The sequence below is a fragment of the Dioscorea cayenensis genome, chromosome 14 (genome assembly GCF_009730915.1).
Source record: "Dioscorea cayenensis subsp. rotundata cultivar TDr96_F1 chromosome 14, TDr96_F1_v2_PseudoChromosome.rev07_lg8_w22 25.fasta, whole genome shotgun sequence".
Classification (NCBI taxonomy): Eukaryota; Viridiplantae; Streptophyta; class Magnoliopsida; order Dioscoreales; family Dioscoreaceae; genus Dioscorea; species Dioscorea cayenensis.
The window spans coordinates 21,174,053-21,315,646 of NC_052484.1; the positions used below are offsets into that span (position 1 = coordinate 21,174,053).

The following is a 141,594-nucleotide window of genomic DNA, read 5'->3' on the forward strand; positions in this document are numbered from 1 at the left end:
CACTACTACGCCTCATTGAGACCCACATCAACAGCCTTCCTCTGATCTCGCCGGCTACTCACCGAGTTCCAAACTCCTTCATTGCTAGCTCAGTCTTGGGCGATGTTCAATACTCTTGTCATTCCTTTTTGGATAAAGTGGATAAACCACATGCATTAAAAAAACATCAAAAGATACAACAACATTTCCACTAACTGTGGAAACAAAATACAAACTAAAAGAGGAACAAAGGGTCTCCTCCTGACCCAAGCCAACAACAACTACTCCCGACTAAAACCCTGAGCCACCTCAATCGCGGACTCCTCCTCCACCCCACCAGGACGAGGTCCAGAGAACTCTAAGCTGCGCCTGATCGAGGAAATGGAATCGTCCAACTTCGCTCTCAAGCCCTCAGGAGCTGCAGAGAACCAAGATAAAATCATACAATCAGTCTTCACCATAACAGAGTGAGGATGCGCACATTTATCAGAGAAAATGTAATCATTTCTTGTCAACCAAATAGACCACACAAAGGCTTTCACTGCTCCATCCCCGACCACTCGGGTCGCCGGGAGTAAAGCAGCCCTCCAGTCACCCCACAAAAGAGACATAGAGGCGGGAAGAGCCGGTAGCTGAAGAGACCTACTGAAGTGAGCCCACACCTCCTGGGAGAACCGACATCGCAAAAAGAGGTGATCAACTGACTCCACCTCAGAGTGACATAGAACACATGTGGCAGTCGGAAGTCTATTACAACGGCGTTTAGCCAAGTTTTCCAGCGATAGAACCTTATTCTTCCATGCTAACCAGTTAAAAATGTTGACCTTCCTCGGGCAGGGTCCTTTCCAAAAAAAGTTTGCAATCGAACAGGATCAACTTAATCACCCGAAGATCCTCCGCCCCCACCGTAAGAACCAAGAGGTCGTCCGCATAATGTAGATTACATATACAACCAAAATCACCCAATGGCACCCCAATCAAAACATGAGACTTAATCGCGTTGTCAAACATAGCACACAACACATCTGAAACCAAAACAAAGAGAAGAGGAGATAGGGGATCACCCTGGCGCAAACCTCTTTGATATCTAACATACCCCATGGGAGACCCGTTGATTAAAATCGATGCTTTGGACGAGTTGAGCAGCGAGCGAATCCAACCTAACCATCTGGATCCGAACCCCCTAGCCTCCAAGAGCTCCAGCAAGAAATCCCAATCCACCGAGTCGAAGGCCTTAGCGAAATCCACCTTGAGGATGTGACCAGACAGTCTTCTTTTGTGGATACTGAAAATGGCCTCCTCCGCCGTCGCGATATTGTCCAATATACACCTCCCCTTTAGAAAAGCAGATTGAGCATGATCTACCAAAGAGTCCATAACAGTACTGAGCCTTGAAGCCAACACCTTGGATATGATCGTCAGAGAAGAGTTAATTAGGCTAATGGGTCTATAATCTGCCTGAGAAACCGGACTCGAGACCTTCGGGATGAGAGCAATACACGCCCAATTAATTCTTTCTAGGTTAGCCTTCCCAAGGAAGAAGTCCTCACATAAATGCCACAACTCCAATTTAACAATCTCCCAATACTTTTTAAAAAAATGCATCGGGAAACCATCCGGTCCAGGTGCTTTGTCGCTCCCAAGGTCAAAGACCGCACTTTTAACTTCCTCTAGTGAAAAGGGGCATTCAAGAAAAGATAGGTCAACTGAAGATTTGTTCTGCAAAAGATCACGAAGGTCAACTTTGAAGCGAAAGGATCGTTTTTGTCCAAACAGCTCCCTGAACCGACGTTCGAAAACTTTTCCAATGTCTCTAGAGGAATTAAAGGTGTCATTACCCTCAATGATGGAAGGGATAAAATTGCCATTTCTCCTTCCATTAGCTACCGAATGAAAATATTTTGTGTTATCATCACCTTCCTTCAACCATTGTAATCGAGATCGCTGCTTCCAGTACAACTCCTCTTGCCTACGAATAATGGCTAAGTTCTCAGTCAGCTCACACTCTCGATGAGATTCAGCCCCGTAAAGACCCCTAGTTTCTTTGATAATATCAAGCAATTCGAGATCATGCAGAAGCGACATTTTCTTAAGCTTAATGGAACCGAAGCTCTCCTTCGCCCATCTTCGGAGCTGATCCCTAAGCCAAGCTAATTTTTTAGCCAGGACAAAGGCCCCACAACCCTGTGGCTTATACCCATCCCACCACAGTGCCACCAAGTTCGAGAAACCTTCAACCGTGGTCCAGGCCAGCTCAAAACGGAAATGCCTAGGATTGACACAATGCATACCAACCTCCAGTCGAATAGGAACATGATCCGAACCAACCCTCGGGAGGCATTTCTGAATTAGCCTAGGGAAGCGGCCAGCCCACTCACTATTCACAAGAAATCGATCCAACTTGACCCAAATCGGGTCCGACTGCCCGTTTGTCCAAGTAAACCTTCTTCCCATCATTGGAGGTTCGAGGAGACGTGACTCTTACAAGAAGGAGTTAGCGTCCCGGATGTCAGCAAGATTTGGTCTCCCGCCAAACTTGTCATCCAAGGAGAAAGTAGCATTGAAATCACCACAAATCACCCAGGGTACCCCCGGGTCACCACAACAACGCTTAATTTCCCCCCAAAACTCACCCTTACGATGCTGTGCTACTGGTCCATAAACCGAGGTGCACCTCCAAGAGAAGTTGTCCTTCTTGGAACAAAAATCAACAGATAAACAAAATTCCCCCCTCATAGCGACAGTTCCTTTGAGCTGAACATTGTTCCAACCAACAATTATGCCACCGGACGTCCCAACAGAGGGGAGGAAGGCGAATTGATCCAGCCGCGGGCCCCCAATTTCCTTCCACATGACCCCCGAAATAGCATCCAATTTCGACTCTTGTAAACAGCATACGTCCGCAAAATGAAGATTCAAGAAATCCTTAACTAGAAATCGTTTCGCGGGCCTACCCAGGCCCCTAACATTCCAAGTAATTATATTCATTAACAACAGACTTAACCCTCGCGGACCTCAGAGGAGGTCTTCGCCTTCTCCAACTTGGAGACAACACCCGCACACGAGCGTGATTTCTCGACATTACGAATATAATCAATACAAGCATTCATGTGAAGATCAGAACCATCAAAAGTAACACCACATGCTTTACAGTAACTAGCAATTTGCACATTGGACCAATCAGAAATAAGAAGGGGCTGCGAAAGCGTACCTTCAGGAGGCTCCTCCCTCTGTTGTTTCTTCTTGGTCGATCTTGGGGGCTTCGCCAAGTAATCCGCCTCCTCATTCCATCTGGATGATGGCTTCTTTTGTCTCTCACTCTTCCTGATACCAATGGGTGCATCAGCTGATAGAGAAGAACCACTTTCCTTCAAACATGGCAACAGCTCCTTTAACGATTTTTCAAACTCCGAAATAGAGTCATCGGAAACATATTCCTCATCGAGCTCATCTGAGTCGGAAACATGAGTTGCACTAGGGTCCAACCCCATATCTGTCTCCTTTTCCATCAGAATCGGCGCTAGAACCCAAAAGTTTGCCATGAATTGCCAATGGAAACCCTCCGGAGGGACAGAAGATGGTCTAGTATTTCCATTCCTCACATCTATTCCATCGGGCAATAATTCTGTCAGCCCCGGGGGCTAAGTGCCTCAGTCCCATTGCTTACCAAACCAGCCCCATCATGATCCAAATACTCACAGTGCACATTACCCGGCCCAGAAAAAGGCCCAGCAGCCCCAGTCTCATTCACCTTATCATCATCCATTATGTGAGGCCCAAGAGCTAGCTCACCAGCAACAATCCCGGGCCCAAGAGACATGTCCGCTTGAAGCCCAGTATCAACCTTACCCTGTCCCAAATCACCCACAAGAATTGGGTCAAACTCAAGCCCGTACCCCTGACCCACACGGATTGGGCTGGCAACTTCTCTCAGCCCAGCCTCCACATCTAACGGGTCAACAAAGTCCATCAGCTTACCACAGCCTCTCACCCCAGTCAAAAAATCTTCAGATCGCTTCTCCATGTGACACATGTCCAAATAATCCTCGGATCCCCCGAAAAAAGCATTCCCATAATTGGCCGCAACCTCGGACGCCAGCTTCCGCTTCTCGAGGCCCCTACCTCCTGTCAACGACCCACCCTGCTTCCGGACCATCCATTTGTCGACACCGTGCCTCATCGAGCCCTTCAAAGACGTCTCAGTCATCGACTCGTCACTTCTCTTCTTCTCCGTACCTTCACTCCTCCGACCATCGGTCCCTCCCCTCAGTTCGCTTCGACCCATCGGACCCCGAACCAGCAGCTTCGGCCGGTTCAAGCCACCGACGCCGTGGGAGCGAGGCTCCACCACAGACTTGCCATGTTGCTTGAAACCTCCAGGAACATCGACATGGGAGCTAAGCTCCACCAACGTCGGTCCCCCAACCATCTCAAGCCGCATCTCAGCCTCACCCTGCAAGGTTGTTCGAGAACCATTCCTCTTATGAGTAGGCTGGGGCTCCTCCCCAGAGTCGCCAGAGCGCACAACAACTTCATGGTGGGAGCTACGCTCAACCAACCCCACAGAGGCCTTCCTGACCGGCATCACCGCTGGCCGTTTCCCTTTCTCCACCGGATTGATCTCAATATTGTTCCGCTGCAATGTTAAATCCGACTCTCTCGCTGCACTCCGATCGGGGAGGACAAAACGGCCAAGTTCCTGCTTATACATCGGCTGGATCCCATTATCTTCAGTCAGGATCACTAAGTAACGGCGCATCCCAAGGCTGAGATCGAGCTCCGTAGGAAAGGACATGCCCCTCCTCCTACGAATCAAAGCCGAAACAAAACGTTTGTTAGATTTGAATTCCTGAGACAACGAAACCAACTCGCCAACCGTCTTCAAAACCTCTAGAATCACACTCCAGCACCACCCATGCATGGGGAGGTTCCAAATACGAACCCAGACACCATCACCAGACGCTCTCTCCACTGCCCCTAGTTCCGCCGACCACGGAGCAAATTTTGCGGAGCAAGCCCCATCCTTGGTCGAGAACTTCGCCACATCCAACTTACAAACTTCCTTCACCTCCGCGCGGCTCGACAACGGAGCTAAGTATGTATTATCATTCACAGGTGTAAGTGGTCCGGCGAGGGAGCGGTTGATGACCGAGGGAAGCACCTCAGCAAGTGCCGAATCTGACACATAACCAGAAAGAATGGTCACCACAAACAATGAAGACAACTCCTCCCTAACCGCAGCGATCTCCGGCGTCAAAGAGAGAGAGAGACTTGACCGCACAGGCAACTGTAAACGGGGCCCCTGGTGTGAAGATGCAACTACAGCCGGGGGCGCCACTTCCTTCTGATTAGCAGGCTCCAACGTACTCTTAGTTCGGACATGAACCCTTTTCCTTTTCGGACTCCGACGGACCTCCAATTTACATCTCGCCGCAACATGCCCAACCCCCGCGCAGCGAAGACACACCACTTGATGACGACATTCCGACGTCTTGTGCGTCACTCGGAAGCACCGTCCACAGGCCTGTTCACCTGGGGATCTAGATCGCTTAGCACCAGATAATAACCTCGCTTTCTCCTGTGGCTCTCCCTTCACTTGTTTCGGGAGTCCCTGCTCCTCCGAAGATGAACTAACAGCTTCTGAGTACGTCATTTCTTTCTTGGCGAGCTTACCTTCCCCGCGCGCTGAAGAATCTTGCGTCTTCTCCGACGATGCTCCACCGCTCCACAACTCCCCTAAGAGACTCATCTCTCTATTTGTATATTGACTCCTCTTGTCATTCCTCACTCACTCCACCTTAATATATTTATTTATTTATTTTGGTTGTGAGATTTGTGTATATTTTAATTGGAATTATTTTAAATTTTGGATTTTGAGAAATAAATAAATTAATGTCCTATCTATTGCAGGCATAAGTCAAATATCCAAATTTCACTTTAAACAGAGATTTGGCTCAAGTAACAGATATTTCAATAAATGGTTTAGAAACTAAATCTTTGGTATATATACCAAAAAGTTTATTGAAATAGATATATTCCTTATAAGGCTCGTGGTTTTCAAGAAACCAGTGTATCAAAAATAAAAATAAAAATAAAAAAATCCAGATTCTAAATGCCGGGGGTCCCAATCATCTTAATTTGCTTAAAATTGTAATAACCAACCATCATTCTAAATGTGAAGTTATGTTTCATATTGATGTAGGCTTTCTTATTTCGTTATTGGGCTTGCAATGGGCCATAAAATCAATTGCCTTACTTTGTGATTGTCATGTTATGAATGATTTAATATATATATAGAGAGAGAGCGAGAGGTGATAGTTTCACATCGATTAAATATTAACAATTATCCATGCACCTGAATACATAATCCAATCAAACCCATCTAAAATGCAAAAAAAGACAGTGTCCATAATCTCTTGAGAAATTCTCGTGGGTGTGACTGATGAATGATGATGATAGTCAACTTTATTCTTAATTTTCCTTGGCAATGAAGCCTCTCTGCACACTAGCTAAACCAAACAATTTATAATTAGCAAAGATGGAGACATATAATATTATTCTGTATGTATTCAAAGTCTTCAGGCATCTCCTGAGGTTTGTTCCACCAACTCTTTTACCACTTTTTCTTCTCCTCTTTAATATAACTCCTTTGATTAATCACCGTCTCCACACAGAAAATGAAAGCTTAGAGGTCATGCCTTACGTACGTAGCAACAAATCAAGTTCATTGTTCTTGTTTTCATATATATATATATATATATCTATATATACATATATAATATTTATTCTTCATTTGACTTGACAGAACCAAATGTTGGGAAAAGAGAGAAAACAATGACTACTCATGCCGTGAAGAATTTATATATATATATATATATATAAATTGTGTGTGTGTGTGTGAGAGAGAGATCACCATATATTATTCATCAGTCCAAAAAAAAAAACCCAAAGGTTTTTGGGTTAATTGGTATTGGGTTTCTTGCGTAGGACATTCATTTCGGAGAACACCCGAGATTGAACCTCATGTACTACGTAAGGTGAGGGCACGTGGGTCGATGTTGAGCCTTGATCCCCACACGTGCACGTCTCTGAATTCTGGTGCTTGTCGCCTTTCTCAAAAAAAAAGAAAAAAAAAAAATTTAAATCATCAGTCAAATCAAATGGGGAGGCCAATCAAAGATCAACAAGAAGAGGATAATTCTAAAAAATTTGGTTGAACCTTCAACCAATTAGTCATATAAATATTCTTTTTTTAACTTATAGAATTCAATGTATATTGAGAATAGACCTTAACTTGTAGTGCAAGTGTATATATATGAATATTTGCTTATCCAGGTTGTAGTCACCGGTTTGATTTATGTATTATCATATATCTTCAACCAACCTCTTAAACAACTAAAAAACAGACTCAACTTCAAACATGTGACCGGTACTGAATGTTTGTCATGTCTTCATTAATTAATTTATAAACTCTTTTATAGTTTGATTGAATATCACATCACTAGCTAGACCAGTGGCTATGTACAATACACTGAGAAGAAGTTGATGATGAAGGTGGTGTTCTCTCCAGTCTCCACTCATGAATGGAGTAGTACTAAAACATATCAATCATCAATACTGGCCAAAATGACATGAGTTTAAATATATATATATAAGAATTAAGCCAAGTTATAGAGTAAGTTCCAAGTGTCTTGAAGGAAACCTGGCTATTATTGGACACATGCATGATGCATTCTATATATATATATATATTTGTGAAGAAGCTATATATAGCTATTCTTTTAATATTGTTATATAAGATGCACACACACACATATATATATATAAACTAAAGTTCTTGTCCCTTATATATGATGAATATGCATATTTTGGAATATATATATATAATCGGTGGATGAGGATGGACTACGTCAATATCCGTTTGGGACCCCATGAAAGAGAGAGAGAAGACATGAACGTCCGTGCATTGGCAATAATATGTACGAGATAGGGAGAGAGAAAGGGAGGGGTGTGTGAATGAGCTTAGTCCTTTCAACTCATATAAATCCCACGCATCTAAAAACACAAAAGCATTATTTTCATAGTTTTGGATGTTACTATCCACAAAAATAAATAAATAAAATAATAAAGTTGAAACATTTTATCTGATGCTTTGTTTTGCTACAATTATGGCGTGTCTCTTCTCTGGATGCTATGGCTCTCTGAATGACAACCAAGCTCAATGCCCATGTGCTATCACATGACTCTTCATCTACTACTACTAATAAGCCCGGCCCTTCTCTCTTTCTCTATATATAAATATAAATATATATATATATACACATCTCTCTCATGGTATAACTCTTATCAACCAGCAGTTTGAATGTCTTGTCAACTAGTATGAACACTAGTTAACATGACAATGATGCACCCTGTTAGTGCAACCGCACTAGTTATTGACATGATTTGACACCTAGACCAAGTGATGTGGCAACCAAGGTGACAAAGCATAATTGATGATGCTAAAGACGTGGTGACGTAGCAAGGAGACTTGGAGTCTGAGGAAAAACATCTTGAAGATCTTGATGGAGTATTTTTGAGTAAGTCTCAACACTGGAGTCCCAAATATCTCGAAGAACACTGGTGGCTATCTTAAAGATCTTGGTGGAGTTATTTTTTTAAAGATCGATTACATTTGAAGACAAGATCGTTTCAAGACCATATTTAGGGTGATTTGATTGAATACTAAATATGGTGGAGCTTTAATTAAGGAAAGATCTATTCATGGTGTGAATGAAGATTAATTGAAGAATCCTTGATGAGAATCATCAAGTCTATTAACCAAGAAGATTTGAGGACCAAACTTAGGTGAATCAAGATCAAGTTTGGAGAATCTTTGAAGACCAAATTTAGGAGAATTTGGCAAGTTTCATGGAAGACGCACAAGGACGCGTCGCCCTGCGAGGGGACTGCGTGATGAGGAACCGAGGAGGTAGGCTAGTTCTTAGCAGTCGGGATCGGGAGATTTGGGTCGCATCGACTCGGACTAAGCATGACCGGGAGGTTGATGGGTCTTGAGGTCGTCCACGAACGTAACTGGAACTCGCTCAGTCGTCAGTCGAGGGCCATGTTGCAACTTATGTTACAACGGGAGTTGCAATGACTAATTTTTAGCGTGTTTTTAAATTAGTAGCCGTGAGATTCTAAAAGAGGTATGTGCTTATATTTGGGACGTTGAGGCATCTATATAAGTTACCTTGCTCGTAGATTGTAAGGTGTGACTCTTGAGTGACTCTTTGAGGAGAGTGTGTGAGCACCAAACAATCTAGAGAGGTAGTGAGCTTTTATTGTTGAGAGTGTGAGTGACAGTGTTTGTACTCATCTATTTTTTTACCTCTTTTAGTGGATTGTTTATCTCCGGGCTTGGCCCCCGACGTAGGCGAGTGGGACCCTGAACCGGGTTACCAACGTTGTGTGTCTCCTTGTGTTTGTTTGTGTGATTTTTCTTTATTGATTTGTGTGAGACTTCTATGAGTGCTTAAGTGCTACTTAATACCCACAAACCACACCGGAGGAACTAACACACCCATTACATTGCATTGCATTGTATATATGCCTTCCACAGTTCCACTACTATTCTTATTTTAGATAGCAACTTCTTGTTTATCTCTTATATATCTTCTAATCCACTGGTTTAGTTAAAAACGTAGTTGCCTTTATATATCTTCATTAATTAGTTTTAATTTTTTTTTTACTCTTGAGTACACTTAGATATAAATAAATAGCCTCATATATCTATATATATATATATTGTCTAAACTCCAGTTTCTTGTTACTATAAATAAATCCATTAATTAATCCAAACATTGTACTAGCTAGTCCTCACATTTTTCTTCCCTATACTATAGTCTATATATGTATATTGATCATATTATATTAACTCATGATTTGCTGATATATGTATATGAGATGAATTTTCAATATTACTACTTGTTTTTTAACAGCATATATATATATATATATATAGGTCCACACACAACTGAAAAGCATCCTTGAGATGAAGAATCTCAGTAATATATAGTTCAGGCACAAGAGACAAGCATTGAATGCATGAAGAACCCCACAAAATTAGAAAATTAATGCTCTCATGCATGGCATCCACCAAAACTGGTCTTCCAATTACTCCAATGATTCCCTCCATTTGGCAACTTTTTGCATGCATGAAGATGCCAGCCATACAGCCTCTATGTTTGTTACAATATATCAAGTTAATTTACTCAATATTACTCCTACTTAAACCATAATTTTTTAATAAATAAATCTCACTATATAGTACCGTACTCATGTCATAATTAATGCTCTTGCCCTAACACATCATGTAAAAATTAACAGATCTTTTTTTTTCACGAGTTTAACTATTATATAATATATATATATATATAAACATCATATGAAAAGATTGAATGATATATATTTCAAGTGAGTATATATATATATATATATATGAATCTTCTTCTAAACTTGGAGTCCTAATTAAGTAATTTACACAAGTTAATTACATTGTCTATTGACGTCATTTGTCATTATACCTGCTATTTTTTTATAGTTTTCATATGACTTTATTTTATTTTATGTTATTTTTTGTGCTGTAGCTACTTGTCCCCATAATTACTTACTTTGTGAATAATGTAAAACTTATACTTTTTTCTGTTTAGTTTTAACTTTTAAATATAAATGATAGTAGTATATGTATATGTTCCACGTACAAGGATGCACATGCACCAGTGTCGGCAGTTGTGATACTACCAACAACACAGCATGCACCTCTACATCCACTACAGCTATTTATCCAACAATTTAATTATTTAAATAATAACCAATATTATTTATGTGTATTTATTGAGCACAATTGCTTGCATGTTGTTGCTATTAAATGAGAGATGAAATTAATCAATTCCATGACAACATACTCAAGTACAATTCTCCTGGAAAAGCATGTGTTTATTATTTCCTACCAAATAATGAACCAATCCTTATATTTGTTATCAAATATCAACTCAATAAAAATAACAAAATACATAAATAATTAAAGGAATAAACAATTGTAGCATATATATATGATCCACGGTTTTCTCTTTCTAACCACATATTTTGTAAGAATGCCAACTAATTACGAGTAAAATTAAAGATAATTGTATATATAATTGACTTATTATCACTATATACAGTGTTTATCAGATATGATCAGTTATTATAATTTTTGTTTTTTTAAATACTTTGATAAAATATATTTTAATAGCATGTGAAATTGTGAATGTAGAATAAATTTAAGATTTAATAAAAGAATAGTGAAGGGTAATTATATATGCGGTGAAGATTCAAATATATGTGAACTCAAGAGATAGAGTTTGATGTACCATCAAAAATAGATGATTTTTTATTAATGATTATTTCTTTAAAGTCATTTTTATTTCGTTGTTTTTTTACTAAATTTTGGTGTTGGTGTACTAATCACTCCGGATGGATGACAGTGGTTTTTGGTGTTGTTTTCTTATTTGTTGGTGTTGCTTCACATTCCCGTGACTTCTTTTTTTGTGGTAATATATTCATTTTTTATAATTTAAAAAATAAAAATAAAAAAGGAAATTAAAAAGAAAAAGAAGTAGAGCGAGTGCGCAAGGGAGAGGAGTTGCCGCGTGGGGACACAATTAAAAAGTAGAGAGCTAGCTAATAAATTAGTGTGGATGAGAGATTAGATTAGACATGAAATGGGTTCTTAATTAAATCCAGAGATTATGACTAAGCCACGTTCAATAATTCCGTAGCTAAATCAGAGCTGTTGTCTTAATTAATATCCTTTTAAAGGCCCCATCTCATTCCATCCCCATCAACCAACCTCTCCTTCCTTTTTGGTTTGGTGAGGTGTCACACGTGTGACGTGAGAAAGAGAGAGAGAGAGAATTAATTATATATGATAAACCTATGTAATCCTCATATATATATATATATATATATATAATTAGTCAAAGATTAGTATATATCCTTATTTCCTAAGTAATAAATAACTTAAACACCTTTTTGAAAAAGAGTGAATAAATCACTCGATTTATTGAAGGAAAAGATAAAAAGACTGAAATAGTTAAGTCCTCTCACCGGGAAATGATGAGCAGTACTGACTAAAAAACAGGGAAATAGAAAGTAAATAAAGAGTCTAGCGGTGGGAAGATATCGTCCCCAGCATCTCGAGCCTGTCTAGAAATGTAGAAGGAGAACTACTCCCAGGGTTGCATTGTGGTCGAGCCGCTAGTAGGATTAGAGGTTCTAGCCTATAGAGTTGAGTGGTGACTTGATTTTTCGCGATGCTTCGTTTGAGATTTTTGTTGAAACCTATCGGCATTGTAGAGGCAAGAGAGAGCGTATTAGCGAGTTGTATAAATAATATTGAGATCGCGAAGATGCGATCAGAATGAAATATCGCGATTGTTTCTTTCGAGCCAAACGTTCCACAATATTGCACGGGAAGTGAGATCCCAGAGGATTCGGTGTTGAGGGGCTAAGGATGGTATCCAATTGGTCCACAGTAAGGGAATTAGTGGTAATTAGTTTATTTTATCAAAATTAATGGTAATTATTAATTAGAGTAAAACTTTTAATGTGTTAAAATAGTATATATTCAAGTATGTACGTATTTGTAAAAGCGAGAGAGACAGAGAAAGAGAAATTTATGTTGAATAATAATTTATGTATGTAGATATAATAAAGTAAAAAAGGAATAAAAAATAAATAAAGAAAGAAAGTAGAGTTTATATTTAATTAAAAATTAAATGTTTGAATGGATTGGATCCAGTGAGTTGTCTCTATAGAAACAGACTAGAGAAATTGATTGTTGACTTTCATGTTAGATTGGAGTTCTTGGTGGTTTCCTATGAAGCTTCATTCTCTCTCTCTCTCTCTCATAACATATTCTTAGCCAACCCTTCTCCTTTTAGTTTTAAACTGCCTTGCCTTGCCTTGCTCGTGTGGGACCTACCCTCTCCACTACTACTTAACACTTGTAACCCTTCTTAACACCCAATTTAATTATTATGTTATATATATTTACATCCATGATGATGAAGGTGATTGTTAATGTTTACATACATTGTATCTTAGATTTAATAAAAATAATTTTAAATAGCTTAAATCAGATAATTAAATAGAGAGAGCCGATAAATGAAGAGGAGTATTTGAACTTAATTTGAATTAAGAAGTAGCTAAGAATGAGAAGGACACGTGCGATGCATTCAAAGAAAGAACAGACTAGGCTTACTAATGTGGGGTCCAAAACAGCTGCTTTTGGACTTTGGACCCAAAATGTGACAATGAAGTTGCACAATGACCCAAAACGAGAGAAAGAGATACAGAGAGTGAGACGTGGAAACATGCCTCTCATTCAAAGAAAGAATTTCTCTTTATCAATATCATCCAAGTGACCACATCATGATGTTTTTTATTCTTTCTCTTGAATTGGAAAGCTCTAAACCCCCTATAACACTATAAAGCCTTTACTTAAAAAGAACTTTTTTCTTTTTTCCTTTTTTAATTATATATAGCACATATATATTTAATGTATGACTTAGAGTCAGGGAGGAATCAAGAATGGATTGTGACAAACGAGCAAACACTTCGTCGGCAGAGTATAAACAAGTTTAGGAGATGGGATTATATTCAAGCTTATTGACTTTTTCTTCTTTGTTTTCCTAGAATATAGAGTAGCCAAAAATGTCAAGCAAAAAAAAAAAAGAAAAAGTTTTCTAATTAGACTTCATCAACAACTTTAGACTTGTGTGATGGATTCTATGTCATGATCGAACTTTCTTTCTGTGGCAAGAGTAGAATATATTTTTTTAGTATTTAAAAAAATAAAATGAGTTTTTATTAAATTGAAATTCAAGCTGTTAGTTAGAGTTAGTGATGTTTGTTATTCTTATTTATTAGAGGTTGGTGGAAATGTCATTGTTTTTTCTTTAATCTTTTGAATATTTTGTTAAATAAAAAGCCATATAAGTTTTAGTAACAAAACTCAAATTTATCTATATTTTTATTTAATTATTATAATTATTTTCCACCTTTTAGTTTTATGCATTTCAATTACAAAAAAAAAAATAATAATAACGACAACAAAAAGCCTTGCTTTGACTAGGTAAAAAGAAGCCAAGCGTCAAGCAAGGCAAGAGGACACCAATGATGTTGAAGAGACAACATTGACAAACAAATTTTTTATTATTATTATCACTTTCGCCATCATATATGCCAGCCTTATTTCCCCTTGTTTTTAAATCATATTTACACACACATATTAGTATTAAATGAATATACCTAAAAAAAATCCTTCCAAATTTCACTTATTCACATATTGTCAATCCAAATTTAGATACTTCTAAGAAGCCATTTTCTTTTTTGATAATGAACTTTTCTATCTTTCTGTCATAAAAGTTATAAAAATAAGTAACGTTGACAGAAATGATTCTCAGTTTTTTAAGCGGAAATACATAATATTAAACAGAAAAAATCAAATATTAAATAAAATGATATTATATATTAAGTAAAAATTTATATGGTTACACAAAAATGTGTAATGTTAAACGAAAATTGTACATTTTAAGATGGAAGTATATGTTGTAAGATTGAATAAACTGACAGAATAAGTTGCATTAACTAAAAGTAACTGTCAGAAAAAAAAAGTAAAGACTATTTGGCAAATTCAAATGTCAGAGGGTCTATATGAGATGTTTTAAAATTTTCAAATACTTATAATTTATTTTATTATTACTATTATTATTATTTGATATAGTGAACAAACCTTTAATCCTGTAACTTTTCATTAAAAAACGAAAATATTTATCATTATTTTATTATGAAGGTGGTAATAATATTTTTTTATAATTCTTTTTATGTGATTTATATATTTTATTAAAAATAGTCAAATTAAAAAAATTAAATAAAATAACTTTTAGACCATTCCTTAGTGTTGTATTTCCATATTCAGTGGTAATCTCTGTATTTGTTTTATCTTAATATATGTAATTTATTTATTTATAAAAAATAAATGTTAAAAAAATAAAATAATATAATTACTAAAAAAAAAAATGTTTCTGTATGATTCTTTGCCAGGTAGGTTGGTATTCAAGATATTTATTTCATAGTTCTTTCACTCACACACACATATGTATGTATACTATATATATATATATATATATATATTGTGGTAAACTATCACCACAGAATCAATTGTATGTTCAATTGAATATTCTTCAAATATGTGAACCACCTACCCGAAGAAAGAATCTCAACAAGGAACATCACACATAGATTTTAGACGCCTACCAAAAGATTAGGGAACAAAAAAAGAAGATTATGATAAGCATATGTAATTAAAGTCTATTAGACTAATAATCCGAAAAAGTCATTCTAGTTGTACCCATGGATCTCTAGGAATGAATCAGCTACAAATGAGGAAAATTAAAAAAGAAAAATAATAATTAAATGAATAAAATAAAAAAAGGGTTACTACTTGCTAGCCAGGTATGGTACTATGTTGTGTGTTGATGTGAAATGTGCGTAAGAAAATGGTTGTTAGTACTGGATTTGAAAAAAAGATAAACAAAATTATTACATAAAAGGGTGCGCATTCCTCTCAATTGCATTGCGTATCTGGTTTCACTGGGACCTCCACTGCCATTAATTGTTTTCTTACTCTAAAAATTTTATATATATAACAAAGAAGTTTAAAAGAATGAGCCAGATGTATGCTTCTTATACACTCTTTTATAACATTTTTATTTGTGCTTATGTTATTTTATTTTTTCTTTTTTTCTTTTTACCTAAAGATGTCTTTGTCTCACCAACATGACTTGATGTTTTTATTGCCCTTTTTCTTAAACTCAAGAAATAAAATTATGATTTTATTAAGAAATTATAGATAGTAGTCCTCTTTTATTATTGGCATGACGTAAGATAGCTGTTTTTTTTTACTGGCCCTAGCAAAATGAACGCATTTTTATAAATTTTTAATTAAAAAATAAAATTAAGACATCACAAAAGGCTGAAATATGAGAAATATGATATATGTGAAAAAAATAAAAATTATATTATCATTCTATAATAAAAACGTTAGTAGTTTTACTTCTTTCGTGTTGTCAAAATCATATTTTTAAAATAAAAATTTTAAATATGGAACACCCTCATATGATCATATAATATTATTTTTATAATAATAATAATAATAAAACTTTGCATAATTTGAATGCTATAGAAATATGTGCTATTAAATAAGAAAAACTATATGGTCCACACAAAATTCACTTTTGGCGTATATATTATTCAAGAATGCAAAGCCAAGGTTTTATTGACATTATTATAAATATATAAATACTGAAACCATTAGAAACATAATTGTAACTTGTAAGCATGGGACATTGTGACTAGGTATACGTATACCAAACTTCCTTAAAAACTTTAGATTAATTAGATGTTGCCATTTGCCCCGTTTAACGGTATTGATTTGCAAGCAAGAACCCTTGACCTTCCTTTCTTTTGAAGGTGGTTCTCATGCATGAACCCTCTCCTCTCCTCTTTACACCCAACATATATACCAATCAAACTTTTATATACTGTTTTTCTAATTCAACAACCATTAATACACTTATAACTCTCTTAAACTTTATAATTCACATGCTTAATTAACTTCAAATAATAACATTTAAATTATCAAATTTCATGATTTTTTTGAGATAGGGTCACAAACACCAATTCTCATGAGCGTACACGGATAGGAGAATTTCTACAATGTCCTCACCTTTCCAAACGAGGGATATAGGGTACCATTGAGTTTTTTTTTTTTCTCAAAACTTTTTTAAATTTAAAAATAATAATCTTAATTTGAAAGAAACTTTTTTTTCCTTCTCAAAATATATATATATATATATATATGTATTGGTGAGAAATATAGTAATTCGAAAAATCCGCACAAACAGGAGAAAGGGGAAAAAAAAAGTGACCAGGGAATTGGACCCCCACGACCGACCCGAAGGGAAAAGGACCACCTCGCCCACCACAACCAAAGCGTCCTATTGGTCCAGGTGTCAAAGGGGGACTCGTTCTGCCGCCAGTGCTGTCAGGTGTTTCCTCAGGCCGGGGTCTTATCCTCATCCCTGTGGCAAGCGTCCATGCCGTCCGTACAACTATTGTTGCCAGATTCACCGGGTCACATTGGCTCAGGCTTACCAGTAATTTTACCAGTTACTTACCACTTTCCACCGCTACTACCACTATCTCTTGTTTTTCTCCACGAGATGATAAATTGAAAAATAGCGAGAAATTGAAACCCCAAAGTGATAAATATCTCGAGATCCTTGGATTTAAAAAGCGCCCCAAAGTCCTATCCCTTCCCACAACTCGATCTCCTCAATTCCTACCTCAAACCCTTTTTCCTCTTCCTCTTCCTCTTGCTGCTCATCATATAGATCACTACCACTACTACTAGTACAACAACAGCGAGAACAAGAAACGTTGTTATACAATTGTATATATATATATATATATTATCCTGAATCTGTTGCCCTTTGAGATATATATATATATATATATCATTAGGACAGTAGCACTATCAACTGTTGTTGGATTTCAGAGAGAGAGAGAGAGAGAGAGAGAGAGAGAGAGAGAGAGAGTTTTCAATTCAATGGAAGAACAAGCACAAGCACAAACTTTAATAGAGCGTCAGGATGCATCAAGGTTCAGAAGGGTTTGTGTCTTCTGTGGCAGTAGCCCTGGCAAGAAGAATACCTACCAACTTGCTGCCATTCAACTTGGTCATGAACTGGTTTGTATTATATTATATGCTTCTTATTAGTAATATGATGAAGACCATGTTCTATAACTTGAATTCATATATAGATCATTATTCTTACTATTTTCAGGTAGAGAGAAACATAGATTTAGTGTATGGAGGTGGCAGCGTTGGCCTCATGGGACTTGTCTCTCAGGCTGTCTATGACGGTGGACGCCATGTCCTTGGGTTAGTTTATTACACCTCTTAATTTCTCTCTCTCTCTCTCTCTCTGTAACTCTACTAATTATAATGACATTTTTTTTTTCTTCTTGTTTTTTAATTTGGGTGTTTTGCTCTGCAGAGTTATCCCCAAGACATTGATGCCAAGAGAGGTATATCTTCAAATTTTACTTATACAAATAATCTCTCTCTGAGTAAATAATATTATTAAAAAAGGTTAAACGTAGGTAGACAAATGTAGTAAAGTGTGACAAATTATTATTCCTTATTTTAATAATGATTTTATATGGAATTTCAGATAACAGGGGAAACAGTGGGAGAGGTACGAGCCGTTTCAGGGATGCACCAGAGAAAGGCGGAGATGGCGCGCCAAGCTGATGCCTTCATAGCATTGCCAGGTGAGCATACACACTAACCGGTACTAGTATTAGTACTAGTACCAATACTAATATTAGTACCAGTACCAGTAATAGTTAGTAATGGACTAATAGTAATAGTGCTAGTACGCTTGTATCACATTCACAATCACAACACAACACAACACAACACGCTTATTAGTACACTAGCCTTTTGGAAGGCATTATCATCATCTCATCTCTTCTATAGATTCTATACACCAAAGTCACATCCAATGACCCCATCTTTGTCTTCCTTTTATAGCTATATATATATATATATATATTTTATATATATTACAACTAATTATTGTTAACTGATCACTTCAGGTGGTTACGGGACGCTAGAGGAACTCCTTGAGGTTATCACCTGGGCACAACTTGGGATCCATGAGAAACCGGTAAATGCTAATTAAAGTTATCCTTTCTTAATAATGAATGATTTTGATCAGACAAGATAGATTATTATTATGATTATTAATTGAAGCTGGTCAAACTACTTTTCGAGTTGAGTAGGTGGGTTTGTTGAACGTTGATGGCTACTACAACTCATTGCTGTCATTCATTGACAAGGCTGTTGATGAGGGATTCATCACCCCCGCCGCCCGCCACATCATCATCTCCGCTCAGACTGCCCATGAACTCTTGTCCAAGCTCGAGGTACATATATATATATATATATTTACACACATACTAATAACTGTATAATTAATCTATGTACGTTTTCTTTATATATATATATATGTTTGAATACTTTGAGGGCTTATCTTTTGAGGTCATGTGTGACAGGAATACGTGCCTAGACACGACGGAGTGGCGCCCAAGTTGAGCTGGGAAATGGAGCAACTTGGCCACTCTCCAAAGTCCGACATCGCTCGTTGACTACCAACCTCCTCCTCTGTATATATATTTGACCAAAACCTAGTTTTTAGGCTTTAATTGTTAATCTACGTTGGCAAAACAAATCAAATGTTATCTAATTTTCTCCCTTTGCTGATCTTTTCACCTAATTTTCCCTTTTGCAAATATGGGTTCCTTGTTGACTATTCCTCTTGTTTCTTTCTTTCTTGGATGTGGTTTGACTGATAATTTCACATGAGTTGATTAAAAATATATATATATATATATAATCAAGCCTATCTAAAACAAATAGAGATCTTAATAATGAGCTTTTAAACAAAGCTTACATAATAATAATAATAATAATAATAATAATAATAATAATAATAATGGACCACTTGCAATGAGCACAATTCATGGAAAGAGAGATGTGTGAGATGTGGTTAATAATAGACGTCTCAGAAAGATTGGGAGATGGAGTAGACGTGTATTAAATCAAAACCATACAAGAGTGACACGTGGAGAGAGGGAGTGGTAGGTTGATGGGAGGAGAAGACAAGAGATAAGAGGAGAAGTTTAGTCTTAGGGGGGGACCTCTCCTCACGTGCAAAGAATTTTAAGGGCCTAATCATAAAAAAACGTAAATATTTGTTGAAGAAAAGTATTATGATTGGTATGTTGTCTTTCCACACTTCATTTTCACATTCTGTGACCACAGTAGAGATCTTACACTTGCCACAATCATAAGGGAGGAGGAACCCCTCTGTCTCTCTCTCTGTCTCTCTCATTCTTTAGTATATTAAAATTCTTTTAGATAAATTTTATTACAAATAAGCACAGTTTTGATTTTATCATGGGATATATGCCTTCTATCAAGAAAATGGAAGCATATCTCGAATCATAGAGACATGATTTCCATGTTGCTTTGTGTGTGTTTTAAATATCTTTGTTTCTCCTATTAAAAGAGATGCCAAAATTATTACGGTGTTTTCACTAAAGATATTCAATAATACAATCAGCATCATGGTTGCAATATATATATATATATATATATATAAAAAAAGGAAGAAATCATATTTTGAGGGATGAAAGGTGAGGAAAATATATTCAAAGATTAGTATTAACAATGGAAAGAAAAAAATACATAAATGTGGCAAGAGTTGGCGAAGGAATCAGAGGAAAATGAACAAGTCGACAGAAGGAGGAAAGTTTTTCCAAGTCAATCGCAGCAACAACATATAACAATTTAATTGCTGTAAAAAAAAAAAAACAAAAACAAAAAAAGGATTCTCAAGAAGCACATAACAGAGCCCAAACAAGACAAAGAAATAAAATAGACACGTGAACGGTAGGCCAATTGCTAACAGGCTAACAGCACTGTGAATCAGCAGCAACTTCAGGGACATCATGTGAAAGAACAGAGCAGTCCTCTTTCTAAATTGGTTCTTGGTACTAACAACGCACTATATAAAAAGTTAATGGCATAAACAAATAGTGTCCATATCTGGTTACTATTCTCAGAGCAGTTGATCAAGGCAAATATTTTTAAAAAACTTGGGTGCAAGTAACAACAGGTAAAAGTAGACACGACAACGAAGAAAAGCACAATAAATCAATGTAGTATTTTAAATGTGATGGAAGCTGGAGGAGGAGAAAGTTAAACAAAAAAATAAATAAAGTAAAAGGGAAGAAATAAATACTTCCCTCAAGGAGTCAACTCAATGATACCATACTGCCCACTCGTGAACCTTTATGAAACTTGGGTGGTCACTACTGACATAAAAGGGGCATCCTCATCACCATATAGCCTAAAAGAAGACCTACGAGAGAGTTCCATTACAAGGTATGGCTAATAATTCTTTATTCTTCATCCTTGAAACAAAGCCTCTCTAGACTGTTTGTGTCCCCTTACTTTCCCTAATGACCAATTGCAGAGTTCTTCATGGAACTCCAGCATGTTGGATTTCCTTTATTCTGTCCTTATAATGCCAAGAAGAAGGCTTCTTTAAAGCATTCAGAAAGCCACATGTGACAGCTTGTGTGTATTTATCAGAGCATGCAGAAAAAAATAAAAATAAATAAACACTTGCAAAAGCCTGCAGCACTCCCTTGTTTAAAAGAGCATCTCTTGATCACTCACCCATGAATTCAGGCAAATTAAACAAGCATGGATGGCGCTGATAAACCTTAATATGTAGTTGGTTTAAATCTGCTGGTTTTAGATCAGAAACACAATAGACAGAAGGATGCTCAAGCAAACACCAACAACAATGATAAGAATAATGACAAACAATGTGACTGATGAATAATCAAACTTAAAATGACGGCTTTTGCTGACCATAGATGTTCTAGCCCTTATCCATAAAAGCACAGAGTCGATAACTAGAGCTGTGTGCATATGGATTCCCAAAAAAAAATCATGTGGGTAAAAACTTACATAAAATAAAATAAAATAAAACAAGATGTCGAAATAGTTCTGACAATTCAGTTGATTCAATCAAAGACAATAGGCAGGTCATAATATCAATCACGAGAGTCTATTCTAATCTCACAGTCCATATGCCTTCACCTTGATCGGATAATATACCAATACCATGAAACAGGATAACCTAGGAATCTAAAATCTAAGGTGCTATGAACATAAAGTTGGTATTAAGGGAGAAAAGGAGGCATTGGAGGAAACAGAAGAGGTTTTGGCATGCCTAGCCATGTGATTCATTATACACACTTGAGCATCTATTTTGCCTCTGCGTCCTTAATTCAGAAATGGGCCATCTAACTGGAGGAGAAATTCTGTTAACAAGACACAAAGATGGAGACCATCCAAAGGACCTCAAAAACCTAAAAAGCCAAAAACAAGAGGGATGGGATCGCCCAAACTTTTGCCTTGTTGTCTTCCAAAAGCAACACAGCAGAAAAGATACATTGATGGCAAAGTTGAAAGACTAGTTGGCCACCATTCAAATGAAAGGGCGTAAAAAGAGGAATAGGGCTTGGTGTTCGATGCTCAACATCCATTGGTTTGAGCACCATGAACAAACAGTAGACTGTTATCAGCCATGAAGAAGTTCCTGGAAGTAGTACAGCTTTTGAGGCAAACCGCGAACAGTGAAAATAAAGAGTGAGTTTGTCGTTGACACTGAAAGTTGGTAAGAGTACTAGATTGTACTCGTTAAAACAGCCTGAAATGTAAGTATGTAACAATAGAGAATTTAAAGGATCTAAAGTCCAAACCCAAAAAGCAACAGTGTGTGGGTTATTAAATGATGATAAATGATAACAATTCTCATGAAAAAAGAAAGGTATTGTTAAAAATGGCTAAACCTGAAAAAGATAAAAGGCAGACTACACTAGAGAAAATAACATGTGTTCTAGTGGCATGGGTGCATGACCAAAAGATTGATTATAATAGATGACAGATCATGCAGTACTCTGCCTCCCATTGTTTGCTCAACAATTTGTTTTCATGGGTGTACTTATTTCTTCCTTTAACAAAGATATGAATGCTTTCAAAACTGGTCCAAGTTTTAAAAAAATAAATAAATTAAATTATGAAACTATGAAACTATTTCCTTCAGTATTCTAGCAATTTTGAAAGTTCTCACAGCAGAAAATGTGTTGGCATCACTGACCTATAACTATTCTCAAATTGAATTCCATTAGTGTTATAAATCAATGGTTCATCCTCCCAAGTGCCTTTGTAAGGGCCAACTGGTAAAACATGGTCCAGGCAAAGGATTTTAGCAAGAAGTAAAGAAAGAATTGAAGAAAAGGTGACCATAGAAAAAGAACTCAAACTTATTCAGAAAGAAGAGTCCAAAGACATTCATCAAGAGAGAAAATGAGAAGAAACCTCCACATTCACAACCCTTTTAATTAGCAGCATTATCTGTCTCCTAAATCTAGGTCACCAAAAGAAAGCAATCAGTTTGTAATTAAGAAGAAATATGATGGTTATCAGTTGAAATCCATAAGACACTAGGTCCTCAAAGAGGGATCTTTGAGGACAAAAAAACACCCAACTATAGTCACTTTAGATTTTTTTATTTCATCCAACTTTCTTTCCATTTTCAATTAATTTTCTCTTTTCTCTATTCTCTATTTCATATCAGGTTTTCTAACAACATAGATCACCTTGCACAACCATCACCTTGCACCATTGTGTCTGTTTCCATAACACAAACATTCATTGGGACATACCACATATAACCTTGCATCAGATTAGGCTTACAACAGCCTTATCAAAACACGAACTAAGTGGAAAATAGATGAAATTGCTATTAGACACCAAGATGACTATTATGTATGTTTATATCATACATAATCATCCATCAGGGTATTCATAATCATCCAAACTAGAAAATAGTTGAAACAGCTAATAGATACTCTTATGAAGAGAAAGCAAAGTGGAAAGCACAGGAATCATGCATGGGTGTTGTTATATTGAACCAGTTTTAAAGGCATTACATATTTCACAAAGAACTGAGATGAAAGATGAGGTCTCTACAACTTGACCATAACACAAAAAGATGGAACACAAATATAGGGTTCCAAAAGAATTACCAGAAAGCAAAAGGGAACTGCAACTTTCTTGAAATGGTACAAAGAATAGAAACAAGTTCCATCTGATTATTGCCAGATCAAGAACACAGAAGTTACTATACAGCTTGAAGTGAAAAATACACTCTGGTAGCTAGTTGACAAGAATTAATGTCATTTCATATGCTCAATCAATCAGAGAGAGAAGCCAATAAATGTCGAGGTCATGAATGAGAAACACAGGACAAGTTTCAATACAAAAATAAAAGAAAAACCTCACAGTTTTACTGACCATGTTTCTACTTGCCAATGTGGTCCTCTCTTTAGTTTCCTGCTTTCTTCATTCAAGACTGCACAATTAACATATATGTCAAGACATGAGATGCTTAAAGTACTACAAGGAAATGAAGGCTTTATACTAAACAAGTGAACCAATAGATATATGCACTGGTAAGTTGCATTCTTATGGATCACGCACATATAACATCAGTTTAACTGCATTTCTCCATCACAGACATGTTGGCCCATTATCTGATTCTGGGGTAAATTTTTCATGTGGTCACTGTGTTATGCCTGATTTCCATTTTGGTCATTGTGTTTCAATTTGTTTCTTTTTGGTCATTAGATATTAATTTGTTTTCACCTGGTGGTCACTTGGGATTTTCCATTCCAAATTTAGATGACGTGGCGGCCGGAAATGCCACGTCACTCTTTTTATATTTTATCTCATCCTCTAGGAGAGGGATCGACGATCAAAATATAAAAAGAGTGACGTGGCATTTCCGCCGCACGTCATCTAAATTTGCCGGAAAAATCGCAAGTGACCACCCGAAAACAAATTAATATCTAATGACCAAAAAGAAACAAATTGAAACATAATGACCAAAATGGAAATCAGCCATAACACAGTGACCACATGAAAAATTTACCCTCTGATTCTGATGGCACATTGATAAGAACAAAGACGAATGAAGGATTCCCAGCATCATAAGCTTACCTTGAGTAGCAATGCTAATGGGTAGTTGTGAACTAAATCCCATGGTTGCTCAAGGCCATGAATTTGCATTGCTCATTCATGGCAAGCAATTGTGCTTCTTTCTGATCAAGTAGAGCATAAAGTCTAACATTTTCCTCCATAAGCTTCTGCACTTCAGCCTCCTTTTGAGCCTTCTCATTCTCCAAGTGAGTAGTCTTGGTGATTAATCTGTATAACGCAAAACTATAATCCGTTAACTTACAACCTCTTGCGAACAGGGACTAATCTAATTCAAGTAAAAACAGCCTACTGATATACCAGTACAATGATAATGTTCAAGAAAGATCAAATCCATTGGAAACAAATTATTTGGTTAACAGCCACGTGAATGTTAGATTAACATCCTTACTGCATCCTTCACCCAAGCAATATCATATTTATGCATGTATGTATAAGTGTGTATATATAACCATGAGCAATACTGTTTATTTCATTGCTAAATGGTGTCCAAGTAGTAAAACTTTGGGTGATATGCGATAGGTGATTACAAACAAACGCAACAGCAAAATAGAAATTATGTCATCAAACAGAATTTGGCCTATTGCATATGATGATAACTTAGTAGACAAAGAAAGATTTTGAATACTTATAACATATTATGAATGCTTAAAGGGCAGTTAGAACTAAAAAAGCTAAAAATATATAAAAAAAAATGAAGCACTGCAATGAGGAAATACTTGTCAAAAAGCTTCTCCAGTGATTGGAATTGTTTCTCTGAGGAAATAAGAGTTTCCCTGACACTGATGAGACTGCTAACATAAGATCTCAATGCTTCAAAATCCTGCTTAACACGACACAGCTCCTGTTCATTTTCTGCAGCTCTCTGTCTTTGTCTGGATGTTTCTTGTACCATATCTTCAACTTTTTGCCTCATCTCATTCAAAATACCATTTGTGCCCAAAGCAAACTTCTCCATCTCTTCAACCTTGGCTGACATACTCTCAATTTGGCGGGTCTTCTTTTTTATTTCCTCCATACCTAAATTAACTTTCTCTTTCTCAAAAGCAGCTTCAGTTTCTGCCATAATGGCCCGTTTCACAAGAGACTCCATAACATCAGTCACCATTCGAGCAGAAGTTAGGATTTCACCAATATATGATCCATCATTGGAATCAAAAGATTGACTCTTCCGATCACCTCTCAGCAGTGTTTCATCATCCAAACTTTCAAATGAAGAGAGGTCAAAATCTTTAGACCAATCAGATATTGGGATGCCATTTCTGTCAACATACCCCACCCCTTCTTGATGCTTTATCCCACATGAAGTATGGGCCAAATGTGGAACAGCCATAATTCTAGCTTTTGATTTCAAGTAAGTCAGTAATGTAGACGTCGTGTTAACCCTACGCCAAAGAAGTGCCAACTCTTCCTTTGAGTCATTCTCAGAACATTGGATGCTAGTCTTTACCTCCATAAATCTTTCTTGTAATGTTTCAACTTGAGATTGATGGCGCTCTAACTCTTGCTTCCAGTTTATGCTTGTCTGACTAAGCTGACAATTAAGGTCTAGCAGGTCACCATTCTCAACTTCATTCTCCATGACCACCTCCTATCTAGCACTGGTGATGAGAGTTCCTAACCTATAAAAACAAAGATTACAGAGTAAATGCTGAATTAGAAACAAAGGGGAAACCCATCCATTATTAAAAATTTAAACTTTTTGTATATATGCAGTGAGGTAAACCACAACCACATTTGTAAAAGACCAAACAACTAAAATTACACACAAATCAGAAAAGTCTAGTGGTTTTCTATGTTTCTCCAAATATCCATAATTGCGTCCTTCTAAAGATTTGTGAATTGTAAAACCAAATCTTCACAAATCTTGAGCAAGCCTCAACAGGCTTAACACCAAGATCAGCACAAAAAAAGAAATGATTTTCCTTTCTGCCCCCAATGAAAAGTTGCAGTGAAATCGGGTAGATCTACTAAAAAATCAATAAGCATAAGACAAGAAATAAAGATATCAACGATTGATCAATGCCATAAAAGGTAGTAAAGACCAGCATCGCCCTCAATCCAAACCAAAGAATCGCAAAACCTCCACCTCTCGATCGATCCCGTCAGGGAAGAAATGACAAAATCAAGAACGAATTGGATTGAGAAAACAAAACCCTAGGAAAAGAATCGAAATTGGAGACGGATCATGCGAAGGAGGGATTAGATAGGAGTAGAGACGATTACCTCCTAAAATCGGGAGAGATGGGGCTGGAGCTGGCCCTCGGAATGGCCTTTTTCTCTCGCCTTCTCGTTGGCTTTCTGTGTCTTCCTCCTCTTTTAGGTTGGTGATTCTTCTTTCCTTTTCTTGGAATTTTTCCTTATTACCCCCTTACTAAGTTCAAAATTATTTATTTTTCTCCCTCAGAAATATTTATAACCTCTTCTTTTGAGTTTCGGTTCTATACCCTGCTAATATGTATGTAATGTGCCTTGTTTGAGCATTATTACTCCACAAATAAACCAATATATATATATATATATATACATATATGCACCCATGAAATTTAAGTTGGGCGATTGAGAAGGTTAATTCTCAAGCTAGCTAGTTTGTAAATATTACATTGGTAATATTAGTTTCAAACTATGTAACATAACTACATTTCAATTTGGTTATGTACATGGATCATGGATGTACCACCATGCATATATAATATACATATCCGGCCCGTCGTCCAGTAATATTTGTCTTCGACCTAATACGCTTTAACAACAATTCAACAGGCTTGTATTGAAGTAATTATATCTACAGCCAGCATGGACGAGATCAACTCCCACAACATTATAATTTATAAAGAAACAAATTGAGCTTAATCCAGTCTCACTTGCAGAATTTACCCCAACTAAAAGGAGCTTCAAGGTATATATATATATATTCTTTTTAAGGCGTAAACTTGGATAAATCGCATTCGACAATCCAATCAAGCCAAAAAAGATAACCCAGCAATACAGCTAACAGAGAAAAAATGGCAAAAATAAAAAATAGTACACTGGCAATATAATTGTTTTTTGATCCAAAAAAAAGCACACCATAAGAACACCAAAAATGAGAGACCCTGGACACATACAAACTTCCTCCTCCCTCGTAATGCACTCCTCTGTCACTTCTCTTTAGTGATGTTGAGACCTCGTTTGCCCTTTGGAATAATAGACAGGAAAGTTAGACTACCAACCAACATTAAGAGTTTTTCAATGATGAATGAAGAATTTAGAAACATGAAAACTCATCACATAATTTTTTTTTATTTCATTTCTCCTCAATCCAAATGGAGCCAGATGTGGCAAAAACTTAGATGCATGGAAACAAAAATCATAAATCTAACAACAGTTGCATTGGACAATTCTTATTCCATATCTGGGATACTAATGGATCTTAATATTAAATTTTTAAGATATAAATTATATTATTTTAATTAAAGAAAGGTAAAGCAATACCAGCAAATTATGGGGCAACCAGAAGTCCATCAAGATTTCATTCCATTTGTGACAGTTCTCTTGTGAGACTTATGATGGTGGTTGGAATTTAATGATAGGTCAACCATAGCCTGAGAATCTTGCTCCTCAATTGGCTTGGGTCTCTTGAGACTTCTGCAACTTCTTTTGTAGATTAATTCCATTAGCGAGAAAATATTCCAGAAAATGATAATGCATTTCCAGTGATGAGGATAGTTCCTCGAACACTAAAACATAAATGATGATTTTCATCAAGGCAGAGATGTAATATGCTACTAGAGTCAAATTGGAATATGATGAACAAAGAAATAGATTAGTCAGCAAACCTGTCAGTTTCAGAAATGTCTTCTGTGCCATATCTGGATAGCCAGTGAATGCAGCCAGTATTTGAAGGTATTAAAGATCCATTAACATGGAGTATATCTACATCCAAACTATAAGGAGAAACAGAAATAAGCTCAGGGGACACCCTTTACTGTAATTCCCAAAATTAATTAAATATATTTGCAGATGTACTTATGGACAGACTATAATAAAACCATACAGACAAAATATGCATCCCATACAGAAAGTCCACAATGAACTTAAAATATTAAACCTAACATCAAATGTCCATTCACTGACATTTTACTTATATAACAAGGATGATAGAGATTAGCTGCTCAAAATCTCAAACAGTACCACTTACCTATCATATACCCGGTTACTATCCTTTCAATAATTTCATAAATAGTTTAGGTCTAGGCTGTGAACAGGTAGGCAATATCAGCAATTTCATCTAGGCTAAGCAAAAAAACCAAATTTACATTGCTGCAACTTGTTTCATCAGAAAAGAGTACGATTTAATATGACAAATATGACAGTTTAATGCATTCGTTGGATCTAAAAGGCACTAGTATTTGAAACTCAATCGAGTCAATACCAATATTTTTGTCTTGTAAATACTGTCAACTTGATATCATAGATGTGTGCATATGCACGAAGCAAAAATATGCATTCAATGGACCAATGGTATATTACAATCAAGATAAGCAAGTCTATCTTTTCTTTAGCACCAAAAATGCATTTCAATTTTCGCATACCAAGCCATGTTCTAAGATATTAATAATTTGAACCAATACAAAAAATAAAATAAAATAAAATAAAATAAAATAATCGATTTAAAACCTTAACAAAGGGAAGCTTGCAGTATATGAGAAGTAAATGATACAAGAACATGAGATATTACCTCTTAACCAAAAAACGTATGAAGCTTCCAGTTTTGATTACATGTCGTTTATGTGCTGAACTTGCAAAAACCTCAACACCATGTTTCTGTGCAAAAATCATGGACAACAGGAAAAAAACTATTTATTAAACCACCCAGTTTATAGTTAATCTAATTCAAGAGAACACGATTCTAAACTATTTATTTAAGCACCCAGTTTATAGTAAATCTAATTCAAGAGAAAAAAGAAGTTCTTACGATTCTAAACTTAAATTCTTCACGAATGTCTTCCGACATGATTGTGGCTGAAGAAAAACCAAGTATGATTACATGAATGCATTCTTTCCCCAGCTTAACTACCTTTCCCTCTGCAATAATAGCTTGATGTTTAATCAGTGAAAATAAACACACAAACCAAGTTCTACTGAGTATTGCACTTTCATTCATTTTAAGAATGTGTTCTTAAGTAAAACAATAATTAACATAAAACCAACAAGATTTCATGAAAGTGTATTTTCAGCGAAACAAAAAAATGTTGTCAAAATCTTCAATAAGAATAAGACATTATGGAAAATAAACTTTTTTATTTATTTCAACTAATATCAAAACATACATCAAGCCTTTAAAAAAGAAAAATCATAAAGTGAACTTATCACACACTATATGTATATATGGATATATCTTTGGTTAGTTCCCATTCACAAAGTGATCAGGAACATGTGTGGCTACATTTGCAGCAGCTGCAAGCATCCCATCTTTCCATCTTTAGCATGGCTAACTTTTGAATGGATAAAAAAGAAAAAAGAGTATTGCATCCAAAGTTTTAAAGAACAAAAGGAAGTCAAATTGCGAGTTTTGTTCTTATGATTTTCTAAGGAGCTGCTGATTATCTGCACTAGTGTATGTATACATCACATTGGATACTGTATCAATTTCACAACCAGGTGGGCAGTAGCCAAAAATGACATGAACAGCTAAGGAAGAAGTGGAATGATGAAAATTACTTACGCCATCAAGTTCAAAAGATGTAGAGTCAATTGCTGAGACAATGAGCCACAACATAGATACAATAAGTACTTTTCTCGGTAAAATTATGAAGACATAACACTTTACACAAAAAAGGGAGGGAGAGGTTTTTTTTTTTTAGGGCTTCTTGAGGAGATGGGACCACAATTATGGAAAATTTGATAAACCTGCAACCAGATCTATCCTTTTTACATTCTTGATGTTTTCTGCATCCTTAGTAAATCATAACTTCACAAAATCTACAGAAAAAAATGTGCACAGAATATTCCTGCTACACTATGGTTTATAAGAAAAGTTCTATGCATCAAAACAGTAGAGATTGAGAGAATTACAGCTGGTAGTTACCCAATAACTCATTCACTTTCGGTTGAAAGAGTAATAAATTGGCTTTCAGTTTCACACCAAAAAGTGGATGCAGCCCCGGAAGAATTTTCGCATCTTTACTTTCAAATTTGATTTCATAGGCCAATATCACACCGTCAAAGTTTTCATCATATCTGTAAAAGGATATCAATATCATTTTAAACAATCAAGTAAACTATGAGATCTTCATAATAAAAATTTTCAAACAAGACCATTGTGGAATCATTAAATAAACATACAAACAAGGAGATTTATAAGCAATAGAAGCAATATTCAGTTGGTAAGACACCCATCTTCTAAACAAGAATTGACAATTAAAACCCACAACTGGTGGCAAAAATATATTAGTTATGAACTTGAACAAATTTCTGTATTTATATTTCTAAAAGACAAACATCTATGTGTACCCTGAAACTAAGAGTCACACAATATGCCATGTCCTAGCTCTGGTTATGTGAGTTTTCTAGACATTCAATATTTAGCTGCGCCAAACATTATATATATATATATATATGTGTGTGTGTGTGTGTGTGTCAAAGTCCATAGCGAGATACTCAAAAATGATAATGCAAAATGTTAAGATATTAAAATCTTAAAAACATGATAAGGCACATAAATACATAATAAATTATCACTTCACATGCAAATATCTAAATATCTAAAAGTTTAAGATAGTATTTAGCACACATAATTATGATGTTATATGTATGTGAGCCATGTAAAGTGCATAATCAATTACCACATCACATATGAATATCTACATCTCTAAATGTTTGAGAAAGTTTATAGCATGCATAATGAGGACGATATATACAAACATGTTCAGTCTATCAGTCAGAATACATATAAAGCTGCTTCTAAGCACTGCCAGCAAATAAACTCTCCAACTCAAGTACTACATGTTCCTGGCTTGTCTCACTCAATACACAGAGTTTATTATGAACTTAACAGCAGGAAGCCACCTAAAATAATATGCCACTTCAAAGATCGCCGAACATATTTTGTTTCATGAATCAACAGCAACCTACGTCAACCAATACCACCTCAAATACATTTCAAACACCTTCAACACTCCATACATAGCAAGCAAATATCTCTTCATGAAACCCACTACACACTAAGCAGAACTACTCCAATATGACACACCATTTACAATATGCCACTATATATTAATCAGAAAAAAAAAAAAAAAATATTACAAAAGTCTTACAAATTACATGATCGAAACTGCGCACATCATACAACAAAATATCGTAGAAACAAATGATAAATTCATCAGCCGAGCTACAAGCATAATTGATGCATGATACCATGATCAAATTAGTAAACAAAAGAAACACAAGGGATCAATTAGAAACCCAAGGAAAAGGGATAAGAAAGATTACATACTTGAAGAGCAGGGAGCTAAGCTGACGGAGAAGGGCATCCTTGACCTTATTGGCGTTGGAAGGGTGAACGTACACAGTGAGATTGGCGTCAGCCACAGTCAAGCCTTCCATGCTAACAGAGTGAAGCTCTGAACCAGTTCAGCAAAAAGGGTTTAGGTTTACATTCTTTAAAAATTCTGAATTCAAGCCCAAAAACTTCAAATAAAAACAAATAAATAACTATGTAAATTTTGAAAAATAAAAAATAAAAATCTATTTTATTTCCTTGAAATAGTTCGAATGATATGAAGAACATCTACCAAAAGACCAAGAACACTAGGGCTAGAAATAACAGCAGATTGAACCATCTATCAGCAACAAAATCAATGTCGTATGAACAATGATAAAGCCAGAAACTCTCAATCGATCCCGCCAGAGAGGAAACAACAAATTCAAACAGAAAGATTTGGATTGAGAAAAACAAAGCCCTACATAGACTGATCGAAATTTAAGGAGAAATTCGAGAGAACAGAGGTTGGATCGATGATTACCTCCTGGCTTGAAACTCTCGCCTAATAGTTAGTAGTCTTCCCTCTGAGTTAGGATTGTAAAAGAGCTGAGCTTAACCGAGCTGACGTCTACTCAGGCTCGGCTCGAGCTTTTTTACAGGTGAGCGGCGGCGGCACCCAAGCGAACGAGAAAGAGGAGCCGGCGGCGGCGATGACTCCAGCAAGAGGAAGAAGGCTGCGGTGGCAACGCCAGGAGAGAGAGAGAGAGAGAGAGAGAGAGAGGGAGCGCAGCAGCAGCAGCAGCGATGGCGGGAAGAGGGAGAGACCACCAGAAATATTTAGGGTTTTAGGGCTTTGAGTAACATTTGCATTAAACCCTTTGTAAAACACAATATTTATCATTAAAATCAAATTTATAGATATTTTTATTTAAAAACAATTGAATGTAAATATAAGCACAACAAAAGATTTGAAATGAGTTTTTTTTTTAAATATATATATATATATATATATAGTAAAATTGAAATATATTCTATTTTTTAGTAAATAAATATTTCATTAATACACACATCAAAATAAATTATTTCTTATAAATTATTAATCTATAAATAAATAAATAAATAAAAAGAAGATAAATTTATTGGAATCCAATAGTATGACACTGTAAAATGTAAAAAGAAGTCATGGTTTAAATCTCTCTCCGTACTGTTTACACGAGAGAGAAAAAGGCGCTTGAGTCGTCTGTTGTTAAAAAAAAAAAATAAAAATAAAAAAATATATATATATTTTTGAAAGAAGAATGAAGGGAAACAGTAGAACGAGTGGGCTGGAGCCTGGAGATGAGGAGTCGATAGAATGACATGACTGAATGAGATGATGGAAATCAAGATATCGAAAACATGTGGCTGGTTTTTTTTCAACTATCATTAATCAAAGAAAGAAGAAGAGAAAGAGAGGAAACCCTCTCTTCTTAGCTTGAGCTCCTCCAGCTCCCCACAACAAGCAGCATGTCGCTTGCTCCTTCTCTGTCTCTTCTCCGCTCCTCCTTCCTCTCTCCGCCTTCCAATGCCAAGCTCCTCTCCTCTCCCCGCCTCACCACAACCCATCGTCGAACCATCTCCTATCCCCGCATAAGCGCCATCGAGCTCGATCAGAACACGGTACTCTACTAATCGGTTTTAATCTCTGCTTTTGTAGTGATGACGAATCCTTTCTTATAGCTTTGTTTGTTTTTGTAGATCGTTGCCATCTCCGTTGGTCTTGTAAGCGTCGCGGTTGGGATTGGAATCCCTGTTTTTTATGAGACCCAGATCGATAATGCGGTGAGTGTTTGATTTGGTTTTTTAGGTTGTGATTTTATTTTATTTTCAATGGTTTTATTGATTGCAATTTGCAGGCTAAGAGGGAGAACACGCAACCTTGTTTTCCATGCAGTGGCTCCGGTGCTCGTAAGCCCTCATTTGCCTGACCTTTATGAAATTTAATTACTTGTGATTATAAGCACTGCTGAAGGAGATGAGCATTTAAATCTCAGGATTTGATCTTTGTTTTTGCATCAACAAATGGCTCAATTTGCTTTTATTTCTGATTGGGATAAAAAGGTCGTTCTTTTAGACACAGTCTGTATTTTGGATGAAATTTTATTCTTTTAAAAAAAGAATTGAATAAAACCACCCCTAGAAATAGAATAGAAGAATTGATATTTCATTTCCCATCCAACTCAAAAGTCCTATGTCTTGTGCACATTTTATTTTTAATTTTTTTAATAAAGGCGATTGAAAGGAGGGGGACCTTGCTGTGCCAATCAAGGCCAACATTGTGTGTGTGTGCTGTTTTTTACTCTCTTTTGCTTTGGCTGAAACAATTTGGTTTCATTTCCCTTTGGAGAAATTCATTTGGCTCAAATGACAGACAAAAGGACTAAGATAGGCATGCTATGGCATATTAGTTGGTTGCCTTCCCAAATGCTCTTTCATATTTTTTGATTTATGGACTTTTGAGCTAGGAGTAGGATGGAATGAATGCCCCCTCTTTAGGTTCACTGGTATATAAGAATGTTAGTAATCCATTTTACCTTCTTTAGTTCCCTTTACAGAGGAGAAGCATCAAGCATGATTCAAATAACAACTTTGGCTAAAGCAATAAATGGACGGTAGGCATTTGTGCAACATGAGAATTGGATTAGGCTCAAGACCGAGTTCATTGTTATGCTCGTTTTACAGTAAGACCTAAGATTTCTGACTGGAGAAACCACACAGGACTTTTGAGACATAAGACTAAGATTTACAGCAATTCTAAGAGGTATCTCTTGTCAATTTGCTATTGATAGATGTATCGTTCATCAATTCATTTGCACAGAGTATATAATTTTGTTGATTTTTTATCCTTAATTATCAATGTCATCAGTGCTCTAATATGTGTGTATATATATGTATGTATTAAGCAGAATGGTTCATTTTTCAGAGCAATGCAGGTTTTGCATGGGAACTGGCATTGTGACTGTAGTTCTTGGTGGGGGTGAGACAGAAAAGTCACAATGCATCAACTGCGAAGGTGCAGGCTCATTGACATGTACCACATGCCAAGGAACTGGAATTCAACCACGTTATCTTGATCGCAGGTATATCACATAACCGTCACAAATTATCATCTGTTTTTTTCCCAGTCATTACCTTGATATAGGAAGAATGCTCTCGATTTTTTTCTTTCCTGGCCTTGTTTGGAAATTTTAGGCGTTGATAGGGTCTGATGAATTTCCATGTCATAAAACAGTATAAACTAAGTCTTTGACAACTCAATTGACTACCTGCATTCACACCAACTGGTTATGCAATAATTTGAATATTTATCTCTATCAAACTGGGTTTTACGAGACGATGATTTATTCTGTATGAAGTTATGCATCCAAATATTGTGCTTAACAGAAACCATTTGCTAATGCAAAAGACTTACAAAAAAATGGGTGGCCAAAATCAGATGATTCTGTGTTTTATGGCAGAAACACACTTTATGAACACAACATTTGTGTTAGTGATAGTATCCGCGCAAAGGGCTTTTTATACTTGTTGATTGGGTAATGACTTAGATGTTCAGTGCAGTAAATAAAACTTGGGTTCTGTACATACAGTAGAATTGTAATATTTTACCGTTTTGACAAAGAAATTATGATCCTAGGATACTTTGTTATTCCATGCTTCAAAACATCATATTCTCTCCTGTTGTATAAAACAAATAATTTTGTGTTTTTCTTCACCAAACAGAGAGTTCAAGGATGATGATTGAGGTACTGATGTTTCATAACTACCAAGGCAAGCACAAGTGTAAACCCAGCAACATGCAAGAGATATCCCTTAACACATAAAAGTCAACTTTGAGGCCAATTTTCATTCTACTTTTGAATTGTAAATTTGTAACTTATGTAATAGATATTCATCTTTATTCATGTCCATTCTGATTTTCAAGATCCCTTTCCTTGTTGTTAGAACTAAAAGTAGCAGGTTATAGGGCTTCAATTGGCGAAGCTCTTAATTAGCCCTTTAGCAAAAGCCAAGAGAATGGTAGGTGTAGCCGCACATTAGCCATGTGAGGAATCCTTTACCGCCCATTATGCTTGGTCGGTAAAGGAATGGTTGAAGGTTGATTTTCAAAATTGGATTAAATTTAAAGCAAAAACATAGTTTATTTGCACTCTGTTATGTCTTCTTTCTTTGCTTGTAAGCCACGCGAGTTTTTAGTAGTAAAGATCACGGTTAACGAATACTTCCAGTGAAAACAGTGAGTTTTTGTTTGACAAATAAGACCTCATATATTTGTCACATAACGGCCATAGGTATACGATACCTGAGGAGGATATTTGATTCAAGGCACAGTAATAAATATTAAAACAGCATAAACAGCCTATTTGTGCATAAATAATGATAAGAGCAAAACCATATCATATTGGACCTTTTATTTGGGGCACCTTGGCAAAACTCCATGTCAACAATACAAAGATAGTCATGTTCAACCAAATCTCATCTACAGATTAGATTAGGTTGCCAATACTTCAAACTGCTTAAATATTAACAAATTCAAAGACAAGCTTTTTTCAGCAAAAGATCATATCCCGCTTTGCCATTACTCTACTGAAACAAGGAATACTTGAGCAACACAAACCTACTTCGACAATCATCACAAGGCTCTTACTGTGAACACAGTCTACGCAAAACGAACTTACAGGCTCAACAGTTGCTTCTGAGATTTACACCTGCAAGATGAGAAAAACTTACAGCTTAGAGACACTCCCATTATATTTATTATTTCTACCTATTACAAACAGGTCAATTTCCTCTTAATTATACGATTGACTTGTCAAATTGGTAGATAGATATACAAATCCAAGGAGAAAAAAAGAGATGAGATTTCTCAAAAAGTAAATAAACAAACAAAGGGGGAGAAATTAATGATCATTGTACATTATTAGAAGCTGAGAATAAGAGAAAGGAAAGCATTAGGATGACAGAAAATACAACGCAATTATTGCACCATGCTGAATATGAGCAAGTTACAATTCTAATATGTAACTTATAACCTAGATGCAATTGATCTGATGTGACAAGTACCTATTGCAATGAGTTCGAGATGCATAGTTATGATTGTTGCAATTATTGCACATCCAGTCCCCATCACGCCATTGTTTTGCCCTGAAACAAGAAACGCACAACAATAGGCATCAGATGGGGACAGAAAGAATAGATTATAAAGGCAAAACATAGGAGCATGAAAACTTGAGTGAGGAAATCCTAAAGACCCAGGCTGAAAAATAACAAAGCCACAAAGAAGATATAGATCACCCTTTTCCTACAATCAAGGGAATCGTGGTCAATTGGGGAGATTGAGCTTTCAACTGTGTAGAGGACATTGTGGCCAAGTTTCCACTAGAATATCTAGACATTGTGCCTGGGGACTGATCATTAGTGGACTCTCCTAGCTGCTCAAAACCCTGATATGGTCGCTGCTGTCCATTATTCTTCAAATTCAAAGTGAAGAGCAGATCAGATTTATCAAACCTCTTCCACAGCAAATCAAAAGACAAGCCTACAAACTGGCCATACCAAAAAATGAGAATTTATATCTCCAGCGTTTAACCTTTTGCTGTCCCAATCATTAACAAATTCTTCTGATGCCAACCGCTTTGTGCCCAAAGCTGGATATCAAATTAAAAATTGGTCAGGTCACAATACTTTAAAAAAAAAAATCACTGTCAATATCAAAGGAAATTTGATTGGCACAAGCATGATGTTGGACCAAAACAATTAGTTTCCAACACTCTTTCTTACTTTTTCACTTTGGAAAGTACACTTCCTGATCCAAGATTTATAGTGAAGGACTCTCAGTTCTACATAGGATAGTAGGAAGGTTGTGATATGCTTCAGTACATCAAATATAGAATCTACACATTTAATATGAGGCTTTCTTCATTAACAGACAACATGTAAGCAGCTCAAAAATGCAGAACAAAGTGTCAAGCAGTAGACAGTTGAAAGGCTGGACATTGAAAATGAGCCAAACAATTATGGAATAAAACTCAAAAACCCTTGAAATTTCCAATATCACCACAAACTTAATATGATACCAACAATTGTATAAAAAAACAGTAACCCTACTAAAACATGACAAGTTAACTGCATTAAAAGAGAACAAGAAAAAGAATATTCCTCACTTGGAAAAATATTTGAAACAGCAGAATTCACCGCTGAAGAAGGTGGTGCACCAGATGGCAAAGGTGCATTGCATTTTTTACACTGCACTCAAAGGACAAACCAAAATCAGGCTCATCATTCAGTAAGATTAGGTCACAAAAAACTTAAACTAATTTTAACACTTAAATCCAGCAGAATGGTCTTGCATGTCGTCGCAAAACTTTGGCTGTCAGAACTATTTGTTATAGCCAAAGGCACATGCCCGGTTAACCAGCTTAACAAATAAAATATGCAAAAGGAAGAAAATAAAAGAATATTATGTAATAGCCATGGCACTTAAATTAGAAGAAAACATTTATAGCTCGCGAGAAACAGTGTTCAAATTTTTGGGTGGCCCAAGTTCTGGTGTATGGGATTTCGCTTAAATCACCTAAATGGGTATTTGATCAAATACAATGCCTTTGTTTACAGACTACAGAAGGCAAAGTGCATCATACAATTGCACATATGATCCATTTCAGGTAAACACACCTGGAGCATGTAAAAGATAAATAAATCAGACACAGCACATGGCATGATGATGGACTGCCAATTTGCACATCTATTCAAGAATTTTTGCTGTCTTGGAAAGTACTGATTGACTGTTAAGGCATGAATCTGCCTCAAATTATTCTCTCACATGTACGAAATGCAATAAAAATCAATTGCTGATTAACAAGTGAGAAAAACTGGCAATAATCCAGGATCATATTGGGTTGATGCTAAATGTCAGAGAAACACAATGACCGAAACAGGTTTATAGGTTAAAGTCACATGCAATTATAGAGCAAGGTTTTGGTGTTTACAAATAACAAAACATTCCAAATGAAAATGGAACTTGCACGGCTGGGGCAGAAGCACATGACAGGTTACTTGATAGGCTGCAGGTTGTAGCATTTATGCCATAGAATATAAAACTAATAACAACAAAATCCAGTGGAAAAGGGCATTCCAAAAAACAAAGAGCAGTATATTATAGACAGCCAATTCATATCATACCTGCGTGCGTGATGAGTAGTTGTGAAACCCACAATTGCATATCCAATCACCACTGCGCCAATCTCTAGGAACTACAAGAGGCTGGCTGATATTGTTCACATGCAACAATCCACTACTATGACCTCCGGGAGTGGGCCACCTTGGAATTGACTGAAGCCCGTATTTGTCAATTCCTCCATATGACAAACCAGAATTTGGCAGAAGTGACGGTTGAAGACCATAACTGCCTGTGATTCCAAAATTCATACCCAATCCGGATAGTCCATGTGCCCTGGCAAAGTAATGTGCATAAGTCGGGAGAGACGCCCCACGCATTGCAATTGCTGGCATAGCTGTTTCCTCCTTTGGCTGGCCACACTTTTTACACTTCTCTCTGGACGCATAATTGTTGTTACTGCAACCTATTGATCCATTTGTGACGCACACCACCCAGCCATTCCAGACAAAAAACACATAAAGAAACACACGCACCCACAGACTAGTCATACACTCAACACTAGTAATTGAAAGCACTAGATTAATTGTCGGGAAAGAACATTCAAGGAGTCTGTTTTTAGTCAAATGAATGAGAAAACACATATTTCAATAACACTAGCACACAGGTTACTCAGAATAATAGCTACAGACTCACAGAGATTTAATATGCAAAAAAGAATTTGGCTATCCATCAGCCACATCAAGTGAAATAGCATCCAGACAGTATACTATGCAAATTATCGAATGTTTTGCAAGAGAATAGCAATTTGTCTCACTTAGGAACAGATAAAATGGCACAACACTTGGCTCCTACTACAATAAAATACTTGAACTAACTTATCCATACAAGCAAACTTCTAATATCGAAATTCTTCCAGCACAACTCGTTCATCAATGTGTTAGCAGAACAAGTGAGCCTTTTTCATTGAGACAAATCCTTGAGGTCACAAATCTTGGGAAATGAAAACTAAGTGCACATAATCAGAAAGGAAAAGAAGCTCATTTGAAGGCCAAGATGCAACTCATCTATCAGAGACATTAACAAAGACACAATAACAATGGCTAGAGTAGAAACCAAGGTCAGAAACTAGTAAAATCATGTGTATTTCCAAACAACATCTAGCGTTATAGAAACTTAGACTTCATGATCGATTGATAAAAACTGTCGTAAACCAAAAGAATCCCCCTCATAACAAAAACACATCAAAGAACCAATCTGCTACCAAGGCCATCTAAAAATCTCTTCTTTTTTTCTTCGTCTTCTCATTTTGAGGGGCCCTTATATCAAACTCAGTCCCACTCTTGAAATTGCCCACTAAACCGATATAATGCAACTCTCCTCTCCTCCTGCCCCAAACCCTAAGCACATCTTCCAATACCTTTTCCCTTCACGCATCTCCATCCCCCTGACTCAAAACCTCTCATTGTCCTCATTCATATTACCAATTATCTATCTATTCCGCCACCAAAAGAGGCCATTAAAACCATAGTTTCGAACAATTTATCACTATATATAATATAAATAAATAAAATAAATAAAAAGAGGGAAAATCACAGCTAATGCGAGAAGAGATTGGAGGAGAGATCAGACAAGAGCATGATCTCACCGGAGCAGATCCAGTCCCCGATTCGAGGGAGCCACTTGGAGTCAGCCGGAGTCTTGGTGTCGACTAGTAAACGAGGCTGCTTGCACCGGTTACAGAAGGACCGGAAAGCATAGTTCCGGTTCCGACATCCCCCGCACTCCCAATCGCCCTCCCTCCCTTCCCCCATCTCCTTCTCCCTCTGGAGCGACGAGATCTCCGGCGGAGAACCACCAGTCACCGGCGGGATAGTGATGAAGAGGGAGAGAAAAAAAGAAGAATAAGAAGAAGAGCGGTACCAACTCGCACAATTCCCAGAGTATATTCGCTGGAGACGATCGTGATGAAACGGACGGCCCTGATTCTTTTGATTATTTGATCATGCGTAACATGTGCTCTAAGTACTTCAGGCTTTTAATCATAGTTCCAATTCCAACCTTATATTTTTATTTATTTATTTATTTTGTATTTTTTTGACCCTACAATTTAAGATGGGAGGGATGGATGAGTTAAACGTGGTCATGTGTTATATGATAATTAATATATATATATATAATTTTTATGATGCGACTTAAATCAATTGCTTTGTTATTTCTGGCTCTAAATCATTCGCTCAGTTTTTATCTATAAATTATAAAACAAAATTTATTGGAACCTCTCAATTAAGGAAATTTGTACTATTAATTTTACTATTTATATTATAGTGTGATTAATATATCATGTAGTATGGACATATTTTCAATGTGTTGTCTGATTTTAATTAATTAATTTATTTGTTTTTAAATTTCATGATTTGACATAAATTATCACGTCAGGCCATTATATGTATGATCATATATGTTGATACTTGATACATTGTCAACAGTAAAAAAAAGATAAATAAAAATTCTTATCACGGTTAAAAAAAAAATAACGTTTCAGTTATTTACTACGTTAGCCAGATGCTTAATTATGTTATAAGGTTTTTTTTTTCATTGTAATAATTTTTGTAGCAAAGAAGAAAAAAACTTGAACTTCTTAAAAAAAAATTGATATTTTAACGGCTTAATCAAATATTAGCTTTTTTCTGAAAAAAAAAAATAATTTGCATGAAAATTTGTATTGACGCTGAAAATTTGTGTGAGATTTCATAAACCAACTAATATAATAACTGATCATATCAAAATAAAATGATATTTTCTTTATATATGTGGTTCAATTCTCAAAATATTTTTATTTATGGACTTTAATTTATCATGGTCCTTGAACCCTGCCACGCCATAAAACAACGATGATCAAGGGGATATTAATGATAGTTAATTCATTTTGGTTTGTTATTTGAAAGATACTTTGTTATTAATGTGGAATCAACACAAAGTAAACTTGTGCTTAAAAAATAAAAGAATCTTTTGTGTTTGGCCCCATCACATCAGAGAGTGATTATATATGACCATGAATCAACATTAGCGCCTGATTTTTAGGCTCATGATCGATGTGAGTGGTGTATTTCGTTTTGGTTGTCTATTTTTATGTATTGCTGAGTTGAGTTTGGTTCACATAAAACCATCCAAAAAAGTTGGTATTTGAATTAGATTAGATTTTGAAGTCTAGTCTATACTGTAGGAGTGATTTCTCCAATTAAAAAATGCCTAAAAGTAAATAATTATAAGTTCAATCACTAAAAGCATTAGTGAATCAACATCATAATTTAAACTTCAAGTATACTAATTTAAGATTGAGTTGTTTTTCTCACAAACCACCATAATAATTAGATGCTTTTATTTATTCAAAAGTTATCTTTTTATCATTTTTACATTAGGTAGTTAGTATTTCATTATTTTCCAATTTAAAGATTAAAGATAAAGACTAAAGAGAATTCTAATCTTAACAATAGCTTATCCATATATATATATATATATATATAAATTAACATTTTCTTATTCCATTTGAAGAGTACTGTGTATCCTAAAGATCATGAACCAATTTATCAAAATTTGCTTGACTTATTTCTTAACAACTGCATATATATATATATATATATATATATAAATGATGCGTCTATGTTCATAAATTTAAAATCTACAAATGTTCATATCAACTGTCATTCAATAATATTACTGTATTTATAAACAATAATAGAGTAAAAAATGATATGCACAATATTTTGATTTGAAATTTGTATCAACTGTTATTTAATAATATTACTGTGATTATATACACAGTATTTTGATTTGAATTATAGATCGTTATCATAACAGGAATTTACTCAATCATAACTATTCAATTCTATTTTCGGGGAACCCATAGTTTAAACTAAAACTAAACACAGAGATAACTTACCAATTCATTTGGTGCAAGTACAATACTTTGAATACTATTCATATTACTGTTTATACAGCTCTTTCCCCTTATCTCTCTCATCCTCATCCGAGTCAGTTGTGTTAACGTCCCCAAATGATGCATTGTGATATATATACAGTACACGCGCAGAGAGAGAGAGAGAGAGAGAGAGAGAGAGAGAAAGAGTTGCATGTATATTTGCTTATATATGCCTGTCATTTGCCATCCAGACAACACTCTGCACAAGGTTTATGAAGAAAACAATAATCAAATAATAGAAAGATAATTCCAGGGATTCTTTGTCATAAATAATAAATAGGCTGTGCGTTTATCTGTTTCTCTGATTCAAGACAACAAAAGGAACAGCTTGACAGGAACCCCAAAAGCATCTTTAATTTAATTAATTGTCAATCAGATAATATTCAATGTTGCACCCACAAATATGCTGCCTGTGGCTGTATCACTACCATTTAAGACGATCAACATAGAACTCTTTGCTCTGTGCTACTATTTATTTATTTATTTTTTTCACAATAGGAAAAACAAAATTTTTGAAAAAAAAACAAAAGTGGTTAATTGTCAGCAATATGTAACAACGTAAGTTTGATGTAGATCTGTTTGGCTTGATTTGCTCAACCTTTATCTTGATATACATATAATGACCAGGACGATTATTTTGTTTATTTAATCACACCAATAAACCAAATTAGTTGGTTCAATTCGACATTTTGCACTGTGATAGTAGTGAATAACCATAATAAATTATGAAATAAAAAATTATAAAACAAGTAAGTATTTATTTAACTGCTATATTAAAAAGACCACCCATCGTTGAGTTCAATTCAACATGTTTATCAAGATATAATTATAAATTTTTTTATTTTATTTTTAATTCATGTGTATTGTATACACCAAATACCACATCTTACCTCTTTTATATGATAACTTAAAAGAGAAAGATGAAGAAAACTGCACACTTTATTCATAATCATTGAAGCCTTTATAAAGGCAAAATTCTAAAACGATAATCTCTACTAATTTGAGTTTTAATCAACACACAACTAACTTAAATATTTAAATCAAAGATTTCCTAACCAAACTAAAATAAACATCATTATCTTAACACCCTCCCTTAAACTTATGTTTATCTCATAAGTTTAAAGTTATCTTCCTTGCATGAATGCTTTCATTTTTGAATTTTCTTCAATAATATTTCTCAACCAGCATACTTGAGAGGCACATGTTGCTGCTACAGATTCAACCTCAGTAGTTGAAGGAATACCAATATGTTGCTTCTTTGATGACCATGAGATAGCTCCAAAACCCATCATAAATACATAACCGGATGTGCTTTTTCGATCATCTAAATCTCATGCATAATTAGTATATGTAAATATGATCAAATCTGACATCTCTCCTTTCTTGTTTAATTTTGCTTTGTATGCCCACTTTAAGCCAATTGTTTTTTTCACTTTGGGGAGTTCAATTAATTCCCATGTTTTATTTTTTTCAATAGATGGAATTTCATTATCTATAGCTTTTTTCCACTTTGAATGTTGGATCGCTTTTTCAAAAGATAAAGGATCACAATTTGAAAATAAAGCAAAGTGGGTAGCAAGGTCTTCAGATTGGTTGAAATCTGTTACTTCATAATCTGTCATCCAAGCCGGCCTTTTTCGGACACGAGTAATAGGGGATTTAGTTGATGTTTCTGTTGCTGTTTGTGAAAGTTTATTAGTAATTGAGGCTTCATTAGTTGAAATTTCTTGATGTTGGACTTCCTTTCCTTCTTCTTCGGCTTCATCACTAATTATAATTGAAGTAGGCTGCTGCTCACTCCAATTCCAAGTGCTCTCCTCATCAAAAATAACATCCTTACTCACCACAATTTTCTTTGTTAATGGATCATACAATTTAAAAGCTTTGGATATTTCACTAATCTCAAGAAAAACATACTTTTGCCCTTTATCATCAAGCTTCTTTCTTTTCTCATCTAGAATATGTGCATATGCAATGCAACCAAAAATTCTGAAGTGATCTATTGCTGGTCTTCTTCCACTCCATGCTTCTTCTGCTGTTTTGTTTTGAACAGCAAAAGTAGGACTTCTATTCAAGATATGAATGCTCCAATTCACTACTTCTGGCAAAAAATTCTTCGGAATTCTGCCATTTGTTAACAAGGTTCGCACCATATTGAGGATGGTTCGATTTTTTCTTTCTGATACACCATTCTGTTGTGGGGAATAGGAAGTTGTGAGCTCTCTTCGGATGCCATGATAATTACAAAAACTTTCAAAGTCTTTCGAGCAGTACTCTCCTCCACGATCAGTGTGAATTGTTTTAATAGGCTTCCCGGTTTCACTTTGAACATATACCTTGAAGCTCTTAAATGCACTAAAAGCTTCTGATTTCTCCTGTAAAAAAGAAACCCAAGTTTTCCGAGAATAATCATCAGTGAAAGTAATAAAATATCTTTTATCTCCATTAGAAGTAGGATTTATTGGTCCACAAATATCAGAGTGAACAAGTTCTAAAACATTTTTTGCTCTCCAAGACTTTCCTTGAGAGAAAGGAGTACGATGTTGTTTGCCAACAACACACTCTTCACAAACTTGGGAGGGAATAGTGATTTTAGGAAGCCCTATCACCATATCCTTTTCTTGGAGTGTCTTCAATCCACCAAAGCTCAAGTGACCATACCGATAATGCCATAGCCATGAAGGGTCTTTTGTTTTAGCCATCAAAAAAGGTTGAGCACATTCAATCTTTATAGGAAACAACCTATTTGAACTCATTGGCACAATTGCAATTGCACCTCTACAAGGATCATATATTTCACAAGTACCCTTTTAAATAGTAATTGTATATCCCTTTTCTTGCAACTGACCAGCACTTAGTAAGTTACTTTTCAAGTCAGGAACATAAAAAACATTAGAAATTTTTTCTACAAAGCCATTCTTGGTTTTTATATTAATATCACCATTTCCCATCACATTCACCGTAGAGCAATCTCCAAAGTTAACAGTAGAGTGAAAATCTTCATTTAAGTAAGAAAAGAAGGACTTACTTCCACACATATGGTTGCTACAACCAGTGTCCACAAACCAAATATCTGACTTGTGAGATTTCTGACTATCTTGAATTGCCATTAGCAAAGTCTTCGCTTCTTTATTTTCAGCAAAATTTGACTTTTCTCCTTTGTCTTTGTCATTAGGTAGCTTGGTATAACATTTAGAACGGTAATGACCAAATCGATGACATCTAAAACACTCAATTTTAGATTTATCAAATTGTTGACCTCGTCCTCTTCCTTTACTTTGTAGATAAGCATCATCGATGATTTCGTTGCCACTCGTAGCCTCTATCCGCTTCTTCCTCTTCCCTCTACTTCCACCGCGACCTCTACCTTGTAATATTGAGAAGTTGTTAGTTGTAGAGGCCTTCAAAGCTTGCTCCTCAAACGAATAAAATTACGGTTAATCTTCCGCTCACTGAACTAATAAAGAGCTTTGAAGTTCATCAATTGAGAGTGCATCTATGTCTTTTTGATTCTTCAATCGAGCAAACTATGTAGTCAAATTTTCTGTCATCAAAGATCGCAATATCTTTTTCAACAATAGTGACATCATCCATCTTCTCCCCACTGAAACCGCGATATTATTGGCCAATCCCATGGTTCTTGCAAAATAGTTGTTAACAGATTCTCCATCCTTCATCTGTAGATTTTCAAAATCCCTTCTCAAGGCTTGAAGTTGTGCACGCTTCACCCTTGATAAGCCTCGATATTTTTTTCTTCATCGAATCCCATATATCCTCGAGGTTTCTTTTGCAAAGAATCGTCTCCAAAAATAGATCGATCAATGGCCTGAAATAAATAATTATTTGCCTTCAAGTCTTTCAACTTTGATGCATGAAGTTCCTTCCGCTGTGTTTTTGTAGGTACTACTCCATCATCCGGTTTTGCCACTTCGAATTTAACAATATTCCAATACTCCTTGGATTTTAAAAAATTTTCCATCAATATGCTCCAATGATCGTAGTGACCATCAAACGTGGAATAGATGGTTGCACAAAGTTGTCTGCAGACATTGTGAATTTCTTCACTACAAAAAAAGCTCTCCCTTTTGTTGAAAATCTCGGCTCGGCTCTGATACCACTGATAACTTAAAAGAAGAAATGAAAAAAACTGCACACTTTATTCATAATCATTGAAGCCTTTATAAAGGCAAAATTCTAAAAAGATAATCTCTACTAATTTGAGTTTTAATCAACACAACTAATTTAAATATTTAAATCAAAAATTTTCTAACCAAACTAAAATAAACATCATTATTTTAACCGTATACACCAAAATGGATGGATTAATTAAACAATTTAACTTTAATTTTAAGGTTAAATGCTGAGTAAATAAATGTTTTGTTTTGTTTTTATTCTTTTCTAAAAAAGGTTGGTGGTTGGTGTGCGGTCTACGTCTTAGATCTGCCCTCTTAACCTCTCGACATAGTTTACATGTCACCAACATTAAAGGAACTCAGACTTCTCACTCAATCTACGTGGAAACTCATATCTCTCTAACCTTTGCACTCTCTATCACCTGCCTCTTCCTTATGGTCCCATTTTCGAGTCCAAAGTGAGAGTTCAATTTAATAATTTAGATGACTTGCTTGATTGCATCCGCGCAGCCGACAAAGGCCTCTTGTCCGAGCTGGCACATGGATCACCGGATCCGCTGAAAGGTTTATAACTGCAAAGAGCGCGGGAAGCGCTCTCAGACCTCATTTTTAGTGGGACCCACCTAAGCGGCAGGTGGTGCATCCCAGAGAACTCACCCCTTACTGCAGCGCCCGCGACTCACACGGCGAGCCAACCGTGACGTAGATTCTGAGTCATCATTTGCGTCTATCTTTACAAACAGCAAGTCAAATCAACACGAATAAACATCCACCACGTGTACCAATTCCTTTTTGGATCGCGTCTAATTCCCGAATAAAAGCTACGTGGCGATCGATCCCGGTTGAAATAAACACAATTAGTGAACAACGGATCCGGACAAGAAGCGCGCCAAACGTTTGTCGGTGCCGCATTGATGTAAATTTGTAGCAGGTTTGAGGGCATTTTCGTCCTAAAAACCCCAGAAAGAAAAACATAAACGCCCCCATCGCCGGAGCAGCAGCATTATTACCTCAAGGTCTCCTCCGATGAGGAATCCCTAAACACTCCATCGAACGCCCCCCAAATCCCTTGAGATCCATCTCCAAAACCTCGAATCCTCTCTCCGAGAGATCCGAGAGATCTCACTGCAACCCTAGGATTTGTGCATTTGTGTTCCGTTGGCCTCCGGAGCTACCCCGGAATCTCCGTGGCAACAATGGCGGCGGAGTCTAGGTGTAAAGGGTGCACGGGGTGGCTGATAGTGCTAGTTGTTGCTGCCCTCGTAGTTACTGCCGCAGTCATCGCCATCAAGAAGAAGACCCATCATTCCGAAGCATCTCCCGTCCCCGGACCCCCCGGTGCTGTCGTCCAGAAATATTCCAACGCCCTTTCGGTCGCCCTCCAGTTTTTTCAAATCCAGAAAGGTACATTCCTTGTCTAAATCCCCCAAAGTTTACGAATTTCTCAATGAGTTTTTTGGGGTTTTTTTTTTCGTTTCGTTCGATAGCTGGTAAGCTGGTGAACAATAAGATATCATGGAGAGGCGACTCGGCATTGAAGGATGGAAGTGATGCTGGGTTGGATTTGTCAAAGGGGATGTATGATGCTGGGGATCATATGAAGTTTGGATTTCCCATGGCTTTTACGGCGACGGTGCTATCTTGGGCGATCTTGGAGTACGGGGATCAGATGGCGGCGGTGAAGCAGTTGGATTCCGCACAGGATTCTCTGAAATGGATCACTGATTACTTGATTCTTGCGCATCCATCTGAGAATGTGCTATATATCCAGGTATAATGAGAAGCTTCACGTTGTTGTTTTGATTTTTATTCGCTATTACAGTGATCAAATAGACTGCTGTTGATGCTTGTCTGTTCTAAATTCATTGAGAATATGGTTCGTATCATGTTGGTTGACCTGGTCTCGTCCAGTTTCTCACTATGCAAGCGAAAGAAATTTAAGCATAAAACTAATCAAAAGCAATTTTAATAGTGTAATAGTTTTGATTCGCATTTACTTGGTGATATAGCTGTTGAGTTTCAGATGTTGTCTTTCCATGTTAAATGCTGTTTTAAGGGTTTTTTGGTCAATAAGGATTACCATTAAGGTTGCTAGGGGAGAGCTTTAGTTATTTACCATTTTGCTTTATCAGTGTTACCAAAAAAATTCAAGTAAATATGTTTAAATGCAGCATTAAAAAAATAAAATAAAATAAATTTCACAACACTTTTTCTCTGATATGTTTGCATGAATTAGGTTGTTGCACTTTTTCCATTTGTAAGATTTGGCTTATTAAGCAAGCAATATATGACTACTTAGTTTGATGAATTATATTTTATAGTTTAAGCGTTGAATCATTCTGAAGTTTTGTTAAGAAAGATTTGGGAAGCCTTCAGTTAATGTTTCTCGGTTGTTTATTGAAATGTATTTTTCTGGGTTGGCAGGTTGGCGATCCTAAAGCAGATCACAGTTGCTGGGAACGACCAGAAACTATGAGTGAGAAGAGACCCCTCAAGCAGGTCAATTCTAAAATCCCAGGCACTGATGTAGCAGCAGAAACAGCGGCAGCTATGGCTGCAGCTTCTATGGTGTTCAAATCCATTGATTCCAAATACTCGGACTCACTTCTCCAGCATGCACAACAACTATTTACTTTTGCGGATAATTACAGAGGTTCATACAGCATCAGCATTCCAGAACTCCAAAATTTCTATAATTCCACAGGGTTATGAGGATGAGCTCTTATGGGCAGCTGCCTGGCTCTACCATGCCACTGGGGACCAATCATATCTGAGTTATGTGACTGTTGAGAATGGGAATTCTTATGCTGACTGGGGAAGACCAACCTGGTTTAGCTGGGATGACAAACGTGCAGGAACTCAGGTATCTTTATCTTCCATATCCTATGAGTTGAGCATTAATTGGTGTAGTGAATTTTTTTAATTTTCTACGATTTCCTTTTCATTCAAGTGTTCTTTTCTTTATCATACTCACATGGTTATGATCCTGCCATGTATTATCATTTCATCAAGCATTATTGCATGATGATATTTGTCCTTTTGATCAAGATGATATCTAGCCATTATCTGCTGCAGTGAAGATCTTTGAATGACTTGCATAAATCCCACTGAGGATTAGTTGTTGATGCTTTATATTGGAAGTCCTGGATGATGAGGAGCTAAAAAGATATTATGGAAAATCTTAATTTTTTTTCCATAGAGTTTATGGGCAGATGACATTCTTGCAGCTCCTATGATAAGTCTGTCAAATGATTATAGACTGTATCTGCACTCATTCCTCAACTACTACCTAATTACTTGCTTTCATCAACTGTATGTGCAACTCTTTGTGAAGTTTATTCATGAAAAGATGAGGAAACAACCTAGTTTGTGTATTAAAAGTTAAACTAATTTGGTAGTCTGTGTTCTTTCAGTACCTAATTTCTCTGTGGCTGGTTAATCCCTGTTGGAAGAATTTTTATCTTTGAAAGTTTACGCAAACTTTTCTCAGGTTTTGTTATCGAGGGTTCAATTCTTTGGTTCAAAACTCTCTTCAAATGCGGAGAACAAGGGCCTTCAATTATACAGAAAAACAGCTGAAGCTGTTGTATGTGGTCTTCTACCTGACTCGCCAACCGCAACATCCAGCAGAACAGATGGTAAAAGAAACCTCCTTGTCTAATTTAAGTATGTTTAGGAGTTCAAATTCTTTTTGATTAATTTTATTGCTCTAGCTTATCTGCAATATGTGTTAGGTTCGGTTGATATCTAATTTCACTAGCATATCTACACCAAATGTGCTAATTTTTTATGGTTATAAGTAGATTTGTGGATTTGAAAATGGAGTGTTCTAGTTATTTATCCTGCAGACCTTTTAACCACTGGCTTCAGCTTGCATATATATCAGTACCATGAGCCCATTTTCAGGCGAACATGACAAAACAATCCTGCAACTCATCCTTAGGTCAATTTTCAGATTGGATAAACATATTAGCTTTACAGCAAGGCTAAAAGAAATTACTCTCACAAAACTTCACAAGTTGTTCAGTCAGATACTTGCTACTTATCACAACCTCTTGATTGTTTTTCTCATCATTTTTCCTTGCATAGGTGGATTGGTCTGGATAGATCAGTGGAATGCTCTCCAGCACCCGGTTGCTGCTTCATTCCTCGCGCTGCTTTACAGTGATTACATGCTCACCTCAAGGACAGCTGAAGTGGATTGCAGTGGAAAATCATTTACACCATCTGATCTTCGTAATTTTGCTGTGTCCCAGGTAACTCTTTCAATTGTACAGTTTGATATCCTCTTGATGTACCAGATGAAGACTCTGAGTCAGCTTCTCATTGTTCAATTCTCAGGCTGATTACGTGCTTGGTTCCAACCCCATGGAAATGAGCTACCTCGTGGGATATGGGAGTAAGTATCCTCAGCAAGTTCACCACAGGGGTGCATCCATTCCTGCCAATGCCAATACTGGATGCAAGGGCTTCGACTATCTGACATCTACTGATCCGAATCCCAATGTTGCCATGGGTGCACTTGTTGGTGGGCCTTTCAAGAATGATTCCTACATAGATGTCAGGAACAATTCTATGCAAGCTGAGCCCAGCACCTATAACAGTGCTATTCTGGTTGGTCTACTTTCTGGCTTGGTTACCACCTCCTCTGTTGCTCAGTCTTTGACTTGAGTTCTTTGTTGTCCTCTCTTCTTGTATCTATGTTGTATGTACAAACAAAAATATAATGTGGTTTGTTTGTTGAATGTGTCATTATCATGTATCTTATTGGTTTTAGAAGGTCTTTGGTTTTTTTTCTTAAATTTCAGTGATACTAGAGGAGTTGTTTCAAGATGATTTGCCAACTTCGGAGAATTTGGTGGTTTAGGAATTATTCTTCTTCTATTTTGGTTAGTGTACAAATATGACTACCATTTGTAATAATAATATATATACACACACCCCTCAACAAAGCGCAGCTGATTGGTCGGCAGGTCAAACGCTTGAAGTTTTCCTTGTAATGATAAAATCAAATACAGCGGTGTTTGTTGTAGTCAGCCATATGCGGGCTGGATTGGTTAGGAATAGTAAGATATTAAATCTAATATTATTAATTATATTAATTATACGTTCAAGAGTAACTTAGGACTTATTTCATAATTATAGTTTTTTTTAAAAAAAATAACTCAGAACAAATGTAATTTATATAAACAACTCTTTATATTAGCAATTATCCTACAACTTCGGGATTACGAAATGAGACATAGCAAGGTATTATTATTATTATTATATATATATATATATATATAGGGACATTGATGATGGATTGGTGCTGCTCTCCATCTCTTTCCCACTCTTTTTCCCCAAGCAAAGTGCCATCAAAGAACATCATCAGCATCGTCATACTTTCATCTACATGGTCACATCCTGTTATATTCTGGGTATACATAGCTAGTGTATATATATATATATATACCCAAACAGAAAGACATGAACAAAAAGGACGGAGTAACTAGCTGAAGTGATCAGTTCTCAGTAGCTCCAACCCTCCAACATCTTACAAGTTAAATTAAGGATTGAAGTCTGCTAGCCTACTAGATATTCTCAATTTTGTTTTTTTGTTTTTTATAAATTAAATTGTTTAAATTACTTGAAATTTAAGGCAAAAGTCAATAACTCTCAAACCAGGTCCTCCGCACCAACAAAAGCTGATACCCTCCCGGCCCCACATGCTTGCTTCTCTTTTCACGCTCCCCCCGCTGTTTGGAGAGTGACATTTCCCATCATTCAACTTCCCCACGTTGTGTGATTAACTTATACCATAAAAATTAAAAATTAAACAAACCCCTCTCTCTCTCTCTCTCTCTCTCTCTCTCTTGGTTACACACTTTAATTTTTTTCCCTTTAATGCCCCCCACTTGCATTAAGATATGGGCGACCTGATCACCCACATCCTACTTTCGATTTATTTTTCTTTTAAAAGAAAAATTATAAATCAAAAGAAAACTGATAATAAAGATGGTAGTTGATAGATTTATTATTTAAGAATCAGAAAGCATAACTAATTCACCCAACAAAACATCAACACCATCATCATCGTTAGCCCTTGCCTATAAACTAATGGACGTGCAACCATATAAAGCACCCGAGTTAATTTCGGAATTTATGTTGGCTAACTTATTGGGTTTCCGTACTATCAGATTCAGACGCATAGCAAATTCATGATTCTTTAACCCCTTAGCCCTTCAACATTTTAAATTTATTTCTTTTTTTTAAAAAAAAAATTACTTCCTAAAACTTCAGTCAGTCTGGATTAACTCCTAGTTCTTAATTTCAATTTTACTTATTAATAATTTGATTAAAACATGTGCTTTTCACTTTTGATTAATTTCTTCCTAAAGCAGACAGATTCTAGCATATAATAATAATAATAATATCATGATCATACAAAATATATTTTATTTAATTTTTTTTAATATAAATTGGATTTTTTTTATAAATGTAATAAATACTATTAACGAACTTATGTATGGACCGAGAAACTCATTTAGTGACTTGAGATTCAAGTATACACTCAAAGTTTAAGCAAAAGCCTCTTTGACTCTCATTATAACGGGCGACCATGATAATGATCCAAAATGGACCCACCGTTTGAACGGTGGTGATGTATTAACCGTTGATGGGCCTTATCCAAATGGAGAGCAGGTGCGGTAGCTGACGATGTCACGTGAGAGCCTTAACGGGTGCGGTCTTGAAACGGGTGGGGTTGGAAAGGGAAACCCGATAACGAGGATGAATTCAAAAGTAGGATGATAACTGAGGTTTTAGTGCCTCGGAATCGGTGCGAGTTTGCTTTCGTTTCTGTGGTGCTGTCTCTAATCTCTATTAGTTGGCGATCCGATGCCGGTCGAAGCGGGGGCGCGACTGCTCAATGCCTTCCGGCTTCCCGTCACCGCTGCTTATAAATAACCATTGAACCACTCCCTTGCTTGCCTTGCCTTGCCTTGCCTTGCCTTCAAAGGTTTCTCGAGACCCACTTCCTACTTTTTCTCTTGGAGTTCTGGAGATCCTTTTTCCTTTTCCTTCTTTCTGCTTTCCTGGCTGCCGGTGAGGAGGTGTAGATCTCTCTCTTTCTCTTTGTTACTTTATGATCGGTCGGACTTATGTTGCAATTCTTATCTAGTGTGGTTCTCTATGATGATTTTGCTGGTTTTTGTGACTATTTTTGTGTTTTTTTGGGTTATTGATCGGAGTTTGTGGAATTTCAGTGCATTTGAGGGGTTAGTGGATCTGGTTTTGCTGGTTTGACTGTTGGAGTTCATTTTCGGTTTAGCTCTTTTAATTAGTGACGTGATCGTTTCAGTGGAGGCGGTAGAGATTTTGTTTTTGTTTTGGTGATCGGGGTTGTTATTGGACACGATATATGGTTACGATTTTCTTCGATATGCTTTTTATAGGGTTTTTATTCTTTCTTTTTTAGTCTTGTTGTGCTTTTTTGAATCCGTCCGATAGGGTGATTTCTTGATCAAATCCTACTTTGTTTGGGGGGCGCATTTATTGGGTAATAACTAATAACTAAGAGTCTGGCTGCGGAAATTCTCTTCTTTTATCCTTATATATCTCATTTGCCCTTTACTTTAGGAATCTTTTACTTATTTATTGTTTATTATTTTTGGATCATGTGGAATTTTTCAATTTTGTTATGTCTATGGATATCTAGATTCTATGTTTTCGTTATTAAAGCTTGTGGATTATGAGTGCATTGTTTGAGTACTTGACAAGATCTGGCTTTTTCTAGGTGATGTAATGTGGCGTTTTCTTTGATAGGCTTATGATTTTCTTTTATTTCTATTCATCCTGAGCCTGAAGAGCTACGCATGAACTTTTGTTTTTAAGTAGATGTTTACGACGAAAGAGTTTGTAAATTCTTGAGCCAATTTTTTTTTTCTGATTGACCATAATGTTTTCCGATTAAGCAGGGCTGTGTGCCGAAAGGACAAGGAAGGTTTTTGTTTGTCTGTTTGAGCAATTTGATTCAAGATGATGGGATCTTTTCTAACGCGGGCTCTTGTGTAAGATCTTTTGTTTGTTTTTGTATTAAATTGTGGAATGGGTGGATGCTAATAACAAAACTCTGCATATTGATCACAGAATGGCTCTGGGGTATGCTTACCCTGCTTATGAATGCTACAAAACTGTGGAATTGAACAAGCCAGAGATTGAGCAGCTTCGGTTTTGGTGTCAGTATTGGTATGTTGGAACATGTTTCATTCATTTTTATGTTTGAAGAATTCATAGGGAAAAAATTAACACTAAATTTGTGAATTCATTTGTTAATAGGATTTTAGTTGCTGTGCTGACAGTCTTTGAGAGGGTAGGAGATGCTTTCGTTTCATGGTAGAGTATTATTATGTGACCATTGAGTTTAAACATGGATTTTTCCTTTTCTATCTTCATTGGGTTCAGAATTTCTTGTTTTAACTTTATACCTTGTTTTGTTTGGTTGAAGGTTACCAATGTATAGTGAAGCTAAATTGGCATTCTTTGTATATCTGTGGTATCCTAAAACTAAGGTGTGACATTTTCTTATGAGTAGTATATTATGCTTAGTTGATGCTGTTTATCCTGATATGGTGTCTTATTTTTGACAGGGAACCATGTATGTTTACAACACCTTCTTTCGACCATATGTTGCGAAGCATGAGAGCGAAATTGACCGTAATTTGCTTGAGTTAAGAACTAGGGCTGGTGACATTGTTGTGCTCTATTGGCAAAAGGCTGCAAGCTATGGGCAGACAAGATTTTTTGATATCTTACAGTATGTTGCTGCACAATCACAGTCGCCACCAGCACGACCTCGTCCTGTTCAGGTACACGCTGATCAGGACAGATAGGTCTTGTATTAAGGAATAGCAGCTCTCCCTAACTGTGCCTGAAAATGTGGGCTGACAAATGTTCTGGCCCTCTTTTCTACATTCTTTTACTTTCTTTGTTTCTCCTAGAAAAATATAGATTTTTCAATATTGAAATCATGAATCTTTTATAGCAATATCCTTGAAGAAAAATTAATACCCAATCAATCGGCTTTGGAATAGTAGCAAATTGGTCATCTTGAACAATTCCAGGATTGTTATGTAACTATGTAGTGTTGATAGTGAAAATGTTGTTGTGAAATTTGGTGTTAACAGATGTTTTACTATTGTTGCTAGACATGCTCCATGAAAGCGATAAGATGTTTCTGAAGTTCTGTTTGCAGTGTATACTTGTTTTATCATTAACCATGGTATTGCAACTCCGCAGCGGCAGCCACCACTGCAGACTCACCTGGCACAACCGCCTGCTCAACAACAGGCAGCTACAGCGAGTCGCCAGGCAGCACCTGCTGTACAACAGGCAGCTGCAACAAATCGGCAGGCACCTTCTACAGGAATGCCAAATCAACAACAGGCAGTACCTCAAGCAACCCAACAGCCAATGCGAGGAGTGCCTGCTAGCCCAGCAAAGGGCAAGCAGCAGCAAGATGGTGCTAGAGTTGGCGGTCCTCAACAAACTTCTTCCTCTTCTGTAACCAGCCCCCTAAGTTCAGAGAATGCTGACAGTCTTGCGCAAAATGAAGTAGGAGCTAAGCAAGTGGAGGATGTAAAAGGGACAGCTAGTGAGGGCACAAGCCCGCCCCCACAGGAGATGCTGATTGAAGAGGCAATCCGTGTGACCCGAGGCAGGTTAAGGAAAAGAGCTGCCACCGCTGGACCTGCAGGTCGTTAGAGGTATTTGTGGCCCTTTTATTTCTTCTTTCCTTGTTTGTTTACACTTGTTTAGTGGATATTGAAGCAGAAGTTGATGTGATTTTACGATCATTGGTTTGATATCTTCTAGTACTAGTACCCAGTGTTTCAGGTTCATCTGTGTATGTAAATGACTGTTGTTGAAGAGGGATTGAATAAATGTTAGCTGCTAAATGATGAATGAATCCAAGAAATGAGAAGCTTGTTGTCAGTTGTAGACTCATTTTGGCATTTGGTCATGTAATTGATTTTCCCTTGCTGTAGAAGAGTTCTGCAATCATGTGGATGACATGGCGCGCATTTAAAAATCCCTCAATTTCTTATGTTTTTCTCCCAGTTTGGCGTAGACATCACGTTTGCAAGGCAAGGTGTATATATATATATATATATGTATTCTGAAAAACATATATTGAGACAACAGGGGCCTTGTTGCATGAGCATGAGCTTGTAAGCCCTAATCAAGCCATACAACTATTATTATTATTATTTGCTTATTTAATGATGGATAGAATATGAGGCACAAGGAGCACCAACTATACAAATTCACATTTTTAATGAGAGGAGCGAGTGAGGAAAATTGAAATAGAATTCGCTCCACCCCGAGGGACCCATTTAGCCTCTGCACATCTTTCTTTTCCCCTCCTTTCTTTGTTGAATTCTTTGCCTATGCAGCCATAGGTTGAGCAACCCAGTTGATACCTCTGCTTTTCGTGAAGGCTGTCAGGTACATAACAACAGACATACAACGGGTAAGTTGCAGTAATGTCCTCATGTTCTCCATGTATCCGTCATGCTGATACCAACATCTGATGATAGCCAGTAGTCAGCATCCATCTGTAAGGGAATAGAAGATTGTACCTTTGTAACAAGCTTCAAAAGCTCAGATGGCAGACAAGTTATAAAGGAATTCCACAAACTTACATCAACATCTGATGGCACAATCTTGACAATGCCACCACAACCACAATTAGAAGAGGCATTTGGAACAGCAGTGGTAGCTTGTTCAGATATCCCCTGCCCATCTCCATCAGCAGAAGGGGAACACACTTCAACTTCTGGTTGTTGCACAGCATTTGAAGAGTCGAGCCTCTCTTCATGGTTGCTGGTTATAGATAGATTGAGAGACTTGGATTCTTAGGGCACACTCTTGGTAGATAGCTTATTATTAGTTTTTAGATCAGATCATTGTACCTTAGCAAGTAGCAGTCAATCGGACCCATTGAGCTCCTCAGTAGAATTTGGTACCGTCCATGCGGAAATTCAATACCCTATATCCAATGATCAAAATGTAAATCCACCATTAACCAAGCTCATGAACCTCAAGCACATGGTTCCAGTTTTGTATTACTCACCCCATCTGGATCTGGAACTTCAAGGCTGGTCCCATGCGGAGCTTTTATCGCAATAAGAGTTGCATCCTGTTAGGATCAGTATTAGGTCAGTGCTTGGAACAATGAGGATAAGTGATTCAATTAGGAATTGAACAGATCTTCATTTGTTTGGTTACCTCAAAGGATGGGATGCTAGTGATATCCTCCTTTGTGAGATACAGCCATCTGAATAATTTAGCATGGATATTAGAGTTGGTTTTAGAAAAACACTATATATAGTTTTAAGACCAACTAATTCTCTTACTTTCTGTTGGTTTCATCTTCCTTCAGAAGTCGTAGGTTCTCTTGCATTTGACTGTGAGAGCAACTAATGTGTTAAGGGGAGCATTAGGAGAACTCAAGGAAGAGAGTACAGGAAATCCCACCTTATCAAGCCATCAAGTCGGCTGTCTTCAGCACGTAAAGTGTCGACGCCAGACTGCAATACATGAAAGATACAGGATAACAAGATCAAGTGATGAAGTAGTAGAAAATAATCAGAAGCCAATTGTTCTAATTGGGAATTCTGAACGGATTGAGTCTATATTGTCATAAATAAATACTGTATAATTTTGACTCTGACCCTCTCATAGGCTTATAATTTCCTGATTACATCCTTACTGGAAATTAAAAGTCAAGGATGAGTTGTGAAAGTTATGCATACCCTCCAAGCAGATACTTGATCTTCCAGCTCTCTTGGCCTTGTCATATTAACTCCCCTTTTTCATGGTACTATGTTAGTAAGTAGCTACCTACATGAAAAGAGTAAAGAAAGATAAGGTAATAGGAGTGTTTACTTCCAGTGTATTCTATTCTTCAACTTCTTTTCGATTAGCCCCACTCCTTCAAGAACATTTGTTATATCATATATCCTACGCTTTTGAACCTGTCAACAGCCAGAGTAGAAAACAAATAATTCAATAATGAAATTCCACAGTAGCTGAAAAAGGAAGATCGCAAAACAATACACTGCAATTATTGCTTCCTCAATAAAATCATACATCCAAAACAACCGCTGCTTTGTTTAAATCAAGTGTTCCATCCTCAGCTTGTTGGAGCAAATTAATAAATTTCTTTGTTAGCAACCCTACAAAAGCACATCAAACTTCAATGAACATATTCTTAATTGCTAACTGCTAAGAATAGCCAGAAGCAACCAAAACTCAGAATATCACATCTAGTATATGATAGAAATGTCAGCTTACCTAGAGAACTGTCATAACGACAATTGCTAGAAGAACCCAAAGCATTAGGAGGGATCACTGAAAGCAAAGATAAACCATTATGACGAGACAGCAGGAAATGACCTACTTTAAACTTGGATTCCGTTGTCAAACAGCTATACACCTTACGCTAACATAATTCAAAACTATTATAATAAATTATGCATGAATTAGATGGCATGAGTTCCATGAAATTCACCATCAGCCACTTCAGAAGGTTGTTGAGAGAGTTTCCTTTGCTTTGAACCCTTTGATTTCCTGTGGCGTTTACCACCTGTGCCTGACCCAGGTGGGGTTGTATGGTTGTCAATTTCATCCTTTACCTCTTTCTTAATTACCACTGCTTTACGGCCCTTCACATCATGATCATCAACTTTGCATTTTTGTTCTAGCTGCAAAGAGAAAATGATGGGGCAAATAAGATTGAAAGCACAAACTGGAAACACACTAAGAGAGAACTGCAGCAAATTCAAATCCCTGGATAACATTTACCATTAAGACCAAATTGGCAAGGTTGACATATTAATGTGAGTTAAGAAATAGTAGAATGTCACTCAATGAATTGGGAAGGGAATGGACTTGATTTTGTTAGTAACTTATTGTGTTCACTTGAAGTTTTCACCTAGATCCTGCGATTTCTTTTTCATTTCTTTCCAGTCATGTACAACAAAAAGACCTTCCTTCTAGCGGAAAGTTCAGGAGAGAAAACACGAGGTTGCAATAAGTGAAGGGGCAAGGCAACAAGGAGAACATAAAACAACAACCAATTACCTGATCAATTAAGTAATTGAAAAATCAAACCAGCATGTGAACTATCATGTAAACTGCAAATTTAATAACCCCTAGGCTCTGTTTATATTTTCGTTGCTCAACTTCTAAGTGTGTTCCTTTTCATTATGCTCCAGTCCTCTAAAATCACTAAGACAAAATAATATGGACATGACCCCGGAACAGAACAAACATTGCATTTTATGTGAAATCCATTAAAATAAATAAATTAGAACAAATTCAAACACAGAGAATTTGGATCATAAACTTGAAAACCATTCACTTGAATGGTGGAGAGTTAGTTCAGTTAGCTTGAGAATTCCAGATCAATATTCCCAATTTATTCAAAACCCCTTCGATTCATCATTGACCATGAAATCAAGAAATCAAAAGAAACAAAAAGCAAAACACAGATACGAAACACAAAAAAAGAGGGGAAAAATCAATAAACACAAAAAAAGAGGGCAAAAGGATTCGGGTAAGCACAGTGTACAAAAATCTTCCAAACATAAACAACAAAAATAGCAACACAATCCCGTGATCTAGATTACACTAGACAAAGATAAAGGACAGAGAAGCTCACATCGCCGTTAAATGGGCGAGCGGTGGATCTCGGGCATGAGACTCCGGCAACGGAGATCACGTCCTTATCGAAGGCGATAGGAGATTTCCCGCGGGGATCGGGGAAGATCCGGTGATCAAAGGATTGAGAAGGAGCGAAGGGCGGGAAGTGGCGGTTTGGCGGCGCGCGGAGGATCTGAGAACCCTGGAACGCAGGAATCCTCAGCTGCGCCTGCGGAGTCGTTGAGCCCTCTACCCCAGACATCGCCAGAGAGATCGAGAAGAGATTGGGACTGTCGAAGAGGGAGGGGTAGGGTTTTGAAGGCGGAGAGAGGGAAAAGAGGAGAAAGGAATGGTTTTATTTTCTTTTTTTTTCATTTACATCCTTGTAAAATAATTCAATTGCAACTGCTTCTGCAAAGTTCATGATCTACCTTCTTTAGTTTGTACTAATAAAAACATAATTTGGGGTTGTCAATGCAAATATGCACTTAATAAAAGGCATTAATATATAGAGATTAGAGATGTGCCCTGTGCGTGCGCGCTAGTTTATTTATTTATTTATTTTTCCAATTATAAGATGCATATAACGGAGAATATGAAAGTGTAATTATACCACCTTGTTCCTCCATTGTGGTCTTGGAGAAATGATCCTGAATTTGTGACTGTTTGAAAACTTTTTCTTTTTTAATTGTGTTTTTTCTTTTATTTTTTTTAATTTTTTTTTTTTTGAAAAAAATGAATAAACCATTGACAACAACAACTAACATCCACTAGATATGGACACCAAACCGACAGATAAACAACATAGACTGAGGAACAATGGGTCTCCCCAAGTTCAACAAAACCACTTCGATTAATTGTGTTTTTTCTTTTATTTTTTATCTTTTCCTATAAAAAAGTCTAATTATTATTTGTGATTATTTTTTTCTATTTTTGTCAATGGTTTTATTTCTCTTTTATCTTCTTCATGTTTTTTTTTCTTTTAATAAAATTTTGGTTTTATTTATTTTTTATTAAAAAAAAATGTAATTATATAAAACTTTTTTGCCTATTCAAATAAAGAGATATATATATATATGTGTGTGTGTGTGTGTGTGTGTGTGTGTGTTTGTAATTACTCAAATTCCTAAATAAAATGTAGATGCATTTATGAATATGATTGAGAAATAATACATGCATGTTAATCTGTTATGGTAGATGAGATACACATATTCCCATGTAAGGCATTTAAGTAATTTACTTTTATTTATATTCATATGGACAAATATTCCTCAAATTGAAGGCGGTGAGAAATCAAAAAATTTTCAAAAATAGATGGGCTTTTTTTAATATATAATTTCATTCCAAACTTTTATTTGTACCAATTTCATGACATTTATTTTTTTAAGTACTGTACTCAGGTACTCTATCTGCATATAATGTTCAAGCTACACTTTTCATTATTAATTCTTTCATTATAACAACCAAATTCTTGAAAATTAAAAAATATATTTAAACTATGATGAAATTTTGCTAACTTCATTAACTTATTAATTTGCTAAATTTATAGTACTGTACCTTTTAAGAATGGCACATATTATTAGTGTTTCTCACTTTATAGATCAACTAAATATTAAAGCCATCTCTGCCTCCACACACATGATCTGATGATCTACATGAAATACTTGGAAAAAGCCAGTTTGCTTCAGTCCGATTAATTTCTAAAAGGCAGCATTAATGCCCATACCCGCCATATCGTCCTTCACTGCAGATCCAATAGAAAAACAAAGCCCAACCTTTTTTCTTCGCAGATTATGTTTAATTTAAAATGCAGTACGCAGTAATCATAAAAAAGATATTTGATAAACTATAAGAAATATATCATTAATTAATTAATTAAGTTCTAAACATTGAACATATATTTATGCAACATTCACACATTTGAAACTTCTGAAATAACACTCCTCACAACATGATCATCAGAAATCCAATACAGCTGAGCTTTCCACTCCCTAGACAAACTTCCTGAAGCCTTGCTCACGCTGACTGTAAAATTCTTCTTCTCATTTATCTCTTGAAACTTGAGAATTTGTGGCTCCACTGTCACCGAAACTGCTTTGGGCGCTTCAATCTGAGCCTTGTATGTGGAGTTTGCCCTCCCCACATTAGTCACCGTTCTGGTAATAATAATCTTTGAGTCATCAGTTGAGTTCAAAGGCACCAATATGGTCGGGTAGTTAAGGTCTGCCTCAGCAACCACCTGCACATCATCGCAGCTGACACGCCTGCCAGCTAAGGTGGTCAAGTTAGCATCAGAGTAACCCAAGCCACATAGATAGCCTGTGTAATCACTAGCTTCAATGTCATAAATCAGTCCGGGATCAATAGCTTTGGATGGATCCACATGCCCGTTGCCAATTGCAAAGATACTCGCATCTTGGTGTTGCTCATCTTTAATGGGCAACTTATCACTAGCTTTAAGGTAAGCTGATGTTATGATTGCTGATTTAATAGCAGCGGGAGACCAGTCAGGGTGCGTGCTCTTCACCAAAGCAGCAACTCCGCTCAAATGAGGTGTCGACATGGATGTACCAGAGATGACGTTAAATGGCCGGTTGCGTGGTGGAGTAACAGCAGTACCATTCCTCGGCGGGAATGGCCATGCTGCCAAGATGTTAACTCCAGGACCAGTGATGTCAGGTTTGAGGATACCAGGGCTGAGCTTGTTAGGTCCTCTGGAAGAGAAAAAACTCATTTCCGGTGCGACCGAACCAAATGTGGTACCTTTGAAAATCAAAGAGACAGTGGGATCGTCCGTTGAGTTTATGTATGATTTAATCTCTAATCCAGCGTTGTATGATACTAAGGAAGATGGAAGAAGGTGATCATAAGCCAAAGTAGTGTAACCCCATTCCTGGGTGTTGAAGAGAACCATGCCAGCACCTCCGGCTTGCAAGACAACAGCGCCTTTAGAAATTAGATTACCACCTGCTGAATCACATAGCACCACCATGCCCGTCAAGTCCCCGGCGCTCAGCGAGCTACACTGCTCGCTCTGAGAGGACTCAGTGATGAAAACAAGAGGGAGAGGTTCAGAAGTGAAATTATCCGGGATGGTAAAGAGTCTCGCCATCGAACTCAACCCCGTTGCCGAGCCTCACAGTTGCCATGAATCTCCTATCGTTGGTGCTTGCCGCCACAGTGAGCAACCAAGGCGCCAAATTGGAGACTGTTCCCGCGCTCGGGCCATCATTGCCTCCCGCGGCGCTTACCATAATCCCTTTCTCGATGGCTCGGAAACCACCAACAGCAACCGGATCAACGGCAAATGATCGGGATGGGCCACCAAGAGACAGCGAAATTATATCAACACCATCTTTCAAAGCAGCATCTATGCCGGCAAGTATATCAGCGCTGGAGCATCCCCTCCCACTGCATACCTTATAAATAGCTAGGTGAGCAAGAGGTGCAATGCCCACGGCCGTGCCATTGCCTATGCCGAGGAAACTGGCACCATCAACGAAGTTCCCAGCTGCTGTGCTAGCAGTGTGCGTGCCGTGACCCACCTCATCTGTGGCTGTAGCCACAGCATCGTCGCTTTGGAATGCTTGTGCTCCGATTAGTTTCTTGTTGCATAAACTAGTTCCAAGATCGCATGTTCCCTTCCATTTTGAAGGTGGAGCGGGAAGCCCATCATCGTGGAATGAGACATGACTGGCGAAGACACCGGTGTCTAATATTCCGATGATGACACCTTTTCCGAGGTTGGAATTGTTCCACGTCCCGTCGCCGATGTTGAGGCCTAGAAAGTGAGGAGTGTGAGTGGTGAGAAGCGGATAGATTGTGTCGGGGATGGCGCTCACAAAGCCGGGCTTGCCATCCATGGCTTTGACCTCCTCCTTTGTTAGCTTTGCAGCAAAGCCGGTGTAGGAATGGGTGTAGGAGTATAAAAACCGAGGACCAGTAATTAAGGAGTTTGAGGTGGTGTACATGTCTTCAGGCAAGAAGGATTCATGCCATGCTTTGAGAGCGGAAGGGTTGGCAAATGCCAGGTCCTCTGGTGGCAGCACGTTAACTATGTAAGTGCTTCGCTGAGAAGCATCAGAAGCCTTGGAGGGGAGACGACAGAACACTGAAGATGGAGTGGAGGAGAGGAGGAGAAGAAGAACAATGAAGAGGGTGATGGTGCAAGACATTAGAGGGGTGGTGTTCTTCTTCATTTTCTAAAGGAATCTGTTGTTTTGATGCTTGAAAGCAATGCATAAGCGCTGTGATATATATATATATATATATTAATGGTGCATGCATTTGGAAAAGAATCTGCCGGGATTGTTGCATTAATTGGCTAAATTTCATGCATGCACAAAGATCAATTACGTTTTTTTTTAATGCCACAAATTAATTCATTATTGCGCGCCATGGTTTTCAAATTAAAGAGGAGAGTTTGATTTCAAATTTTGTTTCTTATCCAAGGCATTAATTACTTTAATTAATCGCGCAGCTGTAGATTGTGATTTTGTATTATTTTTTCTATTTGATGGGAGTAATTATGGGTTCATTTTACATATATATATATATATGGTAGAAATTCAAATTCAATAATTATTGATTCTGTGGAGTTGGACTATTCGTGTATATAGATATTCATATATTATAGAGTGTCACGATATTTAATTTAAACAGATTTTCCCCGTATTTAACAAATCTATGTTTACTATTTTAAATTTTTTTTATTATCCATCTTTATTATAAAAAAAAACTTTCACAGGGGAGTGGGCCTACTAAATCTGCTAGATTTCATTCACACTTTACTTGAGAAATAATAGTGGAAATTTGTGATAGGGTCTAACTAGTGCAGGATTAACCAAGTCGTTCACTGCAATTAGTATAGAAACGGACTCTCATAGTCCATGCATAGTAAATTTCCTAGAAGAAAATTCTTTCTTATAGATTGGTATCTTAGATGGCCTACTTTCTTTCAGAACCTATGTGACACCAGTGATTAACCATGGGGGGGAACTACCATGTTTTAACCATACAGCTAGGCAAATGGTTGTGTCTTAAAAGATTTGTAGCCAAAGATTTTTAAGTACTTACTTAATAGCTCGCAGTCCATCAAGGACATAGTGGAGAGGACTTACAAACTACCTTAATGTTGATTGACCATCTTATGGAAGGAGAGAACTTAAAGCTAACAAATAATGGAACATTTACTGTTAAGTCTTTCATTATCAATTCTTAAATGATAGCGGTTAACGATGAGCGAGATGAACAGTTACTTTAATGATTTGGGAAATAACTATCCAAGAAGATCAAAATTTTTAATTGGTTGGCTTAGGATAATAAGATTTTTACATTAGAAAACCTATCTAATAGGAGATGTAACAAACTTCTACCGGGCGATGGTCACATGTGTTATATGCTACTACTCGACAATTAACACAAAAGATCAGTCTTCATTGCTTCTCTTTGTTGTAGAGGGAATTTTGATATATTTTATTCATAATTTTGGTTAAATAATATATTTATTTATTTATTTTTTTGCTAAATTTTTGAACTTTTTTAGAGGTTTATGATGTTTAGATAAAGTAAAAAATTTGTGTTTTTCATCATACCAATAACTCATGTCACCAACAATCTAGATTATTCTTTGGAGTGCAAGCTCTCAATTATAATACAAGTATAAGTTCTCTCCTGACTCCTGAGCATTATTAAAATTTGTGTGTGGGTGTGTGTTTTTTTTTATAAATTTGGAGTTGGCTTTTATTAAAATTAATTTATTATTTTTGTTTGTGTTAATAAATTATGATTTATTTATTTTAAAATTTTTTATAATAATTATAAAAATATAGTAAAATATAGATAATTAAAGTATATAATAAAAATAAAACATATCCGTACCCCCACAAAGAAAATCTAAAAACAGTATATCTTTTACTCTAACACATGGAGACGAGATTCTGCGTGCGGAAGAGAAAGATCGAAAGATCAGGGAGAGCGAGCGAGATGGCGGACCCGCTGCTTCAAGGCTTTGATCCATCGGAGCTCGAGATCGCTGGCGAATTCCTCAGCAATTGGCTTCCCTTCCTCACCCGCGATCTATGCCCCTCCTGCTCCTCGGTTCTCCGCGATCGCATCCACTCCCTCCGCCCTGGTTTCCCCCTCTCTTTGTCCCTGATTTCCATGATTTTATCGATGCCTCATCGTGTCTCCTTTTCCTGCAGTCTCTGCCGCCGAAGGGGCTACAAACGCTACCTGGCCAGTGCAAGGTCCTGATCTAGTCCCTGACTCGGATCACATCGAGCCCACTGGTTGGGACCCCGAACCGCCGGCGGAATCCTCAAAGGCGAGAGTTTCATGGGCCGACATGGCCCAGGAGGACGAGCTGGGAGACGCGGAGGAGGCGGAGGTGAAGGCGAAGAGTGCTGAGGAGGATGAGAAGAAGAAGAAGCCGGGGTTATCGAGGGAGCAGAGGGAGTTAATTCGATTCAGGAATGTTGGTAGGAATACGGAGTTCATCTGCCTGGAGAGGGTCAAGGGAAAGATTGTTAATATCGCCGAGGGCTTGGAGCTTCACACTGGAATTTTCAGTGCTGCGGAGCAGAAGCGGATTGTAGATTTCATCTATGAACTACAGAAAAAAGGCAGGAATTCTGAGCTCGGAGGTGAGGATTTTGTGTAGCTTAATGTTCTGTGTTTTCTTATGCGCTTTAGTTGCGATTTATTTTTCCTGTTATTGAACTTTTGCGTAGAATATATGTTTATGGATGCGAAATAAAAGCAGTTGCTTGTTCTTTCTTGTTATTGAACAATTGGATGATAATTTTTCTAACTCTTATCTGGGGATCTAGTATGCAATCCAGATGTTGATATCACAGGGTAGAAGTTTTGGAAACTCATCAGCCCAAATGATAGTGTTATTAAGATATTCTATTTGTGAGAATAATGCTATGTACTTTCTCAGTTATAGGTTGTGCTTATATTACCGCCTTGTTTTTCGATCTTGCTATTTTGGAAACTTTTCATGATCAAAATTGCAATGTAACATCATTTCATTCTATTAAGATGACAATTGGACCCATAACTTCCTGAATGTTGCTCTTCACAGAAATATAAATATATCTATCCCACATGTTGTTGTGTGAGCCTTTGATTTATTATTTCTAGCCTTGACACCTCTTTATCAAGAGTTATCATCTTTTCTCTGAGAGTTGCATCCTTAAATTGAGTATTCCTTGCGCTAAGGTGTGCCATCTTTTCCAACACCTCTTCATTATTCTTACTTTGGCAATCCTTGTATGCCCCATTTCATGTCATAAAGAGATAACTCGATCATAGGCTATTTGAAGATTTGCCAACATATGCAATTTCAATGATCACATGCTTTAAAATCCAACTTTATTATACATTTATATTAGGATATGTTTGGTCAGAGGGATTTAGAGCTCCAAGTTCTCAAATTTGGTGTTAATCCCAAATCTAATGTTTTTGTTGTGTGAATGAAGCTATACGATTGATTTTCAAATTCTAAATTTGACTTAATCTAAGATTTTGACGAATGGCCAAGCCAGGTAGAAGTCAAATCACGTATTTGGAAATCCTTGGATTTTTTGATACTTTCAGCCAAACACCCCATCGATCAGTGTCTCATGTGATTGGAAACATATTTTATTTTGTTCTGTTCTTTGTTTGACATGGACACAATTGATATTGTTCGACATTGTACACACTATTGTTTGATATTTGGATGCTCTGTCTTTACTAACTAATAGGTGTTTTATTACCTTTCCAACTGCACATTCCAAATTCAAGTTCTACATTTCGATCAATGTCTCGTGTGATCAGAAACATATTTTGTTTTGTTGTTTGTTTGACATGGGCACAATTGATATTGTTCGATATTGAACACTATTGTTCGATACGACAAAATTTCACAATTCAGATATAGCATCATAGGGGAAGATATTTGGATGCCTTGTCTTTACTAACCAGGAGGTGTTTAAGTACCTTTCCAACTACACATTCCAAATTCAAGTTCTACATTTCGATCAATGTATCATGTGATCAGAATCATATTTTGTTTTGTTCTGTTGTTTGTTTGACATGGACACAATTGATGTTGTTTCGACATTGGACACTACTGTTTGATACGTCAAAATTTCAAAATCCAGATAGAGCATCATGAGGGAAGATATTTGGATGCTCTGTCTTTACTAACTAGTGTTTTTAATGCGCGTGCCTAGGCGCGTCTAGGCCCCCAGGCGCAACACTAAACCTCCTTAGCGCATCTAAGGGTCTAAGGTAAGGCGGTTTAAGTCAAGCGAGGCTTTTTTGCACTTTTTTGTGCTTTTTTTTGAAGCCTAAGGCACAAAAAAAGTGCGCATGATTGAAAAACTGTTGATTTCCTATTATTTAAAAGAGCCATAGTTTACCTGACATTGGTATTTGAAAAGTCTCTAAGTCTATTAAAAGAATAGAATCTAATAACTAAGCAATAAATATTTCACTATTTTATACAGACCCTCATAGATGGCTATGATTCTGAACAAGGAAAAGAAGATGAAAACATGACTTTAGAGTTTGGCATTAATGATGATGATTATTAGCTGTTTATGATTTTAGGAATAGAATTTTGACCTTAAGATAAAACAAGTTTGTTAATATTAGAGTTTAAGGCTTTAAGATTTCTATTTGTCTATGGCTCTATCATATACCCCATATATATATATGTATATATTCTTTATGTGTGTGCGCCTTACTTCGACCAGGCGGTCGTTTTTTTTTTGCGCCTTGCGCCTCGGGTGATGGAAGGGTCCTAGTGCCTCAGGTGCGCCTTGCTCCCTTAACAACATTGTTACTAACTAGTAGGTGTTTAAGTACCTTTCCAACTACACATTCCAAATTCAAGTTGTACATTTTAAAACTTATTTCCAGACACAAGAATGTGTGCGTATTTATTTCCTATATAGAAGCACTTGTACTTGGGAACATGGGTGTTGGAGTCAAAATGGAAACAAGGCTCTCAAATATTAGGAGAATTGTAGGTTTTTGCTTTTACATAAAAAAAAAAATAACACATAACCGTAAAGGTTGATTCCTTGTTTAAGCATTTCTGACAACTCCCACTACTTGTTGCCATATTTATATATTTTTTTTATCAAAAATCCTTGAAAATATGACCTTTTTGATGTCAAACCCTTTAGTTGCATAGAAGCAAGTTTCTCAAGGATCTCATCTCCCTTCTGTGAAACTGTATGTGACATTGTCGTTCTGTTGAACATGGAGTTCTTTTATTTGAAAGAAGATTGTTTTGCTTGTTAAAAAAGTACAGTTAGGATCTGATACACCTTTTCTATTTGCAGAGCGTACATATACTGAGCCACAGAAATGGATGCGAGGGAAAGGACGGGTGACCATACAATTTGGGTGCTGTTACAACTACGCCATGGTAACAACAGAACTTTCGTACTTTGACTGTGCTGACTATCAACTGAAATAGCAACTGATAATTCTTTCCTCTTACGTGTTAACAGGATAGGGAAGGGAATCCACCCGGCATCCTTAAGCACGTGGTTCCTGATTCTGTTCCTCCACTTTTTAAGGTGATCATAAAGAGGCTGGTTAGTTGGCATGTGCTACCCACATCCTGTGTTCCGGACAGTTGCATCGTCAATATATATGAACCTGGAGACTGTATCCCACCTCATATTGATAGTCATGATTTTGTTCGTCCCTTTTGTACTGTATCATTTCTTAGTGAGTGCAATATACTCTTTGGATCGGGCCTAAAGGTTGAAGGACCTGGAGAATTTAGTGGTTCATTTGCTATTCCTTTACCTGTCGGGTGAGTATGTCTTTATAAATTGGTATTTTTTATTATATTTTATAATCTGCATTCAATGCACCTAATGCCATTTAGTTAGCATAATCTGTTGGCATATTCTTGCCATTATATTTTAAGGACTTTGCTGTGCTGATTTCTTTTGGAATATTATATTAGATGGCCCAAGTTATCTTCCGAGCATTGTATTAGAGGTTTCTAAAGAGCCCTAATGTCTACAAGAAATTTTTTGTTCCCCTTTCTTTTTGTGATCATACTGTGGAATTTAGTTTGTTAATTATAAGAGATTGCCTTATGAGATCTTCATGCATGTTATATAGAGAAAATATTTTATTTCTTTGCTTGTCTACTATTCTGATTTTATTTATCATTTATCCTCCCTGGCCTTTATAGCCGGTAAAGGTTTGCTTTCGTCTTTGAATTTTTCTTCAACAATTCATTTTCTACATTTATAAACATACTTTTTGAGTACTTGCAAGCTCTAAAATGTTTACAGTGTTTGGTGAGTTTATCCTACATTGCCAGCTAAAGTCTTCTTGTATGTTTTATTTGGACAGGTCAGTGCTTGTGTTGAATGGTAATGGGGCAGATATTGCAAAACATTGTGTACCTGCAGTTCCCACGAAAAGGTAATTTTATCGCACATTGCAAAAATTGAACTATATATCATTGTGATGGTTTATGCTGAGGATCTTGTTCGTAAATCACAGGATATCCATTACATTCAGAAAAATGGATGGGAGCAAGTGGCCCCTGGCGTTTACTCCTGAACCTGACTTGCAGAACATCCAGCCACTGGTTGATGATATGTTCAAAAAAGGACCACCTAACCAAGATGAGAAGTCGAGGTTTTTTTCCGGGACAAAAACAAAAAGGAATTGGAAGAAATCAGTCAATACATTCGTTGGTGTAGAGCCTGGAGCTGACCACCCTGAGAGTGGAACCCTTCTTCATGATCAAGACAGACATTCAAAAAGATCACCATCACCAAATCAAATAACTGTTGGGAAGTCTTCCATTGATAGCCATGGCTTGCAAAGAGGAAGTGAATCTTCTGGAAAATCGTTTGAGCAAAAGCGGAGGCCAAATTTTCGAGGCATCCAACATCTTCTGGATCAAGCAGGGAATCAGATGAAGAGATCACCACGCACAAGTAGTCAAGTTTGGACAGAGGAAGAGAATAACAGTTTGTATGGCAGTGCTCGTTCTCATGTGGGGCGAGTGAGGATGGAGCAGAAGAATAATGTGACAAGTCACAGCAGGCATGGTGAAGATGGACCTGCAACTGTTATGGCTGAAGCTTCTGAGCCATTTCATCCTTCCGGTCTCCGTATAGAAGCCTTAGACAATGGAAGAAGAAAGGTGAGGGTTAGCTTGTCAGATGAAGGAAATAGAGCAGCAACTCATGCAGCAGAGGATCATAGTTGAGCATTGAATTCTTTTTATAAACTAGGCCAGTGCAAGCTGAATCGAGGACCTTACTTCTTTTCTATTTGTGCTTCATTTCATGAGGAATATGGTTGTTGCTGCTGCTACAAAACACAACAAGCTCAACAGCGCAGCTGAAAGCAGTCTGCTACTGTTTCCGTTGAAGTTCAGCTTCTTTTATATACCTATTGCAAATGATCAGAATGAGATAGTAATTTAGTTAGGTTTGAGTTGGATTCAGAAAATTGGGTGTTTCCTTTAGATTAATATATTTGTAATATTTATTTGTTTATCTTCGTCCTTAAAAACCCCTATAGAAAATTTTTCAGGTATATGGAAAGGAAGAAGGCTGTTGTTGGGTCTATTCTTTATGCTGATGATGGATGTTATAGTGTATTCTTCTAAAATCATATATATATATATGTGTGTGTGTGTGTGTGTGTGTAGGTCTTTATGTTTGTATGTATGTATATATATTTATATCAGAGATTGGGTGTGATGGACCCTAACTCATCAACTCATTTCATCAGAGAACTGGAGCGGTGGAGATCTGCTTCAGAAACACGTATGTAACAAGTGGACATACGTGCTTCTCAGTGGTCAAATATTTCCAGAGAGAAGTGCCCAAAAGCCACGTCTCCCCTGTCAGTCTTTTCCTTCAGTGCTTGGTGGCAGTTACTCCTCTCTCCCTCTTCTTTCCTTTTCACACATGCCCCACTGTTGCCTTATTGCCAAGTAGCTCGTGCTGCTGCTCATCGTCATCGTCGTCGTCGTCATCATCGTCATCCGCTCTTCAATCTTTTCTTGTTTGTTAGAAAGCCAAGGAAGGTGAATGACAAGCTGGTTTGGATGGAAGAAGAGCAAGAAGGGAGGAGGGATGGGGGTGGAGAAGAAGGTGGTGCTTGATGGGTCGGAGATAAGGGAGTTGGTTGAGAATAAGGAGGCTTTTGGTAGTTTCATTGACCACAAGTTCGAGGAGCTAGACCTTGATCGTGATGGCAAGCTATCCGTCTCCGAGCTCCATCCCGCAGTCGCCGACATCGGTGCTGCCCTTGGCCTCCCGGCTCAGGGTTCCTCACCGGACTCCGATCACATCTACTCTGAGGTAATAATACTCATGTAATTTTCTTTCTGCCATTCTTCTTAGTATTCAATCCTTTCTAGCTAATTGTTTCAGTTATGAAGCATTTGATCGATTCCAAGAAAACCTTTTCCTAATTTTGTTCTTTTGCCTTTTGTTTATTTTAATCTATTTTTCTCAATAATAATAATAATAATAATAATAATAATAATAATAATAATAATAATAAAAATTAATAATTAGAGAAAAAGGACAAGTTTTTGTGTGGATGTAAACATCTGGCTCCTGCCATATTGAATCGCATGCATGTTTTGTGACATGTGGATGACTTGGACTAATAAGTCGCCAAACAAAACAATGAGTGGATTAGTTTTTGTCTGACCTTTCATGTAAGATGATATCCTTCATGACTCATGAGTTGACTTATGTCTCCGGCTCCACATTGCTAATACAATTCAGGCTCTAATTACTGGGATGGCCAATTCCATTTCTCTTTTATTTAACCATTAGTTGTTCTTCTCTGTGTGTGTGTGTGTGTGTTTTTTTCCTAATGGCCTTCAGTTTGATATATAAGATGAAAACTAGAAAGAGGAGAGATGTAAGTGGAGAAATAGATGCAATTTCATGCATTTTTATATATATATATATATATATATGTTTGGTTGTAGGTTTTGAGTGAGTTCACTCATGGAAAACAAGAGGAAGTGAGCAAATCAGAGTTCAAAGAGGTGCTTTCCGACATACTGTTGGGCATGGCTGCTGGACTGAATAGGGACCCGATTGTGATATTGAGGATGGATGGCGAGGACCTTAAAGAGTTTGTCCGAAGCCCAGGTTTCGAACCAGAAGCTATTGCCATATACTCATCAATTGATTCTGCCAATGCCCCTCTGAGCAAGTGCCTTTTGATGGGCCTTCAGCAACTCACTGTCGAGCATGGATTGCCACCCATTTCTGACTCATGGGTATTGAAAAAGTTTGAAATTGTTTATTAAAATATTTTCCCATATATTTTTATTATTCCACAAAATAAATCTCCCGTGTTTAGATCATAGTCATACATATATAGCTCATTATCCCACTTATGTCTGTTTTTTGTTTTGGAAAATGTACCTCACATGTTTAGATCAAACTCATGCAGATGTAGCTCATAATCTCACTCACATGTTTTTGTTTTGGAAAATGTACCTCATGTGTTTAGATCAAAGTAATACATATATAGCTCATAATCTCACTTGCTATTGAAATCAGTATCCATGCATAGCTTGTCAGCAAATTCCATTCCAAACTCTGTTCTTTTAACAGTGTTTTAATCATATTGGTGACGATGCTCACAGGTCTCTGGCAATATCGTCGAGCCTGCTTTTCAATCTATTTCAGGGGATCATCTTGAACAGCCTGCTACACAGGAGACCTTCTTGGAAGAATTTAAAAAGCTTGTGATCAGTATCACTCGGCATCTTGAAGAGCAACTGGTCATTGTTGCACACAGTGAGAATACTTTTGATGGAAATGGCATCAAAAGGTTACTTTCCAATAGCTTTGAGCTGAATAAGGTTAGTTGCTATTTGCCTTCAAACCAGAGATTTAATTAGTGAAGATTCTATACATATTTCTCAATGTGCTTGTTTGTTCTTCATCATAACCATAAGTTGTTTTTCATTTAGTACCATTGATGGTTAGTATTTTGATGCAAAATTTGCATAACTTCGATTCACACAGTAATATATCTGCAGAAATTAACTAGAACTTGGTTGCTTTTGAAATTTCAATTAAATGACAACTAGGCCATCCTTTCACCTGTGTAGTTGTTAGATAATGCATGGAGAGATCTGCCTAAAGATCAGAATGGAAAAGTATCGAAAGACTATCTTCGGATCGCACTAGATGGAATGGCTTCATCAGCAAATTTACCTCCTTTTGGGGCTGTTCAGCAGGTTTCCCTCCATTTTTCAGATTCGCAGTTTTATATGTTACTCTACATAAATTGAGCTATAACACTTGTTCTAATTGTCTCGCCTGTCATTCTATGATCAGGTTGATGCTGTTGTGAATGAGGCATTTAAAATGGTGAATGCAGATGATGGCAAGACAGTTGATGAACAAGAGTTCAAGAAGCTGATGACTGAAATTCTGGGGAGCATCATGCTGCAATTACAAGGCAATGCAGTCTTTGTTTCATCCAACTCTGTCATCCATGAAACATTGCCATCTTCATCTACACTGTTGCCTCCAGTCTCCGGACCATCTGTATAACTGATAATCTTGTGATATATATATAAATATATATGTGCTTGATAATAATGTGTGTTGGTACATTATTATGAATATTATTAGCTTGTAACCATACTAGTAAAAACCATGAGCTTTTGAAATGTTGATAATATGTGCTTTCAATATGTGTGTGTGTGTTTTTTTTAGGATTTTATAACAGGCTATAGTTATAATTATTAATTAGGATACGGGTACAAAGTAGCCGTAATCATCTTACCCGCTGAAAATATTGGGTCCATTTCTGAAACTGATGACAAATTTGCAAACGTGAGGAATAATGAACAAGCTGTAGTTTTGTATGTTGTGAAGAGACGCTATCCATCTGGAGGCATCTGATTCTCATGCCGGTAGATGACAGGAAAGTAGAATCCTTTCAATTAAGGGACTGATGCTATGCAAATGGACAATCAGAGAAGGAATGTAAAGGAATGGAATGATATATCCAACTGGTCCTTCAACCTTATGGTCTGCAAATCAATCAAGAGACTTGAAAAGTCAATCATTGCTTAAATAAGTGAAGTTCTGCAAGACGGTGCAAATGGAAAGCTTTCTTTTCTTACATAAGATTATCTCATGAAATTTTCATTCATGAATTTGAGGATTAAAAGGAGAAGAGATGGGATAAAACAGAGTCCACGGAAGACGATGTTCCCTAGATCCCTTATCAGCTACCTGATCAACATACAAGTTCACTTGGGGAATTATCCAATTTAGTACTATATTATTTTGCACCATAAGAAGTGCTTAAATACATTTTTTTTAAACTATTTTATTTTATTTATTTATTTTTATGTAGGACCGTTTAAATTCATTCCCTTAAACTTTATCACATCAAATTGGAGGAATATTGAGAGTAAGGTACCATTATTGTAATGTACCAAGTTCTTGTATGGTGTTTTACTGACTCCTTAATCTTCATGCAACCAAAACACCATCAATCAAGAAAGCTTGTGATGCCCAACCTTGGCTAGGCTGGTTCACGCACATTATGTTCATTTTAGTTATTATCTATATAAATGTTAATCAATCAAAAAGATGCTAGTGTGCTTAATATCCTCATGTTAGATGAACTTTGGTGCGAAGATATGCTAAAATACAATGTATTGTTGGGTTTAGGTGTGCCCAATTAGTTTTAAAAAATTGGGGATGGTCTACCATCAGTATCACATCAATTGATTCATCTTGAGATATATTAGACTAAATTAGCATTTTGATAATTAATATATAGATTAGTGAAATTTGCACATATAGAAACTATTTTTGTATTTTAATTGCTTTTATCGTTAGTCAATGGTGGCAGACATACAAGGCTCAGACATGCAAATCTTCCACTAATCAGAAGCCTCTGAACCAAATGAGAAGTATATGATGAAACGTACATGGATTAGCTCCCATCCGTCCAACAAAACAGAGCCTGACTAAGAAAAGATAGAGCTCATGCTCTCGGACCACTGGTCCCCAAGTGAGATACAATCTCCCTCTCTTGCCTCCACCAAATGGCTTTATGTGCCCACAAACTGCAATAGTGTCCATTAGAGCCTAGCAAACATAGAAGACAAACAAGCAAAAACAAAGAGCAAAGCAACCACCACCAGCTTCAGTACTCCCACTCTCTCCATCTCTCTTTCTTATATATATTGATACACACACACAGACATAGACACAAGTATATAACATAAGCTCTGGCCTGCTATGGCCATCAACTCTTCTACACCCAAATTCAATATTGAAGCACACAAGACACAGAAAAAGGATAATGACAAGAACATGAGCATGAAGAAGAACAAGAACAAGAAGGTGATGAAGAAGAAGGTGATATCACCTCCATCTCCACCAAGACCACATTTGAGAGATCATCAAGTGATCTCTTCATGGGAACAGTTGAAGAGCATCTTGTCATGCAAAGCTATTGTCATGGCTTCCCAAGTTCATGACCCTTCAAAGGAGAAGCCCACTGTTAGTAATAGTAACTACGCTAAGCTAAGGTCCTCATGTGGCCCGTCCATTTGTGCTTTTCGTGATGTTGTCCACGGGAACACACGCGTCGGCCACCGCTCCGACACCGACCGCCACTCTGGCTCGTCCTCTCCAGGCGCGAGTCGCCGCCACGAGACTGCCCCACTCACCCGGTCTTCTGGTGGCTCCTGCTCCTCCTCCTCCAAAGCTGGTGGCATGCCACTCAGAAGGCTTTCCGGTTGTTACGAATGCCATGCCATCTCCATTGACTCTGCTTCCAGGTTAGTGTGTCTGTGTGTGTGTATTATCTTTAGCATCAACTTCATCAAAGAGTATACTACTACTTCTTCAATGGTTTAATATATGCATGATTATTCCCCTACCTCATTCATTAGGAGATATCCTAGACCAAGAACAACTCTCTCCGCATGCTCCGAGTGCGGGGAGGTATTCACCAAGTCTGAAAGCCTGGAGCTTCATCAGATCATCCGCCATGCTGGTATAATTAATTAATCTCCATTTTTTTCTAAAAAAATAAAAAAATACAGGTTTCATTTTTCTTCTGCTTTTTTTTAGAAAAAGACTGAACTGTCGGTGTTGTTGATGATGATGAGTGGAAAGCGTCGTCATTCTATCTTTAATTTTGCCTCTTTTTAGAAGGTCATGAAAATTCGAGCGCGTGCTTTCGGATTGCTTATACCCTGTTTGTTTGATTGCCGCCGCTGAACAGTGTCGGAGCTTGGGCCGGAGGACTCCGGTCGTCAAATAGTGGAGATCATCTTCAAATCAAGCTGGCACCGGCGCGCCCTTCCGGCGTGTAAGATCGAACGCATACTCAAGGTTCGAAATAGCCCGCGTACCGTCGCGCGATTTGAGGAGTACAGAGCGGCCGTCAAATCCCGAGCTTTAAACCCCAAGAAGCATCCCCGTTGCGCCGCTGACGGCAACGAACTCCTCCGCTTCCATCCAGCGATTCTCTCTTGCGCACTCGGCTCCGGCTCCTCCCTTTGCTCCTCCCCAGCGTGCGGCGTCTGCGGGATCATACGGCACGGGTTCGCGCGGGAAGCTTGCGGGGTGAGGACGACGGCGAGCAGCGGCCGCGCGCACGAGCTGGGGCACGCTGTGGGTGGAGTGGGATCGAAAGCGATGATGGTGTGCCGCGTTATCGCTGGGCGAGTGCGACGTGCTGGGGACGAGGAGGACGCCGGTGCCGGCGGAAGCGGCTATGATTCGTTAGCTGGTGCCGACGCGAATCTCGAGGATTTGTCTGTCGGGAATCCAAGGGCCATTTTGCCATGTTTCGTGGTTATATATCGGCTAGTGGAGTAGTTACTACTCCCTTGGAATATGTTTTATGATTACGTGTAGTTTTATTAGACAAAAACGCTTTTAGAAAAAGGGAAAAAACTCGCATTCTCCCAAAGTCCATGATCTCCCCTAGTTTTTGTATCACCATTGTAACTCTTTTTCCTTTGTTTTTTATTTGTTTGCCAAAATTTAAAAATTAAATTACCATAAACTAAACTTTAAAACCCATATATATATATGTGTGTGTGTGTGAGGTATTAATTTTGTTTACGTATATATTTTTTATTTTTTTTAAATTTAAAAAATATGTGTGCATATATATATATATATATATAAAATAAATAATCCATATTTATTATTTAAAAAAAAATAACACTCGTCAGTGGCAGGTCCAACTACAATCAAAACATGTTCACTAGATGTGAGCATAAAAAAAAATAACCAATCAAAACAGGTCCACTAGATGTGAGCATAAAAAAAAAACTGAAAACAAAACGGTGAGATCTTTATGTATATTTTGATTTTTTAAATAAAAATATTTATCACTTATTAATATAAAAAAAAAGTCATTGGCGACATTGAAATGAAATATAATCATGAAAGAGGCTTTGTGTATGTAAGAAGAGCAAAATTATACATTCGAGGATGACTACCGCGGTATTGTGTAGGGTTTTATGTAAGCCAGTGCTGACACTGGCTTAGAAGAGTTTGGCTTTCCTTTTCTTTTTTGTTTTTTTGTTTTTTTTGTTTTGGTTATTTTGTTCAAGGCAAAAGTTGAGAGAAGTTTGGTTGACCAACGGAATGCATGCTCTGGAGGGCACCACGATTAATGGGAGCCCATAAGTTCTGTATCACATGCTAGCAAGGCCACTCCATTATTTCATTGTCTATCCCAAGGTTTGAATGAATGACTCAATGCTCTTGGTTATTGTAAAAGTAACTTACTTGCTTACATATATATCTATCTGTACATATAAAGATCTAAGTGAAGAAATAAATTAGAGCAATAATTAATTAGTTCCTCACACATCCACCGAAGCTCTTTTGGGATTTGAGAACCCATAGAGGTGAGAGAAAAATGGTTATTATCTACAACTGTATGTTCACCAAACCACGCATGGATAATGCGATATTTTTAATTTGGTTAATTTAGTCGGTGGGAATTAAAGGTGAGTGTGGGTTAGGTTCTTCTTTTGAATGCTTTCTCAATTTCATCAAACCTCATCCGTGCAGGGGAGGTGTGGAGTTAGACTTCTTTTGTGATGAGTTCTCAACTACCCTTTTGTTTATAAATTTATATACATATAAATCATATATCATATCATCACTAGGTTGGAATATATATATCTAATAAAGGTTAGATGCCTCCTGTCCTGTCCTTGTTTTGTTCTATGTGGCCTCTTTTGATTGGCAGTAGTAGGCTGATATATATATATCAGATGTATTTGGGAATGGTTCACCTGTCATTACTAAATGCAGAAGATTCAGATCTAGTTCAACTAATTAAGCATTTGCTTCTGTTTGTGCTGCTTCAATCTAATTAGTTTGTAATTCATATATACGTGGACCTCGCTGAGTGGTGGAGTCATAGTACTACCCTATAAAAAATGTTATTCATCAATGTAATTCCAATTCCTCTTAACGACCAATGGTTTATTTATAATTAAAGCAAACTAATAGGTTGATAGTCCAATGATATAACATAAAAGTATAAAAAAAAAAAAAACTCGAATCCGTCCCCCGATATTAGCGTTTATACATTATTATACACTTGGATTAAGTACTATTTTTTGTGCTATTTACAGACTTTGGTGTGGATCTCATGTAGGGAAAACTATTAATTTCACCTCTCCAAAATTGGAGAGCAGAGGATTTTTGTAGAATGTTTTGTAAGCTAGCAAATGGATTTCAGTACATGAAATACATAAAATACTTAGAAACAATCAAATAAAATTTTAGTTTTGACAAACAAAATAAAAAAAAAGGTTGGTTAGCTCAACTAATCCCACATAAAATGGTGTTTTCTCATTCTACCAGCCAATTCCATTGTCTCATGAGTGAAGGTTTTTTCTAGGGATGATAACGGGTTAGATTGGGTGCGGGTTTTACCATACCTATATCGGTACCCGCACCCGCTACCTACCCCCATACCCGAACTCGATGGGTTTTCAAAACCCCAACCCACACCCGTACCCAACAGGTAATCGGGTACCTGCGGGGATACTCGCCCAGCCATGACCTTATTTAAAAATATTTAAAATAAAATTAAAATATAAAGTAAAAATTAAAAATATCAATCCAAAATTATAGTTCTTTTTTTGTTTGAATGAACACCATAAAAATTGAAAATAAACATTCAAAGCAACACAAAATAGACAAATTCAACACCATAGAGTGAGAATTTTAAAAAACCCTAATAAAAAAATTGATTATATATAATTGAGTATATTTGTTAATTGAATTTTAGGTCGGATTCCGGTTCAGGTTGGGTATCAGGATTCCCTAGTGGTGTCAAACGGGCCGGCCTGGCCCGGCACGGCCCGGGCCCACAACAGCCCATGCACTATGTGTGCTCGGGCTGGCACGGCCTGCTAACCACCAAGGTCAGGCCAACACGTGGCCCGACCCAGTTATATTATATATATATTTTTTGTTTTAAACCCCAAAAATATAAAAAAAACCCTAAAATTGCTACAAAATATAAAAAATATCCTAAAATTCAAAAATATAGAACTAAAGCCTTATTGACTAAAAACAAAAAAATATACAAAAAAAAGAAAAAACTTACATTTGGCGTGCCGGGCTATGTTGGCCCGAAGCGGGCCGCGAACCTTTAGCCCAGCACGGCCCGGTTTTTGGGCCGTGCCTGGCCCGAGCACAGTACTGTAGCACCATGCTTGGGCCAAGCACGGTCCGTTTGACACCCCTAGGATTCCCATACCCATACCTGTACTCACTTTAGAGTAGTCGGGTTTTACCCGAACCTGACCCGAAACCTTGTCAAACTTGGTTTTAACCGTCAAACTCGAGTCGGGTCAGGTCGGGTTTGGGGATTATTGCCATCCCTAGTCCTTTCACTCATGATTCAAGATCTATAATCTTATTTATTTTTTAAAATATTAAGGGATTACAATCTAACTTGATTGATTTCTCCCTTTCCCTAATAAATTTGTGGATAAAAAGTCAAGGGTTTTAAAACTAGACCGGACATATCGGTCAGACTAGCAGAACGAGAAACTAGCCGGCAATTTGGTTCGGTTTTAGTAAGTTTGTTGACCAAGATGTGAACTAGTTAAACCTGGCGAACGGGCCGGTCGGACCAAAACAGAATGGAAACCGATTTCAAATGATTTTTTTTTTAAATCTAGAAAGTAAAGAAATGAAGGACTTAGGGCATGAATAGGCTCCTTTTGTTCTTGGTTTCTTGATGCTTTAAGTCTTCTGAAGGTGTTGTTTGGATTTCTTGGAACTTTGTAGTTTGGAGGTATGAGAGAGTGAGAAGGAAGAAGAAATCTATAGATTATTTAATAAGTATAGATCATCTAGGAATTATTTTATTCTATACTTTTATTTTAATAGCAATGGTGATTAGATCTGAGAATTAAATTAAGTATGCACAGTTCTAGTTTTATTTTGAATTTTTTGCTCATGCTTTGTCTCATCCTTACAAATTTGGTAGTTTAACTTATTTAATTATCATCATTCATTTATGAATCATGTATATATGCATATCCATTATGCCAACATTGTCAAATACTTTAGTTTATACTGTAAACTCAGTTTGAAAAGTTTCCAAACAAAAGAGAATACATGATTCTTTGTTTGCTCTTATTAATATAGTGGGAGGAGAGGATGTTTGCCCCATATGTACATGTAATAGATTAAGAAACAAAAAGTTTAGGGCTGTAATGGTTGCTTCTTCTAGATTATTAATTATTTGAATCTTCATAAAATTATAATGATACTAAAATAAATATTTAAGATAATTATGAGTAAAAATATGATATAATTTGTTATATTATATATTTATTTATTTATGATATCATCCGGTCTGACCAGAATAGGTTATGGTTGGACCGATTAACCCGTGACCCAAATATAAAACCGGCTGATTATGCAGTCCAGTTTTGCAAATATTGTAAAAAGTTATTAAATTCAGTGTAATTTAATAGATTTAGAGAAAATCATATTAGTAAGAAATGTTGTAAAAATAGTTTATCAATAATTTAATTTCTCCCAACTGTAGAAAATTAATTATCAAAAATCCAATTAGTATTCTGAATATTACTCTTTCGTATGTGTATTGATGGCAGATGAAATTTGAAAATGTTTTTTTGTTTATATACATATAATTAACGAGAGAATAACGTGCGTTAAGCATTGATCCTTCACTTGCACTTATGGATTGGCCCACTTTGACGGAGACACACAGTCCATTTGATGCAGATTACTTCATGGGTTCCCTGACCACCATAGCTTGTTTGAAGCCACCCTGCCTACAAATTTATGATCATTTTGCATGATAATACTGACGATCATTTTTTGGGTTATTAACATATGATCTCCTATATAGGATATTTGTGTCCTAATTGAAAAAGTGGGTTTAATTCTCAATTAAAGTAGAATGAAAGCACAGACACATATATACAAGGGGTGAGCAAAACCGGGTGCCCGATCCGGTTTTTAAAACCGAATCGGGTACCTGATTTTTCGGATGGACAAAAATTCGATCCGTATCCGACCCGGTTTAAACTGGATCGGATATCGGATATCCGGATCCTAATTTAAATTTTATCTACTCAATGGATTTGTTTTATATAACTGTTAGGATTTAGTCAATAAATATGTTGATTAAATTAGTTTTTGCATATCATGAATTTGTTAGATGTGGTTTTTTATCTCTTTGTATTTCAGTTAGTTGGTTTGTAAGGCTTTTATATAGCCATCGTTGTTGATAATAAAAGGAGTGATTTTTTCTTCTTAAAAACTCTTGTAATTCTTCACACTTGATATCAGAGAGGTTACGGTGAGTTTTGATTGAAGAAAACAGAAGCAGCAGTCTTCGTGTCATTATAATCATGGCGACAGATAACTTGTTCGTCTAGCCGGCAATTCCTAAATTTGATGGCCATTATGATCATTGGGCAATGCTTATGGAAAACTTCTTGTGGTCAAAGGAGTACTGTAACTTGGTAGAGAATGACATACCTATGGTGGTAACAGAGGTGGTTCTCACAGATACATTGAAGAAGCACTATAAAGATCAAAAGTTGAAAGACTTGAAAGCTAAGAACTATTTGTTTCAGGTATTAGATCGCTCAATTCTGGAGACAATCTTTACAAAAGATACATCAAAGGATATATGGGACTCTATGAAGCAAAAATATCAGGGAACCACTCGAGTTAAACGTGCTCATTTTCAAGAATTGCGAAAGGAGTTTGAAACATTGCACATGAAAACAGGTGAGACTGTGAATGAGTACTTTGCTCGGGTACTTACCATAGCTAACAAGATGAAAGCTAATAGAGAAGATAAGGGAGATGTTGCTATTGTTGAAAAGATTCTGAGATCAATGACTTCCAAGTTTGATTACATTGTTTGTTCTATCGAGGAGTCCAAAGATACAAGTACATTGACTATTGATGAATTGCAAAGTAGTTTGCTTGTGCATGAACAACGCATGAGCTCCAATGATGAAGAAGAGCATGCTTTGAAGATTTCTTATGGAGGCAGAGGACAAGGACGTGGTAGAGGCAGAGGAGGTTTCAACAAAGCTATGGTGGAGTACTATAACTGTCACAAGCTTGGACATTTTCAATGGGAATGTTCAAGCAAGGAGAAATAGACTAATTATACAGAAACACATGAAGAGATGTTGTTGATGGCACATATGGATGCTGATAAAGGTACTGATGAAGATACATGGTTTTTTGATTCCGGCTGTAGCAATTAATCACATGTGTGGGAAGGAAGAGTATTTTTCAGATTTTGATGAAAAATACAAAGATTCAGTAAAGCTTGGCAATAATTCCAGCCTTGCTGTTGCAGGGAAGGGAAATATTAGAATGAAGGTAAATGGAATTGTGCAGATCATCACATGGGTGTTTTTTGTGCTAGAACTTAAAAATAATCTCTTGAGTATTGGGCAACTGCAAGAAAAAGGCCTGACTATTATGTTTCAACAAGATAAATGTAAGGTATTTCATCCTAAGAAAGGTTTGATAATGGAGACAATGATGCTGTCTAATCGATGTTCATACTGCGTGACACTTCTCTTCCTTTGCCATCAGTTTGCTTTAGCACAATTACTGAGGATGAAATACAGCTTTGGCATTGTAGATATGGACACTTGAGTCACAAAGGCTTGCAAACTCTTCAGCAAAAAAAAATGGTAGATGGTTTGTCATCAATAAAGTCTCCTTTGAAGCTGTACAAAGATTGTTTGGTGGGGAAGCAACAACGAGATTCTTTTCCAAGGAAGAGTACATGGAGAGTGTCACAAATTCTTCAGCTAGTCCATGCTGATATTTGTGGACCAATCAAGCCTATCTCTAACAACAATAAGAGGTATTTACTTACTTTTACTGATGACTTTAACAGAAAAACATGGGTTTATTATTTGGCAGAAAAAACAAAAGCTTTTGCTGTTTTTAGAAGCTTTAAAGTTTTAGTTGAAAAGGAAGCAAACTTGTTCCTCAAATGTTTGCGCACAGATTATGGAGGAGAATTTACATCCATGGAATTTACATGTTTTTGTATTGCTAATGGCATCCAACGACAATTGACAGCTGCTTACACACCACAACAGAACGGAGTCGCTGAACGAAAACATAGAACCATTATGAATTTGGTTCGCAGCATTCTCTCTGAGAAAAAACTTCCCAAGACTTTTTGGTCGGAAGCAATAAATTGGGCTGTTCATGTGTTAAATCGAAGTCCTACTTTAGCAGTAAAAGATCAAACTCCGGAAGAAGCTTGGAGTGGAGTAAAGCCAACAGTTGATTACTTCAGAGTTTTTGGTTGTATTTCTCATGCTTATGTGCCTGACAACAAAAGAACTAAGCTGGATGACAAGAGTTTGCGGTGTGTTTTGCTAGGTGTCAGTGAAGAGTCCACGGCTTATAGGCTATATGATCCAATTTCCAAAAGCATCATTATAAGCAGGGATGTAAAATTCGAGGAAGACAAACACTGGGAGTGGGATCAAACACATGAACAAGGTGTATTTTTTGATTTGGATTGTAGAGATAATGAAATAGTTGAGGAAAACACAGAACCAGTCATAAATGAACAAGAAACTCTTGGTTCTTCAGTCCAAGAAAGATCTGAAGGTAGAAACAGACGTCCACCAATATGGATGAATAACTATGAAGCTGGTGAAGGGCTTTCTGATGATTCTTCCCACTTAGTGATGCTTGCTGATGTTGATCTGATTAGGAAGAGAAGTGGAGAAAAGCCATGGACATTGAAATGGATGCAATAAAGAAGAATGACACTTGGGAATTAACTAATTTACCTGAAGGAGGAAAGAAAGTTGGAGTAAAGTGGATATTCAAAACTAAATTTGATGAAAAGGAGAAGTCAATAAACACAAAGCTAGACTTATGGTAAAGGGATATGCTCAGGAGTATGGGATAGACTACACAGAAGTCTTTGCACCTGTAGCACGGATGGAGACAGTTCGTTTGGTTCTCGGATTTGCAGCTCAAAAAAGTTGGTTTGTCTACCAGTTAGATGTGAAGTCAGAGTTTTTACATGGTCATTTAGAAGAAGATGTCTATGTGGAACAACCATGTGGATATGTACAGAAGGGAAGTGAGCAGAAAGTGTACAAATTGAAAAAGACATTATACGGGCTAAAGCAAGCTCCACGTGCTTGGTACAGTCGTATAGAAGCCTATTTCTTAAAGGAAGGTTTTACAAAGTGTGACTATGAGCATACATTATTTGTCAGAGAAGATAAAGCTATGTTAATTGTAATTTTGTATGTTGATGATCTTCTTGTTACTGGCAATAATGAACTATTGATTGCAGAATTCAAAAATTCCATGAAGCAAGAGTTTGGTATGACAGATCTTGGAAAGATGAAGTATTTTCTTGTCCTTGAAATTTTGCAGAGATCAACTGGGATTTTTATCAGTCAAAAGAAATATACTTTGGAGGTGCTATAAAGATTTGGCATGGCAGAAAGCAATCCTGTTCATAATCCAATTGATCCTGACAGTTTGCTTACAAAGGAGGAAAAGGCTGATCAGGTAAATAAGACTTACTTTAAACAAATAGTGGGTAGTCTTATGTATCTTACAGCTACATGACCAGATATAGCATTTGTGGTTAGTCTAATTAGCAGATATATGAAAACTCCTACTGAGCTTCATCTACAGGCAGCAAAAAGAGTTTTCAGATATTTAAAAGGAACTGTTGGGTTTGGAATTTTTTTATAGAAAAGGAGGAGGAGATGAGCTTATTGGCTACACTGATAGTGATTATGCTAAAGACTTAGGAGACAGAAAAAGCACATCAGGATATGTGTTTTTTTGTTGAGTTCGAGGAGCTATATCATGGTCATCTAAAAACAACCTCGTAGTAAGTCCTGCCAACCACAGAGGCGGAATTTATAGCATGCAACCTCTTGTGCTTGTCAAGCAATATGGTTAAAAAGAGTGTACCAAAAAGCTCGATAAAAAAATCAAGGTGAAAACAACTATTATTTATTGTGATAATAGTTCTGCAATTAAATTATCCAAAAATCCAATGATGCATGGTCGCAGCAAGCATATAGATGTACGTTTCCATTTTCTTCGTGATCTCACAAAGGCTGGAACTGTGAAATTAGTTCATTGTGGAACTCAAGTGCAGTTGGCGGACATTATGACAAAGCCACTTAAGTTGGAAGCTTTCTTGAAGTTGCGTGAACTCTTGGGAGTTTGTTCAGAGAATGTTGTAAACTAAATGCAAGGGAAGGATTGTAAGGATTTAGTCAATAAATATGTTGATTAAATTAGTTTTTGCATATCATGAGTTTGTTAGATGTGGTTTCTTATCTCTTTGTATTTCAATTAGTTGGTTTGTGAGGCTTTTATATAGCCATTGTTGTTGATAATAAAAGGAGCGATTTTTTCTTCTTAAAAACTCTTGTAATTCTTTACATAACAACATTACATATATGAAAAACTTAAAACTTAGCATTAACCTCTTATATTATTCTTCACACAACAAAAATCATAACAAAAATAATAAAGAGTTTTATAAAAAATTAGGCATTAAAAAAAAATAAAAATTAAATAACTTCTGAAGTATCGATCAAGCGTCACATCAATAATGATCATTAGTTGCTAGAGAGAAGAGGTTTGAATGGAGGCTAGAGAGAAGAGACGGGATAATAGCTATCGGTGAATGGGAGTGAAGGATATGAAATTTTTATCTTTTTTGAGTATATAACTCTTTAAGTTATTTGATTATGTATTTGGATATATATTTTTTTTTTTTTTAGCCCTTATAAAATTTAAATTTGTTAATGTACATATTATATATATATATATATATAGTAGATATATAACTTTTAAAGGGTTGAGACGAGGGATTTGGATTTTTGTCATTTTTATTTTTTAGACCATATAAAACTTAAAATTATTATTATATATATAATATAATATAATAAAATAAAAAAATTAAAAACCGGATCAAATTTGGATACCCGATTTTTAATTTCTCTCGACCCGGATCCGACCCTGTTTGCATCTAAAAAATTTGAATCGGGTACCCAAAAAATTAGGGTAAAAAAATCGGATATCGGATCGGATCATCGGATCCGAAATTTTTTTGCTTACCCCTAAATACAACCCTCTGATGTGATTTGTTTATAAAAAAACAAATTCCCATATATATATATATATATATAGAGAAAAATTTTCTTTCGAGGGAAGAATGAACTTAATGAGCTAAGGGTGGAGTCAAAACAAAATATGAGTGGTGACGTCAGAGACGGAACCAGAACTTGATGGTAGGGGGGGCTGAAGCCTAAAAGCAAAACAAAAAAAATAAAAAGTAAAAAAATAATCTAATAAAATAATTATTTTAATGAAGAATAATGTGCTAATATGACCAAAATTTGAATACACATATTAAAAAAATATAAAAGTATAATTAAAAAAATTTTTGTTATTATCGATAAGAATATATGAGATTTTTCAATAATTCAACTAATGAATACATCTCAAGTTCAGTATTTTTTTAAAAATATGAAAAATTGATCTTTCTCACTACAAACAATCAAACTATCGTTTATAAAAAAACTTTTATTGTTTCACTTTATAAAGCATATATAGTACATTATAACATATATGTATATATATGTTAGTACTCATGATCAATTCAAATTTTTTTAAAATTACTAAAAATTTGTATATAAGATTTATTTTATTAAAATTTTTGAAATAATAGTAATTTTTTTAAATTAAAAAAATAAAATGTGAAAAAATGTACTAAGTGGGGATTTGATCTCGGTGACTAAAATATCTCAAACCCTTATGGATAGACTCCACTAACCAATCAAGACACCTCACATTCCACACTTCCATACGTCCAAATATTATATTTTATATTTAATTAATTATAGAAAAAATCGAAAACCACCAAATCTTATATTGTTTAAAAAGTATTATTCCGGTGCCGAGGGGGGCTTCAGCCCCTGCTAGCCCCCCCTTGGTTCCGCCCCTGGGTGACGTGCGTTTGTGTTTCTCACCTGAAGGCCAAGCTGTGTATGTTAGGTGTTCCACACTCTCCCTCTATGCGATGAGGACAGAGATCTCCTATGGTCCTTCCATGATGATGACGGAGACGTAGGAGTGCTGTCCATGTTGTTGGACCCGGCTTCGTGGGACTTGGAGAAGCCTTTAGATTATCAGGTTACCCATGATGACGACGAACAGCTTCGGCCCTACGATGATGTTGATGATGTTGAGGGAGATGAGGACGTGTTGTCGGACTTTTTCCAGATAGGGCTAGTAAACGATAGGGAGGATGAATGGGATGTGAAGGACGGTGAGCCACAACCTGTTTCTATCCCCAACGGCCAGGAGACATATAATTTAAAGATCTTTCACGCGCTCCCTGGCTTCCCGAAGGATAGAGCTCGTTACCTTGATGTGTGTGGGTGGATGAAGAAGAGATCCTTCATGTCTCGACCCTTGATCAATGAGGACGTCGTTGGTGATCAACCCCTGCAATCACTTGGAGCTGTGCAACATCAACATCCTACTAGGCACACTTATGAAATACCTAGAGTCTTGAAAGGTAAAGCTCTCGTGAAGGTGGATGACCAAACCTCATCCGCACAATCTTTGTCCTCCCAACTAAATCAGGTGGAGGCCGATAATTCCCCTTTTTGTCGGGGTAGATGGCCGGCCGTTAGGCCTCAGGCAATGTTGGGAATGAGGCTCCATGTCGCTCCTCAAGAGTTTATGATGCCGGCGGTGGTGGAGCTTCGCTCTTACGGTGGCGGTGCATCGCTGTTGTCTCATCGATGTGAGACAATGCAAAGAACCGATGGCTGCACGGGTTTTTTAGATCGGACCAACGGGTGGAAGGGTGACATTGGTCAGAGGTTTGGTGGTCCCGATGTAGCGCGCTGTCAAACGTTGGTTGGCTCGATCTGAGTTGGAGTCGGGATCTGGGATTGGTGGAGGGACGGCTATGATTGAGGTTAGTCTGTCCAAGGATTTAATGGTAGCGGCTGATTCATGTGCTGATAAGGCTTTGATGGGGGGAAGAGAATTGTGGGAATCACATGGTTTTTATTGATTCAGCTGCTTTTGTTACCGGGCCTAAATGTGGTGCGGGTTTAGTGGACTCAATTGGGCCTGGCCCATGGGAGTTGGTGAATGGTTTGGTTGATCCTCTTTTATTATGTCAAGTGGGCCAGCTGTCAGCCCATCACCATGTGATTAGAGATGCTAGGGTTGGGTCAGGGCTCTGAATTAGAGAAGGGTCAGCAAGGAGGGGTTGTTACATTTTCTGGTGATTGGGCGGGGTTCTGGGCCGGTTTCTTCTAATGGGCTTTCGTTGGTTTCTACTGTCGACATAAACTTTGGTGATGAAGGTGCTTTACCAACTGTGTTTCCGCCGGTGGCCTTTTTGTGGAGGTTTTTGTTAGGAGTTTGGGCTCTTTTCTTGATAAGTGCCCAAAGGACTTGGGACAATGCTTGCAAATTCAGGGAAAAGATGGAGGAGGGAAAGGACAACCAAGCTGTTGATCCTGATTTTCCTGAAACTGAGTTGGATTCTGATGTCTCGGTGATTGAGTATGAATGAAACCTCAAAGAACTCATGCAGGGGTTACAGGAGGATAGCTCATCGGTGCACTTGGGGCAATTGGAGCAGCATAAGGCGACAAGGCACAGTGAAAGGCAGAAGATGCCGTTCTCAAAGTGGCATGACGATGCCTGTTTTTTGGCGAAACCTCCGAGGTCGACCAAAAGGAAATTAGCATGGGGGAATACTGCAGTAGACATGGCGGAGGGTCCACGGGCAAAGTTTGAAGATTCTAGTTCCACCATCAGACGCAAATTGGATTTTTTTGGTCAGCGCTCAGAGGAGATTAATGGTACTACTATGGCCGAGGAGGCGCATGACCAGATCACGGGCTAGTTTCTTTCTACTGTGTTGGGTTTCGAAGAGGCCCGTTGTTCCTCTTTTGTTCCCTTGCTTTTGTTCTTGTCTCTATTCAGTTTTTCTTTTGCTTGCTGTCCATTTCTAGTGGACGGATTGTTGGTTCTTTTGTGCTGTTGTGTTCTCTTCGCTTGGATGATGAAGGGTTTTGTTGTTATGTTCTTCTTATTTAATTGAAATGCATGATTTATCCATCTTTAAAAAAAAAAAAAAAATCTTGTTCGTGAGATAATCTACACATTTATAATATTAATTTTTTATGATAGTACCTGGGACATATATATATATATATATATATATGGAAAAAGGCCTTTGAAGGAAACTTGTGCTACACTTCATTTATTCTTTGGAAATTACAAAAAAAAAAAATGTGGTTTTTAACTTTTGTAAAATATTAATAATGTTAATTTTTTTTTGACAGGTTCGAAATATTCATATAAAAAAACCTTTATTTAATTTTTAGGATTTAAGTTTATTTTTAGTGAAAATTTGAGAGAGATTTATATATATATATATATATATATATATATTATAAATTGGTTAGTAACGATTTTATTTTATTTTATTTTATTTTATTTTTGCAAATATGAGAAAATACACTTCAGAAAATCGAAAAAAAATCCTGTATTTGTTTTGCAAAAATCCTTTTTTTTTTTTGACTTTTCATGTCCCTCTTCCATCCCATGCTCCCTTCTTAGACTCATCCTTCAGTTTGGACTTGTTGGCAGGCCATCATATATATATATATATATATATATAAGAAAGTGGATAACTAGGCAGGCCATCATTTAATTACTTTAGAAATTTATTGCTAATAATAATTATTATATGCTCTTTAATTGTTTAATGAAGGCTTCCCAACCCCAAGGTTACTCAAGCCAAGCTTTAATTTGATAAAGAAGTAAAGAACGCTTGTCCTCTTATCTTTTAAATTCCTATGTGAGCCATATTAATTTTCCTTTCTTTTTCTACTCTTTATAAAAAGAAATTAATTAAAGCCTCTCCATGTGGTTTTAGTTGGTCAATAACACCACTAGCTTTTCATAATTACAACAACAACAACAACATTTCTGAAATTAATTTGAAGGAAGATAATTAACCAAAATCTCTGTTTTAAATGATCAAAGTGACAATGAACAATTAAGCTGTTTCTCGCAAAAGAAAAGAAAAAATTAAGAAAGAGATTAATGGCTAGCCGCCAGAGAATGTTTCCCAAAATTTTATACCAAAAACAAGGTTCAAAAAACAATATCATGATTGTTCGTCAAACGCATTATACCAATTGAGAGAAAACACCATATGACATTAAAAAAAAAAGCCCCAGAAAAACACAAACAACATAAACATGAGAATATGATTACTGTCATCTGCATCTCATCACCAGTACTACTACTGTTACATGAACTAGTCCTAATAACTATTATCTCCTACTCCCAGATTTATGAACAAACATCTAGTACATATGCCAATTAACAATGTTGATCATGATCACTGTGTATCTTTAATTTCAGTTACACCAGTGAAAACAATCTTGCACTAAACCTACATAACAGGCAAGGCAGATGTCAAGCTCACTCCGACCACTTCCTTGCCAGAGGCATCGGACATCTTTACACCATCGTCATCTGATGACGCCGCAGACTGCTTGAAGAACTCAATACAGTCTTCCACAGCCTGGCTTCTGTATGAGTCAGGGTGGTGTGTTGTTCTTGCATGCTGATGTTCTTGTGGTCGCTCATGGTGTCCCCGGCCACCTTTTGATATAGCCGTTAGCATGATTAGCCGAAAAACAACGTCCCGGAGACGTTCGAGAAGCGATATTGGTGACGGAGTCCGGTTCTGCCTATTAGTACTGCTTGTGAACCTTGGCATGCATTGTGCAGTACTCTTCATGTTCCTAGCTCTTCCTCTTCCCTTCCCTTCCATTGCTGTTGTAACCCTATTTAACTAGAAGCTAAGCCATATATAACCCCTGGCTAGCCTCACACACAGACAGTCAGACACACAGAGAGTAGGGTTTGGCTTTGGCTATCGGCTATACATGCCTTGGCTGTGGCTCAATGCGAAATAGAATATATGTGGTTTAATTATTAATCTGCTGGAAAGATTTAAAGGAGTTGTATATAAGGAGCATATGAGTGGATGTTAGGTAGTGGAATCATTGAGAAATCATGCCATGATTGTTCTTTAGAGAAGAGCAGGCTGTAAGCATTTATAATATGATGGAGTTTTGATTATCAATGCAGTAATGACAATGTAATGGCATCTTATATTGCAAATAAAGGAATAGAATGCATAAACAAGGGGATGGCTTTTGGTTTAAATCAATGTTTTCAGCTGTTCATATATGGTTGTTGACTATCATTCATTCCCATGTGAAGTATTGTGATTTTTAATGGCGAATTAGATACTCTGAAATATAGACAATTTTAAGGCTTTAAAAATTATAGTGTAAATAATCTTCAAAGGGTTGTACTAGATCATGAAAGATATATCTATATATATAATGCATTGTGATGCCGCCAACTTAATTTCACGTTCATTAGTCATGGGTGAATCTTATTAATGTTTCTTTAATAGAATTAATTGCCACTGATTAAGAGATGAAGCTATATAAACTACAAAGAGATCATTGTCTCACTAATTGTAGTGATTCCTTGTTTTCTCACTTGAGTTCAAACCACACAATAAAATCCCATCATATTGAGCATATATATATATAACTTACAAACAACTCCCTCCATTTAAGGAATTATTTTCTTTTTTATCTGAAAAAAAAGGAATCCCTGACAGATGATAAATTAATAATCAGGATAGGTAAGTTTGGAGAAGCCGTGGTTTCTTCACAACCATACACCAAGAGATTTGATTTCTTTTAGAACCCCCCAACATGTGCTTTGTGGATTGCAATTAATCTAAAGAGTTAATTTACACATTATATTCCCTTGTTCTTTTTTCCTAATTATGGTGTGCCATGAAGAGTGAGTTTAATATATATTTGTCTTATGCTCCTCATTTAAGAATTGATACCGGAGAGTTGAGACTTTTCACCGGTTAATATATATACATACATTTATTCATACATGCATACATACATATATAAATGCTCAAAACAACACTCAAATATATTAAAAAAAATGAAATATAATTATCGTATACTACATCACATTTAATTTTCAAAATTTAATTTTATTATTAGGAATAAAATTATGAAAACATTGATGTGATAATTGAATTATAACATATAAAGTAATTTTTTAAATGAAAAAAAAATAAGGAAAAGAGAAACCATGAGGGAGCTGACTAGAGCTAGCCGAGTGGAGGAGAAGCCGGCTAAGCAGTTGAGGAAGGCCCACATGGGCACATGCAGAGTGTGATATGTTATTGATGATGGTCATGCGGAGCCCATGCCTAGTTTTCTCATTCATTAACTAATCAGCCGACCAAACTCATCACTTAAATTTTATCACTATCCACCATCAACTTTCACTCACTTTTATCTACTTCTTTTTTAAAAAACACGCTGTCACACACATATATATATATTTAACGAATCAATCAATCATCCAATTCATTCCTCACCGTCAATCCGTTGTAGCTTGATGGCAAACTGTTCTTTTTTTCCCTTAAAAAATTCAAGTAATTGGCTTTGACTCGAGTTTGAATTTCGTCTAGCACTCAGTGTACTAGTAGTTTAGGTTTTTTGGCGCTTTTCGGTGGTCTTAAAACGTATGGACGTATGTTTTTTTATTTTTTTATTTTTTTTTTATTTTTTTATTTCAATGGGTCACGAGAGGAGTGAAAAGAGGAGGTTAGTGACATGGATGGAGTTTGTCGTAATAAAAGTCGGTTGGAACTTTGCTCATATACTAGATTGATTCTGGTTCCCTTGTTCCTTTACATTCTCTTTGTTTAATTGTTAATTAACAGCCTTAGCTTATCTTCATATTAATCATGATTTTTTTATCATGTTTTTTAATTCGATGATAAGGCATCTTCTTCTTGTAGTACGGTAATGGCCTATGAATTTGCTTTAATAGTTAATCTTTTACATGATTTTTTTAATAAATTGGATAAATCATTTATCTCAACCATTATGAGGTGCAACTAATTCCATAATCTCTTACTTAATAGTAAAAGAAGCTACTATCTTTCTATTGTAATGATGGAACCGCTAATCTTCCTTGAATATAATATTTACCGAAAATATTAATTTTAATATTTATTTTATTCCCAAATAAGTTTCCACCGCTATATTTCAAACTCATGGGGTTGGCCAAGCATAAAATGAACATTAATCATGAGATAAACAATAATTACAAAATGCTAATTCTTGTATGAGTAATAATATCTTTCATCATCCTAACAAAATTGCTGAATTGGAATCAACTAACAACTGCAACCTTCTATCCAAGTTACTTCGACTTTAGTTTTCAATGGAGCAATTGACCACAAGCAATAAGAATGCACCTTAACTACCAAATATTTCTCCTTAACAACTACTTTTCGGTGGGTGAGAGTGCGCATTTGAGAGCTGTGAGCATGAATTGCCCCACAGGCCATAGCTAAGGCCTTGCATACCTCCCTGCCTTCCTAACGACCAGCTGCTCATCTTGGTTAAAAAAAAAAAAAAAACTTGCTTTTGAACTCCATTCAAGCCAAGAGTTGTGTCCCTATCTTTGTAGCACATAATTAATTGAACAAACCAAGAGTCACACTTGTCTATGTAAAAAAATCAGTATTGGCAAAGGAATTCGGCACTCAACAGAGAGTGCATCACTTGTATTTATAGAGTGAATACAATAACTAAACACATCAGGAGAATGGGAGAAGTGGGAAAGATCACGGGGGAAGTGGCGAAGAACATCCCACGATTTACAATTAATCACCTAAATACTAGCAAACTGTTTTAACCTTTTCAACAGCCTCCCTCAATCTCATCTTACTGGAAAAAGATTGAGATTGTGTCTTAGTGAGAAGAATTGGGTTGCTGGCAAAGGTTTGGTGAATATATTCGCAACATGATCTTGAGAAGATATGAACCTGACCTCCAATGCCTTCTGTTCTACTCGTTCACGAACAAAGTGGAATCCACTTCAATATGTTTAGTTCTAGCATGAAAAACTGGATTTGCTGAGAGATATGTGGCACCCAAATTATCACACCATAAGCATGTGTTGGGAATTCGGATTCCCACTAAAGATCGAGAGAGAAAAATAAAGTAGAAGACAATCACAAGAAAGACAAAACAAGATTTACGTGGTTCGGCAAGATTGCCTACGTCCACGGCCGCACTAGGGTTTTATTTCAATATCTGAAGCACACACACATCTTACAAGGGACTGCCTATATATAGAAGAAATTTGAGGTATATCTGGATTAGAGCTTTGAGGCATATACTGGATTAGAACTCTGAGGCATATCTGGAAGATGGTAAATCATATCTGGATCCTAACCCTATCTGGATCCTAAACTTATCCAGATCCTAAACCTATCTGGATACAAATCCTATTTGGGTACAATTTACAAGATTATCAAACTATAATCCTAACCATATACAAATTACCCTTGTATCCTACTGCGGGGGTTCTCCCCGCACCTCCAACCTAAACCGATGCTCTCCTGCACCTCCTGGGGTGTCACACAATCAGGCTCCACATACCCAACATCATGGAGGTATGTCCTGATAAATTCCCAGCTCACCGAGCAGAGACTGAATCTAGATAATTTCAGCTGTGGAATTAGCAAGAGACTTATATTCAGACTCGGTACTTGATCTTGATACTGTGGCCTGTTTGCAAGAGCTCCAGGAAATAAGGTTTGAACCAAAGAATATTGCAAATCCTCCTGTAGATCGACGATCCTCTGAGCATCCTGCCCAATCTGCATCTGAGAATGCACTAATAAGAAATGAAGGTGACTTTTGAATTGACAGCCCAAATCGAAGGCTATGCTTCAGATATCGAAGTATTCGCTTCATTGCTACCCAATGATGACTTGTTGGTGAGTGAAGGAATTGACACACCTTGTTCACTGAAAATGATATATCAGGTCTTGTAAGAGTCAAGTATTGTAATGCCCCTACAATACTTCTATATCTTGAAGCATCTGCAACACCTAATGGGTTTCCCAAGTTCTTGGACAATTTTTCAGTAGTTGCCATTGAAGTTTTCATTGGTTTGCAATCTTTCATATTTGCTCGACAAAGTAACTCACTTCAATCCCTAGGAAGTAGTGCAGATTCCCAAAATCTTTGATTGCAAAGACAGCTTGTAGTTTTGATAGGAGCTTATCAGTGGCCTGAACTGAGGAACTTGCAACAATTATATCATCCACATAGATTAGTATATAAATAATCTGTCCTCCTTGATTGTATATAAATAGTGATGTATCTACCTTGGAGGAGACAAAACCAAGTTCCTTCAGTTTAGTGCTAAATTTGGAATACCAGGCACATGGAGCCTGTTTCAACCCATACAGTGCCTTATCCAGTTTGCAGATGTGTCGTGGATATTGAGGATCTTCATATCCTGGAGGTTGATACATAAAAACATCTTCTTCCAGTTCACCATGTAGGAAGGCATTGTGAACATCTAGATGTCGCAGACTCCAACCCCTTGATATTGCAACTGAGAGTATCAATCTGATAGTTACTGGTTCAACCATTGGGCTAAAAGTGGCATCATAATCAATTCCATATCGTTTGAAGCCCTTTGCCACTAATCGAGCCTTGTACCGATCAATACTACCATCAGACTTCTGTTTAAGCTTGAAAACCCATTTGCAATCAATAATGTTGAGTTTTGGCTAAGCAGGAGCTAGATGCCATGTCTTGTTTCGAATAAGTGCAGCATATTCAGCATTTATAGCATGCCTCCACTCAACATGCTTCAAAGCCTCAATGTGATCAATTGGCTTTGTAACAGTTGTAAAACCATATTGGACTGTGCCATCATTGAAGTGTTTATGCTTCCTTATATTATCTTGAAGTCGATTTCTCATATGATGAATAGTTAGATCACTTTCTTGAATTGGGTTTTGCTGAAAATGAGAGGCAATTTCTCCAGAAACTTGTGAAGAAAGTGGTGAGCTTGGTTGTTCCCCTTGCTGCAAATGGTCTGCAAGACAAGTGTCAGTGTGCAAGGTGATGTATTCCTATTCTCTAGTTGGTCATTCCCAAGGAGAAGAGAGTTTGATGAAGAAGGGCAGATGACAGGAGGAGTTGGTAGATGTATAGGAAGAGTATGAGATATTTGAGAATTAGAAGATGAAATCCTTGTCTGTGGAGAAAGGGAAAGTTGTGTTCATCAAACACCACATCCCAAGAGATATAGACTTGCCCAGTGGATTTGTTAAGGCATTTATAGCCTTTGTGCATATTGTTGTAGCCGAGAAACACACATTTGAGACCTGAATTGGAGTTTATGTGAATTATAGGGTCTCAAATTGGGCCAGCAAGCACATCCAAAAGTCCTGAGAAGAAGATAATTTGGTTTTGAACCAGTTAATCGTTCTAGTGGTGTAAAGTTATCAATTGTTTTGCTTGGAAGCCTATTGATGAGAAAACAGGCCGTTTGAAAAGCTTCACCCAGAAGCGAAGTGGCATAGAGGCTTGAGCAAGAAGGGATAATCCTACTTCTACCACATGACGGTGTTTTCTTTCAGCAGAACCATTTTGTTGATGACAAGAACATGATGAGTTATACCAACTTGATTGAAAAAAGAGTACTTCTACCACATGACGGTGTTTTCTTTCAGCAGAACCATTTTGTTGATGATTATAGGGACAAGAACATGATGAGTTATACCAACTTGATTGAAAAAAGAGTGAAGTTTATGATATTCTCCCCCAATCTGTTTGCATACATATAATCTTTTTATTTAAAAAATGCTCAACATGTTTCTGAAATTGTAAGAAGGTATGAAGAATATCTGCTTTGGTTTTCAACAGATAAATCCATGTGAATTTACTGAAGTCATCAATGAAACTCACATAGTATTTAAAACCTCCAACAGATTGTTGAGCTGGTCCCCAAACATCAGAAAAGACAAATTCTAAAAGAGAAGAAGAAACACTATTAGAAGAAGAAAGTGGGAGTTGGTGACTCTTTGCTTGTTGACAAGCATTACAAACAGGGTTATTTGTGGTAGTAGAAGAACATAGAAGCTGATTAAACTGCAGAACTTGTTGGACAATTAAGGAGGATGGATGGCCAAGTCGACAGTGTCATTGTTCTTGGGAGATTTTTCTACTGTTAAGAGCCTTTTTTTGACAAAGCAATATGACTAGGCTTTATTGGATAGAGCCCTCCTTCACACTTGCCTCGAAGAAGAAGCTGCTTCATAGTTTGATCCTTGACAAGGAAATAAGAAGGATAAATTTCAAAGAATATGTTGTTATCAGTGGCTAGTCGATGAACAGACAATAGGTGTCTAGTTGCTTGAGGAATATGTAGGACATTGTTAAGCTTTAAAGAATGAAAAGGAGTAGATAATTGAGAATGACCAGCATGGAGAATATTCATACCTGAACCATTCGTAACTTGCACCTAATCCTTGCCTTGGTATTTCTCTTTGACTGTCAGCTTCTCAAGATCATTGGTAATGCGATCTGTTGCCCCTGTGTCAATATACCAGTTTGGAACAACATCATAGGATGAAAGGGCAGCTGTTGCAACAATACGAGCATCTTCAGCTTGGTAAGAATGATCAAAGCGATGATAACACTTGAGAGCAACATGTCCTATCTTTCCACAAACTTGACAAGTTGGCTTGTTCCTGTTTTGATGCATTTGATTTTGGTGTCCCATTTGATGTCCACATGAATAAGGTTGTTGTGAGTTGCTTCTACCTTGACCACGGCCTCTTCCTTGCATGGGATATCGGCCCCTTCGATTCATGCGCGCCACATTGTTGGCTGAGGGTACAGAAACATGAAAGGATATATTATTGTGCTCCAATCGCATTTCAAAACTCAATAGATGGCATAGATGTCACTCAGAGACATAGCATCTGTCCTCATGGTGACAGATGTTACAAGAGGGCCAAATTTAGAATCTAGACCAGCAAGGAGATAGGTGATGATTTCTTCATCTTTAAGGGGTTTCTAATAGCAGCTAAAGTGTCTGCAAGTTGTTTGACCTTGTTGAAATAGTTTGCAATAGACATATCCTTCTTTTGTATAGTTGATAGCTGCAATCTTATTTGCATTATCCTTTGCTTTAGAGCGAGAAGCAAACATATGCTCTAACACCTACCATATTTCATAAGATGTAGAGAAGAAGAGAACCTGAGACAACACCTCTTCTGACAGTGAGGAGAGTAGAGCACTCAAAACAAGTTGATCTTGCTGCAGCCATACTTTATAAGCAGGATTTGGAACTTGTGTAGCTCCTGATTCTGTAGTCTGAGTGACAGTCTTGACGGGACAAACAGCCGAGCCATCTACATATATTAAGAGTTGGTGGCTTTGAAAGTATGGCATGAACTGTGCCTTCCACAAGAGATAATTTTCTCTTGTCAGTTTCACATTTATCAGATGGATAAAAGAAGGTGTGGGCAATATCCCAGCAGAAAAGGTGTTGGAATTGGACATGGGAGTAGGTGTGAAGGAGGAGCTAAGTTGAGGAGAACCTGGCTCTGATACCATGTAAAAAAATCAGTATTAGCAAAGGAATTCGACACTCAACAGAGAGTACATCACTTGTATTTATAGAGTGAATACAATAACTAAACACATCAGGAGAATGGGAGAAGTGGGAAAGATCATGGGAGAAGTGGCAAAGAACATCCCACGATTTACAATTAATCACCTAAATACTAGCTAGCTGTTTTGACCTTTTCAACCGTCTATATATCTTTCGTTACATGCCATGAAAAGGCAACATTTAAAAATCAGTATTAGCAAAGGAATTCGGCACTCAACAGAGAGTACATCACTTGTATTTATAGAGTGAATACAATAACTAAACACATCAGGAGAATGGGAGAAGTGGGAAAGATCATGGGAGAAGTGGCAAAGAACATCCCACGATTTACAATTAATCACCTAAATACTAGCTAGCTGTTTTGACCTTTTCAACTGTCTATATATCTTTCGTTACATGCCATGAAAAGACAACATTTTTTTTGGTCAAACCAAAGTAAAATATTTATTAGCTCAATCTCTAACAAAACAAGGCATAAATGCCAAAACATACATGACATGATATACTAATTCAAACTCTAAACCTCTCCACCAATACTTAAAACAAAAACACCACCAATTAGAGACATAATACCCTCACACATATCCCACGGATCAGAACCTTAGGCTCACACTATCATTACCTGCCAAATCTTTTATTTTCCTCTAGTCAGTTATAACCAGCTCTGTTATAACAACCAAACAACATCCACTCACCTATAAGAAATTAAAACTAACTATGTTTTCCAAAACATTGGAATCTCAGCGTTGATGCCTTCTGAGCTAAACCATCTTTTTAATAAATTGCCTCCATTACCACCATCTTTGGAAAAATACCCAATATACTTCAGCATCATAATCTCTCTCACCTGCCGAAAAATCTCTTCAGGATTAGGTTGTTATTGCTGAAAAATTAACCAATTCCTGGCCTTCCAAATTAAGTAAACACTAGCAGTTAAGGCCGTCCTCCTCATTCCTGCCAACAAGGTTTTTCCTCTGGCTTTTCTGATGAACCAGCTTATTTCTCTTCTCCAACTGAATGGCCTCCTATACACTTGCACATCCCACACCACTTTGGACCAAACTACTTGAGATACACCACATTCAAAAAACATTTGAATCAGTAACTCCCCAAACAACCAATTTTTCCTTAGTCACCAATCTATTTTGCAGTGCCAACCATGTAACGAATGAGTGTCTTGGCAAATTACTTTGTGACCAAACAATTTTCGCCCACTCCAATTGTTGTCCAGGCTTCATTAAAACCTTTAAAGTACTTTTGAGAGTAAACTCCCTTTTCTTATCTGGTCCCCGTGAGACAAAATCTTGCTTAGTATTATCCATAGCAAAATTACAATTTAGAAATCCAAAACCCTTACCATGTCTCAAAGAAAATGGAGAACATGGTCTATGTGCTAAGCTTTTCTCCTACTCTCTCTTTCTAAAATGCCTTGCAAACATCATCTTAATTATATTTTTTTATGCATCAATCAATCCTTAAACCGATGCGCAAGCTACTAAAAATAAAGCTTTGTCTTAAAATCAAGATGACGAGGCTGATTTCTTAATCAAATGTTTTCTCTCTTTTATTTCTCTAATTTTTTTTTTCCATTAGACATCCATTGCACTTTTTGCAGGATTAGATGTCACTTGCAACGTAAGTTTTGTCTGCTGGCTATCAAACAACATCTTTGCTACAAATGAAAGCAACTTCCCTTTTTTCTGATTTATTACTTGAATTTAATATCAATACAAAGCTTCAGCTTAAGTACGTCAATGCAAGTTTTTTTTTGAAAAAAAAAAAATTAAAGGAAGGAAAAAATATACTTATGTAAACATCATATGAATGATGCATTTGTCCATCAAAAGCAAATGTTCTCTCTCACACACACACTCAAAAGAGAATAATCCACTTTTGCATCCTTTCCAGCTCAATATCATGAACACAAAGACATAAACAAAAATAAAGGAGGAAGCCATGCAGAGTTATGAGCATAAAGCAATCCCAAAGTCCCACAAAAACAAGCTTAGCCATCAATCAATTAGGTGCAACATCTATCTACTCAAAGTTCATCCAACGGCCACGCTTCTCCAATCACATAAATCTTCAACGGTTTTTAATTGTAGCATTATCAGGACCTCGGCAGAATACAAGTGAAGTAGACGCGAAGAAATGGATCACCAATATCATTTGGTTATACAAACTTAAGCCTCATACAACTCTTGCCCACCTTCATTCAAATTCCTTCATGTGATCCTTTGGAGTTAAAGAACAAGAGCTGTTTTGATCTGCCGATGGAGTCCCAAGGTAACGGTGGTGTGAGGAGAGCAGAGATTGACACAAGTGCTCCATTTCGGTCTGTCAAAGAGGCTGTCTTGCTGTTTGGAGAGAAGGTCTTGGCCGGAGAAGTATATGCCAACAAGCTCAATGAGGTACAACATTACAATACACCCACATGCTCTAGACTCCAGTAAGTAATCAGTATTAGGAGTCAAACAAAAAACTTAAATTCTGTTTGTAACTAACAATTACAGATAAGAGCTACAACATGTTCAAAAGAGAATGGGAGCTCTAGATTTGGTTCAGTAGTGGCAGAGCTTGAAGAAACAAAACAGAGCTTGGAGATCGCAAAAGAACAACACCAAATGATGGAAAGTTCAATCACATCTCTCAGAGTAGAACTAGAGAAAACAAAGCTTGAGTTGAATCAACTGAAATCAAAGGAGTCAGAGAAACAAGTGATACATTCTTCCGAGATTGACGATGTTATTAAGTTTGAAGAGGAGTCCAGAGAGTTCTTGCTGGACAGTCCACAGACTAGTGATGGAAATGAGTTCCAGAAGAGGAGGTATGTTAAGTTTGCAGAGCCACCATCATTGGCTAAAGTCTTGAACATCAATAAGAGTGTGTTGGAGAGGCAGTTCTCTCATGTTGACAGGGAGATACCAAGAAAGAAGAACAAGAAGAAGCCATTGATGAGTTTAATCAGAGTTTTCTCCAAGAAAAAAGGGTCTCCATGAAAATCGATTCATAGTTTTCTTGAAGATAAAGTGACATGGTACATATATATACATACATACAAGCGTCATACACACACACACACACACATGCCATAAATTACTTACTTTCCCATTTTTACATACATATGTAATTATGTAAATGATTATCAAATACCAATTATCTTACCAATTGCTGCATGGAAGGAATAGCTTTGTTCATATAAAACCAAGTCCTCGCTGAGTATTCTGAAGAAACAAACAAGCTTTTGGAGGTTCAATTTCATGAATAAAACATAAGAATTCAATTTGTACACTATGTAATTATGTAAATGATACTTTCCCATTTTTACATACATATGTAATTATGTAAATGATTATCAAGTACCAATTATCTTACCAATTGCTGCATGTAAGGAATAGCTTTGTTCATATAAAACCAAGTCCTTGTTGAGTATTCTGAAGAAACAAACAAGCTTTTGGAGGTTCAATTTCATGAATAAAACATAAGAATTCAATATGTACACTAATCGACTGCATCAAGAATCAAATAACTGGAATAATTACAATAAGAGCTTCATAAACAACTACCCTGAGTATAGCACAAGATGCACCCCCAAAAAAAATAAAAAAAATAAAAAAAGGGGAGTCCGCACAAATAAAATTAGGCCATGGCACCACATTACCGCCTTCTGATGTCCTGAGATCTGAAAATGAACACTCATGCAAGAAAAAACATAAAACCATTAGAGTCAACGTGAGAAATACCAGAACGCATGCTTAAAGCATTAATTTAGCCAATGAATTCCCTCCATTAAGGGAGATACAAAAATTATTTTTTGCTCTGAAAGGCTACTAGCAACGAAAAATGTCTTCCAAAACTGCGCAATTGCAGATAACAAAATTTAGATGAAAAACTAACCACTCAAACTTTTTAGAAAAAGAGCAAAAAGCTACAAAAAAACAGAAGAAAACACCACAAAATGATCGAAGAAGAGGTCATGGACTGGCACAAATCTCATCAAGCCAGTAAGGTCGGTCAAGGCCTCCGAAAAACATGAGATAAAGAAGGATGGAGAAGCCCAAATGCTGCCAGCTCATCAGCAATAGAGTTCTTTTCCCTTGGAATCGAAGAGATGGAGATGTCAGGGAAGTCCTTCATTTGTTGCTTCAGTTTGTTGAGCTGATTGCTAGCACGCCAGGAAATGCAGGGGTGAAAGTGTTTGCTTAGCTGCTCGACCCCTGGGCAATCACAGCAGATGATCGTAGGTTGCCAGTTGAAATCTTTACAATGTTGAAGAGCCAAGCAAATAGCATCAATCTCAGCATCAAAAGGTGTGGAATGGCTTGTGCCAGAAGCACCTGCAAGCAAAACCAGGCCGGGGTTAGCAACAATGATGAAACCAAGGCCAGCACACTTAGAGGCCGAGCTCCAAGAGGCATCGGCATAGATAAATATGGATTTGGGAGAGAGAGAAGGCCCAGAAAACTCCCTGATGTTGTTGTCCCTGAAGAAACTGTTACAGTGGTTAATAGCCCTTGCGGGAATAGAAACCAGATTAAGTTTGGCTTTTTGAAAAATATGATTGCATCTCTCTTTCCAAATGATCCAAGCCATTGTGGCAATCAAAGCTTTAACCTGATCACATTCCCTTCTATTCCTGCCATAATACTCCAGCCAACGGCCAGAACATAAGTAATTTAAATCCAAAGGGTCTCTGTTCATCCTGATGAGAATTGGGGTCCAGCAGTGCTGAACTTTTGAACACAACCAAATGAGATGGGAAGCAGATTCATCATATAATCCACAGAAGGGACAACTAACCACTCAAACTTTGCCACTATCAGCTTATAGCAGGGAGAAATCCTGCTAATCAATGTTGTCCCTTTGCTTCAGCCTTCTCTAAAGTCTAGAGATTTAGCCTTGACCAGTAAAACAAAAATACATGTCATTAGCAACACCACAAGGGCAAGAATGCTCATGTTAACAAAAAATTGATTTTCCTTCTGCTTTCTTGTCACACTGCTCAAGGGGAACATAATCCTCATGGGACAACATATTTCCGGAGAATAATTGAACTATAGGAATCAGACTAAATTATTACGACTCATAACTTTATGAAAACAAAATTGGGCCCACAAAAACTATTACCGAGAAGGGGCTAAATGCTATATATTAAGTTCGCAACAAGGGGCTATATTTTGCTCATTACAATACAAATTGATGAACAAAGATTTCTGCAGGATATATGGCAGAAACCCTAAGAAAGGATAAGGAGGAGAGACCGGAGCAAAGCAATAGAAATCTATTCAAGCGAAAGATGAAATACATAAATACACACACAGATATATATATATATATATATATAAACAATGGCCTATGTCCTTGAAAACACACATGCACACTTGGTATGTCTTTCAACCACCTAATTTTGCTCAATCAACTTATTAAACATATTTCCTGCTAAGAAAAACTTTCTCCTTCCTAGACACCAACTATTGGGGTCACTAATTAGTTCAACAGCGCAAAATTTCACATCATTGATGATTATAAGATTTGAGGAAAAAATGTGAATTCTTTCATTGAAAATAATTGGTAAAGTACAACACAATTTATAGGATTTACAATCTTCTAAAAGACAGCTATTGATAACTATTTACAACTAATAAAATATGTAATATATTAACTAAGGAAACTATACTTCAAATATTCCTAGAAAATCTTCTCCAAAATAGGAAAATCTAAACTAGGAAAGATTTTCATAATTTTATCAAAGTAGGAAAATCTAAACCAGGAAAAATTTTCAAAATTTTATCAAAGTAGGAAAATCTAAACCAAGAAAGATTTTCATGATCTTTTCAAAATTCAAGACTCCCCCTCAAGTTGGGTTGCAGATATCATTCAAACCCAACTTGCTAATACAAAAATCAAATCTTGGTTTAAATAGACCCTTTGTAAAGATATCAGCTGTCTATTGAGACGTGGGCACAAAGGGTAAACAAACTGCACCGGATTCAAGTTTCTCCTTGATGAAGTGTCGATCTATTTCCACATTCTTGGTTTGATCATGTTGCACAGGATTATTAGCAATGCTAATAGCTGCCTTGTTATTGCAATAGAGTTTCATTGAAGCTTCTATCTTCAACTACAGATCTCCTATGACTCATTGTATCCAAATCAACTCACATAATCCATTGGCTATAGCTCTAAATTCAGCCTCTGCACTGTAGTGAGCAACAACGTTTTGCTTCTTACCTCACCAAGTAACTAAGTTCCCCCAAACATAGCAACAATAGTCAGTTGTAGACCTTCTATCAGTGACTGAACCTGTCCAATCATCATCAATATAGGCTTCAATACTCTGGCTTTCTCGTTTTCTGAACAATAGACCTTTCCCGGGAGAACCCTTAAGATACCAAAGTATTCTATAGGCTGCTTCCATGTGTGTCTTCTAAGGAGAGTGCATGAATTGACTTATCAAACTCACAGCAAAGGCAATGTCGGGCCGTGTGTGAGATAGGTAAATAAGTCTACCAACAAGTCTTTGATATCGAGAAGTATCAACACTGTCTTCTTTGCTGTCTCCCAACTTTTTATTGGGATCAACTGGGGTGTCAACTGGTTTGCACCCACTCATGGCAATGTCTTTAAGAAGGTCTAGTATGTATTTCCTTTAATTAGCTACTATTCCTTCTTTAGACCTTGCTATCTCCATTCCTAGAAAGTACTTGAGACTTCCAAGGTCCTTGATTCCAAACTCATCAGCCAAAACTTCCTTCAATCGAGCCATCTCTACTATATCATCACCTGTCAAGATAATGTTATCTACATAGACAATAAGAATTGCTATGCTTTCCTTGCTTGATCTTCTAAAGAACAACATATGGTCTGCTTGAGCTTGTGAATACCCTTGTCTCTTTACTGAACTAGTGAATTTCTCAAACCATGCTCGTGGAGATTGTTTCAACCTGTAAAGAGACTTTTTCAATCTGCACACCTTAGAGCCAAACTTGTCTTCAAAACCTGGAGGAGCATCCATAAACACCTCTTCTTCCAAATCACCATTTAGAAAGACGTTTTTGATGTCTAGTTGTTGCAATTGCCAATCCAAATTTACTGCAATGGAAAGAAGAACACGAACTGTGTGGAGCTTAGCAACCGAAGCAAAAGTCTATGAGTAATCAATCCCATAAGTCTGAGTGAAACCTTTGGCAACCAAACGTGCCTTGTATCTTTCCAAGGATCCATCAGACTTAAATTTCACTGTGAACACCCACTTGCACCCTACTGTTCTCTTCTCCTTTGGACAGTCCATTAACTCCCATGTCTGATTCTTCTCCAAAGCCTTAATCTCCTCCAAAACAGCTTCTTTCCATTATGGAACTTGCATTGCATCTTCAATACTCTTTGGAATTTCCACATGTGAGAGTTGAGTGACGAAAGCATGAAAAGAAGGAGATAATTTTTTGTATGATACAAAATTAGACAATGGATATAGAGGACGCCTAGTGCATGCGCTGGTTTCTTTTTTGAGTGCAATAGGTAAATCAAGATCATTATTTTCAGGAAATGGATTTGAACCTGGACTTTTAGAGTTTGGCAACGGGGTTTTTTTCTTGACTATGCTGCAAGTTATCAGACAATTCTCCCAACTTTGGTTCTCTTCTTGAGAAAACTATCCCAAATTTGTTCATAGTATTATTTTCGGTGCTAGTTGGATTGATATTAGGTGAATCCATATTTTCATTTCTTAAAACGTTGGAAGAATTATTTTCATGAAGATCCATAATGTCAAACCCACCAGAATTTTTTTATAAATCATACCCATTCCTTAGAGAATCCTGGGTCCCATTTAAAAGAGGTTAAAAATCCGAAGTATGCAAGATAGTTTCATGAGAAAATTGTTCATTGAAAAAATAAATCACTTTGATTTTAACTTTCTAGATTTTCCTCTTCTCTAAAAACCGAATTTGCTTATTCTTTCTCCCCCTAAAGATGAGGTTTGAAATAGGAATCATTCTAAAAAAATTGAACATCAAAGGCGACAAAATATTTTTGTTTTTCAAGATCATAACATTTGTACCCTTATTGGTTTGGAGAATATCCAAGAAAAACACACTTGTTAACTTTAAGATCTAATTTACCTCAGTTTAATTCCTTCTTGTGGATAAAAACTATGCAACCAAAGGTTTTAATTGGCAAAGTAGATTGAAGTCTAGAGTGTAAGAAACTTTTGGAAAACTTTTGTAATGGCATTGCAAAGTGTAAAACTTTTGAAGGCATTCGATTAATAAAAAATGTTGCTGTTAAAACTGCATCCCCCAGAAAATTTTCGGAACTTTATGAGTAAAAAGCATTACTCTAGCAACTTCCAAAAGATGTCTATTTTTTCTTTCAACAATATCGTTTTGTTTTGGTGTTCCAACACAAGAACTTTGGTGAAAAATTCCATTTTTTGAGAAAAAAATTGCTCAAGTGCTTTGTGAAATACTCACGACCATTATCACTTCTCAAAAGCTTAATTTTAGTCTCCAATTGGTTACAAACCATGTCGTAAAAATTTTGAAAATATTTTCCAATTCAAATTTATGTTCCATTAGATAAACCCAACTTAATTGTCTGTGATCATCTATAAATGTGACAAACCATCATTTTCCATAAATTGTTGCAATTCTAGACGGTCCCCAAATATCACTATGCACAAGAGAAAATGGTTTTGAAGGAACATATGGCCGAGAATTATAAGGATACCTATGCATTTTTGCAAAGGCATAAATTTCACATTGAAAGGAAGATGGATCTTTTTGAGAAAATAAACTTGGAAACAATCATTTTAAATAATGAAAACTTGGATGTCCTAGCCTAAAATGCCATAACATAATATCATTCTTTCTAGAACCGGAAATAACACCTAAACAAGAGGTTGAAACAGAATCTTTCGGAAGAGATCCATCGTCAAAATAGTGAAGTCCACCACTTACTTTAGCATTGCCAATCATCTGGCCCGAGGCCAAGTCCTGAAATTCACAGTGAGATGAAAGACAATTTTGGTTAAGAGTTAATTTATTGATTAACAGTAAATTACATGACAATCTAGGAACATGTAATACATCTTTTAATATTAGATATGAAGAAATTTTGAAGGAACCAGTCCCAGCTATGGCTGGGTATGAGCCATCTGCCACCTTAATTTTTTTATTTCCTGCATAGGAGCTATAGGATGAAAATAAATGTGAACAGAGCTGGTCATATGATCAGTGGCACCCGAATCTATTATCTAAGGGCCAGAAGTATTGGAGGATAGAAAAGAAATGGGAGCTTGATTACTTTATGAGCATAAAAGGCAGGAATGGCAGAAAGATTAGAAAACTGTGGAGATTTAAAGAGTTTAAAAAGGTGCTCGATTTGTTCCATGGTGAATGGAGATTGAGGCTGTCCTTAAGTAGAATTAGGCTCTATAGTGGTCTTAGACACATTGTTTAAAGCTCTTCCTCCATCCTGTTTTTTCTTCCTACTTGGTTGCTAGTTTTGTGGCTTCCCATGAAGCTTCCATCAAGATTCCTTGGTGTGCCAGTGCCATTTCAATGCTCACACCAAGGTTTTTTCTTCCTATCAGAAGTAGCATCAATATCATGGGCAGCTAAGGCCAATCCTTCAAGTTTTGCAGGTTGTGAAGATGGGCGTGACATGACTCGTCTCCATCCTTCTTCTTGTCTGAGTTGGGAGAATACCTCACAAATAGAAGAAAAGGGCGCCTGCCTAGAACACGTCCTTTAACATAATCAAATCCTGTATTTACACCAGCTAAAAAATGAAAACTTGATCAATTGCTTCACGTTTCCTGAACCGTGCCAAATCCTTAGGATTTTCCCATTCATCATTATAGCAGAGATCAAGTTCCTGCCAAAGAGCCAACAAATTTTTGTAATATGTGGTAATATCAGCTTCTCTTTGCTTAGAGTTTCACAACCGGGTTTTCAACTCATAAGCCTGTGAATGATTCTCCACGTCCGAATAGGTCTCACAAACTGTATCCTATATTTCTTTGGCAGACATTAAGATGTAGCGTTTCCTAATAGACTCCATGGAATTGAGGAGCCAAGTGGTAATACCGGAGTTTTCATATCTCCATTTTCGGAACAAAGGACCAGATTCCTCGGGTTTTGACTATTTACAACTAATAAAATATGTAATATATTAACTAAGGAAGCTATCCTTCAAATATTCCTAGAAAATCTTCTCCAAAATAGGAAAATCTAAACCAGGAAATATTTTCAAAATTTTATCAAAGTAGGAAAACCTAAACTAAGAATGATTTTTATAATCTTTCCAAAATTCAAGATGATGATTTACTGTTGCTATTCATCTGTAGCCATTAAAATATGAAACCTAATCTATAAGGTTTAAATAACAACAATAAAATTAAAAAAAGAAAAAAGAAGAGAAGGTCTAAAGGGCAACCAGAGAATTAGAACAAGGGAACAAAAGATTAGAAAATTTTGGGAATAAGTTTCAGCGTTCAAAACAAAAGTTCGAAGAACATTGAGCAGAACCACAAAATAAGAGAGAGCAGAGAATAAGAAGAGAAAAATAGAAGAAACGAAGGCAAAATGAAAGAAATCAAAAGAAAAAACAATAGCTCAAGCAATATTCCAAGGAGGGCTTTGAAATGGTGATGAGAAATCATCCAAGAGAGGAGGTAGACCTCACCTACATCAACATCAATGTACTTTTTCTGCCAAAATGCACATATAGAACACGAAAAGAATAAATACAAAAAAAGAAAGAAGATGGAGAAAGGTTGCCTCAGGATCAAAATTAAACAAACCACAAGGCAAGAATTGCCATCTTTTCCCTAGATGAGACCATGAACAGAGGGAGCCTTTCATTGCTCTCATGCCTCTCAGTTGCATGAAGTCACCAGGATGATTGTGGCCATGGCACGATAATGACATCATTGCTGCAAAACGACACTTCCAAAATCCCAAGACATATCTTCCATTCTCTCTCTTGATCCCCCCATATCCTTGGTTATCTCCTTCTTGCGGGTCTCACAAGCATCTTTTCCATGCCATTATGTTCATTGAATCTTATGCATAGTTATTAAAAGTGCAAGACGCATCAAAGCGCTAAGGGGTCAAATCACCTAGGCACAAGACTCAAGTGTTTGATTTTGCAAAGCAAAGCGCAAAAAAAATTAAAAGAATTACAAAAAATCATAAAATTTATAATAAATAAAAAATTGCATATCACTAATGTAGCAAAAAAAAATTCATCACTATTACTACTTTACTACTATTAAAAAAATATTATTATGATTATTATTTACTACTACTCTTTCTGCATAGGAAATGCTACTCGCTATTAAGTTCAATAGCTTCATCATTTTCTTCATCATTATTCTCCCACTCATTATCATATTCATCCTTCTTATCTTGATATTCGTTTTCTTTTACATCTTCAAATTCAAACTCCTTATCTCTAAGTCCAAAAGAATCAATAAGTTTCCATTTTTTTTATCAAAAGATATTTTTTGCACTTTACTTGGCCAAACATTTGAAGTGGATGTTAAGATTTAATTTGATATTATCTAATGGCTTATATTTATCTAGTTCTTAAGAAATAAAAATAAAAGCAAAAACCTTTTGTTTAAAAAGATTGAGGTTTAATTTGTTGTTTATCTAATAACTTATTTTTATCCAGCTCTTAAAAACGGAAAAAAAAAACCATTTGTTTTAAGGTTTGAAGTTTAATTTGATGATCATCTAATGGCTCAAATTTATCAAGTTCTTAAAAATTGAAAAAACACTTTACTAAAGCACATCAAATCACCTCGACCCTCAAAGATAAGGAGTGCGCCTTTGGGTGCCTCTTTAATGTTCTGCGCCTTTGAGGCTCCAAGGTGCTTATGCTGAAGCCTGCCTGCCTGCCTCTTTAATGTTCCGCGCCTTTGAGACTTCAAGGTGTTTAGGCTAGAGCCTAGGAAGCCTGGAGCTTGGAGGTGTGCTTTTAATAACTATGATCCTATGTGAATTTGGGTTGCATTGGTACTTCAAGGCTTTCCTTTGATGCCTTCTTCCTAATGCATATTGATTCATTCACTGATTTAGATGCATGGAGATGTCGGATGTTTCATTGGTGAAGGCTTTGTATTTGATGAAATGTCTATAAGAGTTGTTTCTTTCTTGATGTCAAATTATGTTATATGGAGATATCAATACGAGTCTAGAGATTTTCTCCAGGGTTATTAAGAAGGTTGACATTCATTTGTGGTGTTGATGAAGGTGGCAGAGGTTTGTGCTAGTTCAGGATCACTTGAACAACTAAAATTAGTTCATGGTTGTTTCATCAAGAAATGGACTAATATCACGACCGATACTGATACGGAAAATGGAGAATTGCCTTATGTTCATGCATAAAAAAATGTCTTGATTTCAGTGTTGCAGAAAAACAGTTCAATGGAGAATTGGAGAAAGACACTGTCACTTGGACATTTAGAGGTCCTGCTACAAAGAGGCATTGGAAAATTTTGTACAGATACAAAGGATGCTTATGACTATTGGAACCCAATGATAATGAACCTGAATGTGACTAGGAAGAGAAGGAATTGGAAGACGATGATAATGCTCAAGTGAAGGGAGTTGAAGTTGAGTATGTTGATGGCAATGACGCAAGTGCAAGAGGAAGTGATTGAGATGGTGATGCAAATTTTTTTTTTTTTTCTGAAACATTAGGGATTATTTGAAAAACTCATGAAAAGTTGTTGAAAAAGGAAGATGTGGGGTCTGTTTAGGGGTGGCAAAAATTCGGGTCCGGACAAAACCGGGTCCGGACAACTACTAATATAAATAGAAAAACTTGTGTCCGGACCCGGCCCGGTTTTAAATCCGGACAAACTTGGTATGTCCAAACCCGGTTTATTTTAAAACCGGGTTGTCCGGATGTCCAAATTTTTCCGAATTCTATAAGTTATTTTTAAGTTCGCTCAAATATTAAATTATACAAAAAAATAATTTAATTCACATTAAATATAAAAACATTAATAATCCAAAAACTCAACTCAAATTATAGAAAAAAATCTAAGTCTTAATAGAAAAAAACAATAGATGTTTAAAGTTTTTTTAGAAGAATGGGCTTAAAAAACAAATGGGCCCTAAGGTTGTGGGCTTTTTAAAGTTTTAGGGGTTAAAAGGGGCCCGTTGTCCCGAATTTCTATGTCCGGACCTGGCCCGGATTTAAATCCGGACAACCAGCCCATGTCCGGGACCCGGCCCGCGATTTGCAAACCTTATGTCCAAACCCTTTTTATTCCGGGCCGGACAAAACCGGGCCGGCGGGTCCAGACAGATTATTGCCACCCCTAGGTCTGTTACATAAAGATAGCATTACAAGGGTTAAAATGCAAAAATAAAGAAAACATGAACTATTTGTGAATTTTGCAAAAATGGGGGGTTTTCTAAAATTTGCAAGAACTATTCCAAAAGGACACAAGGATCCATTATGTTGTTGACGATGTAGTGGCTTGACTACTCTGTTTATAATATCTCCCCATAGCCTCTTGATAGTCACAGGATCAAAGAAGACAATCCTTCAAATCCAAAGACCTACTATGAGGTTAAATTTAATAGCTGTACTTTCTAGCTCACCGTTACCTCTTGACACTCACAAGGGTTGAGAACTCTTAAAGCCATATACCTATTGCAAGGTCAAATGGTAACGGCTTCAATAATTAAAACAACTCATCATCACCTCTTAATATTCACAAGGGTTAAAAATAACACTTGAAGCCAAAGAGCTATTGTGAGGCTGATGCAATGGCTTGATCACTCTTTTCATAAGAACTTATCATTGCTTCTTGAGTCTTGATGTTCAAAAAGGTTGGAGCCAACAGTCATTGAAGTGATCAACACAAGTCATTGCAGATAGTTGACACTCATAACGATTGAAAACAAAGACAACCCAAAAAAATGGTCATGTATTACATGATCTCTCCTTGCTAACACCTAATACTTATGCTAAAAAAGTGATTAGAATAGTGTATGGTCTCACATCACTAACACTTGATACATGCTTAGAAAGGTGATTAATGTAGTGCACAACCTCCTTAATTAACAATTGATGTCAGTGTTGAAAAAACATGATTCTAAGACCTTTAAATGGCAAAAAAGAAAAACCGCTCATGTAATAATGAAGAGAGAAACCCCTTATGCGATAATGAAATAAGATATTTCCTCAAGTAACAAAAAGGAGAAAAGCCCTCTTGTGATGGCAAAGAATGCGATAACAAATATAAAAGACCCTCCCAAGCAATGACGAAAAGAAACCTTCCCCAAGAGATGAAGAGAAACTCTCTCATACTATGGTGTAGAAAGAGACTACTCATACAATGAAGGAAAAATACTCATTTGATGATTTGATTTGTAAAGAGAATAATGAAAAAAAGTAGTAAAAACCTCCCAAGGTTTATCGTTGTAAATTTTCAAGGCAATAAAAGTGATTAGAAGGCTGAATAATGAAAGTTAAAGACCTTTAACATTATGTTTGGATCAAGGGCTCAGGAGGGAAAGTAAAGGAAAGGAAGGGTTACAAAGGGTCAAAGTGAGCCCTCTCCTTATTTATATAAATTTTTTAATTTAATGAAGGAACGGAAGGGTTAACTCTCACCTTCCGAACCCCTTAAAACCATACTTTTTTAGGCCCCGATTTGGGGTGCAGGGGAAATCTCCTAAACCTTTTATAATTTTTAAAAGAGTAAACAACCTAAATAGTCTCCTAGCTATTCACGTGTTTCTATTTTAGTCACACAGCTTGAAAAGTTACAAATTGATCCTACATTTAGTTTTTGTTACAATAAGATCACACGGAGTTACGGTGTTAATGGTGATCATACATGGCTTGCCGTATTGCAAGCCATGTAGACCCCTAGGGGTGGTGTTATTGTAAGCTACGTACGATCGCAAACCCCGGTGACCTTATTGTAATAAAAACTAAACATAAAGGACTAATGTGGACCCCATCCTCTTAATTAATTTTAAATTACTTTTAGTTAAATCTATCTACTTATTTATATTTTAAAAGGAGACCCTTATCTTATCCCAGCCTCCCGGATCTGATTTATCGTTCTGTAACACCCGAGCGAGGATCCTCACGCGATATTTGTTTTGGTTTAAAAATTAAAGGAGAGTAGAAAACCGGAGGAAACCCTATCTCTTCTTGTGTTGTGTGGTGACCTTGGCGGCAGGCTCTTGATATTTTGTTCCTCGTTGAATTTTGTGACGAAAGATCCAAGGTAGGTGCTTGAATTTTATTGTGGTTGTAAGATCTTACTTATTCTCATCCTTAGTTTCCACCCTATAGACTACCTTAAGGAATTTGATATGTGTTCACCAACCTTTGTGTTTATTCATTCATTTATGCACATGATTTATGTTTGTTAGGGCATCCTTCGAGTGCTTGATTTTGGATAATCTGATTTGGAGTCTTGGAGTTGTGAGACATTTAGGTAAGTATCCACATATAAATTATAATACGTATATAGACCTTTTGAAACTAGATAAATTTGTGAAAATCAATATTTAATTTATTTATTTTGTGATAATTAGGTTTCTGTTTACTATTCAAATGTTGTTTATATAATTAATACTATTTTCGGAATTATTTTAATTTATTTAATATTTCAAATTGATGATCTTCTTTTGAATCTGAAGTGTTTACATGTGCAGTGCAATCTTGATTTTATTTAAATTTTGAATTTCAAGATAATTCATTTAAATTCTGAATTTTCTTTTTTCTTTTTCTAAAATTTCATATCTTCTGAAATTTTACATACTGTGTTGAATTATAATTATTTAAAATTTCTTAATTTTGGAAATTTGTTTAAATTGTGAATAATTCTTGGGTTTAAAGTCCAGATTATGTATTATTTATTTATTTTGAATTTCATGTATTTATTTAATTTTTGATTAAAGAGTATTATTATTTTTATTATCTGTTCATGTTTGTATTCCATTAACTGGTGTATTTTGATATGACAAAAAATGGGATCATGTTACTGTAAATTTTTATACTTTGCTTGTTTTGAATTTTGTTAGTTCATCGTTTTGTGAACAAGGTACTTTGATATAGAAATTAGTCCCCAACTAACTTTGCAACAACCCTGTCACTGGGGGTTAAACACTGACCGTGTCGACACGTATTTTGTTCTAGAAACTATAGTTTCCCACTGCTTGCCGTCGGTGCAGAATATCGGCCTTTGTTAATTTTGGCTCGGGTCACCGAGGGTAAAAATATGACTTTTGTTTTGTCTCGGGTCACCGAGGGTAAATATATGAATTTTGTGATTTGTTTTGGGCAATAGTTGTTTGGGGGACCTATATGCTTAATTTTTGACATCTATGTTATGTGAATTAAACTTATGGTTGGTTTTTGCAAATCATTAAATTATGATTTTTGATAAGTGATCCCTATATTTTTAGTGGGTGCTTACTGGGCTGTCAAGCTCATAAATTTTGTTGTTATTTTTCTTTCGTGATCGGGAGTAGAGGTCGTGGACGGATAGCTTAGCAAGGATCGTTGGGCCACCGTCAATCTTCTTAGCATGTAATAAGTCCCGCTTTGTTGTGGGTATAGTTTTTATTTGATTAAATTTGTAGCAACTCAGGCAAGACACTTAGTTATTTCTTTTTAGTGTTGAACTCCATTCTTGTTTCTAGCCTTTTGCTCTCTGTTAGACTTTTTGTGATTTGTTGAGAACAGGTTTTTGAGGCCTTACATGCCTACTGGGCTTCAGCTTGGTTGGTGTGTGGCCGCTTTGTCGACTGACTCGGGCCCTGGGGAGCCAGGTTCGGGGCGTGACAACTAAATGGTAATTTTTTAAAGTTGAGTGATTGAAATAGGTAGAGGACTATTTAGGTTGTTTATCTTTTTTTAAAAGACTTTAATACCCTTAATTTTTCAATTAATTACATAACATCACTTTATAAAATTCTCCCATTTTTTTCAATCTAATTTTATAAGAATCAAGGGTTCACATGGCACGAATCATCTTGTCTAAAAAGTAGATTCTTACACCTCATTTTCGACTCATGATTTGATCCTTATTATTAATTCCACGTATTTCACATCAATTTGAATAATGCTAATATAATTATTTATATTTTAGTAGACCTGATCAACCTTCAGTCCATTGTGATGATGTAAATAGCAACATTTTTGTCCCATACAAGACAATAGCGCATGATATGCCTCTAAAGGGAAAATAAATAGTGGCATTTGACAAGAGATAATTAAGTATGAAAATGAAAAGCAAATAATAATAATAATAATAATAATAATAATAATAATAATAATAATAATAATATTATTATTATTATTATTATTATTATTATTATTAGTGGAAATTGCTAAAAACACCCCCAAAGTTTGCAATATACACAGATTCTCCCCCTAAATTTGAATATCTATAAAAACCCCCTTCCTTTTGAATACAATGATTTTTTAAACCCCTCAAGCATCTAACAGTGATTGATATAGTTAATTTGAAATTTTTTTGACGAAATTGTCCTTTATGTGGGAAGTTGTGGCAAGTGTGACAGGGTTTAACTGTAATGCCCTTGGGTGCAATGAGTTTCCATTTAAAACATGAGGCTTTTGTTTAAAATATGAGGTTTCTATTTAAAATATGAGGTCCTGTTTAAAAAATAAGTTTTCTGTTTAAAAAAATGAGTACATGCATTACTCTTTATGCTAACCTAAATTCTTTTGTTTGTAGTTATAAGTTTGTTTGTAGTTATAATGTAATCATGCTTACCTAAATTTTCCCACGAACTTATTAAATTTTTAATGTAAATATCGTTATCTCCATATAATAAAGAATGATCATCTTTATGCTTGTTTGTCTTAGTTTAACTATCGATGTTTTCGCTTAATATATTGCATTTACATTTAAAAAAATGCTTAAATATCGTTGTTTCTATTTAAATATGTACAAGTGGCTAAGACTAATTGATTTTTATACCCAAGATTAATTTGTCACGTAAATATTGGTTTTTCTATTTAAATATCAATGTTTCTGTTTAAAACAATGAGTTTTCTGTTTAAAACAATGAGGTTTCTGTTTAAGAAATGAGTTTTCTGTTTAAGAAATGAGGTTTATGTTAGATTTCTGTTTAAGAAATGAGCTCTGTTTAAGAAATGAGTTCTCTGTCTAAGAAATGAATTCTTTGTTTAAGAAATGAGTACATGCATTACTCTTCATGCTAACCTAAATTCTTTTGTTTGTAGTTATAAGTTTGTTTGTAGTTATAATGTAATCATGCTAACCTAAATTTTTTTCCCACAAACTTATTAAATTTTTAATGTAAATATCGTTACCTCCATATAATAAAAAACGGCCATTTTTATACTTGTTTGTCTTTGTTTAACTATCGATATTTCTGTTTAATATATTGCGTTTACGTTTAAAAAAGTGCTTAAATATCGTTGTTTCTATTTAAATATGTACAAGTGGCCAAGATTAATTGGTTTTTATACCCAGGATTAATTTGTCATGTAAATATTGGTTTTTTTGTTTAAATATCAATCTTTCTGTTTAAAAAAATGAGGTTTCTGTTTAAGAAATGAGTTTTCTGTTTAAGAAATGAGATTTCTGTTAGGTTTCTGTTTAAGAAATGAGCTCTCTATTTAAGAAATGAGTTCTTTGTTTAAAAAATGAGTTCTCTATTTAAAAAATGAGTACATGTATTACTCTTCATTCTAACCTAAATTCTTTTGTTTGTAGTTATAAGTTTGTTTGTAGTTATAATGTAATCATGCTAACCTAAATTCTTTTCCACAAACTTATTAAATTTTTAATGTAAATATCGTTATTTCCATATAATAAAGAACGATCGTCTTTATGCTTCGTTGTCTTTGTTTAACTATCGATATTTCTGTTTAATATATTGAGTTTACGTTTAAAAAAGTGCTTAAATATCGTTGTTTCTATTTAAATATGTACGAGTGGCTAAGATTAATTGGTTTTTATACCCAGGATTAATTTGTCACGTAAATATTGGTTTTTCTGTTTAAATATCAATGTTTCTGTTTAAAAAATGAGTTTTCTGTTTAACAAAATGAAGTTTCTGTTTAAGAAATGAGTTTTCTGTTTAAAAAAATGAGCACTCTGTTTAAGAAATGAACTCTATGTTTAAGAAATGAGTTCTCTGTTTAAGAAATGGATACATGTAAAAAGAAATGAAAAAAGAATGAAAGAATACATGCAAAAAGGTTTAAGGGCAATGATGGAATTTCATAATGCAGGGGGCAAAAAAGAAGTGAAACAATAAAGGAAGGGATGTCTGAGGTATTCAAAACTCACAGGGGCTGTTTGGGAAGTTTTGAAATTCTTGAGGGGTAAACAGTAATTTTTCCTTATTATTATTATTATTATTATTATTATTATTATTATTACAATATTTATAATGCTTACCTACTTAAAAGGGGGGATTTGTTTTAGATATTGTGAATGAAAGTGTTTGTATAGAAATATGTAATTTTTTATTTAATAATAAATGTGTAATCGGTAAATTATGTTGTTATATATCTCTTTTATTTTTCCCATTTTAACTAAACAAGGTTCATCAAACAACTCTTCATTTCTTTCTCTTCATAAAATTTGACTATCAAAATAAAGGTTCAAACCTTCCTTTCTCTTACTTTCCTTTCTTTTCCCTTCACTTCACTTCCTTTATTTTTCCTTACTTTTGGATCCAAACGTTTTGTAAAAGCGTGTTTGCATTGAGAGCTCGGGAGGGAAAATAAAATAAAGAAGGGTTAAAGAAGGCTGGGTTTTGAACCCATCACTTATTTGGATAATTTTTTTAAATTTACTAACTAAAAAAAGTATACTCTTACCCCACACGAAAACTCGCAAAAAATTTATGCACCTAATGAAATTGATAAAATAAATTATTAAGAACGATTTGCAATTTATTATCTCTTGTCGGGAGACATTGTGTATCTCGATTACTTCTTTTGTGCAAACAAAGTTCACTTAAACACGTGAAACCACTCATAGGGGAAATTCGTCAAACACATGAAGGGCATAAAAAAAATGTGGAAAACCCCTCAAGACGAGGGGAAAAACCACCCGGACACAATGTCCTACAATCTTCCATTATAACAACATTAATGGGATTACAAGCTTCTCTAATACACTAGAGGATCACATACACCATTAAGAGTAACACACTCTTAGTTTACACATTACATCATCATGAAAGATGGAATACAAGAGAAAATAAAGAAGAGGTTACCAAAGGAGCACCAATGGAAGCCAAACCACTAGGTCACACCTTCTCTTGAGCAAGAGGATTGAGAAAGACCACCAACCTCTCAAAAAATTCTCTCATTTTCTTTTTTCCTTCCCTTTTTTGTTTATATCAAATTTATTTTTCTTAATTTTATATATATGTGAAAGGTAAGTGAGTTAAGTTACTTACCCATGTGACCCACACATGAGAAGGGACCCAAGTTGGGTTGGTCCAACCCCAACAAATCTCCGCCTACCGACTCATGTGGCTTTCCTTGCACTAGGAGAGAGCTAGCACCTTCCATTCCGGCCCAACTCCTACAATACTCATGCTTGTTTTTCGGTACGGGTTTAGTCAACGTATCCGATATATTCTCCTCCGTATGGACCTTTGCTAGCTCTAAGAGTTTGTTTTCCAAGGCATCTCTTATCCAATGATACCTTATATCAATGTGCTTGCTTTTTGAATGAAAACTTGGATTCTTGCTCAAATGAATTGCGCTTTGACTATCACAATGGATAACATACCTCCCTTGTTTGAGTCCTAATTCATTTAAGAACCTTTTCATCCATAACATCTCCTTGCATGCTTCGGTAATTGCAATGTACTCCGCTTCGGTTGTAGACAATGCGACACACTTTTGCAACTTTGATTGCCAAGTACGACTCCCCCCGCAAAAGTGAACAAAAACCCGGATGTTGACTTTCTTGTATCAAGGTCTCCGGCCATATCCGCATCCGTATATCCTTCCAATACGGGCGTACCACTTCCAAAACATAAACATGTCCTAGAAGTGCCTCTCAAATAACTAAAGATCCACTTGACCGCTTGCCAATGCTCCTTGCTTGGATTAGCAAGGTGTCTACAAACCACTCCAACGGCATATGCTATATCCGGTCTTGCTCAAACCATAACATACATCAAGCTCCCTACCGCCGACGCATACGGAATAATCTTCATTTCTTTCTTCTCATTCTCACTTGGGTTACTTTGTTTTAATTTGAAATGACTTCCAAGTGGAGTATTCACCGGCTTTGCACCCTTCATGTTGAAACGATCAAGTACTTTCTCAATGCACTTCTCTTGTGATAGCCATAGCTTCTTAGCTCTCCTATCACGCCTTATGGACATACCCAAGATTTGTTTTGCCGGTCCTAAGTCCTTCATAGCAAAAGACTTACTCAAAGAATTCTTCAATTTAGCAATCTTGTTAGTATCATGTCCAACAATCAACATGTCATCCACATAGAGCAACAGAATAATAAAGTCACCATCATTATATCTCTTGATGAATACACAATGGTCCGAAGATGTTCGCTTGTACCCATAACTCTCCATGAATGAGTCGAATTTCTTGTACCATTGCCTTGGGGCTTGTTTGAGGCCATATAAACTTTTCTTTAACTTGCAAACCATGTGCTCTTTTCCTTTGACTTTAAACCCTTCCGGTTGCTCCATGTAAATTATTTCTTCCAAGTCACCATGTAGAAAGGCGGTCTTCACATCAAGTTGCTCAACCTCCAAGTCTATGCTTGCGGCTAATCCCAACACAACTCGAATTGAAGACACCTTCACCACCGGAGAAAAAAATTCATCAAAATCTACGCCTTTCTTTTGCCCGAAGCCTTTCACAACCAACCTTGCTTTGTACCTTGGTTGAGAGGAATGTTCTTCAAGTTTTATCCGGTAGACTCATTTGTTCATCAATGCTTTCTTCCCTTTAGGAAGTTCCACCAACTCATACGTGTGATTTTCATGCAAAGATTTCATTTCTTCTTGCATAGCTTTTATCCACTTCTCCTTTTGCATATGAGTTTGTGCTTCTTGAAAGCTCTCCGGTTCATCATTCTCGGTGATGGTAACATACTCCGATGATGGATACTTTGTAGACGGTTTCCTAGGCCGATCCGATCTCCTCAAGGTTGTTGGCTCCCCCTCATGTGAAGCCTCCCCATCTTGAGCATAATTGTGTTCAATGACTTCATCGTCAAGTTCATCATCATTGTCATGATCCATATTCTCATGAGTACTTTCATTTGCATCTTCATCAACATGTGGAGGAAGCTCATCATTTTCTTGGCCTTCATCTTGGATTACCTCATTACCATGAGTTGAAGATGATCCATCTTGAATCTCTTCAAAGTCTTCAAAGGTTGGTTGCTTTGGAGTTTCATCCTTCCCAAAATCTTACAAAGTTTGATCCTCTCGAAAGACAACATCTCTACTCCTTATGAGCTTTCTATTTTTAGGATTCCAAAGTTTGTATCCAAACTCATCATCACCATAACCCAAGAAGATGCACTCGATGGATTTCATGTCAAGTTTAGACCTTTGTTCCTTGGGCACATGTACAAAGGCCTTACAACCAAACACCTTCAAGTGTGAATAAGAAGCATCTTTACCACTCCACACCATCTCCGGTGTTTCAAAATCTAATGCATAAGTGGGAGATCGATTAATCAAGTAACAAGCGGTGCTCATGACCTCACCCCAATAACATTTAGGTAGCTTTGCCGAAGACAACATACTCCGAATCTTCTTTGATATAGTACAGTTCATCCTCTCCGCCACTCCATTGTGTTGAGGAGTGTAAGGAACGATCTTCTTATGTCTTATACCATGCTTACTACAATAATCCTTGAACTCCCAAGAACAATATTCTCCACCATTGTCACTTCTAAGACACTTGAAAAGCTTGCCGGTTTGCCTTTCAACCATGGCATAAAATCTTTTAAAGATTTCAAACACATCACTTTTATTCTTCATGCAATAAGCCCAAACCTTCTTAGAAGCATCATCAATGAAATTGACGAAGTACGAGGAGCCTCCAAGTGACTTCACCTCCATTGGCCCACAAACATCCGAATGAACTAGTTCAAGAATATTAGTTCTCCGGGTACTAGTACTCCCAAAAGAGACCCGATGTTGCTTTTTCTTCAAACAATGATCACAAGGACTAAGTGATGAACCTTTGATTTTTGAAAGCAAATTCTTCTTCTTCAAGACTTCTAACCCCTTCTCACTCATGTGCCCAAGCCGTCGGTGCCATAAATTGATAGTGGAATCTTCAAGAGTAGCATTTACTTCACCTTTAACTAGATTAGCCTCCGTCTTGTAAAGAGTACAAGTCTTCACACCTTTTGCCACAACAAGAGATCCCTTAGTAAGCTTCCATACACCTTGAGAAAAATGTGATTCAAACACTTCATCATCAAGCATACCGGTGGATATCAAATTCAATCTCAAATCCGGAATGTGTCTCACATCTTTAAGAACTAGCTTGTGACCCACACTAGTCACAATACACACATCTCCTTTGCCGACAATTTTGGAAGTGCCATTATTGCCCATTTTTACCACCCCTAAGTCTTTTGACTCATATGTAGTAAAGAAATCCTTACAAGGAGTTGCATGGAATGAAGCTCCGGAATCAATCACCCAACTTACATCACAAGTAGTGCTAAAGCAATCATTTCCATTGGTAAAGACAATCACTAAACTATCATCTTTGTCGACTACATTAGCATCATGTGCTTCTTGGCCCCTTTGCTCTTTGTTCTTTTGTTCATTCTTGAACTTTCTACACTCCCTCTTCATGTGACCAACCTTGTTGCAACAGAAGCACTTCAAGCCATTCCTAGACTTGGATCTCCCTCCACCATTTTCATTTTTCTTGAACCCTCTACTCTTTGACCTTCCTCGCTTCTCCTCAGAAACCAAAGCTTGGGATGATGTTGAGACATCCGATGACGACTTTCTTCTAACCTCTTCATTGAATAAGCTACTTGTGACTTGGATCATTGTCAATTTTCCATTTGGTGAAGAATTGCTAAAAGAGACAACAAGAGTTTCCTAACTCTCCGGTAAAGAGCTTAGCAACAATAAGGCTTGCAACTCATCATCCAAGACCATTTCCATTTATGCTAATTGATTCACAATACTTTGCATTTCATTCAAATGTCCCCCAATTGTGCCAGTGCCACTCTCTTTATACTTCAAGTTCACAAGCTTCCTTATGAGAAATGCTTTGTTCCCCGCCGTCTTCCTCTCATACAAGTCATGTAGTTTCTTCCACAAGCTCTCCGCACTAATCTCATTAGACACATGATGAAAAACCACATCATCAAGCCATTGTCTAATGCAAGCCACGACTTTCTGGTTCTCTTTCTTCCAATCATCTTCGGACATGTCTTCCGGCTTCTTTCCTTTAATTGGGTCATAAAGATCCTTGCAGTATAGGAGATCCTCCATCTTTGCTTTCCATATTTGCCAATTGTTCCCATTCAAGCTAATCATCCTCCCATTGTTGTTATCCATCTTGATTTACACAAAAGGATAAAAAACACCGCCAACCCAGCGCTGTGATACCACTTCTTGTCGGGACACATTGTGTATCTCGATTACTTCTTTTGTGCAAACAAAGTTCACTTAAAACACGTGAGACCACTCATAGGGGAAATTCGTCAAACACATGAAGGGCATAAAAAAATGTGGAAAACCCCTCAAGATGAGGGGAAAAACCACCCGGACACAATGTCATACAATCTTCCATTATAACAACAATAATGGGATTACAAGCTTCTCTAATACACTAGAGGATCACATACACCATTAAGAGTAACACACTCTTAGTTTACACATTACATCATCATGAAAGATGGAATACAAGGGAAAATAAAGAAAAGGTTACCAAAGGAGCACCAATGGAAGCCAAACCACTAGGTCACACCTTCTCTTGAGCAAGAGGATTGAGAAAGACCACCAACCTATCAAAAAATTCTCTCATTTTCTTTTTTCCTTCCCTTTTTTGTTTATATCAAATTTATTTTTCTTAATTTTATATATATGTGAAAGGTAAGTGAGTTAAGTTACTTACCCATGTGACCCACACATGAGAAGGGACCCAAGTTGAGTTGGTCCAACCCCAAGAAATTATCTTTGATCAGTAAATCCCAACAAGACTGAAAATAAACGTTAATTATTGATAAAAACTATTTATTATTGTTCAAATTCTTGTACCATCATCTCTCTCAAATCATACAGTGCTCTCCTAGTGTTCATGTTCGCAACTTCTCGATTCAAGCTTGCAAAGAGAACAAAATTATAACTTTATCAACAATCCCACATTATAACTTCACATCTCCTCCCCAACCATTAGTTGAATCTGATGAAAAACGAAATTAATCCAGGGTATAGTGATAATAAATGCCCCAAGTTACAAACTTGTCCAGCAAAGAGATACTAACACACAATGCACCTTACATATTCGATCTAATTCCGCACACAGATATATGAAATTCTAGACGGGAAAAAAATGGGAATGAGATGGATCCTGTACCTGGAGATAGGATAGCTTTATGCTTCCCTAGACAACGCCATACATGAGTGCGGAAGCGTGAGCTACCTGCAAGGAGACCATGGAACCAAAACAAAGATCAATTTAATGGAGATCATAGGAAAAATTGAATGGAGATCATAGGAAAAATTGAAAGAGAGAGAGAGAGAGAAAGAGAGAGAGAGGAAATAACTCACGGCCTTCCCGATCGCCCCAACGATCACCGCGCGGCGCTCGCCACACCACCAAGGCGCCGAGCCAGCCTCCAATACCTGGAACCAAAAACAGCCCAAGCAACTAGCAAGCAACCATGCCCAATCAAGTAAACAAGGCTAGTAAACATGCAAGTATGAATAAAGGCGTCATGGTCAAGGTTCAGGATGAACCATCCGCACAACACACCAAGGACACCCGAAGAAACCCGCTCAAGACAAGGAACTTGAGAGAAAATATAAACTCTCTATATAAATGGATCCGAGATACACCATGAGCCAACGACACATCCAAGACCTTCTCTCCACCAAGAGAGGAAGGTGAACAAAGCCCAAGAGCTAGCTTCTCCTCCAAGTGAAGTCTAACCCTACAAGGTCTCTAGTTGTCTTTACAAGAGGGGGAGAGGGGGTATTTATAGAGAAGCCCTCTCAAAGGATAAGGGAACCGACCCTCTTGATCCAACGGCCAAGATCCACTTAGTTGTCTCATCACAACAAGCACAATGCTACAGTGCTACAGTGCCACAGACTCAATCGGCCACCATCAGGATCCAGCTACAGTGCCGCCCACCGCCACTGTTCACTTGATCGGTAATGGTCTCGGTATCGCCCTGCCGACGCGCCGCATTCTCCCGGTAGCATGCGCTTGTCGGTCCACGAATGCCGATGCCCATCGGTAGTCAGATTGCACTCGACCGTTCCTCTCGGTAAAGACCCTCGATAGCGCCCATGCGCCCCGTGTCATGCTGGCTCACGGCTGCCTAAGAGCTCCCGCTCCGCCTGCCCTATCTGCTGACCGACCGTACAAGGTCATATCGACCGTACTGCCGATACTAACGCCGATCTGGCTCCTTTTGGCCCATACTTAGCCAAATATTAATCATCCCGGTTCCTCGGTCACGATCCCCCTCACCACGCGCATCACGCCACGCGCGCTGCCTAACAAGCACTCGGTGATGTGCGGCACCGCGCCTGCGCACCCCGTGTTCGACACTCCCGGCAAGTGTCCCGGATCAATGCGGCCGCTACCCGCATATAGGCCACCGGACGACTAGTGCCTCGTTTGGACTTGGATTTTGACCTATCTTGACTTCATCAGTCATCCTCCCTCGGCATGGAACCGTCCTCCACCGAGCGCATAAGGTGAAACCCTTACAGTAATCCACTAATCCTTGTGGGTAACAAGCACTATTTGAGTACTGCATTTGACTTGTTCCATTGTTGCTTTTGTTTTTCTATTTTTATTTTTATTTTTGTCAATTTCAATGGCTTGCTTATCCACTTTAGCCTTTCCATACTTTTTCCGTTCTGTGAAAAATTGAACCTCCAGCTTAATGCGAAAGCAACAAGTAAAAACTGAACATCACAAGAAAGCATCACAAGCAGCAGAACAAAAAACAAAAATGGCAGAAGCCTATCTTTGATTTTTCATATCACCCGTAATCTAATGTAAAATGTACAAAATATTTCACCCAAATGCTAGAAATCCCATGCCACTGAAAAACCCAGATCACACATCAGAACTCAGAAATAACTAGAACAATTAAATTAGTCAGAGAACATGTTCTATACAAAATGGAGGAAAACAAACACTGTAAAATTAATTTTCATGTTGAGACTGTAAAATTTATTTGTGTGTTGAGAAACCAAATCAAGGCTGATTCTCCAGCAGGGAGCCTAGATGGCTTCAACTACTAGCTCACATGTTGGAAGCATGGGAGTACATGCTAGCACACAAAACACGGTGTAAATAAAAGTCAACAAAGAATTAAGTAGAACAGTAGTCATCTTCAGTCATGGCTTTCAGTTTTTGTAATTAGAGAGCAAGAAGTAGGTGCGTTGCTGCAGACTGAAAATGGCGTCACAGATGAGCGGAGTGACTCTGGCCCTTCTGTAACAATTCTCTTGCATATGGCATCACAATTGCTTATCACCTCTGTCAGTCTGCCTTTGAGTTCACCAACCTCAACTTGCAATGGATGAACTGTTTATCTAACAATTATTAGCCAAAACTTAGGTGAAGTAACAAAATGCTAGCAACAACACTCAAGAGTTATATACTGAACAATGGAAAACAGCACAAGGACGACTGTGACTATAAAACCAAGGCAACCAAATCAGTTGGATATCAACAATGTGTCTCTTCACACGGAAATTAAGCAAAATGAGCCCTTTACCTTCAGCAAGGTTGTGAGCTGTCGTTCTCATGGATGACCCTGAATAACTGAACCGCTGAAGAAGTTTAACAGCCAAAGCATCCACAGTTTCTATCTTGTTTTCTATCTCCTCCTGTAGTGTCTCATAGGTCAAAACTTTATTACTTACTTCAAAGAGAATAAATACAGATAAGTTAGCATTCCTCTATAAGTTCCTGTGAATATCTTGAATCAATGAACCCTTTTGCTTTTTCTCAATGCCTCACCCACAAACAGCATTATGCCAATAAAGATCCTTCCAACAGTGAGAGACAGTTGAATAATCAGTTCAGGTCTTCAAAGATGATTGTGATGATAGGTGGTTCAATGATGTAGAATATTCAAACAGAATGGTTCTGGTGCAAAGTAAAAATTGAAAATACAGCATTGGCTAAATCCATTTGCCAAGAAGCTTGTGCCAATTTTCATTATATGCTTTAACAGAAAGAAGGAGAGAATTTGAATATAATTAGCGCATCATGTATAGACTAGATACATGCCTTTAAACAATAATGTGTTGTATATAATAGTAGTCGTATAAGAAAAAGATACAAATGAAGCAACATTAGTAGATTGAGACACGGATTAGATGATTACTCGTGATATGATCATCAAGGGAAAAATTTCCCATACTAGTACAAAAGGTTTGAAATGCATGCAGAGCATAAGACACACTAAAAAAAAACCTGATATTTCTAAGAAGAATTCATCACGGATGCTATATGAGATTTCAGTTTCAGCAATATAAACATCAAAGATAGTTGTAAACATCACATTGAAATTTTAATTTAAAATATAAATACAGAAAAATTGTCCTAAATTACCAAAACTAAGGTATTTCAGTCATGTTAGGGTCTCTATTGCAGAAGGTGAATACCATCACTGAGATATGCATGACCATGAAAACAGACATTTAAAAATATTGCCTTTTTAAAAATTAAAAGAAGCCCATGCCCTGTGAGCAATAAAAGCATAAATTTTGATGAGTTGAGGGGGAAAAAGGCCACCTGTTTCTGACTAATCCTCTTAGCCTTCTCTTCCTGCCATTCTCTATACATAGAGAAGAGCTCCAACAAGACTTTGGGATTCAAAGTCCCTATAAAAATAATTCAGTATTAAACATTCACAAAAATCCAAAAAACTCGATCTACAATTAAAACAAAAATCCCAATAGTGGGAAAAGAAATAGACTGCCTGGAATCGAGGACGAAGAGGTAGGCTTGCGGACGAGAATGTCAGTCAAGGAGGTCTCCGATTCAAGGGGGCTTTTCAGCAGTGGCTCAGCCTGAAACCATAAGATCAAACAATGAGAAGGGCAACAAGAAGAGCACTAGAGAAAGGGGAAAGGACCATAGAAAGAGAGCCAACGATTCGGAGGGCTTGGACACGCTGAACGATGGGATCGACGCCCTCGATCCTCTCGGAGATGGTGGTGATCTCATCGATGACCTACATAGAGGGGAACTGGGGGATTAGGGATTCTATAAAAGGTAAAAAAACCGAGACAAAGAAAAGCACCTTCGAATCGGAACGCTTCGAAAGCACGGATTCGGAGGCACCCATTGGCGATCACATGGCACAACGAACCTCTTCTATATATTTCTCGTTTGCCTTGTATGGTCTATTATTCACTTGGAATCAAAATTAGCAAAATACTCTGGTTTTAAAGCATATATATAAATATATATATATATATATACCCTCTTGGCTTATAGGCTCCTAGTCCTTTACAAAAATTGTTTAGTTTTAAAAAAATTTGAAATTAAATCCCGTATAGTCTCTTACTTATAGTATTCCTTTTGAGAAAGACAAATTTTAAAATCAATTGTTGGTGAGCATATTTCCACACTTCGTCGCAGCTTGGTGTTCTCTGGGCAGCAGGATGATCCCGCCGGTGGAGTTGTTCCCGGTGGAGGGGTCTCTGATCAGGCGCGGGGGTAGTGTTTATCTGTGTGGGTTCTGGCCAGTCGGGTGTTTTACTGGCATGCTCCTTTTGTCTCCACTTCTAGTGGACCTTTTGTTTTCTGTTGTTGTTTCCGACCTGTTTTGGTCTGACTTTTTTGTTCTTTTCTTTTTTAATGGCATGTGGTTCATCGACTTTTTCATTTTTAAAATCAATGCAAGGTGAGGGCATAAATGTGTTGAAGTATTAAATATATATATATATATATATATATTTTTAACAAAAATGTTTGTTGTCTATTTGTAATATATATATATATATATATAACTTATAAAATATTGAATTTTGATTCTTTTAAATAAAAAAAAGTTATTGATGTAATTCATGATGAAGAAAAAAAAATTATTAAATAAAAAATCCGTTAGTGATACCCAGCAGTTTCATAAAATAATGATTTTGGAAAATGTAAATTTAACTTATAAAAAACGTAAATTAAAAATAATTCAGGAGAAACCTATGAGTGCACACCTTGTGGAATTCAATGTCTTCCATGTCATGAACAAATTAAAAACTCAGTGTCATCTTGTCATATTTTTCCATTAACCTAAAAAAAAAAGAAGAAGTAGAAGAAAGTGTCGTCTCCCTGAGTCTTACTGCTTTAGCTCGTATGACACTAATCCTAAGAATGAGTAATTTATGTATGAGAAGGAAGCTATGCAGAGTAGTGCTTGACAGATAGAAAAGCGAGCACAAATGGCCTCAGGCATGGCTCATGATGCATGAAGTAACCTTTAGTGCTCACTCTCTTCTGTCAACCCTCTTTACCCAATAAAATCACACGTCCTATAAACTATATAGAAAGAGAAGTGATATTACATAAGTCATCTATATATCTATACACAGTTGTGCTTGTGACTGAGAGAAGCGACTCAGGCGTGCATGGCTTATATATAGAGGAGGAGGAGAGGAGGAGATCATGGCTTGTTGGCCAATTGCATTAGATGTGGTTTGAATGAAATAAGCATAATATAGCCACCTGTTTCCCCCAATTAAAATAACCATTAATTCTATTAATAATTTGATCCTACTTTCTAGCTCTGGGCTTAGTTCCACAAACCAATGCATTCATCAGCCTCAAACCTAAAAATAAAAAAAAAACAGTGATATGATTGGGTCGTTTTGGAAAGTGAGTGAGGTTTCCTTTTTTGGGAGGCAGACAATGTGGGACACTCTTTTGAATTAGATGAAATGAATTGGATTCTCCATAACTCCAAGTTTAGTTAAAAAAACATATCTTTTGTCAGAGCGCACACTGATGAGTTCCATGGAGAAAGAGATATGCATGGAGATCACCGCCTTGCATGGCACCTCATCAAGAAGCATGAGATTCCTATAGTGCTCATGAGCCACTTGTTGTTCTAATTAAGGCCAGGTCCAAGCCTTTGTAGTCCTGCTGGGGATCGAGATGAGATTGGATATTTGAATATATCCGACTGCTGTGTTGCTCTCTGGTGCAGTGCATATTATTGCCACCCCTAGCTAGATTCCAGCATTTCCTTTCCTTTCTCTACAAGTAGAAGGGGAATGTATTTCTAACAGATAAAAGTTCATGTGCTTTATTAGAGAACAAACAGAACGAATTTGACGAAATGTGTTTTCCATCTTTATTACGGAACGGTGGAGGCTGCAGCCTGTTGCTCAACTTGATTTTAAAATGGGTAAATTACATATTAGTCTTGGTAATTTTTAATGCGCATTTTAATTGCCAATAAGTCCTTTTTTTCTCGTACTTCCTTGGACATCTTTGCTAGCAGTCTCCCAATCATATTTTTATTGAAATTTCATAATTGTCCTCATAAAAAAAATTTCTTACCTGGGCGGTATCAAGGATTTTGTGCAATCCATGCAAACATATCCACTGGCGGTTGAGTTTGTTGTTTCTGATATTCTCTTATGCGTCTCTAGGCAATCTTTTGCAAATAGTGATTTGAAATGGTGGACGCCACTTCAAATGGCAGGAATTCTCTATAAATCTTTGTTATGATTTCCTGAATGATAAAGGTTTACGCTGCGACATGCATGACAAAAGCCATTTAGAAGGGTGCATGTCTACATAAAATTAACCTTTTTAATTGGCTCGCATGGAACAATAAGATTTTCATGCTTGATAATCTAGCGAAAAGGAAGTTCAATAAACTTCCAATTGCCTCGCGTTCTTTGTCATTTGACAATTGAATCAGTTGATTAATTTCAATTTAATTACTTTGTCCTTTTGTTGAGCAAATTTGGAGCTACCCCTTGCTCCTTGGAAGACTTATGGTGTTATTTGAGATCTCAAATTGGGAAATCATGGATTTCTTGGTCTGTGCCATTACTTGGAGTATTTGGATTAAGAGGAATGCACATATTTTCCGGTCAAAACTACTTTCAATGACATCAATTATTTTGAAAATTGATCAAATGCTCTTTTTGTGGTTAAATGTAGCTGCGAAGGCAAAATGGGTGTTAGTTCCGATGGATGTATTGTGGGTTAGAATTCACTCAATCTCTCATGCAAACACTCACAATCACTCACAAACCAAAGAGAAAGGAGGAACACGAAATTAGTAACCTAGTTCGGCACAACACTTGCGTATGTCTTGGGGGCCAAACTCGGAGATAAAAATCCACTAAAATAGGGGAATAAACATGAGTACAACACTAGGGCCTTTATGGTGGTCCATCCTAAACTTTAGAGCATAGTCTTTTATATAAATGTCTCAATGTCCCAAATATAACACTACCCTATTTTAGAATCTCTAGTGGTGTCAAAAGGGCCAGCCGGCCCGGGCCCACTACGGCCCGTCTAAAAATCGTGCCGGGCAGGCACGGCCCGCCAACCACCAAGATCGGCCCAGCACGTGACCCGCCCCGGTTATATTATATTTATATTTTTTATTTTAAACCCCAAAATATAAAAAAAAAACTCTAAATTTGCTAAAAAAATATATAAAAAATAAAATTCAGAAAACATAGAGCTAAAAGCCTTATTAAATAAAAAAACAAAAAATATACCAAAAAAATAAAAATAAAAAAATAAAATTTGCATTTGGCGTGTCGGACCATGTTGGCCAGAAGCGGGGCGCGAGTCGTGTTGGCTCGCGTGCTACAAACCTCTAGCCCAGCAAGGCTCAGGGTTTGGGTTGTGCCTTGCCCGGGCACATTACTGTAGCACAATACTTGGGCCAAGCACGGCCCAACTCGTGCCCGGCCCGGGCCGGCACGGCCAGTTTGACACCACTAAGAATCTCCATGGCTTCTAATTTGAACATCTTTCAAATTTTGACGTTACAACTCCCGTTGGAACCGAGCTTGCAACGCGGCCCACCTGATGACCTTGATTGAGTCGTGGCTTCCGTTACATCGCAACCTGCAGATGCCTCCAGTCTTCTTGACTATGTCTAAGTTTGAGTCAATATAGTCAAATCCTCCTAATCTCAACCTACTAGTAATTATCTCGCCTTCTCACATCTTACAGCATTACCCTATCAAGGGTCGCACCCCATATGGTGTGTCTCCATCACACCAAAGATAGTCTTTAAAGGATCTTCAAATCTTTCACTAAACTTGATCTCCAAGTCATCCAAGTTTAGTCTTCACAATCTTCCAAACTTGATCTTCATTCATCCAAGTTTGATTCTTCAATCTTCTTGTTACTAAACTTGATCTCTCATTCATCCAAGTTTAGTTCTTCATAATATTTTCCATATATGATGAGTGTCTTCATTTAGTTGTCACCAAACTAGGTTTCAATATAAACTTCATCTTCAATTGTTGATTCACTTGCCGAAGATAGATTCTATCTTCATATAGCCATTGCTTGCACTTCAAGAAAGATCCTCTAAGTTGATAGTCTTGCCAAAAATAGATCCTCCAAAGATAGTTTCATGGCATATCTTGCCACATCATTATGAGTTGTCACATCATCATGCCACCTCATCATAGTTGCCACATCATCTTCAGTTGCCAAATAATCACCAACACTTGTCAAATGATGCCAGCATGGAGCTTCACTCTAACAAAGGGCAAAACTAAAGAATTTTGTTGCAACAATCAAACGCAACATGGAGTTCTTGGTGTTAGGAAATATTGCAAATTGTACAAAAACAATCAAAATCACGCAGAAGTAAAAACAATATTACAATATCAACTAGTGGATTCGATAGACACCCTAATTTAATTAATTATAATTAAATAAAGATTTGAAAAATACCTTTAGATGTTCCAAATCTATTCCTTTGATATACTAAATTTGTTCCTTGAATCATTCTAGATTTTATAGAGTTGAACAACAGTACCACACCTCTAGACCACAAGCCTGAATCTAAAAACAGTCTCCTCCTCTCCAAATAGCTGCTAGGGTTAGAATGGGAGAGAGAGGTTGGTTAAGATCTCACCAGAGAATAGAATTACTTGATGCTAGGGTTAAAGAGGAGAAATATTTATAGAAACTTTAGAAAACATAATAAACATTATTTAATTATGAAGTTCTAATAAAAAAAAAAGAGTCATAAAGCAACTAAAACCACTTTTGTCTTTAAGTCCTTAAAATATTGATTAATTATTTGGCTCCATCAAACTTTAATCAAATTAAAACTTAATACAAAATCCTCGACTAATTTACAATTTTTCTTCATTTGATGGAGTAAAATTATAAATTGACAATTTTACCCCTTTCACTCAAAATGAGACTTATTCTTAATTTCTATAAACGTAACTCTCTAGATTCCTTTTGATTGGCAATGGGAGGATACCAAAGGACGTGGGAGACACCTAGCCATCCCGTGGCCCCACATCGTAGCCCAATTGAACATGTATGAATAATTCATTATGAACCTTTCGGATTATGATTACCATATATGTATAAACCCTTTGTTCTTGTAACCCAGCCTAGTAAGAGCCATGGTAATCGTTTAACACATTAAACTCTATCATATGGAAATAATTATAGTAGAGTAAGATTATAGATGGCAATTTATACCTTACCTGATGGGTATACCCATACCCGTACCCTGTCAAAGAGGGTAATACCCTCTTTAATCGGGTATGAGTACGAGTACGGGTAAGGGCATTAATCGTTATTTTTTTAGTGGGTACGGGTCAGGTAAAAGTATACTCCTACCCTACCCGTACCCTTACCCGTTGAAGAGGGTACGGGTTGTACCCCCCTAATATATATATATATATATATATTTTTATTAAGCTAAATATGCAAGGGTAAGTGTATAATTAGTAATTGTGTAATTATAGTAAGCATTGGTGGATTTACTTCTTGAAGATTTTTCATATATAATTAGTAAGTGTGTGACTAATATTTTTCTTTGAACTTAATGATAGTTTGTTCATATTAGTAAATATATATTTTTTTATGTTTTTGTAGGTACTTGCTTTCTTCAGATAATAATCGTATCAAGGACATTCTAATGTCACTTTTATTACTTTTTGTGATATTTAATATAATTTTAAATTTATGGACATGTATTTAAACATTGTATTGTAATGGATTATTATTATTATTATTATTATTTATTTAAATTTAATTCAATAATTTGAATAGCGGGTAAGCGGGTACCTTCCAGGTAAAGGTAAGGGTACAATTTTTTTCCTTGGAGGGTATGGGCCAGTAAGGGTACAAGTATAGGGTAAGGGTTACGGTTACAGTTATAGGTAAAGGTTTTGACATACCCTACCTATACTCTATGCGCGTGCCATCTCTAAAGAAGATTACTTAACTACCTTTGTGCCCTATATGATTAGTTTGACTATCTTGGCCAAGGTATTTTAATCTCACATACTCATGATTGCATAGGATACTAACTCGTTTACTTATAAGAAAATGAATTCTTTCTTGGTGATCACTCATAACTACTACTTGTCCGATATACTTCGAGGTTGGCTTTACCAAAGGGTAAACCAAGTCTTATTACTCTAGTAATACATTAAACATCATAAGCATATCGTAATCATAATATCTTAAGTCAAAGGTCCACTCATATGATCAAAACCAACAATTCCAATTATTGATGGTCAGAGAATAAAACCCACGTGATTAGGTTGTTGAGAGTCATGTTTGAATACATTAATTCCATATATGCTCCCACTATCCTATAATGTTAAACTAGCACTCTTTTTCAAAGTATATGTCATGCAAATCCTTATGAAGCTTTAGTATCTAATTATAGAGTATTTGATTTGTGAACTATTTAAGTGTATAAGTACTAAATCCTTTTATTGTCCTCTTCCTTATATCATAAATAGTAGAGGGTTCAACTTAAATACTTAATACACAAGGACTATAATATTGAAAACTAATTAAAATGACATCACATAATTTATATGAATATTAAAATAAATACCTAAATAATAATAATAATAATAATGTATAATACAAATAAAATTCCCTAATACAATTACCCTCGTTGGCATTCAAGGTATAATCCTAACACCTGCGACCTCAAGACCTAGCAAGGAGACATTGCATTTGGGCTTCACCTAGGTAGATGGTTTTACCGAATCCACATCTATTTGGTGACGACTCTTCCTCAATCTCTCTTGAGTATCTTGTTATATATTCTGTTGTCGTCCTCTCATTGTTAGTGGAATTCTCTTTTAGTTTGTATTCTCTGTCATTGTATCTCTTTGAGCCTGCTAGCTCTTTTATCTATATATCTTTCTATCTCTTTTGTTTCTGTATTCCTGCTTTGAACCATGTATTTTTGTTGTTTTCAATCAATGTGGTTTATCGACTTTTCTAAAAAAAGAAAAAAATCTTGCCATGTCTCATGATTATTGAATTTTTTTTTTTGTTTCCTTTTAGTATTTTCAATTATCTTTACTTAGTATTAGTATTTACCTAAAAAGTAATTTTTTTAAAGAAAATTATGGATTTAAAAAAAAAATCAAGGATTATCCTAATAAGTTGAAAATATCCAGGAATTTAATGGTACTTTCCTCTTAAATAATTGTATATGAAGGTTGTGTTTGTCCAAGTAGTTCTCTCTTACATCATTTGTCTTTAACCAATTATAACTATATTATACCCATGGGTATGCTTTTCAAATAAATGTTGGATTTAATAATTTAAGTAACAACAATGATGATGTGTTGGGGGAGAATTACCGAGTAGTGCTTGAGAATTTCTGTGTTAGTTACTGTTGACAATATTGTAGTAGTATTGTTCACAAATGTGTTATTGTTATGAGCGCAAGCTTGCTAGCTAAGCTCCTAGGTTGTAGTATAAATGTGGTACTATTGACCTTTTCTTCGCTTTTGTCATCTTTTCTGAGGGTATTCTACAGAGTTTTGTTTAGTTGGGGGAGTTTAAGGTTCTAGAGTAGTCATTTTCATTATTTTTTATTTTGGAAACATAAGCACACCCTTGTTTAGGTCGTGCTTATGCCGGTGCACTTTACAAGAAAGTTTTCGGCTTTGTGTTGGTGCAAAGAAATAGGCTAACCTATAATTTGAATGTCCTTAAGCACCCCCGGTCCCCCGTACTCTGAGACCTCTGCCCTTGCTGCTTTTTTGTGCAGTTTTTCAATTTCCAGGAAAGTGCACGTCCAAAAGCATGCTCGTGCTTTTCATGACAAAGTCCATACGTGCTCTCTTACTATAGTGGTGTTACTCTAGCAGTGTTACTGTAGCAGTTGCACGAGGTGAAACACAGGCGTGCTTTTATGGAGCATGCCCATGCTTTGGCTTTTCCAGCCATGATTTAAGGGCATTTTGGGTCTTTTGTGAACACTAACTCTTTTACCCCATTTCTTTTCCTCTCATTCTCTTGGTTTCTCTTGGAGGAGAAGAAGGCTTTGGTTGATTATCTCCTTCTTGGTGGATTGAAGCCATCAATTTTCGTTCCTTCGAATATTGGGGTAAGCAATCTCTTTTTTTCTTGTTTCTCTCCTTGTTTCTCCTTGGGTTTGAGTTTAGGATGACGGATCTAGTTCTGTGGTTAAACTTAAAAGCTTGATTTTTGCTCTCTTTTCTTGCTTGATGTTGTAGAACTTGTGAGAAGTGGTTGTAGCTCTTTTCTCTTCAAGATTGTTGTAACCTAGAACCGCTATTATTGTAGTGTTGCTATAGTTCCGACAAGACTTGCTTACTTCCTTGTTTTCTTAGTTTGGATTGAAGCCAATCATGCCTAGAAACTCTTTGAAACCTTAGAACCTAGCTTTGAGCCAACCTTAGGACCAGTCTAGGGTTACATGGCATTCATAGACTTAGGGTTTCATTTGGGTTCTCTATGCTTAATTCTTGTTGCTTGTGGGTTTGTGTATTTGGTTGGTTAGGTGGTGAGGGCTCATCGTGAGGCAAGGAACCGGCAGACGATTAGCTCGATTGGGGGTTTTCTTGCCTAAGTTGCGAGTAGGATTTTATGTTTCATAATTCTCTTGGAATATCAATTGTGAAGTTTCATGGTTTTAATTATAAGCTTTCCATGGTTTTATTACCTTGAAATGATGTTTTGATGAATCTCTATATTATTGAATTATGATCTAGAGTCTTGATATTTGATGATTATGCCTATGGATATATATATATATATATATATATATATATATATATATATATATATATATATATATATATATATATCGAGTAGAAATGAAGTATGACTCTTATTCTCTTATTCATATTTAATGCTTGTGATATTCATTTATGTGGACTAGTGCTCATTCCCTACATGTGAACATTGTCCTAGTTATAAACCAATTGTTGTATTGCTATGAGTTATTGTTGTTACACCTTTGGGTGGTTTGATGGTGATGGGGTTATAACCCACTTGCTGTAGTAGGGGGTCCCCACGGGCCAACTTTTAGAGGTGGCATGGATGACCCAGATTTGTTTATCCATTTTAGGTGGTGTGTAGAGCATTGACTGGATGATATATTGGGATTCCGAGTCAACATATGAAATTGGTGGATCAACGTTAAGGATATGAGGGCCTTAACGGCTATGAGCCTAGCTGTGACAATGACTACAGTTTAGAGGGTTTCTAGACTATTCATCGACTTGCTTTGATGTAGTGTATTATTTGAGACTTCTTGATTATTATGTTAAACTTTTGTGCAATGTTTCTTATTATGTTTGGAACGAATGAGTTTTATGGCGAGTTTCACAAATTGAGGTTTTATAACTCATATTATTCTTGAAAATGATTGTTTTAAAAGTGAAACCCTGCTTTAAGGCAATTGTATCATTTTTATTGATTATAGATTTAATCTACATTTATTTATACTTGTTTTTGCAAATTCTTGTATCATTCGAAGTTCATGCATTTTGCCCAAGTTTGGTTGTTGATGTTTATTCTGCTTGGTTTGGTATTCTTTTGAATTGTGCTAGCTCACTCATTGAGTGACTTAGGTTACTCACCCTCTCCCTTCTTTCTAGGCTCTAGTGACCGGTAACATTGCAGAAAGACGAAGTGTTGCACAATCACTTTCTATCTTCCATGTTTCTAGTATATGTATGTTATTGTTTGAGCATGTACATGTTGTATTAGAACATGGATCCACTTGTGTGTTTGAACTTTGAAAGCTTGGGTTGTTTGCTTGTCTAGTTTATTAGAGACTTTATTATATTTATGACGAGCATGTTTCATTGGACTACTTTCAGGTTATTATATTGTTACTTCCCTTGTGTATCTGTGTATTCCTATTTTGTATATTATGTTCAATATCACTCTTTCTAGGGATTTTGTTAGCCTTGTGGCGACTCGAGGGTTGAGTGGCATGGGTATCCCTCCTTGGGTTGTTGCGTCCAGGGGCCTGCAGGTCGGGGCATGACAATACTGCTACGTATGCTAGCCCGAAAGCCTTCCAGCTAGTGTGTGGTGTATGACCATGTATGTGCTCGTATGCTAGCTTGTAAGCCTCCAAAGTTATCGTATGCGGTCATGTTTGTGGCCGCAAGCTTATGGATGACTACCTGTACCTTCAAAGACTACTCCAAACTCCTTAATCCTTTTCTTATGTGAAATAATGGCATGAGAAACAATGAAATAAACTACATGACTCTTTAGAACCACGTAAAATAGATTCCACTATATCAACTAATGGGATAACAAGGATTCTTTTTAGATTGAACTAGATGATTACAAATATGCATGAGAAAGGGCTTCTACAATGCATACATCATCCCTAGAATGGATAATTGTAATAACATCAAGAGAAAGAGCATATAGAGGAAGTAAACCCTAATAA

General features: G+C 36.7%; 15 protein-coding genes and 1 non-coding gene across 21 annotated transcripts; 8 read left to right on the top strand and 8 right to left on the bottom strand.

Moving 5' to 3' along the window:
• The first annotated feature begins 17,378 nt into the window (after nt 1-17,378).
• LOC120275220 (cytokinin riboside 5'-monophosphate phosphoribohydrolase LOG1-like) lies at nt 17,379-19,337 on the top strand. The gene is made up of 7 exons (XM_039281745.1): nt 17,379-17,818; nt 17,916-18,013; nt 18,129-18,159; nt 18,306-18,405; nt 18,733-18,803; nt 18,919-19,062; nt 19,192-19,337. Exons 1-7 carry the CDS (start codon nt 17,678-17,680, stop codon nt 19,282-19,284), a joined length of 678 nt encoding a protein of 225 aa, XP_039137679.1. The 5' UTR covers nt 17,379-17,677; the 3' UTR covers nt 19,285-19,337.
• Nucleotides 19,338-23,851: 4,514 nt separating this feature from the next.
• Nucleotides 23,852-27,153, bottom strand: LOC120276416. Its single transcript, XM_039283151.1, has 4 exons — nt 27,002-27,153; nt 25,495-26,397; nt 24,779-24,985; nt 23,852-24,131 (listed from the first exon to the last, which is right to left on the bottom strand). Exons 2-3 carry the CDS (start codon nt 26,355-26,357, stop codon nt 24,811-24,813), a joined length of 1,038 nt encoding a protein of 345 aa, XP_039139085.1. The 5' UTR covers nt 26,358-26,397; nt 27,002-27,153; the 3' UTR covers nt 23,852-24,131; nt 24,779-24,810.
• A 486-nt stretch (nt 27,154-27,639) lies between these two features.
• On the bottom strand, nt 27,640-33,090 carry LOC120275169 (probable DNA-directed RNA polymerase I subunit RPA43). 4 transcript variants are annotated; one of them, XM_039281681.1, is made up of 8 exons: nt 32,782-33,090; nt 32,253-32,379; nt 30,846-30,997; nt 29,733-29,842; nt 29,496-29,581; nt 28,594-28,701; nt 28,250-28,402; nt 27,640-27,951 (listed from the first exon to the last, which is right to left on the bottom strand). In XM_039281681.1, exons 2-7 carry the CDS (start codon nt 32,360-32,362, stop codon nt 28,279-28,281), a joined length of 690 nt encoding a protein of 229 aa, XP_039137615.1. In that variant the 5' UTR covers nt 32,363-32,379; nt 32,782-33,090; the 3' UTR covers nt 27,640-27,951; nt 28,250-28,278. The 4 variants fall into 4 exon arrangements, with proteins under 4 accessions (XP_039137615.1, XP_039137614.1, XP_039137613.1 ...); XM_039281680.1 differs by having other exon boundaries at nt 28,250-28,408; XM_039281679.1 differs by having other exon boundaries at nt 28,250-28,411.
• Nucleotides 33,091-33,595: 505 nt separating this feature from the next.
• Nucleotides 33,596-36,200, top strand: LOC120275207 (protein SPA, chloroplastic). The gene is made up of 5 exons (XM_039281732.1): nt 33,596-33,899; nt 33,978-34,061; nt 34,136-34,187; nt 35,203-35,359; nt 36,000-36,200. The coding sequence occupies exons 1-5, from the start codon at nt 33,747-33,749 to the stop codon at nt 36,019-36,021; spliced, it is 468 nt and encodes a 155-aa protein (XP_039137666.1). The 5' UTR covers nt 33,596-33,746; the 3' UTR covers nt 36,022-36,200.
• Nucleotides 36,201-36,654: 454 nt separating this feature from the next.
• On the bottom strand, nt 36,655-41,348 carry LOC120275743 (uncharacterized RNA-binding protein C17H9.04c). Of its 2 annotated transcripts, XM_039282432.1 has the most exons (7): nt 41,042-41,348; nt 39,459-39,859; nt 38,441-38,522; nt 37,833-37,924; nt 37,572-37,747; nt 37,341-37,421; nt 36,655-36,985 (listed from the first exon to the last, which is right to left on the bottom strand). In XM_039282432.1, the coding sequence occupies exons 1-7, from the start codon at nt 41,205-41,207 to the stop codon at nt 36,952-36,954; spliced, it is 1,032 nt and encodes a 343-aa protein (XP_039138366.1). In that variant the 5' UTR covers nt 41,208-41,348; the 3' UTR covers nt 36,655-36,951. The 2 variants fall into 2 exon arrangements, with proteins under 2 accessions (XP_039138366.1, XP_039138364.1); XM_039282430.1 differs by lacking the exon at nt 41,042-41,348 and having other exon boundaries at nt 39,459-40,698.
• Nucleotides 41,349-48,453: 7,105 nt separating this feature from the next.
• LOC120275800 (endoglucanase 24) lies at nt 48,454-52,381 on the top strand. The gene is given in 7 exon segments (XM_039282506.1): nt 48,454-48,912; nt 48,996-49,279; nt 49,933-50,211; nt 50,213-50,371; nt 50,999-51,146; nt 51,598-51,764; nt 51,850-52,381. Coding segments are annotated over 7 exon segments (1,575 nt in total). The 5' UTR covers nt 48,454-48,704; the 3' UTR covers nt 52,180-52,381.
• A 1,921-nt stretch (nt 52,382-54,302) lies between these two features.
• On the top strand, nt 54,303-57,493 carry LOC120275651 (HVA22-like protein i). Its single transcript, XM_039282289.1, has 7 exons — nt 54,303-54,602; nt 55,467-55,559; nt 55,639-55,737; nt 55,828-55,884; nt 55,997-56,060; nt 56,139-56,357; nt 56,788-57,493. The coding sequence occupies exons 2-7, from the start codon at nt 55,528-55,530 to the stop codon at nt 57,250-57,252; spliced, it is 936 nt and encodes a 311-aa protein (XP_039138223.1). The 5' UTR covers nt 54,303-54,602; nt 55,467-55,527; the 3' UTR covers nt 57,253-57,493.
• A 188-nt stretch (nt 57,494-57,681) lies between these two features.
• Nucleotides 57,682-61,510, bottom strand: LOC120275650 (transcription factor E2FC-like). Its single transcript, XM_039282288.1, has 13 exons — nt 61,217-61,510; nt 60,065-60,257; nt 59,848-59,904; nt 59,644-59,729; nt 59,440-59,528; nt 59,307-59,361; nt 59,029-59,081; nt 58,908-58,958; nt 58,780-58,828; nt 58,625-58,690; nt 58,464-58,540; nt 58,194-58,374; nt 57,682-58,106 (listed from the first exon to the last, which is right to left on the bottom strand). Exons 1-13 carry the CDS (start codon nt 61,457-61,459, stop codon nt 58,041-58,043), a joined length of 1,266 nt encoding a protein of 421 aa, XP_039138222.1. The 5' UTR covers nt 61,460-61,510; the 3' UTR covers nt 57,682-58,040.
• Nucleotides 61,511-63,109: 1,599 nt separating this feature from the next.
• On the bottom strand, nt 63,110-64,189 carry LOC120276259 (subtilisin-like protease). The gene has a single exon (XM_039282981.1). It carries the CDS (start codon nt 64,187-64,189, stop codon nt 63,110-63,112), a length of 1,080 nt encoding a protein of 359 aa, XP_039138915.1.
• Nucleotides 64,190-64,280: 91 nt separating this feature from the next.
• LOC120276260 (subtilisin-like protease) lies at nt 64,281-65,396 on the bottom strand. Its single transcript, XM_039282982.1, has one exon. The coding sequence runs from the start codon at nt 65,394-65,396 to the stop codon at nt 64,281-64,283; it is 1,116 nt and encodes a 371-aa protein (XP_039138916.1).
• A 1,720-nt stretch (nt 65,397-67,116) lies between these two features.
• On the top strand, nt 67,117-72,822 carry LOC120275046 (RNA demethylase ALKBH9B-like). Its single transcript, XM_039281531.1, has 6 exons — nt 67,117-67,330; nt 67,401-67,841; nt 70,539-70,624; nt 70,710-71,020; nt 71,575-71,646; nt 71,728-72,822. The coding sequence occupies exons 1-6, from the start codon at nt 67,123-67,125 to the stop codon at nt 72,443-72,445; spliced, it is 1,836 nt and encodes a 611-aa protein (XP_039137465.1). The 5' UTR covers nt 67,117-67,122; the 3' UTR covers nt 72,446-72,822.
• Nucleotides 72,823-72,948: 126 nt separating this feature from the next.
• On the top strand, nt 72,949-75,873 carry LOC120275047. Its single transcript, XM_039281532.1, has 5 exons — nt 72,949-73,550; nt 74,195-74,491; nt 74,864-75,082; nt 75,335-75,463; nt 75,564-75,873. Exons 1-5 carry the CDS (start codon nt 73,278-73,280, stop codon nt 75,780-75,782), a joined length of 1,137 nt encoding a protein of 378 aa, XP_039137466.1. The 5' UTR covers nt 72,949-73,277; the 3' UTR covers nt 75,783-75,873.
• A 1,290-nt stretch (nt 75,874-77,163) lies between these two features.
• Nucleotides 77,164-79,154, top strand: LOC120275048. The gene is made up of 3 exons (XM_039281533.1): nt 77,164-78,037; nt 78,152-78,255; nt 78,487-79,154. Exons 1-3 carry the CDS (start codon nt 77,493-77,495, stop codon nt 79,083-79,085), a joined length of 1,248 nt encoding a protein of 415 aa, XP_039137467.1. The 5' UTR covers nt 77,164-77,492; the 3' UTR covers nt 79,086-79,154.
• A 21,545-nt stretch (nt 79,155-100,699) lies between these two features.
• On the bottom strand, nt 100,700-100,837 carry LOC120276582. Its single transcript, XR_005541297.1, has one exon. It is a non-coding gene; the product is annotated as a small nucleolar RNA Z247 (small nucleolar RNA).
• Nucleotides 100,838-103,445: 2,608 nt separating this feature from the next.
• LOC120275956 (WEB family protein At1g75720-like) lies at nt 103,446-104,809 on the top strand. Its single transcript, XM_039282695.1, has 2 exons — nt 103,446-103,852; nt 103,955-104,809. Exons 1-2 carry the CDS (start codon nt 103,715-103,717, stop codon nt 104,438-104,440), a joined length of 624 nt encoding a protein of 207 aa, XP_039138629.1. The 5' UTR covers nt 103,446-103,714; the 3' UTR covers nt 104,441-104,809.
• Nucleotides 104,810-128,775: 23,966 nt separating this feature from the next.
• LOC120276501 lies at nt 128,776-131,095 on the bottom strand. 2 transcript variants are annotated; one of them, XM_039283257.1, is made up of 6 exons: nt 130,969-131,095; nt 130,819-130,899; nt 130,645-130,735; nt 130,458-130,546; nt 129,433-129,544; nt 128,776-129,239 (listed from the first exon to the last, which is right to left on the bottom strand). In XM_039283257.1, exons 1-6 carry the CDS (start codon nt 131,011-131,013, stop codon nt 129,046-129,048), a joined length of 612 nt encoding a protein of 203 aa, XP_039139191.1. In that variant the 5' UTR covers nt 131,014-131,095; the 3' UTR covers nt 128,776-129,045. The 2 variants fall into 2 exon arrangements, with proteins under 2 accessions (XP_039139191.1, XP_039139190.1); XM_039283256.1 differs by having other exon boundaries at nt 130,801-130,899.
• Between the last annotated feature and the right edge of the window lie 10,499 nt (nt 131,096-141,594).

What these genes read in the sequence shown, in the direction of transcription:
- LOC120275207 (XM_039281732.1), top strand. Translation starts at nt 33,747, where the DNA reads ATGTCGCTTGCTCCTTCTCTGTCTCTTCTCCGCTCCTCCTTCCTCTCT. An exon ending in ATGCAGTGGCTCCGGTGCTC is followed by an intron (nt 34,188 to 35,202) that starts GTAAGCCCTCAT and finishes TTCATTTTTCAG; the next exon opens with AGCAATGCAGGTTTTGCATG. An exon ending in CCACGTTATCTTGATCGCAG is followed by an intron (nt 35,360 to 35,999) that starts GTATATCACATA and finishes TTCACCAAACAG; the next exon opens with AGAGTTCAAGGATGATGATT.
- LOC120275169 (XM_039281679.1), bottom strand. Translation starts at nt 32,362, where the DNA reads ATGGAAGGCTTGACTGTGGCTGACGCCAATCTCACTGTGTACGTTCAC. An exon ending in CTTAGCTCCCTGCTCTTCAA is followed by an intron (nt 30,998 to 32,252) that starts GTATGTAATCTT and finishes ATCCTTTTACAG; the next exon opens with ATATGATGAAAACTTTGACG. An exon ending in ATACGTTTTTTGGTTAAGAG is followed by an intron (nt 28,702 to 29,495) that starts GTAATATCTCAT and finishes TTCTCCTTATAG; the next exon opens with TTTGGATGTAGATATACTCC.
- LOC120275047 (XM_039281532.1), top strand. Translation starts at nt 73,278, where the DNA reads ATGACAAGCTGGTTTGGATGGAAGAAGAGCAAGAAGGGAGGAGGGATG. An exon ending in CCGATCACATCTACTCTGAG is followed by an intron (nt 73,551 to 74,194) that starts GTAATAATACTC and finishes GTTTGGTTGTAG; the next exon opens with GTTTTGAGTGAGTTCACTCA. An exon ending in CTTTTGGGGCTGTTCAGCAG is followed by an intron (nt 75,464 to 75,563) that starts GTTTCCCTCCAT and finishes TTCTATGATCAG; the next exon opens with GTTGATGCTGTTGTGAATGA.
- LOC120275956 (XM_039282695.1), top strand. Translation starts at nt 103,715, where the DNA reads ATGGAGTCCCAAGGTAACGGTGGTGTGAGGAGAGCAGAGATTGACACA. An exon ending in ATGCCAACAAGCTCAATGAG is followed by an intron (nt 103,853 to 103,954) that starts GTACAACATTAC and finishes TAACAATTACAG; the next exon opens with ATAAGAGCTACAACATGTTC.
- LOC120275651 (XM_039282289.1), top strand. Translation starts at nt 55,528, where the DNA reads ATGATGGGATCTTTTCTAACGCGGGCTCTTGT. An exon ending in CGGTTTTGGTGTCAGTATTG is followed by an intron (nt 55,738 to 55,827) that starts GTATGTTGGAAC and finishes ATTTGTTAATAG; the next exon opens with GATTTTAGTTGCTGTGCTGA. An exon ending in TGTGGTATCCTAAAACTAAG is followed by an intron (nt 56,061 to 56,138) that starts GTGTGACATTTT and finishes TATTTTTGACAG; the next exon opens with GGAACCATGTATGTTTACAA.
- LOC120275048 (XM_039281533.1), top strand. Translation starts at nt 77,493, where the DNA reads ATGGCCATCAACTCTTCTACACCCAAATTCAATATTGAAGCACACAAG. An exon ending in TCCATTGACTCTGCTTCCAG is followed by an intron (nt 78,038 to 78,151) that starts GTTAGTGTGTCT and finishes CTCATTCATTAG; the next exon opens with GAGATATCCTAGACCAAGAA. An exon ending in TCAGATCATCCGCCATGCTG is followed by an intron (nt 78,256 to 78,486) that starts GTATAATTAATT and finishes GCCGCTGAACAG; the next exon opens with TGTCGGAGCTTGGGCCGGAG.
- LOC120276260 (XM_039282982.1), bottom strand. Translation starts at nt 65,396, where the DNA reads ATGAAGAAGAACACCACCCCTCTAATGTCTTGCACCATCACCCTCTTC.
- LOC120275743 (XM_039282430.1), bottom strand. Translation starts at nt 40,037, where the DNA reads ATGTGTTTTCTCATTCATTTGACTAAAAACAGACTCCTTGAATGTTCT. An exon ending in TGTTTCAAATATTTTTCCAA is followed by an intron (nt 37,925 to 38,440) that starts GTGAGGAATATT and finishes TTTGATATCCAG; the next exon opens with CTTTGGGCACAAAGCGGTTG. An exon ending in ATATAAATTCTCATTTTTTG is followed by an intron (nt 37,748 to 37,832) that starts GTATGGCCAGTT and finishes TTGAATTTGAAG; the next exon opens with AATAATGGACAGCAGCGACC.
- LOC120275220 (XM_039281745.1), top strand. Translation starts at nt 17,678, where the DNA reads ATGGAAGAACAAGCACAAGCACAAACTTTAATAGAGCGTCAGGATGCA. An exon ending in TGCCTTCATAGCATTGCCAG is followed by an intron (nt 18,406 to 18,732) that starts GTGAGCATACAC and finishes TGATCACTTCAG; the next exon opens with GTGGTTACGGGACGCTAGAG. An exon ending in TTGGGATCCATGAGAAACCG is followed by an intron (nt 18,804 to 18,918) that starts GTAAATGCTAAT and finishes CGAGTTGAGTAG; the next exon opens with GTGGGTTTGTTGAACGTTGA.
- LOC120276501 (XM_039283256.1), bottom strand. Translation starts at nt 131,013, where the DNA reads ATGGGTGCCTCCGAATCCGTGCTTTCGAAGCGTTCCGATTCGAAG. An exon ending in CGAAGCGTTCCGATTCGAAG is followed by an intron (nt 130,900 to 130,968) that starts GTGCTTTTCTTT and finishes CCCTCTATGTAG; the next exon opens with GTCATCGATGAGATCACCAC. An exon ending in TCGTTGGCTCTCTTTCTATG is followed by an intron (nt 130,736 to 130,800) that starts GTCCTTTCCCCT and finishes TTATGGTTTCAG; the next exon opens with GCTGAGCCACTGCTGAAAAG.
- LOC120276259 (XM_039282981.1), bottom strand. Translation starts at nt 64,189, where the DNA reads ATGGTGGTGCTATGTGATTCAGCAGGTGGTAATCTAATTTCTAAAGGC.
- LOC120275046 (XM_039281531.1), top strand. Translation starts at nt 67,123, where the DNA reads ATGGAGACGAGATTCTGCGTGCGGAAGAGAAAGATCGAAAGATCAGGG. An exon ending in CATCCACTCCCTCCGCCCTG is followed by an intron (nt 67,331 to 67,400) that starts GTTTCCCCCTCT and finishes CTTTTCCTGCAG; the next exon opens with TCTCTGCCGCCGAAGGGGCT. An exon ending in GCTGTTACAACTACGCCATG is followed by an intron (nt 70,625 to 70,709) that starts GTAACAACAGAA and finishes ACGTGTTAACAG; the next exon opens with GATAGGGAAGGGAATCCACC.
- LOC120276416 (XM_039283151.1), bottom strand. Translation starts at nt 26,357, where the DNA reads ATGGAGAATGAAGTTGAGAATGGTGACCTGCTAGACCTTAATTGTCAG. An exon ending in CTGGAGAAGCTTTTTGACAA is followed by an intron (nt 24,986 to 25,494) that starts GTATTTCCTCAT and finishes TGCGTTATACAG; the next exon opens with ATTAATCACCAAGACTACTC.
- LOC120275650 (XM_039282288.1), bottom strand. Translation starts at nt 61,459, where the DNA reads ATGTCTGGGGTAGAGGGCTCAACGACTCCGCAGGCGCAGCTGAGGATT. An exon ending in GAAGATGAAACCAACAGAAA is followed by an intron (nt 58,829 to 58,907) that starts GTAAGAGAATTA and finishes TAAATTATTCAG; the next exon opens with ATGGCTGTATCTCACAAAGG. An exon ending in CTAGCATCCCATCCTTTGAG is followed by an intron (nt 58,691 to 58,779) that starts GTAACCAAACAA and finishes TGATCCTAACAG; the next exon opens with GATGCAACTCTTATTGCGAT.